General features: G+C 42.0%; 4 protein-coding genes across 5 annotated transcripts; 2 read left to right on the plus strand and 2 right to left on the minus strand.

Annotated features, from left to right (window-relative positions):
• Positions 1 to 13,106: 13,106 nt before the first annotated feature.
• LOC140135230 (F-box only protein 44-like) lies at positions 13,107 to 23,156 on the minus strand. The gene is made up of 6 exons (XM_072156430.1): positions 23,026 to 23,156; positions 21,331 to 21,587; positions 18,437 to 18,563; positions 14,646 to 14,741; positions 14,440 to 14,575; positions 13,107 to 13,955 (listed from the first exon to the last, which is right to left on the minus strand). The coding sequence occupies exons 1-6, from the start codon at positions 23,052 to 23,054 to the stop codon at positions 13,806 to 13,808; spliced, it is 795 nt and encodes a 264-aa protein (XP_072012531.1). The 5' UTR covers positions 23,055 to 23,156; the 3' UTR covers positions 13,107 to 13,805.
• An 8,186-nt stretch (positions 23,157 to 31,342) lies between these two features.
• On the minus strand, positions 31,343 to 38,566 carry MAD2L2 (mitotic arrest deficient 2 like 2). Its single transcript, XM_072156433.1, has 9 exons — positions 38,408 to 38,566; positions 38,040 to 38,087; positions 37,070 to 37,188; positions 35,397 to 35,468; positions 34,843 to 34,943; positions 34,290 to 34,384; positions 33,913 to 33,986; positions 32,521 to 32,613; positions 31,343 to 32,046 (listed from the first exon to the last, which is right to left on the minus strand). The coding sequence occupies exons 2-9, from the start codon at positions 38,077 to 38,079 to the stop codon at positions 32,005 to 32,007; spliced, it is 636 nt and encodes a 211-aa protein (XP_072012534.1). The 5' UTR covers positions 38,080 to 38,087; positions 38,408 to 38,566; the 3' UTR covers positions 31,343 to 32,004.
• Positions 38,567 to 54,574: 16,008 nt separating this feature from the next.
• DRAXIN (dorsal inhibitory axon guidance protein) lies at positions 54,575 to 86,595 on the plus strand. Its single transcript, XM_072156434.1, has 7 exons — positions 54,575 to 54,711; positions 71,232 to 71,651; positions 75,493 to 75,683; positions 82,488 to 82,596; positions 82,847 to 82,924; positions 83,334 to 83,423; positions 84,763 to 86,595. The coding sequence occupies exons 2-7, from the start codon at positions 71,249 to 71,251 to the stop codon at positions 84,873 to 84,875; spliced, it is 984 nt and encodes a 327-aa protein (XP_072012535.1). The 5' UTR covers positions 54,575 to 54,711; positions 71,232 to 71,248; the 3' UTR covers positions 84,876 to 86,595.
• A 19,046-nt stretch (positions 86,596 to 105,641) lies between these two features.
• AGTRAP (angiotensin II receptor associated protein) lies at positions 105,642 to 115,076 on the plus strand. Of its 2 annotated transcripts, XM_072156436.1 has the most exons (6): positions 105,642 to 105,739; positions 109,517 to 109,551; positions 110,632 to 110,746; positions 111,200 to 111,416; positions 112,501 to 112,535; positions 112,932 to 115,076. In XM_072156436.1, the coding sequence occupies exons 1-5, from the start codon at positions 105,713 to 105,715 to the stop codon at positions 112,512 to 112,514; spliced, it is 408 nt and encodes a 135-aa protein (XP_072012537.1). In that variant the 5' UTR covers positions 105,642 to 105,712; the 3' UTR covers positions 112,515 to 112,535; positions 112,932 to 115,076. The 2 variants fall into 2 exon arrangements, with proteins under 2 accessions (XP_072012537.1, XP_072012536.1); XM_072156435.1 differs by lacking the exon at positions 112,501 to 112,535 and having other exon boundaries at positions 112,932 to 115,045.
• Positions 115,077 to 144,179: the final 29,103 nt, after the last annotated feature.

A 144,179-nucleotide genomic window follows, 5' to 3' on the forward strand; every position in this document is an offset into this window, starting at 1 on the left:
TGGATAAACCCCACTCAATGGTCATGAGCTGTGCACCTGACAGCAAGTAGAGATGTAGAGAACCTTGACGATTTGATACAGAATGTAAATTGGAAAATTGCATTTCTTTTCATGCAAACAGTATCAATTATTTTCTGAAAGTGGACAACACCTTTAAGGGCTGTGGGCTCTAACTCGTAGCCTAACATAAATCCTCTGGTCAGGACACAATTAGAATGGAATGTTGGCATTGTGCTTGTGTATTTTGTAACTTTTTATTTCCACTTCGTCCCCCATGACGGCCCACCTGGAGGATGCCCCTTGACCTCTGCAGGGACAGGAAGAAGAGAGGTTAAAAGTTCCCTCCCCGCATCCTCCCGCCAGTGTTCTTCCTGTCCCTGTTGAGGTCAGGTTAAGAGAGGTGCCCTCTCTCCTCCAGGGGGGGGGGGGGGGGGACGAAGCTTACCGGTATGCCGTCCTCGGCTAAATCCGGGCGGACTGGGGTCCTCGGTCGGCTACGGCCTTCCTTGCTGGCTGCATCTGGTCCGTGTCAGGGCCGCCGCACCGCGATCTGGGGGTTGTACGTGCGGCGGCCGAAGAAAAACTACACATCCCGGCGTCCTCGAGGTCGAATGACGACTTCCGGCCGTGACCGGAAGTGGCGCCATAAAGGCGCAAAGCATCTCTGGGAGCCGGGAAGACCAGCGGTAGCCTCTTCAATGGGGGATGGGCTCCCCATTAAGGTATTTAAAGCGGGCTAGTCACGTTGATCTTAGGTCTAAGATCTCTGTGGATTACTGCTGGTTCTCGTGTCTCCTGCGCTTTTGGTAGTCTCGTTATGGCTGATGAAGCAGACCTGACTTTCCTGCATCCTCCAGTCTCAGTAAGTGGGGTAAATTGTGCAGGAATGGTTTTACGTTATGTAAAAAGATATCGGGTCACTTATTATCCTCCTATTGCCTTTTAGGAAAAAGACCAGGGGTCTAGGGGAAAGGGCAAGGAGGATAAAGGGGATAAGGCTAGTAGGCCTGAAAAACCCGAAAAATCGGAGAAAAGCAGAGTAAAAAAATGCAATATGTGTTTTCGTCCTATGCCTGAATCTTACAAGAAGCCAATATGCAAAAACTGTATAGATAACTTTATGAGAGAAGAAAAAACTTCTTTCCTGGATGAACTTAAGGGGTTTATTGAAGAAAAAGTGATGTCTTCAGTAGCTGCGGCTACATCCAGACCTCCCCCATGTAAAAAAGCGAGAATTGAACCCGACTCATCGCTATCTGAGGAAGGGGAAGATTCTGAGGTGCCGTCGTGTTCTATGTTTGAAGGTGATGATCCGACAGACTCTCAGGAGTCAGCTAGAACTGTGGATTCAAGACACCTGTTCCAGATAGAGGAGTTGGACAATCTCCTGAAGGCCATTAGGCAGACTCTAGAGATAGAAGATGTTCCTCCTCCCAGATCTAAGGAAGAGGAATTATTCGGTAGCCTAAAAACAAAACGCCAGAGGGTATTTCCCCTAAATGATACCCTAAAGGAACTTGTATCTGAGGAATGGCGTGAACCGGAGAAAAGGATTGTCTTGTCCAAAAACTTCAGGAAACGGCTAGCATTTGAACCGGAGGAATCAAAACTATGGGATTCTTGTCCCAAGGTAGATGTTCAAGTCACGAAGATTGTGAAAAAGACGGACCTCCCATTCGAGGATTCAGCACAGCTAAAAGATCCTATGGATCAAAAATCGGATTCCCTATTAAGAAAAGCTTGGGAGACCTCGATGTTGAACCTAAAATCAAACCTGGCAGCTACATCCGTAGCAAGGAACCTGCTCTACTGGCTCAATGAGCTAGAATCTCATATTAAGGAAGGAACACCAAGAGCAACCATTCTGGAAAATTTACCGTTACTAAAGTCCGCAACAGCCTTCCTAGCAGATTCTGCGGCAGAAGGGATTCGGTTTTCTTCTAAAGAAGGAGCTCTTACAAATTCAACCAGAAGAGCCCTGTGGTTAAAACAGTGGAGTGGGGACATGCGATCTAAGGCGAAATTGTGCAGCCTACCATTCTCTGGAGAATTTGTGTTTGGTCCGGAGCTGGATACAATTCTTGAAAGAGCTTCAGACAAAAAGAAAGGGTTTCCGGAAAAGCCAGCGCAGAAGAAGCTGCCCTTTCGGGACTTCAAGAACCAGAAAGACAGAGACAAAGGAAAGAGGGGGCGCTGGAGCTACCCCAAAGGAGGTAAAGGAAGGGGGTTTCTCTTCTCCACTCCCGGGGATTCGAATAGAAATAGGAAACAATGACGCCAGGGTAGGAGGAAGATTGCAAAAATTCAAAGAGAAGTGGATAAAAGTTACTTCAAATCCCTGGGTGCTGGATATACTACTCAATGGATACAAAATAGAGTTTACCAGTCTTCCTCCTACGCGATTTATATTACCATCTTCCTCTATGTCCGTTACATCCCACGGTTTAATCTGGCAAGAACTGTTGTCTTTATTATCAGCAGGGGTAGTGACTCCTGTTCCAAAAGAGCAGGAACAATCTGGATTTTATTCTTCTCTTTTCTTGGTGAAGAAACCAAACGGGGCAAACAGATTGATCGTGAACCTGAAGCGCCTCAACAACTTCATCATCTACAGGAAATTCTGAATGGAGTCGGTAAGATCTGCCACACACCTCATTCACAAAGATGCGTTAATGTGCACAATAGATCTAAAAGATGCATATTATCATGTGCCTATCCACCCACTTTCACAAAAATTCTTAAGGTTTGCGGTCCTATCTCCAGGGGGTTCTACACTTCACTTCCAGTTTTGTGCACTCCCCTTCGGCATATCCTCAGCCCCAAGAACCTTCACCAAGGTGATGGTAGAGGTGGTGGCCTTTCTCCGGCAACGAGATGTACTTATCGTTCCCTACTTGGACGATTTGCTCATCATTGGCAAAGACCTAGAGGATTTAATTTCCTCAAGAAATTGCACGATAGAAACCTTAGAGAATTTGGGTTGGATAATAAATTATCAAAAATCGGAACTCTTGCCAGCCACAATAAGAAAGTTTCTGGGTGTAAATCTGAACTCGAGTTACCAAATGTCATTCCTTCCACAGGAAAAGGCAGTTCACATCGGGGAACAAATAAAGAGGTTCAGGAGAAGGTCTACAATCTCAATCCGAGAAGCCATGAAGGTCCTGGGATCATTGACGGCATGTATCTCCTCAGTGGCCTGGAGTCAGGCACACACCCGGATCCTTCAGAGGTGGATACTGAAGTCTTGGAACAAAAGACAGAAAGATCTAGACAAAAAGGTCCTGATTCCTTCTATGGTGAAAGAAGATCTTCTATGGTGGCTGGAAGAGAAAAACATGAAAAGAGGGATATTCTGGACAAACAACCCATACGTGTCTATTCAAACAGACGCAAGTCAGAAGGGATGGGGCGCAGTAATGCCTCATCATTTCTCCCAGGGTACCTGGACAAACGAAGTGGCCAGGAAGTCTTCCAATTATCGGGAACTGCGTGCAGTATGGGAGGCCCTCAGCTCAAATGTATCCCTCTTAGCCCACCATCATCTTCTGTATTTGCACAAAAACAGAGTGGTGTGTAACAAATGTCCACATATAAGCCAAAATATAGCTCAAAAATATACAAATTTTATTAAACAAAACACCATAAAAACACTTAAAAAAGGGCATGTACACATAACATGCTACATCAGGGTTTGGTTATGATAAAACCAAAAATGTACCCCTCCACAATATCCCCACAACAATAAAGTTGCAACAGCAAAGAAGTGCTCATGGATCATGTATAAGCAGCAGTGCTATTGAAATAGATACATGCAGGTAATACATAGAGGCTGAAATGAGCCCGATATCCAAAGAGTCATAATAGCACTGGTATGTGCTTCTATTACCTAATTGCTGGCCTGCAACGGGGGGTAGAGTGGGCTAGAGCCCCACGCGTATCGCCACGTCCGTGGCTTCCTCAGGGGTAATGAGGTGTTGCTAGTGTGAAGGTATATATGCAAAAGTCGTTCAGCTGATCAGCCTATGGCAGTGTTTGATTAGTATGTACCTGTAATCACCGTTGCCGCTGCCGCGAACCTCCCACGTCGTCCGTGCGATCCCGCGCATGCGCAGCCACCCCCGCACCTCCACCTCCATTGCGGGGGAACTGCGCACGCGCGGGCCACACAGATCTCGCGAGAGTTATGCCGCGATCGCGGCTCAGCGAGTAGGTCCAGTATCGATGCTCAGATTAACATGTAAAGGGAAGAAAGCTTTGGCATGAAAAGTGGCAAGTGCATTATCCGGACCTAGGGTTTGTCCTGAGTAAGATGGAATATTAAGTAAAACAGCTGGGTTTGCAAGGAGACCTTATATGTGACATATCAATACGCATATAGACATATAAAAAAGGATAAAAACATATATATATATATATATATATATATATATCTACTGGTATAAAGTACACATATAATTGTGAACAAATCATTAAATCTAAATTTAAATTTTTTTGAACAAATAAGAAAAAGACAATAATTAACAGCAGTGATATGCATAAAGTGACTTGTGCTGGCATTGGTCTAAAGTGCTAGGTGATTGCTTGATTTCTTCAAATTAATATGATGACTGTGGCTTTTCTTGGTGCATTTCATGTTTGAATCTGTGCTAATGTGCTTGGAGTTCCAATGGAGATATTGCAGTGCCTGAAAAAATGTATCAAAGGAAAAAAAAAAAAAAGGAAAAAAAAGGAAAAAAAAGGAAAAAAGGGAAAAGAGAAAAATGTGATTAAAAAACAAATCCAATCCAAAAGTGATTAATTTCCATGAGTTAAAGTGCTTGTGAATCTTTATTTATGTGAGAGTATGTGCTATTATGCCCAAATTGTAAGTATTCATGTTGACACACTAGTGTATTAATAAAGTGCCAATATACACAGATGTATGTCACATGTCCCGAAGTAGCTCTAAATAATTTTTTTATTTTTTATAAAACCCAGTGAAAAGAAATTCTTCATTGAGACCTCTAGGTGCCATAGATTGTGTTTGGAAAATCCATTTGGTTTCTTTTTGTAGTAATAATGGGGTTTTGTCCCCCCCTCTTATGTTGGTAAAAATTTTTTCCAAACCCACTACCTTGATTCCTCTGCACTTACCTCCATGATGACAGTGGAAGTGCGAAGCCACTGAGGTAAGACTTCTGTCTCTGTTGAAATCCCGTTTTGCCATGGAGATCGTGGATAGATGCTTTTGTATCCTCTTTCGAAGTTCCTGTGAGGTCTGTCCTATGTATATTTTGGGACAGGAACAAATAATGGCATAGACCACATCCTTTGTGCGACAGTTGATATAATGTCTAAGTGGATATTTCTTACCATCAAAAGGATCCTGGAGATAATCTGTTGAGGCCATGTATTGACAGATGTTACAATTTCCGCAGGCGTATGTCCCTCTTATTCTGGTCCCTCCTGTTGAAGCAGTGGGACGTTTGAAGTGGCTTTTTACCAAGATATCTTTGAGGTTTCGTGCCCTTCTGGATGTGATCATTGGTTGAGTATCAATATAGGTTTCCAATCTGGATTCGCTCAGGAGGATATTCCAATTTTTTCCTAATACCTGATAAACGTCTCGCCACTGATTGTTATAGGTTGTCACAAATCTGACCTTGTTTTCTGAGGTCTTAATTTTTGGTTTCAGGATGTCTTCTCTCTTCGAGTTTTTCGCCCTCATGTATGCTTTCAGTCTAGCTGTGAGTTCTAGGGCATTACGTTTGAATTCCTCCTCGTTGCTGCAATTTCTACGTAGCCTTAAGTATTGACCCGTTGGAATACCATCTTTTTGGTGTCTAGGGTGAAAGCTTGTGTAATGCAGTAGGTTATTGGTGGCCGTCTTTTTTCTGTATAGCGTCGTATCGATACAGGAATTTCGTATTGACAATTTGAGATCCAGAAAGTCAACCGTAGTTTCAGAAATCTGCGGGACCAGATAGATGTTGTATGGGTTAGTGTTCAGTTCTGTTACAAAGTCAAGACATTCCTGATGCGTCCCTTGCCAAAGCAAGACAATATCGTCTATGAAGCGATACCAATGTAATACTTGGGTCTGGAAGGAGTGCGATGGGCGCACCCTGGTCTCCTCCCACCAACCTAAAAATAGGTTGGCATAGGAAGGAGCACAGCGCGCACCCATCGCCGTTCCCGAAACCTGCCGATAGTATGCCCGATCAAAAGTAAAGTAATTATGCTTTAGCACAAAGTCCAATAATTCAAGTAGGAAGGAATCATGACCCCTGTCCGAATCAGTTTGTTTATCAAGAAAATATGTGATCGCCCCCACACCAACATCATGCGCAATGTTGGTGTAGAGGGACTCCACATCCATCGTGACTATTAGTGTACCTGGTGGTATCCGTACAGTATCCAGATGTTCGATGAGATGCATCGAGTCGCGTAGGTAGGAGTCCAGTTTCAAAACCAGGGGCTGTAAAAAATAATCTAGATAAGTGCATGCCTTTTCACTGATGCTACCTATCCCTGCCACTATAGGTCTCCCAGGTGGTGTGGCAAGGGACTTGTGTACCTTTGGGACGAGGTAAAACGTTGGTACTACAGGGTGATCGACCGATAAATATCTTGCTTCATGCTTGGTAATGATATTATGCATCAATGCTTGATCGATTAGTCGGTCCAATTTCCTCTTAAAGACGTCAGTTGGATCTGCAGGTAAGACAGAATAAAAACGTTGGTTATCAAGTTGTCTTTTTGCCTCATCCAGGTACATTGCTGTAGGCCAAATGACAATATTACCTCCTTTGTCTGCTTCTTTGATCAAGAAGGACTGATTGTTCTGTAATGAAAGTATAGCTTGATGTTCCTGTTTGTTTAAATTGTTGTGTCGACATTTGTCAATTGGTAATGCCAGGATGTCACTGTATGTACTGTGAAAAAAGATGTTAATAGCAGGACATAAGCTAAAAGAGGGGGTAAATTGGGAAGGTGCCAGAATAGGGAATTTAGCCGTCTTACCCGTGTCTTCCTCATTTTCCTGTAATAATTCTAGCAGATCTCTGAGAACTCTGCGGTCATTTTCAGGGAATGTGTCGATGGCTGAGGGCTGATGAAAGAATATTTTAAAGGTTAACTTTCTACAGAATAAATACAGATCTTTTATCAGTTCAAATTTGTCAAGTCTATTAGTTGGTGAAAAAGTTAGACCCCTTTGTAGAACTGACTTCTCTGTTTCTGACAATGTATAATCGGAGAGATTAATCACCTGTAACTGGTGGATGTGCTCATTGGGTTCTTCTGTTGTCTGGGTCAGTGATGGCGTTTGTAACTCCTTTTGTATTTGCGGTTGATTGGTGAATGTTCTCCGGGTTTGAGACCCCGTTTTCTTGTGTTGATTTGTTCTTGACCGGTATCTTGGTCGCTCGTGTCCGTGGATAAAAAATCACTAGTTGTTGAGTCCGTGGGATTGGGACTGTTCCTTTGATACATTTTTTCAGGCACTGCAATATCTCCATTGGAACTCCAAGCACATTAGCACAGATTCAAACATGAAATGCACCAAGAAAAGCCACAGTCATCATATTAATTTGAAGAAATCAAGCAATCACCTAGCACTTTAGACCAATGCCAGCACAAGTCACTTTATGCATATCACTGCTATTAATTATTGTCTTTTTCTTATTTGTCCAAAAAATTTAAATTTAGATTTAATGATTTGTTCACAATTATATGTGTACTTTATACCAGTAGAGATATATGTATATATATATATATATATATGTTTTTATCCTTTTTTATATGTCTATATGCGTATTGATATGTCACATATAAGGTCTCCTTGCAAACCCAGCTGTTTTACTTAATATTCCATCTTACTCAGGACAAACCCTAGGTCCGGATAATGCACTTGCCACTTTTCATGCCAAAGCTTTCTTCCCTTTACATGTTAATCTGAGCATCGATACTGGACCTACTCGCTGAGCCGCGATCGCGGCATAACTCTCGCGAGATCTGTGTGGCCCGCGCGTGCGCAGTTCCCCCGCAATGGAGGTGGAGGTGCGGGGGTGGCTGCGCATGCGCGGGATCGCACGGACGACGTGGGAGGTTCGCGGCAGCGGCAACGGTGATTACAGGTACATACTAATCAAACACTGCCATAGGCTGATCAGCTGAACGACTTTTGCATATATACCTTCACACTAGCAACACCTCATTACCCCTGAGGAAGCCACGGACGTGGCGATACGCGTGGGGCTCTAGCCCACTCTACCCCCCGTTGCAGGCCAGCAATTAGGTAATAGAAGCACATACCAGTGCTATTATGACTCTTTGGATATCGGGCTCATTTCAGCCTCTATGTATTACCTGCATGTATCTATTTCAATAGCACTGCTGCTTATACATGATCCATGAGCACTTCTTTGCTGTTGCAACTTTATTGTTGTGGGGATATTGTGGAGGGGTACATTTTTGGTTTTATCATAACCAAACCCTGATGTAGCATGTTATGTGTACATGCCCTTTTTTAAGTGTTTTTATGGTGTTTTGTTTAATAAAATTTGTATATTTTTGAGCTATATTTTAGCTTATATGTGGACATTTGTTACACACCACTCTGTTTTTGTGCAAATAATTTAGTATTCATGGTGTGGGTCCCATTTCATATGGACTTGATGGCAGTTCTTGCCACATTTTTGTATATCCACCATCATCTTCTGGTCTTATCAGACAATATGACAACTGTATCTTATATAAAAAGACAAGGGGGAACCAGATCCCCGCTTCTGAGCACTCTTACTCAGCAAATATTTTCGTGGGCAGAGGATCACGTCCTGTCGATATCAGCCACTCACCTAAAAGGGGCAGAGAATATAAAAGCCGATTTTCTCAGCAGGGAGCAAATTCTCCCAAACGAGTGGTGCCTGAAAAAAGAAGTTTTCCACAACCTGGTATCCCGCTGGGGAAATCCTCAGATAGACCTATTCGCTACGAGAAGGAACACCAAGTGCCATCACTACTTTTCACTAGAAAAAGGGGAGAACAAGAAAAATCTGGATGCGTTCTTTCATCCCTGGAACGCTCCCCTAGCCTATGCCTTCCCCCCTATTCCCCTGATCGCCAGAGTTCTTGCAAAGATAAGTCAGGAGAAAACGAGAACTATATTTATCTGCCCGAACTGGGCAAAGAAAAGCTGGTACCCGCTATTAAAAAGGATGTCGCAGCAGGATCCAATAATTCTTCCGCTGTCAAGGGACCTGTTATCACAAGGTCCGATACATCATCCGAACCCGGGAAGGTTACAGCTTGCAGCCTGGATCCTGAATCCAGCTACCTAAGGTCTCAAGGACTTTCCAGTAAAGTTATCAAGACTCTTAAGGCAAGTAGGAAACCTGTTACATTTGCTATTTACCACAAGATCTGGAAGAAGTTTTCTTCTTTTTGCAAAGACAACCCACCTATCCAATCTAACCCTAATTTTTTACAGGTCCTTGATTTCCTCCAGAAAGGTCTAGAATTGGGACTATCCACTAGTACCTTGAAGGTCCAGGTTTCGGCTCTTAGCGCCTTTTTTGACCAGCCGCTCATTGAACACAGGTGGGTTAAAAGGTTTATCACAGCATCCTCTAGGTTAAGACCTCAGGTTATTAACAAAACTTCTTCCTGGGATCTGTCCTTAGTTTTGAATGCTTTATCAAAAGGACCGTTTGAACCAATTGATTCTTCTGATGTTAAAAACTTAACCTTAAAAACTGTATTCCTGATTGCTATCACCTCGGCCAGAAGGCTAGGTGAAATACAGGCAATTTCAATCAGAGAACTTTATATGAGAATTCTGGAAGATAGAATTATTATAATGTTAGACCCTAACTTCCAAAAGTAAATTCCAAAAGTAAATTCTAACTTTCACAGGAACCAGGAGATTATACTCCCCTCCTTTTGTGAAAATCCGTCCTCCAAGAAAGAACAAGAATGGAATTCTTTGGACGTAAGACGTTCTGTTATCAGGTACATAAAAATAACGGAACCTTGGCGTGTGGATCATAACCTCTTTATCCAATTTCAGGGGAAAAACAAGTGGAGGAAGGCTTCAAAGGCAACCATTGCAAGATGGCTGAAAACAGTGATATCCCTATGTTACGAGATCCAGAAGACACCGATCCCTGCAGGAATTCGAGCGCATTCAACAAGGGCCATGTCGACATCCTGGGCAGAGAGAAGAGGAGCCTCGTTGGAGCAGATCTGTAAGGCTGCAACGTGGTCCACCCCTTCTACATTCTCGAAGCACTACAGACTGGACTTACCATCCTCAAAGGATTTAGCTTTCGGACGCAAGGTTCTGCAAGCAGTTATCCCTCCCTAAATTCCTTACTCATTTTGTAAATCTCCAGGTGGGCCGTCATGGGGGACGAAGTGGAAATCATGAATTAGTTACCTACTGGTAATTCCATTTCCATTAGTCCACCATGACGGCCTATATATTCCCACCCTAAAGTAAAGTTTGCTGTCTAGGTTTATGGATGAAACTTTGTATGTGACTATAACATACTAATAAAACCGTTGTATCCTCCTCAAAGTGTGGTTATTTTGAAATCACTGGCGGGAGGATGCGGGGAGGGAACTTTTAACCTCTCTTCTTCCTGTCCCTGCAGAGGTTAAGGGGCATCCTCCAGGTGGGCCGTCATGGTGGACTAATGGAAATGGAATTACCGGTAGGTAACTAATTCATGATTTTAAATTATATTAATAAGAACAATGCCATAACCTATTCAAGCTTAGGCTACATTCACACTAACGTATGGGGGACGTATATACGGCCGACGTATATACGGCCGATATACGTCCCCCATACTTCTTTTGGCGCTCGGCACCCTACGGGAGCGGTACGGTGCAGCACACGTGCGGCACCGTACCGTTCCGTACCCGGGAAAAAGATAGGACCTGTCCTATCTTTTCCCGTAATACGGCGCCGTGCGCCATAGGTTGCTATGGAGAGGGGCGGGGGTGAGCTGCGCTCACCTCCTCCTCCTCTCCCCGTACACTGCCGTTGCCCGCTACGGTACGGTACGGGCGGGCAACGGCAGTGTGAATATAGCCTTGCAGTGAAAATTTTTCACTTTCTCCTTTTGGAGTGCTGCTTCATTCATCGATTTCTGCTACTATTGGTGGAGTTTGTCGGACCCCTGGCGAAGACCTGCACCCTACTGCCTTCACACGGTGCTGCTCCACCATCCTTTCTTCATTATTTAAGCGTACAGATTTTTTTATTTTTGGACTGTTGGATTAAAGTTTGATTACATATAACAATCAAGTCACTTTGCACCAGTCATTGAAGAAATTTAAATCATGTTCCATCTAGCATAGGGCCATTTTTTTTAGGGATGGCAATCTATGCAGTTAATTCACTGTGGGGGTCACGAGAGTATATCTGGTAATAAAACATAACCTTTATTGAGTATAAAGATAAAATGATACACAATCCTAAACTATATAAGTGTTAAAAAAGGGGGAGCTGCGATCCTAACAACAAACTGATGAGAGTCGAGAACTGCTAGGATCTAACAGATATTGCTGGGAGGCTTTTACAGCAATACAATGAGACAGAGACCCTGGCCTTTTCTAGTGCTGGTGCCTAGATCAAGCACACAACCCACTAGGCTATAATGATACAGTCTCTGTCTAAGCTAGCACTCCTCTAGATTTTATTGCGATCCGACGCGTTTCCTGATAACATTCATCAGGGATCTGATAGTGGATAAAGTGATCAACATATTCATCCACATATTGTAGATGTAATTATGTAGTAGACCACATGGTAGGTCTGACACATATAGATAGCGTGTCCCCGCTATGATATCAACGGCAATCGCCCGCGGGGAACGCCGGATATTTAATGCTTTAACCCCTACCTCCTTTGTGACATCACAGACTGGTCTCTAACCAATGCGGGGGCACCCAGGGGAACGGGCCTCCCCGCATTAGTACGCCCCCTTGTTGTCATTTGACGTCGCGGCCAATGGAGAGACCGGGAGCCAGAAACACGCCTCCGATCAGGTGATCGGAGGCGGGGCCAAGTCCGGTCATGTGGTCGCACGTCAGAGTGGAGGTCGAAGGGACCGCCCCGACCGCGCGACAGACACTCCCATTGGCTGCTCGGGAGCAGGAAAAATAAACACACAGATGAGAGACCAATCCTGCCTAGATAATCCGGGCAGAAGGGGAGGGGTGCAAGATGACAGGAGGGAATTAAAAATACACTCGTCTTTAAGTGTACCCGGCCGGTAAGTATTGCGTTCACCCATCAACAAAGACATGGATAAAATTATTTTATCCCGGTCTCTCCATTGGCCGCGACGTCAAATGACAACAAGGGGGCGTACTAATGCGGGGAGGCCCGTTCCCCTGGGTGCCCCCGCATTGGTTAGAGACCAGTCTGTGATGTCACAAAGGAGGTAGGGGTTAAAGCATTAAATATCCGGCGTTCCCCGCGGGCGATTGCCGTTGATATCATAGCGGGGACACGCTATCTATATGTGTCAGACCTACCATGTGGTCTACTACATAATTACATCTACAATATGTGGATGAATATGTTGATCACTTTATCCACTATCAGATCCCTGATGAATGTTATCAGGAAACGCGTCGGATCGCAATAAAATCTAGAGGAGTGCTAGCTTAGACAGAGACTGTATCATTATAGCCTAGTGGGTTGTGTGCTTGATCTAGGCACCAGCACTAGAAAAGGCCAGGGTCTCTGTCTCATTGTATTGCTGTAAAAGCCTCCCAGCAATATCTGTTAGATCCTAGCAGTTCTCGACTCTCATCAGTTTGTTGTTACGATCGCAGCTCCCCCTTTTTTAACACTTATATAGTTTAGGATTGTGTATCATTTTATCTTTATACTCAATAAAGGTTATGTTTTATTACCAGATATACTCTCGTGACCCCCACAGTGAATTAGTTCCTATATAGAGAGGTTAACAAACCCCTATCTTTACCCAGTGAACAATCTATGCAGTTACCCAGGACAGTAAAAAAGGGACTTTATGGAGTTTCATTATGCATTATATTGTTGAGGAAAATGTTGAGTGCAGTGAAAAAAATATAAAAAAGCCAAAACACTATAGAATTTTTCCACTTGTATATTTATTCCTGACCCCCTCATACCAGCAGGGCAAACACTGTACTTTATATATCAAAATATATTTACACTCATGGCCCAAAGATTATTTGGATATCTATATTAAAATATAGAAGGGTGCGATCATCTAGAACAAGACCCTGTCAACAGGTTTTACAACACTACCAGCACACTCAGGTAGGATATGTTTTCTAGCCTTCTGTATTAAAAGTTGTCCATTTACCTAATAATTAATCATCATGTGCAAATTGGTTGAGAATAGTCACTTTTTACCTGAGGTGAGGCACTTTTCGAGGCTGGTGGGAAAAGACCAAGATAAGGGTGTCCGAAGTGATGCTCATTTGCCAGCCTCTAAAATGACTCATCGCAGGCTACAAGTCACTCTTCAGCTTCTATGCATATTGATTTGGAGGTGATTCTACAGGTAAACAGGTGAAATTTAACATGGAGGGAATTTTAGAACCTACCTGAGGATGCAGCTAGTTTAGTAGGGTAAAGCTAGTGGCAGAGACTTATTACTAGGACAGGCTATACAGTAGTACTTGATATTTGTGCCATAGTAAACACAAGAAGCAAAATGAATTCTCTAAGGCACATGCATCTGCACAACAATCGGAGCATAACACAAAGCACATAGATGTTTCTCTTCCATTATATTTTTCTTAATGATAAACCATCAAATAGTGAGATCTTCCGGCTCAATGGTGACACTGGAGTTAGTCAGTCGGACCCCGTACCATCCGGCCCAATACTGGCTATCTTGTCCACCATGCTGGAAATAAATATACCTCACTCCACGTCCATAGTTACTAAATGTGTGTTCCATCTGAAAACCGAAAGCAAGAGAGTTGTTATATCATTCATATTGAATACATGCAATATTCTATTCATTCATGAAGGATCTCCAGCCTTTTGATACTTCCAATATGATAAACTTCTAGCATTAAAAGAATCGTGTAATGCTATGTTCCCAGTCTACCAATTTTTTTTTACAGACTCTCTTGACCTCTCAACAGCAGAGTCATGCTTAAAGGGGTAGTCTGAAGATGGAAAAACATGGCTGCTTTCTTCCAAAAACAGTTCCACACCTGGCCATGGGTATTGCTACTAAGCTCCATTTATTACTATAGAGCTGAGCAGTAATACCAGCACAAACCATGAGCAGGTGTGGCATGGTTTCTGGAATAAAGTCATGTTTTTCAGCCTCTGGAAAACCCCTTTAACATTGCAAACACAATTAGTCAATTGCCCAGGATTATTCATGCCATATAGCAGAAGAGCACAATTATAGGGGTGTATAATTATCGTACCTTGTGCCACTGGGCATCACTCCACTGCTCAATGCTCACTGGTTCTGGGTTAAACGACTTTATAGGTTTCTTCTTTTCTGAAAGCAGCTGAATGTGTATTTGATAATGACAGCCACAATCCCTTCTAGCTGAAAACCTGTACAGAAGGGAAGGCTCAATAACAGAAGATAACTCCATTCTGTATATGTACGAGGATTCCTGCTTACCAGTCTCTGATCACTATATCTGGCTGTACAAGGTCCATAAGTGTTTCCCTATATCCAATTTTCTTAAGGTTGATCAGCTGAGATTTCATGCAGAGTCTGGAAGAAAACAACAGTCTTGTTGTTACTACCTGTTACTACCAAGCACACAATGGGCATCTCCACACCATGACACATGTAGCCCTGTAGCCTTGTTTGTATAATGAAAAGTTATACAATTCTCCAATACACTTTCTGTATTAAATCCTTAACCCCTTAAGGACGGAGGGTTTTTCGCCTCATTTCTCGCTCTCCAACTTCAAAAATCCATAACTTTTTCATTTTTCCGTGTACAGACCTGTGTGAGGGCTTATTTTGTGCGTAACAAATTTTACTTTCCCGTACTGTTATTTATTTTAACATGCCGTGTACTGCGAAGCTGAAAAAAAATTCCAAATGTGGAAAAATTGAAAAAAAACCGCACGTGCGTCACGTTCTTGTGGGCTCAGTTTTTACGAATTTCACTCTTCGCTCCAAATAACATGCCTACTTTATTCTTTGGTTCGGTGCGATCGCGGTGATACCAAATTTATACAGGTTTTATTGTGTTTTAATACATTTTCAAAAATTAAACGAATGTGTACAAAAAAGAAAAAAAAATTTTTGCCATCTTCTGACGCTAATAACTTTTTCATACTTTGGCGCATGGAGATGTGTGAGGTGTCATTTTTTGCGAAATGAGGCGACGTTTTCATTGCTACCATTTTGAGGTCTGTGCGACATTTTGATCATTTTTTATTTCATTTTTTATGTTATGTAAAAAGGTGTAAAAGTCGCATTTCGGACATTTGGGCGCCATTTCCCGCCTCGGAGGTCACCGCCGGCCGTAACCGTTTTTATATTTTGATAGATCGGGCATTTTGGGACGCGGCGATACCTAATATGTCTGTGATTTTTACTGTTTGTTATGTTTTATATCCGTTCTAGGGAAAGGGGGGTGATTTGAACTTTTAATATTTTATTAATTTTTTTTATTTTTTAAACTTTTTTTTTTCTTTTTTTTTTCACTATCTTTTAGACCATCTAGGGTACATTAACCCTAGATGGTCAGATCGCTGCTACCATATACTGCAATACTTCTGTATTGCAATATATGGCATTTTTGCAGCACATTCATTACAATGAGCCACTGGCTCATTGTAACGAATATGCAGCTGCCAGATAGCCTCGGGTCAAGAGAAGACACGAGGCTACCATGGCAACCGATCGCCGCCCCCCGATGACGTTCGGGGGCGTGGCGATCAAAAAAAAGATGGCGGCGCCCGACTTTGCCGGCGGCGTTTAGGGGGTTAATAGCCGCGATCGGTGCTAGCACCGACCGCGGTTATTAGCGGTGGGGGTTTTGTGCAAAATGCAAAAACCCCCACCTCTGTATGAAGAGGACTCAGCCCGTGAGCCCTCTTCATACATCCCTTATACCTCTGCGCCGTAGAGCTACGGCGCAGAGCGTTAAGGGGTTAAAGGGGTTTAAAGAAAATTCTCAAATCTCAATCCCTTAGTGAGGTTTACACAGTAAAGATAATTTTAACCCCTACTATACAATGTTACTCAGTTTTATTGTTGTTTTAGCTCCTATCACTCCCTGGGCTGCTCACTGCAAAATCCCAGGGTGTGAGTGGAGCCTCTCTAAGCAGACACATTGGGGCAGATTTATCAAGCTGTCTGAAAGTCAGAATATTTCTAGTTGCCCATGGCAACCAATCACAGCTCAGCTTTCATTTTACCAGAGCTCATGAATATATTATAAAAGGGAGCTGTGATTGGTTGCCATTGGCAACTAGAAATATTCTGACTTTCAGACAACTTGATAAATCTGCCCCATTATGATCCATCTAGTAGCTGACAATGTGGTTAGATTATCAGGATACAGGTATAAATACACTTTCATCTGGCTTCTGACATTGTACTAGCACACTGACACATGGAAAGAGAGATGAGACAAATGAGAGATGATGAGGTGCATGAAATGCCTGTTACACAGAGGCTGACAGACCTTTTCACAGATATGTGCATGCCTCCCCTTCCCCCAAATAACTTATCTGCTTGTAGTTTGTAGTTTGCATCTTCTCTTTGCTCATGTGTTTGTTGGCAGGTAGTGAATCAATGAGTGTCTGTGAGCTACGTGCTGGTCTGTTGGGGGCGGGATAGCGTGCAGGGAGCATAGAGAGATATAAACTCCACAGCACGGCTGTCACACAGAAATCCAAGATGCCGGCCCTGACCCTAAGTCAGAAGTTACAGGGTCGTGTCTAGGGGCAACTGAAATTGTGTACACCAGGACTGATAGAGGCAGGTTGGACTTATATCTGTGAAATGCTGTATTTTTGTTGATAACAGTCAATTAGAGAATGTATTATTTTGTTATTCTATATTTATGAGTATATTTATGAAACCCCTTTAAGGTTTTCTAGATCTCTGCTTGCTGTTATTCAATACAAATTTTCCAGTGGATGTGTGATATATAACGAGCTGTGCACCTGTGTGACATAAAATTACTAGGGCCGGGTGAGCATTTACCTTATTAGATAATACTTTTTACATTTTGATAGATAAGCCATTTTTAGATGTGGGAAACCTAACATGTTTATTTATTGATTTTATTTATTTAAAATTACATTAGGGCAGTGATGGCAAACCTTTTAGAGACCCAGTGCCCAAATTACAACCAAAACTCACTTATTTATCACACAGTAATTGAGGACACAAACACAATTGAAAGCTGAAGGAAAAATTTTAACTATCATTGTAGCTTCATTCACGGGTGCTCATGCGACCCATGTCCTGGGTTACAGACTTTCCTGCGCCCCTGGTGCCCGGCTGCAGCATATTTCACCTTCCCTTGTTCCAGCGGTGGTCCCTGCGCTCCGGCACACGTGTAGCAGCCTCCTAGGGTGCGCGTGCGCTGGCTCTGTAAATTTTAAAGGGCCAGCTTGCCGATGATCGCCTGCCCTGATAAATTGACAGCCCCTTCCTGTGTCCCCTGCCGGCTCTTCGATTCTCGAGCCTGAGAGAAAGCTTCCTGCTTGTTTATCCTTGTGTTATAGTGATTCCCTTTTGTGACTTTCTGCCTTGTTCCTGACTTTGATCCCGTGCCACCACTCTTGACCTCCAGCCTGTCGCCGACTTCGTCTCAGCCCTACGATTCTGTACTTCGCCTTGGCCACCACCGCGAGCGAATTCGCGCCTGTGGAGGGACCTGGTGGTATCCAGTGGCAGCAAGTGCAACACGGTTTGCGGTGGGCTCTGGGGAAAACTGGGTGCCACTTAGACTCCACTCCAAGGTGTCAGCTTACATCATGGCTCGTGGTGGTACAGTGGGTCCACTACCCCTGATTCCGAAAGCTTCTCTCCACGGTCCCTCAGTTCAGGAAGAATTGTGTGGCCAGCAGGAGGACCTCGAAAGATATCCTAGCCCTGCCTCACTTTTCCTGCAGTCCCAAGCAGCCAAGGATGTGTCACTTTAAAACAGCTCTGAAAGTCCTGTCTGGTGAATTCTAGCACCCATACTATAGGTTCAACACCACTTCCATAGGTTATGTGAAGATGTATTAATTGTTCATACAGTATAATTGTGAATACTGTATACTGCTCCTATGCTGTGTGATACAGCATGTACCTGCCCTGTATGGAGAGAGCTGAGCCCTTATCATACACCCTGACATAAATATATACCTCATGTTGGAATGAAGGAGTTATTGAGGTATGTTACAAAGTCTACTATTAGCACTTGAACACTATTTGAGTTGAGGTCATACCCATAAGAAGTAACAAAATATTTGGTAACATCCTTATCTGGGAATTCCTGCCCATGGTTTCCTGGTGACTCTTCTATTGCCCATTTATCACCTCCATTTTCGTCAATGTTCCAGAATTTAAAACCATCTGAAAAAGAGACACATAAATTAAGAAAAAGTATAATGTGTCCAAAATATGTAATATTGGATGAGAATTGTACCCCAAATTATTTAACTCTTCTCTATTTACATACGACGCTGGTTTCAGTTATAATTCTGCTGATTTATTTTAGGTATCTGACAACACTGTGCTGCGGACAGACATAACTCCCACGGTATATCATAGAGTATTTTGTCAATTTTTTCTGTATAATGAGAGTAAGTAATTTTACAAGTCATGAAAGGAGTTAAATGCAGAAAAGTGGCGTCACTATATTACACACACCCTGTAGAGAACACAGAGGAAGATTAGGCAAAGTCTTCATTAATGGGTCTGTTATTGAAAGTAGATCCCCATAACTTTCCCAGACCAGTGGAAAGGTTTCTTGTAACTAGACAGACAGGTCCTCCAGGAGCTTAAGAAGAAGGTGCTCAATTTCTATGACACTATACATACTTGCTATATTGTTATTTGTCCAACTGCTTAAAAACATCTGTATGGCTGTCTAATTATTGAACAAACAAGGGGGAGTGGAGCAACCAGCCATAGTTAAACATGTACTTTTAGGCGGTTGGGTGAGCTGAGTATAAAACCTTCTAATGTAAACTTTAAAAAGTATACACACTTATATATATATTATTACAGTGCCAAATCCAGAAATCCAGGCTAGGCTTTGCCTTTCTATACTAAGTATCTTAGAAAAGAGGAACAGCTGCATGTAACAGGTGCATTGCTATGGGTCCAAGAGACACTACCTACATGCTTCTTTATTCACCAAGCAACGTTTCGACTCATCTGAGTCATTGTCAACCATGAACAACTTTTTAAACCAGTGAAGTTTGGAGTCCTGCAACAAATTTTACAAAAATGATGTGCTAGCTAAATGCACAGTTAAATGAACCACAGACATTGCAGCACAATGCTCCTTGAAGTAAGTCAGTACAGGGCACTAAGAAGTGCCCCTTCATTAAGCCTCATACAAACCACCGCATGCGCATGAGAGTTGCAGACAATGGGCCAGATGCTGCTCACCCAACCCATGACAATTGAAAGATGAGGCAAGGTGCCGCATAGTAGGCTATGTGGCAGTAAGCTAGTCACAGTCTGGGCGAATAGCTCAAAGACTCTGCACACGATTATGTGCATGAGACCTAACAGAGAGTATGTGTAGGCTGACATTCTAGAACAACATTCCTACCTAGTGGACACATAACATACTGTAGATAGTACAATATAACACAGTGATCAGTGATCAACAGTCTTGTACAATACACTACAGTGGATACGGAAAGTGTTCAGACCCCTTTAAATGTTTCACTCCGTTTCATTGCAGCCAATTGGTAAAATCAAAATAGTTCTCTTTTTTGGTCATTAATGTACACTCTGCCCCCATCTTGACATAAAAAACAGAAATGTAAATAATTTTGCTCAAGAAAAACTGAAATATCACATGGTCATAAGTATTCAGGCCCTTTGCTCAGTATTGTGGAGAGGCAACTTTTGAGCCAAGAGTCTTCTTGGGAATGATGCAAGGTTCTTAACACCTGGATATGAGGATCCTCTGCCATTCTTCCTTGCAGATCCTCTCCAGATGTCTCTGGTTGGATGGTGAACGTTAGTGGAAGCCATTTTTAAGTCTCTCCAGAGATGCTCAATTGGGTTTAGGTCAGGGCTCTGGCTGGGTCAGTCAGGAATGGTCACAGAGTTGTTCTGAAGCCACTGCTTTATTTTAGCTGTGTGCTCAGTGTCATTGTCTTTATGAAATGGTGAACCTTCAGCCCAGTCTGGGGTCTAGAGCACTCTGGAAGAGGTTTTCATCCAGGATATCTCTATACTTGGTCCCATTCATATTTTTTTCAATTGCAACCAGTCGTCCTGTAAAAATATCCCCATAGCATGATGCAATCACCACCATGTTTCACTGATGGGATTGTATTTGGCAAGTGGTGAGCAGTGCCTGGTTTTCTCCACACAACTACATACAAGCTTTCGTATGTCTTACACTTGGGAGAGGCTTCTGTCGGTATCTCTGGGGCTCAGCCATATTGATCTTCTTTACCTCTCTCACCAACGCTTTTCTCCCACAATTGTTTGGCTAGACAGCCAGGTCGCAGATGAGTTGTGGCTATCCCAAACTTCTTTGATTTAAGGATTGTGGAGGGCCTTGTGCTCTTAGGAACCTTTAATGCTGCAGAAATTCTTTTGTAACCTTGGCCAGATCTGTGCCTTGCAACAATTCTGTCTCTGAACTCCTTGGGCAGTTCCTTAGACCTCATGATTTTTATATGTTCTGACATGCGCTGTGAGGTCATATATAGACAGGTGTGACAGGCCTTTCCTTATAAAGTCCAATCAGTTTAATTATACACATCTGGACTCCATTGCAAGAGTAGAACCATCTCAAGGAGGAAGAGAAGGAAATGGACAGGATGTGAGTTAAATATAAGTGTCACAGCAAAGGTTCTGAATACTTATGACCATGTGATATTTCAGTCTTTCTTGTTTAATAAATTAGCAAAAAATATCTACATTTCTGTTTTTTATGTCAAGATGAGAAGCAGAGTATACATTAAAAAAACTTTTTTTGAGTTTACTAATTAGCTGCTTAGAATAAAACAGTATACTTTCCATACCCACTCCATATCACAATGCAAGTTTGTGGGAGGAAAGCATAATATTGTAGATCCTCAGTTTTAGAGTGGGGCCCAAAAACCGTGGGGTGCAGCTTTTTTGGCCCATATTCTGCTTTTCTCACCCATTGCACAGGGATTCATTAATAAATTTTTCTTCTTGCTTGACAAATAGTAAAACTGCTTCCAGTCTTTGGGGGTTCTCATGCACTCTTTGGAGATGTAGCCCATTTTGTGACATTTCAATTTCCAAAGTGTTGGAGAGTTGATAACGTCTCTCCACAGGGAGCAGACCAGTGAGCAATGCTGGATCAGGTCTGTAGCTGGCACCGAGGACAAGATCTGCAGCAGCACCTCCTCCGGGAGATTAGAGTCTGACATGCTGTACAAGACACAAACATAGTAGAGCTTAGATCCAAAAGAGGAAAACACATCATGGACTTGCGGTCAGCAAACAGCATTACATGTTATAGGCTCAGATACAACAGCTTAGCAATATCACATAACAGATACAATAGGCTTAGTTAAGAAGCTTAGCATATGCTATTACATTCACAGGGTTAGGTACATAGACAGGAAGGCAGTTTTACACATTGACAGTGTTAGATAAATCAACTATTAAGACTAGCAGGAGGCATCAGAATTGGGCCCATTTCACATCTGTGTTGGGAGTCTCTAGAACGGAAACAAAATACGGAAGGTTCACAGAAGATCTTCCATTAATCTTCTGTCCCCAAGAGAAGCTTCTCCAATGCTTCCGTTATTTATAGTGGAAAAAATTAAGTGGACTGCTTCACAATTTCTTCCACTATAAATTATGGAAGGGCATAATGGAATCAGCCGAGGTGTAAACTTATCCTTAGATTTGAAGCGGGCTGTCCATGCTCGTCGAAACTTAACTGAACTAGAATTGTTTTGTAAAGAGGAATGGTCAAAAATACCTTCATCCAGGATCCAGGAACTCATTAAAATCTACAGGAAGCGACTAGAGGCAAAAGGAGGATCTACTAAATAATTATGTCACTTTTTTGTTGAGGTGCCCATACTTTTGCACCTGTCAAATTTTGCATATTGCCCATTTTCTGTTAGTACAATAAACCTAATTTCAATCCTGAAATATTACTGTGTCCATAAGTTATTAGATATATCAAACTGAAATCTTAAATTTTGATAACTAAAAATGATTAAGATTAATAGGGGTGGCCAAACTTTTTCATATGACTGTATATGTCAGCTCTAACAATGCTGAGAAGTAGTCACCTAGTCATATGGAGGTCCTATATTTGACTAACTGCTATTTATGTATGTACAATGTGATGTGTTGCTGACAAGGATGGATTTGACATGTGAAAATGAAAGTTACAAGGGCAGGGGATATACATCCTGTTAAGGCAGAGATCTTTCTGTGTAAAAGGACCCACAATTACAAAGCAGCTTCACACTTTTGTGTTAGAACACTGTTTTAGTTTTGTATCTGTGCCTTTTATTACTTTCAATGGTTCAGTTCACTGTAGAGGTTCTTGTAAATTCCTTGGATTCCACCCACTTGTAAACCCGATATTACTTGCCTCCCATAATGCAGAGAACATCGCTTTTACATTTCTGATATAGTTGGCAATGCTGATATAGGAGGTGGCTATGCGGTTTTGTATGATAGTAGGTCCATTATGTTCTGTTTGTTTTCCTTTTATTCAATCCACTATTCTGTATTAGATCCTGGTTGATCTTTACTCTTCCTCTCTATCAGCCTCTGTTTGTGGCAGCTGCTCTATGATGTCACTCACTATTCAGCTATATACATGACACAATGCGGTGCTCACCTATGGATCTTGCTGTGGCGTGGCCCCATGTTCACACAGTCATTCTCCTAACTTCTCAGATCTTGAGGTAAATACCGAACTTCCTGCACAAGCCAGTCCTGCGAGCGATGAGGAGGGGCTTTCATTATGAGGGGAGTAACTGTCTGAAAAAGGAGATACAGCAGAGATTAGTCAGGGGTATGGGAGGAATTTTAGTCTCATTCTCTGCAAAATACTTTTTAATGAAGATTCAGGTTGCAAGTGGTTGGTACCACCCATCTCCCTTATGAAAGTGATAAAATCTTAGCAGTTTACACTTCTCACACTGACATTTTGTCATTCTCCCTAATGTTATTGTGTCATTGTCAGATAGCATGAAGTCTAAGCAGAATAAAAAAAGGGGAGTGGGTGGTGAAATTCTGTTTACAGTTATTTATTCCCCTACCGGTATATACCCTGTGGTACCGAGGGTAGTATTTTACAGCACCTCAAAATCTTATCCCTAAGCCTGGTTGATGCCCTCTCACTTTGACATTCTTTATAGCATTTTGTGACTCCATTTCACAATCTACATCACTTCCACGTTTTGAATTGATACATTCTATTGCTCATTGTTATGCTTTGGTGTCCTGAGGAGCCAAAGATGCTTCATGGATCAGTCTGCCTCTGGTTATGGCACTACTAAACTATTAAACTACTATAAAGTTACCTATTCAACATTCAGAAAATTCCCCTAATTCCTCTGCAACATATTAAACATATAAACCCCTCCTCTGTACTCCTACCCTGTGTGGTCCCTGTTCTCTAGCCTCCTCACACTGTGTCCTCATGGCATCCATCCGCCTTTTGTTGCCTCCTGTCCTCTATCCTCCTTTTGTGGCCTCCTGTTCTACAGCCTCCTCCTGTAGCCCCCTCTCCTCCAGCCTCTTCCTGTAGCCCCCTGTCCTCCAGCCTCATTATGTGGTCTCCTGTCCTCCAGCCTCCTCATGTGGCCCCCTGTCTTTGAGACAACTCCTGTCCTCCAGTCTCCTCATCCTGTAGCCTCATGTTCTCCAGCCTCCTCCTGTGGCCTCCTATCCTCCAGCCTCCTCATCCTGTAGCCTCCTGTCCTCTAACCTCCTCCTGTGGCCACCTATCCTCCAGCCTCCTCATCCTGTAGCCTCCTGTCCTCCACCCTCCTCCTGTGGCCTCCTGATCCCCTGCCTAGTCTCCTTCTCTTGTCCTCCTGTCCCCCAGCCTCCCTCTGTCCTCCAGCATCCTCCTCCTGTCCCCCAGCCTTCACTTGTCCCCCAGCCTACACCTATCCTCCAACCTCCTCTTGTCCCCCCGCCTACTCCTACCCTCACATGCTTCTTATATTCCTAATGTATTACGGTGTGTAACCTAACCTTTTGTACCCCTCATTTAGGATGCGGTGCTATTCACTATGAACCAGTCAAGTCTTGGTTCTGCCCACTGCAATAAGTGTTCAAGTTCAGGTATAATCCCTGACTTACATCCATAAATGGATTAGCCCACACTTCTGCCCATACTCAAAATGGCGAAGTGGCGCGCATCGCCCCGGCGCGTGCGCCAGACTTGGTGGTGACTCCGGACTTCCGGCTCACGATGACGCGCACGATGTGCGCGCCATGCGTCTTCTGGAACCCGGTCCCGCCCCCTGTCTGGGAGCGTGCTGACCGCGGCGATGTGCCGATGTACACTTGCCGTTCACCTGGCTATCAGGTAATTCACAATCTTATTGGTCCTAATATACCATCTGACCCACAAAATTTGGTACATAGTCCGGGCAACTGCCACACCACAGCACACCCCTGGAGGAAGCGACGGCGAAACGTGCGTCGGGGTGCTGTGGCGGTGGTCATTAACCTAGTGGCTGACAATTTTTGGTATTATGCAACACCCGGGTGGGTAATATACTGGATTATAGCCAAAATTGAATATACTGTTATCTTTTTTGATCGATGTGCATTGGATAATGCTTGTGATGTGTCTAGATACTATTGACCATTGCCACACTCTTGTCTCTGTGAATTTTAATTTATGCTTTTATTGTTTTTGGATGGCCATATTGAATAATAAAGTTTATCTAATATTTTCCACTACTTAGTGATCATGAGTAATATGTAATTGAGTAAATTTTTTTGCCCTATATATCTTTTTTGGTATTATATACTCCTACCCTCTAGCCCCCTGTCCTCTATCCTCCTCCTGTCCTCCAGCCTTCTCCTGTCCCCCAGCCCCCCAGCGGGACTGAGCTCAAAAACCTTGACTGTCCGCCAAATCTGGGATGGTTGGGAGGTATGGATTTCTTTGGCTCCAGGTCATAGTGCAGTGAGCGGTGCATCACCAAAACGTGACTGTGTCGGGCTGCCTCCCTGCAAAGTATAAGACTTGCCACGCGTGGCACTATTCACATTTGTAGCTCACCTTTGTGTATTGTCATATTTTGTATTATTTGCGCCACTTTTCAGTGGCTCTTTTGCATTTTTTACTCCTCTAATATGAGTCTAGAGATAATTAGTAATTTAGGATGTTATTATACACGTTTTATGATTGTATCTTATTATATTGTACACCAACAAGTTTTTTACTAAATTGTATATATTTTGTACACTAATTTTTTACATAACTCGTATATAGTCATTGGGACCAATCACTTTTACATGTTATGAGGGACATTCTATATGATCATTTTAGATATAGGCTCATTTGTACTTGGACTCAGCACTGCAATCTATATATAATCAGTTTTCCCCAGTTACGCTATCTATTGACACAGGCGCACTTGCCCCTCACTCTCGGCATCGCGACAGAACTCACGCGTTAGCCGCGACTCCTCCTGGGCAGTAGTGCGCATGCGCCGTGTTTTCTCCGGCTCCGATCCGCGCACGCGCGGTGAAGCTCTACTTTGAGCTCCCGCGATTACCAGGCAGTTTTCATCTGCCGCCGGGCGCATGCGCGCACTCTTTAGACGCTAGTGCGCCTGATGGATACAGCTGGGGTCCAATCGGCTGCCAGCTATTTTACCTTTACTTCCCCCTATGTGTCGTCATCTCTGCAGGGCACTTTCATTCTAATTGCTCCCTAGCTTCCTATTGGCTTATAGCGATATATAACCCATGACTCACCTGTATCTGACACTCCCCTTGAGAAAGCCAGTGGGCGAGACACGTGTGGGGGCTACACAGTGCACACCCTGTATCCTGGTATGGTAATGACTTTCTAGTACTTTTTGAGCCGTCCATGTTAAAAGCCAAGGCTTATATATAGCTGTCTTCTGTCTTTAGTTACTAGGTCTTAAAGGAAACCTACCATTTAGAATGGCAGGGGTAAGCTGTAAGTACCGAGCACCAGCTCAGGTTGAGCTGGTGCCGTACTTACCTTCGTTAGTGTTATAAACCGCGGTATCGCGGTTTTAACACTTTTTAAACTCTAGAGCAGAAGAGGCTTCGACCGTGCGCGTGCAACATCTCCGCTATTTCCTATGTAGGCGCGCGCACGGTCGCGGTTTATAACACTAACGAAAGTAAGTACCGGCACCAGCTCACCCTGAGCTGGTGCTCGGTACTTACAGCTTACCCCTGCCATTCTAAGTGGTAGGTTTCCTTTAAATTCCATACAGATTTTCTCTATTTTCTATGGCACTTTGCTTGTTTAATATGTGGCTATGCACTGTTTTTAATCATGTGTTCCCATTGTACAACTACCATGCTATGTAAACTTGGTGTTATTATTATCTTTTTGTATAACTAATAAAATCTACTTAATATTCATAATTGTTTGTGAATATAATACCAATTTGTGTCTTTTGATATTGACTATACTTTACCAGATAAAGTGAGATATGGGTGAGCGCTCACCCCTCCTTCTCCCGTCCCTGTGATCTGGTCCGGGAGAGCACACGGCCTTGGGAATGCCCCTTAAGGTTATGTGAGTAAGCTTCATTCAAAAAATGTTGTTATCATGATTATTTCAGTATTGACTATACAGTGTTACATGACTTATAAAGCTAAGAATAAGATGTATGTACATTGCTTATGTGAAAAACTATGGAAAAAAGGGGGAACCACAAAAGCACATAATGCACACCAAATATCCAAATCTTTATTAAAGCCAAAACATAGACATGACAATAAGACAAACATTTAAAAGCATAATTAAAATAAGTCTAGCACCAGGCAATGGTTAATAATGTATGTAAACCTCTAGCCTTATGAAACCCCAATTGTAATGTCCCTGGGGGACTTATATGCTGTAAGAGTGTCAGAATGTAACCAAATATAACAAATTACCAACAATTATTACCAAATGCTGAAAAATGTATCCAGATACTGTCCTCACGCCCCCCAAGAGGTAACCCAAATAGCTTCCCTACCCCACACATTTTGCTAGCCTGTCTGGCTTTCTCAGGGGTCCTGTCTAAATGATTATGTACAAAGCTTCATTTATATGTAAATAAATTAATCAAACAAAAAGTATCTGTAGGAGGAGTTGGAAACAGAATTTCCTAGTTGACATAGCACATGCGCAGGTGAGTGGATCCACCCCCCACCCTTTACATGTGTCACAGTAGAGGGTCACATGACTCAGTCGTGACACGGGAGGACCAGGCACGATGTATTCATGCATTGATTTTCAAGTTGTAAGTATGTAGGGAGGAACATCCAGATCGGTTAAAGGGTTATTCCCACAAAGACACGTTTCTTAAAAATAAACAAAAAATAACAAAATAACACATTCACTGTTATTAAAGGAAACCTACCACTACAGATCTACCTATTAAGGTAGATCCGGTGGTAGGTGCATCTAACGTATGAAAGGATACCCTTTTTTACTTTTAGGGCTAATCTTTAACCCCTTAACGCTCTGCGCCGTAGCTCTACGGCGCAGAGGTACAGGGAATGTATGAAGAGGGCTCACGAGCTGAGTCCTCTTCATACAGAGGTGGGGGTTGTTGCATATTGCAGCAAACCCCCACCGCTAATAACCGCGGTCGGTGCTTGCAGCATTTCCGGCGGCATTTAAAAGACGGCGGCGAGTGGGCGCCGCCATCTTTATTCCGATCGCCGCGCCCCCGGCGCTAAAATCACCCCCCTTTCGCTAGAACTGATATAAAACATAATAAACAGTAAAAATCACTGACACATTAGGTATCGGCGCATCCCAAAATGCCCGATCTATCAAAATATAAAAACAGTTTACGGCCGGCGGTGACCTCCGAAACGGGAAATGGCGCCCAAATGTCTGAAATGCAACTTTTCCACCTTTTTACATCACATAAAAAATGGAATAAAAAATTATCAAAATGTCGCACAGACCTCAAAATGGTAGCAATGCAAACGTCGGCTCATTTCGCAAAAAAATGACACCTCACACAGCTCCATGCGCTAAAGTATGAAAAAGTTATTAGCTTCAGAAGATGGTAAATTTTTTTTTTCTTTTTTGTACACATTCGTTTAATTTTTGAAAATATATTAAAACACAAAATCTATATAAATTTGGTATCCCCGCGATCGCACCGAACCAAAGAATAAAACTGAGGTGTTATTTGGAGCGCATAGTCAAAGTCGTAAAAACTGAGCCCACAAGAACGTGACGCACGTGCAGTTTTTTTTCAATTTTTCCACATTTAGAATTTTTTTTCAGCTTCGCAATACACGGCATGTTAAAATAAATAACATTACAGGAAAGTAAAATTTGTTACACACAAAATAAGCCCTCACACAGGCCTGTACACGTAAAAATTAAAAAGTTATGGATTTTTGAAGGTGGCGAGCGAGAAATGATGGAAAAAACCCTGCGTCCTTAAGGGGTTAATCAGGGTAACATTTTTCAAGTATATAAATGATAAGAAACTAAAAACAGAGAGTATGGTCCCCTTAGAAATAACATGGGGGTCATGGTGGAAGGAGATGAGGAAAGGGCCAATCTACTGAATGTCGCCTTCTCAACTGTCTTTAAAAAAAAAAAATCCCCTGGTGGAAGACACAATGAGGAATAATGTAAATTCTTTTTGGAATGTCAACAGTTTAACCCAGGAAGAGGTACGGCGCCGCCTCGCAACCACTAAGATAGATAAATCACTGGGCCCAGATGGCATACACCCCTGGGTTCTGCATGAATTATGTACGGTGATAGACAGACCGTTATTTTTAATACTTGAAGATTCACTGAGGACTGGTTATGTTCCACAGGAATGGCGCATAACAAATGTGGTACCAATATACAAAAAAAGGAGCAAAAAGTGATCCTGGAAACTACAGACCTGTAAGTCTAACTTCTGTGGTGGGGAAAATATTTTAGGGGTTTGTTAGAGATGCTATCCTGGAGTATCTCACTGTGCATAACCTTATAACCCAGCGTCAGCATGGGTTTATGAGAGATCGGTCCTGTCAGACTAATCTGATTGGTTTCTACGAGGAGGTAAGTTCAAGACTGGATCTGGGGGACGCTCTGGACTTTTCAAAGGCATTTGACACCGTGCCACATAAAAGGTTGGTATATAAAATGAGACTGCTGGGACTAAGGGAAAATCTGTGTATTTGGGTAAGTAATTGGCTTACTGATAGAAAACAGAGTGTTGTCATTAATGGCACATTCTCAGATTGGGTTGACGTTACCAGTGGAGTGCCACAGGGGTCAGTATTGGGGCCACTTCTTTTTAATATTTTTATTAACGACCTTGTAGTGGGTTTACACAGTCAAGTTTCAATATTTGCAGATGATACTAAGCTGTGTAAAGTAATAAATACTGAGGTCGATAGTTCAGCATTTTAGAGGGATTTGTGGAAGCTTGAGGAGTGGGCAGAGAAATGGTTGATGAGGTTTAATGTAGACAAATGTAAAGTTATGCACTTGGGCCAGGGAAACAAAAAGTATAATTATGTTCTAAACGGTCAATTACTTGGTAAAACTGGAGCTGAAAAGGACTTGGGGGTATTGGTGGATGGTAAACTTAATTTTAGTGACCAGAGCCAGGCGGCTGCTGCTAAAGCAAATAAAATTATGGGATGTATCAAGAGAGGAATAGATTCTCATGATAAAGACATAGTTTTGCCCTTATACAAATCCCTGGTCAGACCACACATGGAATATTGTGTACAGTTTTGGGCACCAGTGTATAAAAAGGATATAGTAGAGCTGCAACGGGTGCAGAGGAGAGCAACCAGGATTATTAGGGGAATGGAGGGATTAGAATACACTGACAGATTACAAAATTTGGGATTATTCAGTTTTGAAAAAAGACGACTGAGGGGAGACCTCATTACAATGTACAAATACCTGAACGGACAGTACAAGGATCTCTCCAAAGATCTTTTTATACCTAGGCCTGTGACCGGGACAAGGGGGCATCCTCTACACCTAGAGGAGAGGCGATTTTACCATCACCATAGACAAAGGTTCTTTACTGTAAGAGCAGTGAGACTGTGGAACTCTCTGCCGCAGGAGGTTGTTATGGCGGACTCTATGTACATGTTCAAGAGAGGCCTGGATGCCTTTCTGGAGAGAAAAAATATCACGGGTTATGGGGATAAAACATTTATTTAATTCTTAAAGGTTGGACTTGATGGACTTGGGTCTTTTTCCAGCCTTATATACAATGATATATGAAAATGCAAATTATTTAAAGAGGCTACACGGCGCAGCTACTCCACGCCTCTGTAGCCTCTTTGATCCTCCTACCCAGACATCTTCAGCGCGCAGCTACAAGGAGCTGCCCGCAATCGTCCACAAAGCCGGAGTCTGCGTATGTGTAAAACACATGCCAGCGGCTGCGCGATCTCGGCTCCAAAGCTGCAGCTGCCTTGCATGCGCAGAACTCCGGCTTCACGGACGGGTAAACACAGCTCCTTGTAGCTGCGCACTGAATATGTCTGGGTAGGAGGATCAAAGAGCCTACTGGGGCGTGGAGTAGCCGTGCCGTGTAGATGTTAATAAATATTTCTGCTGCTGCAAAAAAAAAAAAAAAGAACAAACTTTGACACCAAGTTTGAACCACGTTGGTGGGGCAACCTCACTCAGGTCCATCTACATGCCTGTAAACTTAAACAATCAGGTACTAAAGCTGTATGCAAATGACCTGAGGTTGGTTCAATGAATCATCATATTCAGCTGTCCAGCTTATTCAGAAGTGTGATGCACAGCCCCTCCCCCAGTGTTTCACCTCTATGTGCTTCCTGGTGCTGACAGCCCCTGCAGCCTGAGTGTGTATGAGATACTCCCTTACACATGACTGACAGCCTGTATAATGATGTGACACTCCTGGTGCTGGCTCCTCTGTGTGCTTTCTGGTGTCCCCTGCAGCCTGTGCGTTTATGACAGTTTTGATATCCAGTATTTTTTTCTTATTTATCATATTTGTAAAAAGATTATTACAACACATAAACAACAGGTAAAATATGTACAATAAATAGTGATAAGAAAGGTGACACAATGCCACAATGTAAAAAAAGAACATAACTTGAAAGATTTCCAGCTCCTAAATCACCTTTCACATAAAACCAGCAATGTATAAGCACTTTGTAAGCATTCCAGACATCATTTGACAGATTCCTAGCGATTTGTAATTTTAGAGAAAATTCTGTTTTTATATTTATGCAGCTCTTGGTGCCCCAGGGTCAGGACCATTTTCTCAGCTCTGCTTTCCACACACATAGCATCCTTACTATAATAATATATCATTTATTTAATTTGACACCATACAGAAAGGAAGAGAAAGAAGAAAACTGGTGCATAAGGAGGTATAGCTGAGCACCTGAAAACAATATTTTCTCAAAACAAGCAGGAAATCGGAGAGATTTGTCTGGAAAACTTATAAAGTGCCCTACACAATGTGGTTATTACATAAGTGGCGATTATAAAGCTTGAATATTCATTTAAGTTCCATTTACAGGTAGGCAGCATGATAATAGTGACTACGAGGTGGGCGGAGCTCGAGTTAAGTGGCAGTCATGAATATAGGATGCAGAAATCATAGTTCTTGTCTGTTCTTGGATGTCAGGTGCTCTTGCGTGCCCTCTCTTCTACATAAAGCTGCATCTATAAAGCATAGAAATTCATGGTTATTGAGAATGAAAGGTACAACCTTATTCCTGGAGACTGAGAAAGACCTTCCAGTAACATACAGTAGGTGTGTATATAACACACACACACACACACACACACACACACACACACACACACACACACACACACACACACACACACACACACACACACACACACACACACACACACACACACACACACACACACACACACACACGGCGCAGTGGCCTCTGCCAGTGCTACCTGCGGTATCAGGAGCCAAATACACCAGGAATCCCATACAGCCTTTACTTTGTTCTGTTACTGGACATCCCCTTTAAAAGCCTTTTAAATAACATGGTCATTAGCCACACAGGTATCTCCCCTTCCCTTACACTTAGTTTCATGGAAGCCAATTAACCTTGCAATATAATTTGTTGACACATACCAAAGTATGAAGATGATAAGTTGCATTGTGCTACTGACCTTTAATATATCTGAGGTCATAGTCTTCAGAGGTATAAGACGTGGCTCCTGCATATGTACATCCTGTTCATCAGCGAGAATCCAGGGGAAGTCCTAAACAGGCAGAACAACGTGAGCAAGATGTTGTACATAACATTCATAACCTCAATCTTATTTTGAGCAATTTTTATTTTATACTAAGGCACGGACTTTCCTGCTGTGTGAGCCTTATCACAATGTCCACAAGATGGTACCAATATAAAAGGGTGCCCACGTGCCTGTCACCAGAGGGGCAATGTTTCTAGAATAGAGTAGATAACAATCAAGTTTGTATAAAAACTCTGTGTTACTTGTTTAGAGAAATATGCAATTGTAAACGTTACCTGGCTCAGCATCTGCAGACAAGTGCCAGGGGGGGGGCAAGGGGATTACATTTCAAATTGTGACGTGCAATGCCTCATTTGCATAATTATTCTGCTCGTCGCTCCACGCATCAATATTCACCCGAAACCCCTCCCACAATGGTACTGCGCAACCATTGAGCTTCCATAGTGAGTAGCCAATGGCTTCTTGCACCTTGCTGCTCAATACGCATGTGTCGCTTCCCTGAGCATTGTCACTAGTGAGGCGCCAGAGGTAAGCAAACTCCATGGCGAGTAGCATACCTAGTATACCTATTCATCCTTACTGCCTAACAACGATATGTACGGAAGCAACGCAGGCGCAGTGAACACGCCAGAGGAACAAGGCTCACCAAGCAAGCAACGAGAGTTGAGTGAGAGCTGATGTCATGAGGGGTAAAGGAAAAAAAGAGGTAGGTTGCGGGAGGGGGTAAACATCGATGAGCAGAGCAACAAGCAGACTAATTATGCAAACAAACTGACGCACGTTACAATGTGAAATACACCTCCCCTCCCTCCTCCCTGACTGTAGATTCTGGCAGGTAGCCAGGTAAAGTTTATAATCACATATTTCTATAAACAAGTAGAGGTTTTTTTTGTTGTTTTTTTATAAAAAATTATTACCATGTACTTTAGTGTCTATTGACACCGGTTACCAGTGAAAAATTGCCCTCTGATGGCAGGTTCCCTTTAATGGTGATTTGGCCCAAGGATGGAGCTCAATCTTGGGCTTGCAAAGGTTAATTTCTTTATCACAATCTACAGAAATAGGGGACATGTCACTTACTTGCTGCAGATCACAAAACCCATGCACTACAATGCTACTGTATTACACACAGCAATTCCGCTGGTAATATGGAACATGTGCAGCTACTCTCTATGGATGTTACTGTACTATATATTGCCAGTGACTATTTTATAGCCACCAGTGGATCATTGTAAAACACTTTACACAAGGAACTAGAATAATCCCGAATGGCTGAGCCAAGGGCAGCCTTCATTGCGGTGTTACCTTTATAACCTGAATCTTCTCCATGTTTCTTGTAGCTGCTTCTCTTGTGTGAACAAGTAAAGTAAAGGTGCACCCTGAAAATAAAGGAGACACAATGACTATGCAAAACTAGAAGTGCCAGTTATCCAAACCCAATTGGATAAACATGAATGCCATTTTAGAAGTACATTACATATATCAAAGCACTTACTGCTTTTCCATCATATTTACAACTTCCTTGCCACTATGTATGGAATATTATATTACATCCCATAGTTGTGACTATTAAGGATAACGCCATAATTGACTGGTGGTGTAGTACTGTACAGCTAAAGTTAACCATTAGAAAGCTGAATGAGGCCTCAGGGACACTCCTATCACCTAGTGGATGTTAATACCTGGAGGGTTGTTGTCCAGGACAGCATCGCAAACACTGATTTTCAGAATGAATGCCCGGAGTAACTGTTCCACATGAGAGAGCAGGGAGTCAGAGCTGAAAAGATAAAAGATTTACTAAGGACGAGATGAATCTTACATAGGTGCCAGCAGAGCTAGCAAATAACCTTAAAGGCGTTTAACATGATGTTCATAGTGCATGTGATGTCCATGGCCTTAAAATGTGACTGCTGAAGGCCCATTAGGGTCAGAATAATTAATAAAGAGACTGTCACCACATGAGCAATGAACGACCTCCAAAGAGGCAAGTATAGAATCTTCCTCTATTTCCCCCCTAAATACTGCCCCTTCTGCTTTTGCAGAAACCCCTATAAGTTAATCAAGGGTAGTATGACTTTTTGGCTTGTGTCAATGATATAAGGCTAGTAAATTGATATTTAGTCAATTTTCTTTAATATTATGAAATATTAGTCAATAGAGTAAACAAGCATGAAGAGGATGATTTGCAGCCACTAGGCAAACTCTCAGCGGTTACGCGATTCGGAGTTCTCTTACCTTATAGACAGCAGAGGTGGTTGTGCAATTTCAAAAACGAATCTCTCCACCGGGTGGTGCTCTTTGTCCAGGATCACAACTACCACCTTTTCCACATCGTTCTGCAAAAATAAAAAACATAGGGGCACATTTACTTAGAAAGCCAGAAACTTCACTAAAAGTGCTCTGCCCATGTATAATGCTGGGTGCGACCGGTTCATTAAAAACGTGCGCCAGAAATCATGAATCTGTTGCTTCCCGCATTGCCCCGAAAGAGTTCACCAACTTTTTTGGGGTGCATCTTTAACATACCACGGCATGTTAAATATGGCGCACGGTCCTAATTCATGTCTAGTGGAGGCTAGCGCAGCTGAGCCACAAAAGGGTCGGTTGCGACACAATAGTGGCGCAGACACTTCTTAAATATCTGTGCAAGCCATTTTAGCCTACAAGAACGTGCAAAGTCCGACAAAAGTACATCACAAAGCCCTTAGTAAATGAGCCCCATAGACCAAAAGAAGGTGAACTCCATCTACAGGGCAGCGTTCGCCCTAACAACACAAGGGCTAGCTCACCTTCTCTATGAGCGGCTTCACACAGTGCAGGGTGTCCTGGATGTAACGGTTTAGCTCAGGGTGACAGGACATCTACAGAAAAGAAAATCTTCTCATTAAAAGAATAGATTTGGATAACAAATTTTACTTTATATTCTCAAAGTGTAACCAAACAAAGGTCTACATTTTGGTACATGCACACAGTTTTATGTAGCACAATTTTCATAACTGAAGTGTTAAAGCCTTCTTACCCTTTATGTGCAGATTTGTTTGACAATGAAAACACATCAAAATCTGCATGGAAAAAAACATGTGCATATACCCCTAGCCTGCAAGCAGGAAACTGCATCCTCTGGCCACTTATACACAAAGCCTTTAGGTCCTGCAAACCCTTCACGCTCATTATACACAACCCTGTGGGTCCTGCATCCCCTGCTCATTATACACAACCCTGTGGGTCCTGCATCCCCTGCTCATTATACACAACCCTGTGGGTCCTGCATCCCCTGCTCATTATACACAACCCTGTGGGTCCTGCATCCCCTGCTCATTATACACAACCCTGTGGGTCCTGCATCCCCTGCTCATTATACACAACCCTGTGGGTCCTGCATCCCCTGCTCATTATACACAACCCTGTGGGTCCTGCATCCCCTGCTCATTATACACAACCCTGTGGGTCCTGCATCCCCTGCTCATTATACACAACCCTGTGGGTCCTGCATCCCCTGCTCATTATACACAACCCTGTGGGTCCTGCATCCCCTGCTCATTATACACAACCCTGTGGGTCCTGCATCCCCTGCTCATTATACACAACCCTGTGGGTCCTGCATCCCCTGCTCATTATACACAACCCTGTGGGTCCTGCATCCCCTGCTCATTATACACAACCCTGTGGGTCCTGCATCCCCTGCTCATTATACAAAACCCTGTGGGTCCTGCATCCCCTGCTCATTATACACAACCCTGTGGGTCCTGCATCCCCTGCTCATTATACACAACCCTGTGGGTCCTGCATCCCCTGCTCATTATACACAACCCTGTGGGTCCTGCATCCCCTGCTCATTATACACAACCCTGTGGGTCCTGCATCCCCTGCTCATTATACACAATCCTGTGGGTCCTGCATCCCCTGCTCATTATACACAATCCTGTGGGTCCTGCATCCCCTGCTCACTTATACAGAAAGCCTGTGGGTCCTTCTTCCCTTCCTCACTTATACAGAAGGCCTGTGGGTCCTCCTTCCCTTCCTCACTTATACAGAAATTTTCTGCCCACTGTCCTGCTTCTAACATTCACACAGCGACCGACTATGGTTTCTGGCAGTATGTACACAGAAAAAGAAGTCACTGTGTTTTCAAGTCGAGTGTCTCCTTGTTACTTCCTGCCCTTGGATTAGAAACAGATTCACTTATTTACCAGGAAGGATGTCTTGTAAGATTTATAAGGTACAGTTCTCCATCCTTATGGCAGATCACTCTGTCAAGATGACTTAAACCCAGATTAAGCTGCATCTCAGTAAAGCAAGAATTGCAATTTTCCTGTGGCCCCAGGGCTCAAGATGCAAATGACTCATTGGAAATCAATTTAATTAAATGCACAATCTATGTGATGCTGGAGAACAGGGGAGGGGTTGTGAGGTCAAGGTGACAACAAGTCTGTACACTGCAGAATACTTATGTAGTGGCTACCTGCACAGGAACATTGTACTTCTTCCTCTTCTGGAAGATACCGATAGGATAAACTTCTCTGACATAAAGGATTAGGTGGACAGCCACTTCCAGAAACTCGCACAGTATGTCTGCCACCACTGAAGAGAAAGAAAGAACATGTCAATGGTTATCAGCAAATCAACAAACACAAGTGCCATTTACCTTTTTCACACTTCACCCAGCTTTTCCAGAGTTCTGAATAGTAGTATACTTATGTGAGGAACATTAATTGCCATCATATTTGTAGGTTGCAGCGTGAATGGAAAATTATCTGTTATTCTTTTGCAGACAGGTAACCATGTCTCAGTCAGTTTGCTCTGTCCATTCCATACGTCTGGCAACTCAGCCTTGCCTCCTAATTGTGTTACATCTAGGAGGCAGGGCTGGCACACCAGATGCATGGAGTGGGCAGAGCAAACTGACTGCAGGAGGCAGGTTACCCGACTGCTTCCTACAACAGAATAAAAGATGATTTTACATTGATGTTGTAACCTAGAAATAAGCCAAAAAGACCTACCGGGAACATACATACTGCAGAAGAAGATACTGCTTCTGAGCTTAGGGAGGTTAGTGTGGTGACAGGTTCCCTTTAAGGGCTACTGTCTAGTTTAAAACATGTTGGACTAAGTTCACATCTGCAGGTTCTGTTCCCCCTTTGATCAGTAACATGAAAATAGTGCAGCAGCTGTTGTCTTTTCACCAGCTATTAATAATGCATGTGTAACGCAAGGTAACCTGCATATTGAAGTCCAGGGGGAAGAGCTTCATTTTTTATTTTCCCCGAGATGATCTCCTAAAAAAAAATAACTGAAAGCTCTTGTGCAGGTGGGAACTGGGATTACTTACTACCGGATGAGAGAATAAAGTTTGACTTGTATCATTTGAGCATCACCACTGAGTACTACAAGCCTATCAGGAGGTATCACTGCATTACAAATACTGTACCTACCCTGCCCAAAGTTCAGATCCTGCCGAGTGATTGTAGTCATGGTTCCATCTGTAAAGAGAGCAGAACACTTCAGAATAAGGGCAAAATCCCCTCCCCACCACTGCTTGCTGTCAGTGACTGAGAACATTCATGACTGCCTGACTCTGTTGTTGTGGAAGATCAGCGCAATCATAGATCCTACATGTCATTACAATAACGCATATAAAAAGAGGGGGATATAGGAGGCAGCTCCAGGTCAGGTGCACACAGGGGAAAGTAGATGCTATTCTGATCTCTATCAGATGAAATACAGAATCCCTGGATACCAGGCTCTGGCCGTAAGATGTGTAATAAACTGTACCGTGACAGTAATGCCCCATCACACGTACCTGTATCCCCCACGGCGCGACAGCCCCTACACCCGGAACACAACCCCCTCCTTTCTACCACTCATCTAAAGCAGCGAGCCGGGCGCACGGATGATGACGTCACGGCAGTGGCGCGCGCACACACACAGGAGTGCCGCCGGTCCTAGTGCCGCCCGCTTCACTGACTGCAGCTATGTGTGTGCTGAGACTTGTAGTTTTAGCACTGGAGCGAATTAGTGCCAGACTGCGCGTACCTAACTCTCACATGAATATCCAGGAGTTTCTAAGCACACGTCATGTAATAGGAGTATCCAAGCCTGTGGTGCAGCTGAAGAGCCGCGTTCACATGTGGCGTTTGAATTGCGTTTGGAGGTGCATATATGATTTCGATAAGTCCTTCCTCTTTCTGATTTAATTGAGTTTTAAAATGCAACTGGGTACAGCAGCTTACATATAGTAGATACATAGTACATATAGTAGATACATAGTACATACAGTAGATACATATAATATATAGCAGATACATAGTACATATAGTAGATACATATAACATATATTAGATACATAGTACATATATTAGATACATAGTACATATAGCAGATACATAGTACATATAGCAGATACATAGTACATACAGTAGATACATATAACATATAGCAGATACATAGCACATATAGCAGATACATAGTACATACAGCAGATACATAGTACATACAGCGGATACATAGTACATATAGCAGATACATAGTACATATATTAGATACATAGTACATATATTAGATACATAGTACATATAGCAGATACATAGTACATACAGTAGATACATAGTACATATAGCAGATACATAGTACATACAGTAGATACATATAACATATAGCAGATACATAGTACATACAGCAGATACATAGTACATATAGCAGATACATAGTACATACAGTAGATACATATAATATATAGCAGATACATAGTACATATAGTAGATACATATAACATATATTAGATACATAGTACATATAGTAGATACATAGTACATATAGCAGATACATAGTACATACAGTAGATACATATAACATATAGCAGATACATAGTACATATAGCAGATACATAGTACATACAGTAGATACATATAATATATAGCAGATACATAGTACATACAGTAGATACATATAATATATAGCAGATACATAGTACATATAGTAGATACATATAACATATATTAGATACATAGTACATATATTAGATACATAGTACATATAGCAGATACATAGTACATACAGTAGATACATATAACATATAGCAGATACATAGTACATACAGTAGATACATATAACATATAGCAGATACATAGTACATACAGTATATACCTTCATTGTTTAACTATTGTTTTGTCTGTGTACAAAATAAAGCCTTGATAAATCTGAGAAGCGCGGTCTTACGTCCTGTTTTTTTACCCAGGTGGGACACTGGACAACGCAGCAGTACCTCACCTGATCTCTACTACCAGGATCATTGAAAAACTGTCTGATTTTTTTGTTTACTGGACCTTGGATGTTTTATTGTTTTCCTTTAATCCGTTAATTTTAGTTATAGTGACGTCACCTTTGATTGTCGTGATATAAATGGAGTAACAGACTTGCAGCTGTATTTTTCTCCAGTCTCTAAGGGAAGATGCCACACATGACGTTTTGAACCCGTTTTTAAGCAGACCATTAAAAACCGCATCCGGTTTTTAAAAATGCATAGTTTTTTGAAAACGCATCCATTTTTTATTAAGATAATTGGTAAAACCTGTCAAAAACGGATGCGTTTTTATAAACGGATGTGTTTTTAATGGAGTGCTTAATAACGGACCAAAAACGGATTCAAAACGCCATCACCCTTACTGTTCACTACTAAAGCCAGTGACACACGTGGCGTTCAGGTTGCGTTTTTCCATTGCATTTCTTATTCAAATCTAAGAATAAAAAATATATAATAACAGCTCTCCAAGAGTCCAGCTAGAAGTGGATTTATTCCATAGCAGCAACGTTTCCATTCAAGGTGTGAACGTTTTTAAACGCATTACAACAGCTGAGGAGAGGTGATTTGCCTAATTATATTACTGTTAAGATTTGTATTTACAAAACGCATTGTAAATGCGATGTTAACACATGGGTTAATAATGTGCTAACACATGCGTTTTGTTAACACAAGCATTAACATCTTTGCTGATATTGCCTCACAGAAAAGCTTATTTTGATTCAGTATCGTTTCAGAGAACTGGTCTAGCTAAGCCTTTTATATCTAACATTGTCTCTGGAGTGTATTGTCATATCTAAGTCTAATACTCTGGTGTAGATAAGCCAACCATGGATGAATGGCCTGTTGTACGTCTGTCATTTGTAATATAGTCTCAGGTTACTGACATGACCAGGTGTATCTAAGCTTACCGCATGGGAATGTGTGATCCAGCGTCAGGGAGACAGAAAATACTGATAAAGATTCTCAATCAGTTCTGCTTTGATGGAATTTTTTTTTTTTTGGCTAAAAAACATCAGTTGCAAACTATTTCTAAAATTAGATGTGAAGTGTCAGTCTTTGGTCATACCACACCTCCCTAACAAGGTAATCGCAGCGTCGCTATAGTAACCGCTGGCAGACATATGCCCTGCTCGTCATTACTCTGTCCAGCAAAAATAACTTTACATGAAAACACTGGCCGCTACTCGCATGTCATTGTCATGATTATTAACCCCTAAATCGGAAACATCTGCTCTCATAGTCTATAAATAGTCTACAATCTACCATTTGAAATTGCTATTATACACTCTAAATAAGCTGCCAGTGCTGGTGCTCACTGTGAAATATTGCTATCCCTGTGTTAATGTAGTCCATGGATTTAACCCCTTTAATGACAATCATTTTAAGCACATTTGCGGGCATAATGGTTTAAAGGACACCTGTCATCAGGTCAGTGTCATTATTTCTGTCACCTCTACCTGTTGGAGCAGCTCACAAGGATCCCATCCCATCTTTTATCTAGTTATTTCATACATTTATCATTGCAAAATCATCTATTCTTTATTATGTAAATGAGGCTGGTCACATGGTCAGAGGCAGCGATGTCACCCCTGTTCCCCCATCCCCTCTCCTCCCCCTGCTCATGTCTGTGTGTGATGTATAGTAAAGCATTGCTAGTGTGTGTGCTCCATCTGCTGACATGCTGCATCCTCCTAATACACAGAGACACAGACATCAGCTACACAAGTAGCTGACATGTTCTGCTATAACATGGCTGCATCCTGGAGCTGTTGTATCTTTCACATACACACACACAGGCTGCAGGGGGCGTGGCCACCACGAGGAAGCACATGTAACAGCCTCACACGATTATACAGCCTCACATCATTATACAGGCTGTCAGTCAAGCACTGGGGGTGTGGCTGTACCGCCCACTCATGAATAGAGTGGACAGCTTGAATATGCTAATGCTTCATTGGACATTTCACAGGTCATTTGCATACAGCTTTAGGACCTCATTGCTTAGGTTTACAGGCATGTAGAGGGACAATGAAGGGATAGAGGCAATGCTTTCTAATGGCAATTTATGAAAATATATTTAGATTAGGGGGTTATTTTGCATGACGGGTTCTCTTTAAGAGCCATAACTAAGGATGAGTGGGACCAGATGGGCTCAGGTTTGGCTGATCCTTGATAAGAGTGCAACACCCCTGCCAACGCATAGGCTAGTTGGTAGTTGCGAATACCGCCCTCTCCATGTCAGGAGCTGATCCCCTCTCTAGGAGGTCTTTAAGTACTGGAGAATGCAGTAATTGCAGCTGTAGCCACTGCCTGGTAAAGCAAGAGATAACACTGAGATGTTACTGTCAATGATGTTCTTGTAAAGCAAGCTGGAAGCTGATTGGAGGAGTATAAAAACCCCTGCTGGGCGGGATCACGGGTCTGTCTGTGAGAGCAGAGAGTTAGACCTCAATATCTGAGGTCTTAAGTGTGGGTCTTTAGTCAGAGCATAGAGTTTTAAGTCATGGTCTATCTGCAATAGCAAGTGTCCACTACCAGTGTTAAGGAGGTCGCACTGGTTTCGGACGCCATCTTGACTACTATCCGCCATCTTAGATACAGCGGCCATGTTCCCTGACCATTGTCAAGTTAATGTCATGATTCAAACTTCATTTTATGTAACCTGTTTGCTCGCCTGTCAGCTAATACCCTTTGACATTAAATGAGAAGCCAGTCTGTCCTTGATTATATTATAATTCTGGAGTCCACTTATCTTCTCTTCTTAGTATAAACAATATCTGTGTACAAGATCTCTGAGAACTGAGCACAATTAGTTATTTTTTTTCCCCAGAATGTGCTGATGACCAATAACTTTACAGTATACTATTCACGCCTACTCTTCTGTCTGTGATATTATGCATTTTGCATTAAACAGGAGAAGATCTTTACATACACTTAGAGATTGACGTGTCTTAGTTTTGTGTTAAAGTTTATGAAAGGGTTAATTAGGACTCACCTTACAAAAGTCAAGAGGGCTGATGGGGCCCTGCATAAAAATCCCTATCAACCAGGAACCACAGGTGCCTCAGGCCATCGCCTAGCTCTCAGGGCAAGTCAGGAGAATTTAGCCCAAAGCCAAGATACATCACCCAGGCAAAGCTCCATCTGTACTAGCCCAGCCTGAATCTGCTACGGGGCTGCGTGTAACCCTCCTGTGGACCAGCTCTCCATGACTCTTCCTGCTTGCCACTTTTGCTGCTGAAACCTGCTGTTAATCGTTTGGCTGTTGCCTGTTGATTTACACAACCCTGGATCCAGGCTGCTTACCACCACGGGCTTCCCCATCCATCACCCATGGATTCATCCTACAGACACCTCAGGGGTTGCCCCAGGGAGAAACCATTGCATCAGCCTCTCCCTCCATATTTCTTGCACACACCACCTATTCGAGACGTGCCACGCTGTAGGTCATCCCTCCGGTCCCAATACCAAGTGCCGTGACATCAGCATGTCCAAGGTCGCAATAGCCAGCCACTCCTGTAATCTAGGCTGCAGTTGCCTCCAGGCCACCAAGAAAAGGCTAGGCCCTGGTGGGGGATGTTGCAAGAGCGTACCAGAAAAACCCACACCAACCGTTAATATCAGTGCAGGTTAAGAACAAAGGTGTTAATCCTTTAATGCCCCTACAAAGCCGGTGGGGATGAACCCAAACTTTGCGGACCCAAACTTGCAATGTTTCTCACAGAACCGAATATTGCAGTTCAGATCCACTTATCCCTAGCCATAACTTTATTTTTGTGTGATAACATTTTTATGGTCTTTTTTTTGTGACACATAGGGCTAGTTTTACAAATGTTAAAGGATTTTTTTTTTTCATTTTTAGTTTTATTTGAGGTTAAAGTTGCAAAAAGTAAATATACAAATTAAATCAAAATGACCATTATTAATAAATTCACTATTGTGTGTCCGTTGTTTTGATATATAACCTGTAAATTGGGGGACTACGGCAATGCTTTTCATAGTGTAAGGGGGATATTATACTGACTTGTTGTAGATTAATGTTTATTTCTAAATATTTATTTTTACATACCGTATATACTTGAGTATAAGCCAAATTTTGCAGCAGAAAAAGTGTGCTGAAAAACTCTAACCCGGCTTATACTTGAGTCTGTGAAAAAAAAAAGCCTCTGTCATTATCTTTCTAACGCCCCCTGCAGGTCTTCTCTTCTGCCTTAAAGAGGACCTGTCACCCCCCAAAAAGACCCCCACCAAATATGCCCCCATAATCCTCTCCCCAGAAGCTTTCTATTTATGCTATTTATTAAAAAATTTATGTTGCTAAGTTTGTTTAAAACGAACCGACCTCTTACCAAATAAGAGGCCGGATCCTCGTATCTTGTGAGCAGCAGTCGGCCGGATTCATGAGGGGGCGTACGACAAACCACCCCACCACCCTCCACGCACCTGACATTGGGAACTTCTAAGAATAGCCGGCAGCAGCACATATATTGCGCAATAGCTGCCGGCTCTCTGGGATGCGGCTCCAAAGGGGCTTATTCACAGCGCCAGCCGAATGTTGTACACCTCTCCACGATCCAGAGGCGGCTCCTGCGGTCTGGCAAGATTCTGGCAATGTTTCTGAGATGTATGTGGCAAGACCAAGCAAGAGACTGAATATACGGGCAAAGGAGAAGTCCGAGTCCAGCACAACCCCAAGACAGCGGGACTGCTTCTTCGGCGCTATAGGGATCCCACAGACCGAGATGCAGATGTCAGGGTTAGGTCAATTAGTAGATGTCTCGGATCGCGGGGGGCACCCGTGTCCCGGTGTGCTGCACAGCCCCCGGTCCAGTCCTGTCACGGGTGTCCCCGCGATCCATGTTGCGGATCGCGGGTGCACCTGTGCTCTGCTGTGATGCCCTGCTCCCCTAGTCTGTACTTACCTGTCCTGGCTCCTGATGGCTCCAGTCCCCGGCTTTGGTCCCGCTCCTGCTCACGGACTAGACCGCGCGCGACCCCTCTCTCTAGGGTGCTGGCACCCCAGCTCTGCTATATAGCCTGGCTACTCCCAGCATCCCCTGACGGATCTTCAGGTCATTCTGCTGAAGAGAAAGCCTTCCTGAGCATTTACAGATGCCTCTGTGTTCCCATGTTCCTGTGGTGTTCCCGTGTTCCTGTGGCGTTCCCGTGTTCCTGTGTTGTTCCCATACTCCAGTGGCGGTCCCGTACTCCTGTGGCGGTCCCGTAATCCTGTGGCGGTCCTGTAACCCTGTGGCGGTCCGGTATCCTAGTGGTCTTCCGAGGTCCTGCCAGCCGTCCATCCGAGGTCCTGCCTTCCCGGGGTCCTGCCAGCCCTGTCCTGGCTGCCACCGCGGGCCTAGTCGCACCCGTGGAGCGACCTGGTGGCTCCCCACTGCAGCAAAACCATCCCGCTTTGCAGCAGGCACTGGCGGAGACCAGGAGTCCACTTAGACTTTGCTCCGGGGTTGTGGCTGGCATCTTTATCTCCAGCGGTGTTCCAGGTAGTCCACAAGACTATATTCCCAAGGGACTTTTCCCAGAGATTGTGACAGGTGGAAAGATAAGAAGTTCAGTCTTATATAGATTGTTTGAAGATCAGAGAGGATGTGATGTAAGAGACAGTAGAGAGACATTCACTAGTGTTCTGAGGTAAGTCGGGGTGATGTTATGTCCACAGGTAAACAACTGGGTATCATTAGCATAGAGATGATACTGCAAATCAAATCTGCTGATGGTTTGTCCGATGTACAGTGTCCTTCAGGCCAGTGGAGCAAAACATCCTGAGGAGGAGCTGATTGTTCATAGTATCAAACACTGCCGAGAGATCCAGAAGAATGAGGAGAGAATAGTGCCCTTTGGATTTAGCAGTGAGGAGATCATTGGAGATTTAGTAAGAGCAGTTTCAGTGCAGTGCATAGTATAAAAAACAGATAGTAGGGGGTCAAAGAGGGAGTTAGCTGAGACATAGCGGGTTAGTCGAGAAAAGACCAGGCGTTCCAGGAGTTTGGAGATGAAAGTGAGATTAGAAACTGGTCTGTAGTTAGCAGCACTGGATGAGTTCAAGGAAGGTTTCTATAGTATTGGGGTAACAACCACATGCTTGAACACCAGAAGAGACAGGTTAAAGATTTTAGTTACTGCTGGGGAGAGAGACTGTACGAGGTGTGAGGGGATGGGGTCATTGATACATGTAGTGGGTTGAGCAGAGGAAAGGAGCCTAGTGACTTGCTCAAAGAAAAAGAGCGAACAGAATAAGGTACCGCAGGGAAGGCGATTAGTGGGGTGAGTGTATTGAGGAATTATTTTTTATGGGGAATGCAATCAATTTTATCTTTAAAGCAGGTAGCCCCAAGGTCTGTGACAGGTGGCTGCACCTTTGGTGTTAGTAAGGAGTGAAGAGTATGAAAGAGCCTTTTGGGGTTGTTAGAGAGAGAGGATATTAGATTAGTAATATAGACCTGTTTAGGAAGGTGAAGGGCAGAGTTATAAGTTTTTAGCATAAATTTAAAGTATAGAAAGTCTGGAGATTTTCTCCGCAGACATTTGGCAATCCTGGAGCACTGCCGCAGGAAACAAGTTTTGTTCAGTGTGCCAAGGTTGCCTGCGCCTGTGTTGAAAATTTCGGATAGTGAGTTTTACAATCTCATCTAGGGCGCTTCTGACAGTATGATTATAACGGTTAGTAGCCAGGTTTGGACAGGTGAAAGAGGAGATGGGGGACTGTGAAGTCTGCAAGGTTTTGGTGAGTATTAATGGCACATGGATTCCGGTATGAATGATGGGTGGAAAGATTCTGAGAAGGTAAAGGATTATTGAAGGTAAAAAAAAGGTTATGATCTGAAAGTGGAAAGGAACAAATGGTAAAATTATATATTGAAGAAAGTATCGAGAAGACCAGGTCTAGGATGTTTCCCTCATTATGAGTGGGGGAATCTGAGAGTTGTGAAAGACCTAGAGTAGTAGTTAGTGCTGAGAGGCAGGAGGGGAAATGGGAGTGTTAAAGTCTCTCATGATAATGGTTGGAATGTCACAGGATTGATACTATTAATAGTGTTCCAATTTGTGGACACTCACGGTGTGCACCACCTATAAATTTGATAACCACAGCAGGGGGAAGGGGGTGGGAAATATGGGGGAAAGGAAAAGGGATAGAAGGATAAAGGTGTGAGTGTAATTTTAAAATTTCACTTTTATTAATTATTTAAAATACTTGAGTACATACTCATGCTGGTCTGATAACTTCTAGTGTAACAGTATTATAAACTGCCTTATTTATATCCAAGTCACAAGGGTGATATGTGTACACCCCGGGTATTGAAAACGGGTATGGGTGCCCTTATAATTTATTATACCCTCCCGAGTTTAATCTTTATCCCACTTGTCCCTTGTGTAGGGATCAGGGAATAGGGACAGGAGTTAGAATTAAACAGCTCCAGTGTTAACTCGCAGCCTAATGTGCTGCGATGATAACATCTGTTATGGTTTTCAGAAGAGCGATTGTGATGATATAAGAATGTGTCGCTCCCTGACTAGCGGTACTGTGTCGCGCCAGCAGTAGATAGTAATAGGATCGCGGCTATGTTGTATATGTGCCACGTCTCCTTCACTGCTGCAGCGCAGACCAGTCGTCTCAGCTGGCGTGCGCTCACGCCGTTGAGGCTAGCAACTATTTGGTACACTGGTGGCTAATTTCTACTACTTTTGATTTGCTGCTGTCCCTAATAGAATCTGTCCCTAAACTGTGATCATGGATAAATTAATAGCGTCCCGACACGTGTTTCGCCGGGTCTCCCCGGCTTCTTCTAAGGGCAAAGACGCCCGGTTCTGGGCGCTTTTTATTGAGCCGTTATTGATTGACGGCTGAGTAAACCAATCCCAAACAATAGATACTTTTTATGTGTTTGGGAGTATAATGAAGAGAGTGTGTTATTGTCTTAGTCCCTAATAATGTCATATACAGGTATTGTATTTAAAACAATGCAATTAGTCTTCTATGTTGGAATCATGATTCATAGAAAGAGACATTATATTCTGAAATAGGGAGAACAAAGAGGCCAGTGAAAACACATGACACCAAAGTCAGGTAGATATACCTATGTTTTTTAATAATATGCTTTTTCATGTTGAAGATATATGTTTTTACAATAAATGCAATGGAATGTTGGTAGTGTGAAATGAGTGCTTGGTTAATGTAAGAGAAATGCCTCAATAAGATGTAACAGCATCTCTCTTACTATCAAGTTGTGTAGTCTTGGAATCAGGAAAAAGATGATGCTGGTTTAATAGGGTTGATTCAAGGTGGGACAGAAGCAGTAGTTATTTATTCCTCATTTATGAATTGTAGATGTCCATAAGGGGACTAATTGGTAGGAATGCTTGATATCATAAGGTTTACAGGAAACATCCAAATCCAAAATTGTCATTCAAACCCCTGGGTTTGAGACTACCCATCCTGTAAATCCAATAGCTCTCCTTTTGCAGGAGCAGAGTGTCCAAATCCCCACCTCTGATTCCTAGTGTGACTTGGGTGATTGCCCACCCTTTAAGACCTTTATGGTTACAATTATGAAATTTTCGAAAATGTTCCGCAATGGGTGTGGGTTGAAAGATTTTTTTCTGTCTCTCGGCTTCCTTCTGCATTTTGTCATAGTTTTTTATGGAGTATATGTGCTCTCTAATCCTTGTTCTCATCTCTCGGATGGTTTTCCCCACATATATCAACTTACATGGGCATTGGAGGGCATAAATTACTCCAAGTGAGGAGCAGGTAATGTGTTCCTTTATGTTATAATTATGCCCATCCTTATCCTCAAATCCTGTTGTTCGTACCAGGATTTGGCATGCCATACATAGTCCACATGGATAAAATCCTGCATATTTATGGTGTGTTGCCTTCTTGGTTTTACAAAAGTGGCTCTGTACCAGCATATTGCCTATAGAAGAACCCTTTCGGTACCCACATGAAACCCTCTCACCTACCACTTTGGCTAGATCGGGATCCAAGGTAAGTATTCCCCAATGGCGATTAAAAATCTGGCTCATTTCATTCCATTTGTCGTGTAGGGTGGTAATAAATCTGATCTGTGAATCTACAGTCTTAGGTTTTACTTGTAGCAATGAGGATCTATCAGTGTGGAGTGCAGCATTGTATGCTTTCTTTATAGACCGACCCGAGTAGGATCTCTGACGTAGACATTCTTTCAGGGCTATTGCCCCTTCTTTAAATCTTTCCAGAGTAGAACAATTCCTTCTCAGTCTTAGGAATTCTCCTTTAGGGATACCTTTGATAGTCCGGGGTAAATGCGCACTCCCTGCATGTAACAGGCTGTTAGTAGCCGTCTCTTTCCTATACATTCGTGTTTGAATTGAGCCATCCTGATCCACCTCAATATTGATATCCAGAAAGGGAATGGAAGTTTTGCTATGCATGAGGGTGAGTCTAATATTACACTCATTTTCGTTAAGATGTGATATAAATTCCCTCATGGTCTCCTCTGATCCCTTCCAGATGAACACCACATCATCTATGTATCTTTTCCAGAGTACAATATGATGTGTGGATTCCTCCAAGGTGTCACAGAATACCCGCTCTTCCTCCCACCACCCAAGGAACAGATTGGCGAACGTGGGTGCACAAGCTGCACCCATCGCCGTTCCTTGGGTCTGGAGGAAGAAGCGGGCATCAAAGACAAAATAGTTATGGCGAAGTACAAAGAGCAATGCTTCCAGAATGAATTTCTGTCGCATTAAGCTTATGTCATTGTACCTTTTTAGGAAGTAATTGACAGCCTCGCAGCCCACTTGATGACCAATGCTCGTGTAGAGGCTTTCAACGTCTACTGTGACGAGGATTTCATCCTGTTCCACAGAGGTGCCTTCCAAGTCTTTCAAAATCTGCATGGTATCTCTTGTATATGAGAACAGATCTAAAACGTAATGTCTTAATTCATTGTCTAGCCAGCGACTTAATCTCTCGGTCAGACACCCGATACCGGACACAATGGGCCTGCCCGGTGGAAGTTTAAGGTCCTTATGGACCTTAGGCAACATATAAAATGTTGCTACTTTCGGGTGCCTGACCGCGAGAAAATCCCTCTCCCGAGTGGAGATGGCCCGATCCTGCCATCCTTTATTTAATAGATTCTGTACTCAAGTATTTTAAATAATTAATAAAAGTGAAATTTTAAAATTACACTCACACCTTTATCCTTCTATCCCTTTTCCTTTCCCCCATATTTCCCACCCCCTTCCCCCTGCTGTGAATGTCACAGGATAGAAAGTGAGGGACCCAAGAGGCAAAGTGGTCAACGAACTGGTTATTATTGGTGGAATAGATGAATGGTAGGCAGGGTCGGATTATATGAATGGTTGCCAGGACACTAACATCCCAAGAGAAGATGATGCCGGAGCGCATTGGCCGAATGAGGTTGGCAAGCATCAGGTTAATGCACAGCCCCCTATATATAAGCCCCCTCCAATATAAGACCACTAAAAAGAACAACTCTACTCACAAAAAATAAGCCCCAAACCAGATTTGTCAGCCAAAAAATAAAAAAGTTATGCATTTAAAAAGACGGTTATGCTAAAATTAACAACATTTTCTCCAAATTACTTTTTTTTTTGTAAAATTGGGAAAAATCTATATAAACGAGATATTTTCGTAATCCATAGCATAAAAATAATATACTATTTATATGGTATGGTGAACAGCCAAGCAAAACAGACAAAAATAATTATCCCAAAAATTTATGATTTTCATTTCCTCCAGCAACAAAGAGTTAATAAAATCTCACCAATTAGCTATAGATGCCCCAAAATTATGTACCAGAAAAGTGCATCTCATGTGGCAAAAAAATAAACCTGTATTGGTCCAAAATAGATAGCCTGTACAACGTGACAATACAGAGCTGCTCAGAAGGGCACTCCTTCCATCCTATGCCCGGCTGTGCGCCCATACTGCAGGTTACCACCACATATGAGATATCAGGGTACTCAGGAGAAATTGGGTATCAGACTTTGTGGAGCCTTTTTTCATTTAATCCATTGCGAATGTTTAATTTGGTACACAAAATGAATGTATTGTCCAAAAATATTACAATTTGTAGACCGTACCTACATTGTTTTAACCCCTATAAAACATCTACACCTACAAAGGTTAACAAATTTCTTAAAAATGCTTTTTCATATGTTACGGTGTATAGCTTCCATAATGGGGTATTTTACTAGTCTTGCTATTATTTAGGCCTCTCACAGTCTTTATAAATACAGACAGTCCCCGGGTTAAGTACAAGATAGGGTCCAGAGGTTTGTTCTTAAGTTGAATTTGTAAGTCGAAACTGTATATTTTATAATTGTAGATCCAGACAAAAACAATTTTGGCCCAGTGACAATTGGAGTTGAAACATTTTTTGCTGTAATGGGACCAAGGATTATCAATAAAGCTTCATTGCAGACACCTTACAGCTGATTATTGCAATCAGAGGGGTCTGTCTGTAACTATGGGTTGTCTGTAAGTCGGGTGTCCTTAGTAGGTTTTGGTGATTTTGTGAAAACTGTGAAAAATGGCCCCCAAATTCTAAGCCTCATAACATTCTAGTAAAATATGTGGAATCTTAAAAAAATGATGGCAACATAAAGCAGACACTTATAGTGACACAGGGCAGATTTGAAAAATGGGACGCGTCCTAGAGGCCAAAATAGGCTGAGTCCTGAAGGGGTTAACACATGTGGATTGAGTTCTAAACAGAGAAAAACAAAATCATTGAAGGCCATAGTTGAACATTAAATCAGTTAGGACAGAAAAGGGGCAAAAGTTTGAGAAAGAAACTGACACATGCAAGCCAAAGGTAATTTACAGAAATATACCATTGCAGAGGCTGACAATTAAAAGGCAGAGTATATGGTTGAAAGATGCATTTAGCAATCAAAATCTTAATCCCACCCCTTAATCCCCACCCCTGCAAAGTCCTCGAAGTCTCTTAATTCTCTGATGTAATCTATGATTTGCATTGTAGATAGCTTGGCCACTAGATGTCAGCATATATAAAAATGCTAAGAGACCTTTCATCAGGAACACTGTGGGGCATATTGTTATTCAGCAGATATCTTTGGAGTGTTAGACTAAGTTCATGCTGCCGTTCAAACCTCCATGCCTTACCTCTGATAAAAAAGGTAAAGAATGGAGGTTTAACATATCAGTTAAAAATCTCATTGACATCAATGTAAATTTTATATAATCAGTCATAGTCAGTTATAGTTATGTGGCAAGTATCCGTCATCCATGCGTCTTATCAAACGGAGAAAAAGTACTGCAGCCATTGTAATTTTTTTGTTCAAAAAACACACGCATAATGGATACCTGCCTAAACAGAACATAGAAGATTATAACATTTATATTGATGTCAATGGGATTTTTAAGAATAGATTTCTAGACTTCTAGCAAAATATTGCAAATTCAACTCCTTCACTTCCAACAAGGCAGCAGTGTGTCTTTATAGACGTTTTAAAAGTATATTGCCACTAGGGATCAGTTTGACCTATATAATTGGTATATTTGATTATAATTGTAGAGGTGAGAAAGTATTTAACACTAATATATATATATATATATATATATATATATATATATATATATATATATATATATATATATATATATATATATATTATATATATAAAATTTTTTAAAAAGATATTACCATACTTTATTTTTCTGAATAAGTGGTTAAAGTCCTTCTGCATATTTAATTTTCTAAAAAAAACCTGTTTTCATAAGCTACAACAATTTCATAAGCTAAACTTCATTTTCCTACAGGTCAATATGGGCTGTAATGTTTCTTACCCAATGGCACACACAATTATACACTGCTTATAAATAAAAGCATTCTAGCTAATAATAAAACAGTTGTCATTCTTATGTTTTGGGTTGTTTTATATTTTCTATGTTGCACAGTTGAATAGTTCTTTTACAATTTTGTAAAGTTGGTTTATTATATATACTCTTTAGGCCCCTTCCACACTTGTGTTGCAGATCACGTCAGAGTCTGATCAGGGTGCGATCAGGGTTTGGTCAGTGAAAAACGCACATTTTGCATCAGAGTGCAATCAGTTTTCAGTCAGAATTTGTTCAGTGTCTCAGTTTTTCACGCGCGTTTTCAATGCAATTTCAATGTAATTTCAATGCGTTTTTCATTTCAATGGACTCAGGACTGAGCTCTATCTTTTCTATGGCAAATGATGCGTGAAAAACGCATTGCACTTACAAGTGTCTCAGAGAGCGTTTTTGATGCATCTCCATAGACTTGTATGGTGCGTTTTTCACGCGCGTGACTTGCAAAAGTAGAGCATGTCGAGATTTAAATGCGCGTTAAAAAAAAACGTGCGTGTGTGCGTGCGTGAATAAAAATACAAGTCTGAAAAGACCCATTGATTACTATGGGTGAGAGTGCAATGCAAGTTCTGCGCGTCAAAAGCACGCGCAGAAAACGCGCGTGAAAAACGCAAGTGTGAAAGGGGCCTTAAATTAAACATTGTCATGGAAAACCACAATGAAGACAGATCTAGCAGAATCTCACCCATGTATGAATTACCCAAAGCAGTAAAATGATAACTGATAATGCAGAGCATGGAGATTGCATTTCTGATAAAGTAAAGCACATCTTATGCCAAATATGGCAAAGCATTGATGGTATATATCCCTGATGAGGAAAATCAAGGAGCTAGGAATCCTAATATACCAGAACTGACATTCCTGACACAGAGGAGCAACAACATTGCATTAACAGGGCAGAGCAGGAAGTTGCATTCCGAATGGGGTAAGGCATGAAGATGTTATTTTTGATAAGGCAATGTATGATGATAGCATTCTTGATGAACCAGAGCAGGAGGACAAGTATGACGATGCATTTGCATCAGGTAAAGCATAGGAATGCAACTTTTTTTAAGACAATGTATGATGGTGGCATTCCTGATAAAGCAGTGCAGGAAGACTGTATTGCTAATAAGGCAGATGAAGAAGATGTTTCTGGGTGGCTACCTCTGTTAGTAAGGGCATAGGTGCAGTCACTAATCAGCTCTTCCTCCTAAACCTCTGCCCTGTATTTAATTGCCAGTTATCTGCTCAGCCTGGGGAGATATTAACCCCCACAGAGGACTATAGGTCAATGTCCAGATGTCCTAGCAGATGTATTGACCCCTAGTCTTCCACCATAGAACAGAGGGGTTACAGGAGGACAGCAGGGCAGTCCCAACACCCAGACCCTGCTATCTTTTGTCTTTTTACATGCACATTTTCTCTTTTGTTTGCTTCTTGATATTCTTTCTTTTAAAGCTGTGAATATATGCACAGGAACAGGTAGTGACACATGTATACCACACATCCAGCTAAGCCCATAAATCAGATCTATCTACCTATCATGCTAATAATTCACTGTCCATCTCATATATCTTCAGTATCTAATCATCCGGCCATGCTACATCTCTATATTCTTCTTTTTACAATACAAAGTGAGAGCTCTTGGGACAAGCTCTTGTTTCCCTATGATGACAAGTGTGATGTCATGAACTCTTTTGAACTCTCGCTCCATTACAATTGTCTCCTCTACTCCCCATGTATCTTGAGTCATGATGCTTATATTTTAGAATTTAGACACCCCCCACCCCATGTTCTCAGCATCCACCTCCTCCACTCCTCCCTGCCCCTCCTACATCTTTCCCCTGCTGATGCTGGAGAGCGTTTTTAGTAGAGAAGAAGACAGGTAGACAAGGCAGAGAAGATAGAAGAAGAGTCAGAGATTCAGGGTCTGGTAAGTCCAGGAGTCTTCCATTCCAATATGTTCATTGCATTGATGTTGCTTTGCCTTATGTCATATTCCACTATATCTTATTATTTGAACTCCCAAGTTACATCATGTGCATGGTATTTCCAAATTCCTAGTTCCCTCTTCCTACAAATAGTGTCTGGCATAGTTGGTACACCCCCAGCCAATATAGGTATTTAACATTCATCCCACTCCTCTGGTACATTACTTATTGCTGGTACATTTTAGCAATGATCTTCTGTGGCTTTCCTTCTGTTGCAATCCTTCTGTCTTTTGTACAGAGGGGGTGGGAAGACTTCTAGTAATCTTAAGTAATATCCCTCTTGTTTAACACGGGGAAGCCATAAGAGATTAACTAATTATTGCAAATGTAACAGAATTATACATTATATATTATACACAGATATTGCTGCTAATCTTACTTGCAGTCTTATGGAAAACCAAATAGAGCTGCGTTATGTTAGGTTTGTGAGTTGTGCCCAATGACAAACTTAGATCTGCTACATGTGAACATCTCACTGTGGGTGTTGTGCTCTGACTAGTTTATACATAATTTATGAGATGGTATGTTTACAATAGTTATGATAGTGTTAATGAGGTTTATATGCAATTATTGCAAATTGTTATAAATGTGGTGGTTCTAATCGGAGAAACATATTATAAAGAATAATGGAATTATTATTTTTTTAATATTGCTTAGTGTTGGAGAATATGATAGATATGCAAAATAATACATTATGACTCTGGGTAATACAGAAATATATTGTGTACTTTGTCCCAAAATTGACAAAAACATAAATATTAGATGTAGATAGTTCTAATAAAAAGGTATAACAATATAAAAAAACACTGAATTATGACAAAGAAATAATAACAATAAACTTTAATGAGATAATGTTATTGTTGATCAGGAACTGCTATATTATGTCATGAAAATAATAGTATGTGAACATATGAAATTAATGCAATGAATCACTCAGTAATGGTCTCTGATGTCCTTACTGTGTTACATTTTAGTGTATCATAAATAATTGGTATCATAAATAAAAAATAATTATCATTCTATAAAAAAATGTGTTGGACCTTTTGTTAAAATATCCCCTTCCCCCAATACCCCTATAACAGCCTCCACTTTTCATAGAAAGATGTTTAATGTGTCTAAGGTCTCTGAGCAGTCAACTTTTTCGATCCAGATTTGTTAAATGACTTATTCATTGAAGGAACTTCATACTGGAGATTCTAGAAAAGGGCTATTATCACAAAGCTGAACAGCCTTGGTAAAATAGTGGCATCCTATGACTGTGGTGACATGTTAAAAGTCAGCTCTTTATTCTTCCAGTGCTTTCCTATTGTGTATACAAAACTGTATACTAGATTTAACACCCAGTTAGTATTGGCTTACGGTGAAATGGCCATGCTCACAAATATAAGAGACACAGACCTTGACCTACATGTATTTATATGTAGTAGTGTCTATAAGTTACTACCTGATTGGTATCTACATATGCACATAATCTGTCACATATACTTTAGATTGACTCCTTCGATAATAATTGTCATGACTCCAAAAAGAGAATGATCTTTTGTTATCCAAATATATATATACATATATATATTACACACACATTTTTTTTCTAACGTTCCTGCTCTCAGACAAGGGAGTGAACATTCAGCAAGAACCTTGATGATGGTAATAACATGTCACTATTGATCCCTGCAGCAAGAAAACCTCACAATTAGTTAACCTGCACATAAGAAATGGTCTCAAAAGAGACTGAATGCAACCAAATATAAAAGGAACATGACCATAGGTCTGTCAGCTTGTCCTCATTTCCCCTTATGTTGTAGGACATAAGTGCACATCAGTGGGAACTTACCTACTGATGGTTTCCTAGCAACACCACAAGTTTGTGGAGATGGTACTCGGACCACATAGTGTTTAAAGCTAATAATATTGTGTACATAAAAGTTCTAACTCCTCCAATCAGGGTTACTGAAGGGTTAACTGAAAGGACAACTAATCAAAAAGGAATGTGTCACCAGTAATGAACTTTTATCATGTCCATGAATCCTGGTCTATAAGCTAGCTCAAACGTGTATAGAAAATCACCTTTGGATGGATTTCTCCTTTAGGAAGACATTGAGGCCGTTGGAACAAAGGAAGATTTTCCTTACAATACCTCTGTCTGTGAAATAGCAAATTGCTTAACTCAGCGTCAACATCTGACTCCCCCCGCCCCCCTCTTACAAAGTCACCGCAGAATCGCTTACACAGATGATCTGAGTATACACCTGCCCCTCCCCCTTTATACAGCCACATATTGATTATGGAAATGGCACGTGTGATCTTCCTTTGTGTCATGTTGTATAGGCTTGTGTCTCTATAATCACTGCGGATTCATCTAGTGTGTGTGTATATATATATATATAGTTTTCACTTGGTTTTCTGGTTTTAAAACCTGTATACATACTTAATATTTCCGTAATTGGCTTAGTAAGAAAGTCGGATGGTTAATGTATCCTATGATTACAGTGAATGTTCCTGTACACAATGTTTATCACAACAAATGGACTGATTGTCACGGCAGGGATTTTTACCTATACTGTTCTCAAAAAACTACCCATATCAGGACAAGGACATATAGTCAAACTTCACTTTTATTGGTCATAAATCATAAAATACAGTAGCTTAGCTACTAAGTGCTACTAAGTGCTCCAATGGGAGTGTGACACGGCCTCTAATCAGGGACAGCTAGCATGTATGCTATAATAGTAACTGTAGGTATTGCTCTGGGTAGTAAGTGTAGTATAACCAGGGATCAACTGGAAATGGTTGTCATACTGGGCACTAGGGCTAGAGATGTCAGTAAAAGTGTTTAATTATCACATTAGAGTCACGGGCTGTAGATGTCTCATAAAATAACCAGTCTCACAGATTTTATATTTACATAAAAAGACATTAATGTCTCAGGACATTGAGGGCTGCCACAGATGTCACCCTATTCTTGACAGACCAACAGCTATATATGTAAGACTGTAGTTGGTTCTTGCTACTGTAGCAGCCTACACTTCACTCACCCTGACTCGTACATATTTATTGCTATGTTCATGCTAACTAGATTACTGTCTTGCCCTGGCTCATATCACTAAACTAGTCCTGGAGCGAACTTTATGTAAGGTATCAGCTGTCAAGTTCGGAAGCGCACACACACTGCTAATTAAAAGGTACAGATATTAGCCCCCCCGACATGTTTCATCAGTAAACATTTAGCCCAAACCCCTGATGAAGCCAGATTACTTCCAAGTGAAAATATACTGAAGATAGTTGGGGTCCACGACTGTGAAAGTAAAAATACATAAATGAATGAATGACCACACCCACAAAGAAAGTAATGATCATATAAATATCCTGTATTATTCCGTTTTTCATAGATGTATCAAATGCTTAAGTGCTGAGTACTATGGAATATATAATGTGAGAAGGCTGTGTGGCCCCTCCACCCCCTCCTCACTCATGTTGCCTCACACATCCCAAGATTATAGAAACAGTGCTCCAGGCTAACTTTTATAAATAACTAATGTGTATGATAGGCGTCCGTGGTGGAGCTGGGTCACTGCCCCATTGTGCTTTGATTTTCTTTGACTTTCCATTAATATAAAGTCATGAAGAATGAAAGAGTCAAATAAGTTATTAGCCAGGAGGTGTAGTACATGATATGCTTCTTATATATATATATTTCATAGTCACACATCATATTTGTGCTATAAATAGATGACCTATTGTATGTTAACTCCAAGATTCTAATATATTTTGTGGTTTTGTTTCACTTTTAAGATCTCCTCTTACTATCAGTGAATGGAGACATTGGACCAAATTTACTAAGGGCTGTGCAACCACTTTCGTTCAGACTTTGCACATTCTTTTATGTGCAAACTGCTTGTACATGTATTTAAGAAGTGCCTGACCGTTTTGTGGTGCGGCTGCACTATTCTTCACGCAACACAAATTTCTGCACTGAAATGGGCGTTCTGGTGCACAGTTGGACCATTTATTATGCAAAGTCCAACAGAAATGTGTTGCACGCCCCATGTTAAGGGTGCACCAAAAAAAAGTGGTGCAATTTTCACTGTTCTTAGTATATGTGGGCAATGGTTATTTACATCCAAATATTACATCCAAATATTAGCCGTACACACCTACTTAATGGTTTGTTAAACATACCTTTGAAATATCAGGATATGAAATGTCACCCAGTGGTTTGTTCTAAATTCAATACAAATGGGTTCTCAGTCGAGGATTCGGGTCTTCCGGCGATTCACTAAGGTAGTGCGCCCGATGTCCACCAGGTGTCGCTGCTGCGCTGAAGTCCGTCGGAGTTCACTGGAGTTCACCATCCGTTGCTGGGTGCATGTAAGTGCGTGTCAAGCGGCACTTTTTCTTTAAAATTCCGCTGTTTTTCCGAATCCGTTGGGTTTTCCGATGGCCACGCCCCCCCCCAATTTCCGTCGCGTGCATGCCGGCGCCGATGTGCCATAATCCGATTGCGTGCGCCAAAAACCCAGGGCAATTCGTCGCAAATTGGAAGAATTCGGGAAACCTGACGCAAAAAAAGCGATTCAGCCCCTTAGTAAATGACCCCCAATGTCTGTTTTCTGGTGTCCAACTTTCGTGGTGTTCTGTAGTGTGATTTTTTTTCAGTGTGTTGCAAGGGCTTAATTTATTTGGCGTCTCACAAGAGGAATGGGGGTTTAGAAGTTGATAGACTTGCGATAAAAATAGCAGTAGAAATAGGTTTTGGTAAACTAGGAGCGCAGGAAAAGTGCTGGGAACCAAAAACTGCACCCAAATTAAGAGACCTTAAAAAAAAAAGTTGTAAGGGCTGGAAAACTGAAGGGGCAGGTACATTATAAGGGGGGCACATAATAGGGTGATGTTATAAGTGTGTTGGGGGTCTTAAAAGTGGGTGCCTCAACAAGTGGGAGGGTTAGAGGGGCATTGTACTATGCGGGGGCTTTATATATACCGTGTGTACTACTAAGGGTAATTATACTGTGTGTTCTCACACACAAGGAGAGAGAACAAGGATATATGTTAATGTGGCAGGGTTTTCCAGCAGCACCGATCATTTCAGGCACAGGTATTACTTTGTCCGAACGTAAAATCTGTTCCAGAATCCCATTAGGCCCAAGGACCTGGTTGTGACTGCTTCCCAGAAGTAAATGGATCTTGTTGGGAGCAGTCACACATCTAATCTGATCATTTGACAATGTTAGAGGTAAATGGAAGAAGGTTAAGCAGCAAAGAGTATTTTATTATAATAATAATCTTTATTTATTTAGTGCCATCAAATTCCATAGCGCTTTACAAATCATTTCAGGACATAAGGATTTTGTCCATGATATTGGTAAACTGAAATGCTCCTAATTATAAAATAACGCTGTGCCTATAAGGGGTGTGACAGAATGTAGACTCATAGCTTCATGTCTTAGAGTTACCGCTTGCAGACAGATGGACAGAACGCCAGCCATACCACATTTGTCACACGTTAAGGCCCCATTGTGTGGTCCCAGGCTGTTGGCATTATCTGGTCCAGCAGCATGTGTTATCAGGAGATCTATCTCAGCTTTAGCCTTAATTACAAGTGTAATTAATCATCTGCGAGTGACGGGGCATCCATCACCTTTATTATTAAAATGCCGATTTTTGCATCTCCGATAAACAACAGGCAAAGGAGGAATGTCAGAGCCATCAGAGGGGCATTAATAAAGAGCACACGGTGGAGGTGGAAATCGGGGGGAGATCCAGATCATCACTGGGTGGCATCATACTTTCCATAATAATGAAATAAAATTGCATAAATCACAGATGGCAACGCAGAAAACCTATTTTTGTTCATAGCAACAGGCACCAAGTTCACTTCTGTTAGACTCAGCAGGGTTTGTGTATCAAGCTACAGATTTATGAAACAGTCATAGAGCGTTTCATATTTTATTTCAGCTTGATCTGATAAGAGGCCAAATGTTTGATACAAAGTGGTGCACTTTTCATTGGCGTTGTCTGTACATCTCTGTGGATTCCCTGTTCATAAGATGATCTTTTGTGTACACCATAAAAATAGAGCCCCCTTACCTTTCTGTCCCCACACATATCCCCCACTTCCTCCTTCAGCCAAGGGAGAAGAACATAGTTAGTCAAAAATATCCCTCTTGGTCAACATGGTCAACATGTTTAACTATTTCCCGTAAAAGTGGTCAAATACAAAGCTACAGTCTCATGGGTCCTAGTGCTGTATTTTAGCTTACGTTCCCCATGGCACAATTATTAAAGGACTTTTATTCTACTCCACTTTTTTTGCACAAATGGAGCTTTCACCATGTCCAAATAAAGGGGGCATGGCAAGGGTCAGGAAAGTTTGCACACCTCTATCACACTACAATTGACTCCAGTCCCTTACTGGAGTTAGGTTGTGAACGCTGGTCTCGATAAATGCCTACCATTGTGTACAGAGAATACACGGAGAGACCAATGCACATTAGAAATAAAACATCCGCAAATAGTACATATAAATATGGCCATACACTGTAAATAGTACTAATGAATTAATACATTTTGCACACAAATATTACATTATTAGGAGTTCTTATAGAGCAGTAGTGGTAAATCTATGCCAGAGTGGCAATTGGAGCCCTCTCTGTGGGTACTCAGGCCAACCCCAAAGAGGACTTGCTGTGCTCATGGTTATTTTAAAGTGACAGCAACTACATGAGGAATGGAAAGGGTATGGAGACATATGGATTATCATTGTAGATTCTGCTTCAGACATGTCAATTCTTAATGTTCAACGGACCTTTTTTCTACTGTATTGGTGTCCTCTGGATGCTGATACGATTGTAAACTACTAGCATTAATTGGCACTTTGAAATAAGTGGTTTATAAGTGGGTTTTGGTTGTACTTTGGGCACTATAGAAGAATGAAACAATATTCTGCAAGCAAAAATAAATCCACTGTGTACTGTACAGTCCAATAATGCAGCAATCATATTACAAACACACACATTTTGTGCCAGCCTTTAGTTGGATGTGATACCATCCAACCACATGATTCCTCATTACTCCTGTTTGTGTACATGTCACTGCTGAGACCTTTGAGGTTCAGAGGTGAATACAAAACAGGAGCACTGGCACTGTAGGGTACCTTCCAGGGCCACATTGGACCAGATATGTTAATATGCTTGCGCCAGTTTTCTGTCTAATTGTGCATTAAAAAGAACGTCTTTGGAAGGTACACATGTATTTATAAAGTATTTGCAACCCTTTTGTGTACTTTGTCCGACACTTTAAAAAACTGTCCACCTAAAGGGGCGTGATAGTACTTAGTCAGAGCTTGAGACACATTTATTACTGTGATTTGAGTCTGTGTAATGTAAGTGCACCAAAAAAAAAGGTGCACACTTCCCATAGTAGCGCAGGCAGCGCCAGATAATTGACCACCTTGTGCCAGTATTCAATAATCTGGCGTACCCTGCACATTAATGAGGTACACCACACTAAATAAGTTTGCACCACTTTTTATTAGTCTAGGCCTAGGTGTACATGTGATTCGGATCAATACTATACACTATACTGCTACTGTATTACACTTCAGATTTTGTCTTCACACAGTAACAGACTCTCTGCACCAGATCCTCAGAAAATCTAGCCAAAATTGCATGCAGATTTACCACAGATTTTTATGTGGTTTTTGCTGTTCTCTGGTTTATTCTATAGTGGATTTTTCCTCTTCCACTAAACACAGAAAATGGACATGCAGTGAGGTTTGAAATATTTAGGTCAGGTCCCAGTTTTCTAGGGTACAAGCCCTGAAATAGTGGGTTATAGCCTAATTATAGTGAAATTTTACGACAAGGACCTGACGTAGAATTGCCCGGCAGCATAGCTGCATGCCGGATATGTCAGGAACCCGGTACCTCTAGATAGATCTGGTATGTGCAGGGAGGGAGAGGTTCATCTCTGGCGCTTTTTTCAGTCCTTTAAATCCCGCCAGAATGCAATTCGGTTTTTCACAGACCAAGCACGGACATGTGACACTAACCTTTTTTAGACAGAAGGGCAAGGGTCAGTTCTTCAGGCTCCCTGATCACCACCTCAGATGTTCATATAGTGGCAGCCACTATAATTTAATAATAATAATAGCGCACACAGATTACGCAGCGCTGCACAATGCATATCAAATTTAGAATATGAATTATTATTTTTCTATGATAATCTGTAATGCATTTCATTTTTGTTAGTTATATTTGTAAATTATTTTTCTTAATATGTTTCCAATTGTTAAAATTTCATTTTAACAGTCATTTCTTCACGTTTTCAAAACGTAGTGTTCAGGCTATTTTGTAGAGCTCCCCCGCCCCCCCCCCCCCCGAAAAGTTATGTTCTTTGTAATAAAACCTACATAACAGAAGGGGTCAGGGGCCATTTTGGATCTTTGTGCTGTAATGAACAACATAGAAAAAAAACAGCAAATAATCATCCTGATGCTTTGTCGCCTGTAGCTCTGTACATGGGCCATTCTCTAAAGTCTGATGATTTCTCATAAAATCCTCTACGGAGCATGGGAAGAGAGGAGAACAAAGGGCCTGAGTGCTCGTCTGACCACCCCAGCTGACTCTTCTTTTTCATCGCCAATGTTTTCTTGCTGAATTTCCCCCTTTTTAATACCAGGTCCAGAGAGTGATAATGTGGCCACCGCAGAGCAGTCGCAGCGTGTGCATGGGCAGGGGAACAGATCTTTGATGTTTAATGAGAGTTTAATTCCAGCTCCCTGTGAAGTCCTTGGTCTTGCCTCTCTGAATTTATGGGGAGTAGAAGTAGTCTCATCCTGATACTAACATGATAAACATGGCAAGATCCCCCAGGTCTAATTTGTATAGAGAATACTTTGGTCTTTGCAACATCTGACAGGATGACAACTGGTAATGAGGCCACAATCCTGCAGGATAAGATGCCATACACCATAAAATATCCATTCAATGAAGAGGAATTAACACCCTGTTTGAAGTAAAAACTTCAAATCTACCAGGAAATCTACCATCAAAATCAAGTATTATAATATAGGGCCACTTACTCATAGATTCAGACGGCATGACTGTGGTAATCTTCTTATATTTGTTATCCATGGTCTCCTTCCTTCTAAAATCAACTTTTAAAATTATGCTTATGAGCTTGAGTGGCTACTCTAGCCCATCTGTGATCTGGCTTTACAGACTGTTACACTGTCTGACTTGTGCAGTGAAAATGGTAGAGATTAGAATTGAATTAGAAAAAAGCAGAGAACTTTTATTCATGAAAATAATACTTTGTTATGTTATATGGCATTGCAGCCCTGGTATGAACTTGTGCTGTTCTTGGGCCACAAACAACGGATTTGCAGACGGTAAGTCATCAGTGTGTAATCTGTCGGGCACACTATTCTCCATAGAATATATTCTTTCGGCCAAAGATAGAGCATGTTCTATCTGTTTTGTGGCCACAGCTCAGAATGGTGAGCACTTGTTGTGCTTACCATACAGCGCCAGGATACCACAGACGCCTTTAGTGGACATATATTCGGCCTCAAATATACACGTTCCTCATACATTTGTGTGAATGCACTCTAAGGCTGTACCCACACGACCGTTGGTGGGACATATTTATGGCCGCAAGCTTACGGCTATACATACCTTCAACATAGACCTGTGGCAGAATAGCAACCAATCATGGCTCAGCTTCTAACCCCGACAGCAGCTGAAGCAGACAATGACTCCTGTATATGGTGATTGATACCTGTAATTTGGTAAGTGCAGAGTGAAAATTTAGTTCCCTGAGTCACAGAGAGCGGCTGTGCAAAATCTGGTGATTGTAAACGCGAAGGTGCAGATTCCTTTAGCGGACACACATACATACATACATACATACATACAGTCAGCTTTATATACTAGATAATATTTATTTATATAGTGCTATCATTTTCCGCAGTGCTTTAGAGATCATGGGGTACATAAATAAAAACAATGAGACATAATAGAGCAATACTATGGTCAGATGAAACATTAGGAGTGAGGGCTCTATACAAGGCTTAAAGGGAGTGCACATTGTTGTGTGCAACCCTCATAAACAGACACTTATTAGTATCTCAGTGTTGGGAAGTAGAGTTATCAGGAACTGTAGTGTCTGGGCCTATGGGGATCTTCTTTGCTAGATGTCCACCACACCAGTTACAAGTCTATCGAAAGTTTGGTGTCAATTCTTAAGTGAGCTTTAATTGTTGTCCAATATGTTGCTCCTGGCAAGTTTAGAGGAGATTTGTGCCTTAAAGCTATTGCTGTCTGTCTCCAGTCTGATGCTGAAGGCTGCACGGTGAGCGGGATTGAAGAGGGATGTGTCCGGATTGTCTCCAGTTAACCATAAACGTGATATCTAATGAATTCCATATTGAGAACAATGTTAAATATTTGATGAAACATTTACATAAGGTGATATAACACAGGGGTTATTAATGGATTAGCAGTTGTGCAAGGCACAGGGGGAAGCTACAGCGAGGGGGCTTGGTGCCAGGATGCAGCATTGGTGCCAGCTGGGTAGAAGGTTGGTGACTGCAGCAGCTGTGCAAGCCTGGCAGAAATCTTAGTACATTGGAGAGCACCCAAGGGAAGGAGGCGCTCTATCCAAATAAGTCGAGCAGCAGGGAAGGAATAAATTGGAGAGAAGGAAATGAAAAGGAAACATCACAATGATTAATTACACTAATTTGCATGTGAATCTGGAGCACTGTTTATATCAGCAGATTGTACCTTGGTTTGTTCATACAGAATACACTGCACTTTAGATACCCCCATCATCCAATGGATCTTTTACACCACCTGATTTACCATTTCTTTGAAATAATCAATTATATTGTAAGCCGCTATACTCTCACAGCCTTGGCTATGAACTGGCATACCCTGACAGGTACATTTCCAGCTCTGGATTTATTCCTAGCGGGACCAGCTGAGGAATGAAACTTAATTTGGTGGAAACATGCAAATCAGGTGGCCCCTTCCCAATTTGCATAATTTTTAGATAACATATTTGATGACAATGTGTCTTTTAATTTTCTTCCCATTATCATTATTAGTGGCATTGGTTTACAAGGTGCCGGCTCACTCTGGAGGAATGTAGCTCTGCCGTCTGGATGGCAATACCAATGCAAACGTGAACAGACTGAAGGGGGGCTGGGAAAAGAATTTATATAAAGAACATAAGACACACTGCAGTTAGGTTGTAGCAGGGGTTGTGCTGATTGACATTTTTTTAAATTGGGTTTCTCAGTATTTTGATAATGATGATCTTTTCCTAGGATAGGTCATTAAAATTAAAAGGGTTTCTTGGCAGTTGTAAAGCATAGCGGCTTTCTTCCAAAAACAGCTCCACACTTGACCATGGGTAGTATGTGGTAAGCCCTATTCATCTCCATATAGCTGAGCTGCTATAACAGCACAAACCATGGTCTGGTGTGAAAATCATTTTGGAAGAAAGCATTCTCACTAGAAAAGCAACTGTGGCAGCGACAAAAGCACATTGTACAAAGCTGAGTTGCAGTACCCTGTGTTACCCACAATACTGTGGTGTGTACTTCTAGATATAAGAATATTGGGGGTCATTTACTAAGGGGCCGAATCACGTTTTTTCCATCGGGTTACCCAAATTTTACAGTTTTTTTCCCTGAATTGCCCCGGGGTTTTGGCGCACGCGATCAGATTGTGGCGCATCGGCGCAGGCATGCACACGATGGAATTCGGAAAACCCGTCGGATTCGGACACGCACTTACCTGCACCCGGCCTGGCTTGGTGAACTTCAGTGAACTCCGACGGAATTCAGCGCAGCAGTGACACCTGGTGGACATCGGGCGCACTACCTTAGTGAATCGCTGGAAGACCCAAATCCTCCACAGAGAACGCGCTGCTGGATCGCGAATGGACCGGGTAAGTAAATCTGCCCCATATGTGCTGATGTCTATTTTTGTCTGGAGTTTGTGATTGAAATGTAATGCCATAAATAAGTAAAATTGGGGTGCCTGCATTACCCATCCATGTATCTATATGTAGGCTGGCAGCTAGATACATTGTATAGAATGTAACAACTAGATTTCCTCATTAGAGCTCTGTCTGCGGACTTGACATAAATACTGTGTTCCAGATTTGTAGCTGGCTTGTAAGTGGCAGGAAGAAAAATGACCCTGCTTGTATTACAATGCTCATTACAAGTCTGCAGGATCAAGTCACAGCCTAGGATCTTGTTACTGTCTGATAGAAAATCATCATCACCATCATCTGAAGCAGGCGCAGGGCAGCCACAGGGTTTAATGAGATTAGTGCATTACAATAGTAAAAGATTTTCTATTATTTTTCATTTAAATCTCTTATTTTAGAGCACAATAAATATGCTGTAAATGTTATATATACAGGAAGTCCCTGGATGAAGTACAGGATTGGTTCTTTAGGTTTGTACTTAAGTTGAATTTGTATGTAAGTTGCAACTAGTGTATTTTATAATTTTTACTATAGAAAAATTTTTTTGACCGTGACAATTGGATTTTCTAAATTTTGTGCCGTCATGGGAACAAGCATTATCATTAAAACTTCATTACAGACACCATAAAGCATCCAGAGAGCTTCTCTAGATGTCACAGTGGGTAGAGAGAGGTCCGTCTGTAAGTAGGGGTCATCTGTAAGTCAGGCGTCCTTAACCCCTTCCCACACCCCTGCACCCTTTCATTAGGTGCAGGTAGTTACCGCACCATGTCTGTCAGGATCAGAGGTAGTGGATCCTCTGAACCACCGCGGACAATGACACAAGCCAACACCTGGGACCAGAGTCTAAGTGGCACCAGGTCTTCACCAGAGCCCGCCGCAAAGCAGGATGGTCTTGCAGCGGCGTGGTACCGCCAGGTCATTCCACAGGCAAGACTTGTCCGCGGTGACAGCCAAGCTTCGAGGTACAGGAATGGCAGGCAATCTTGTAGTCGGGAACAGGCAGGAGGTCAGGGCGGGCAGCAAGGTATCAAAGTCGGGGACTTAGCAATAGGTCAAGGCAGGGGAGGAGCGTAGTCAGGAACAGAATCAGGGTCACAACGGGTGATCACAATAATAGCGCAGGTCATCAGACAAAGCTTTCTCTAGGGCACAAGGCACGAAGATCCGGCATGGTGTGCAGGAAGAGGCAGGCTTAAATGCTCTTTCTGAAAATGGCCAGCGCTAATTAACAGCGCGCTGGCCCTTTAAATTTAGTGAAGCCAGAGCATGCGCGCCCTGGGATTCGGGAGAGCGCGGGCAAGGCTGAGGCAGTCGAGACAGGAGCCGGGATGGGTCGCACCACCGGGGGCAGAGGGACACGGGTGAGCCTGTGATATGGGTTTTAGGACAACCCGTGACAATGGCGTACAGTTGCATCATGGTGATCCAGACTAATATTTACAGTGGGCATACTGCAGCACTCGAGTTTCCTAAGAGCACAGTGGCCACCATAATCCTTAAATGGAAGACGTTGGAGTATCACTCTTCCTCGACCTGACCGTCCATCCAAACTAGGAGAAGGTATTATTATTATTATTATTAATAAGAGTCTTATGGAGAGAGGTAAAGAAGAACCCCAAGATCACTGTGGCTGAGCTCCAGAGAGCAGTAGGGAGATGGGAGAAAATACCACAAAGTCAATTATCACTGCAGCCGGTGTGCCAAAATATCCTGGATGAAAACCTCTTTTAGAGTGCTCAGGACCTCAGACCGGACTGAAGGTTCACTTTCCAATAAGACGGTGACTGTAAGCACACAGCTAAAATAACAAATCAGAGGCTTCATAACAACTCTGTGACCATTCCTGACTGGCCCAGCCACAGCGCTGACCTAAACCCAATTGGGCATTTCTGTAGAGACTTGAAAATAGTTGTCCACCAACATTCACCATCCAACCTGAGGGAACTGCAAAAAGAATAGCAGAGAATCCCCAAATCCAGCCGTGAAAAACATGTTGTATCATCCCCAAGAAGACTCATGGCTTTACTAGCTCAAAAGGTGCTTCTACTGTACTCAATACTGAGAAAAGGGTCTGAATACTTATAACCATGTGATATTTCAGTTTTCAGTATTTAATAAAATAGCAAAAATATCTACATTTCTATCTGTCAAGATGCTTGAGACTGGAATGGCTATACACACTTCGTCAGAGGGTGTCCGACCGGTGTGTAATGGAGAAGAGAAGAAAAGAGACCGCTACCTCGTGAAGGCAATAATGACAAAGGGGGAAGAGAATGGGTAGATTGGTCACTGACCTATTTACATAGGCATAATGCATATGTAGGATGCAATACCAGCAGCCGGTGGTCTCCTGTGGATCGACAGTACCCGGACCAGGCTCCGAGGCTGAAGAGGATCGATGTGGAAAACCCAAAAGGAGGAAGGAGTGTTGGCGCTTAGAGAATCCTCGAGAATATATATATATATATATATATATATATATATATATATATATATATATATATAAATGGCTCAAAAAGAGCACTTTTTTATTTTACAAAATAAAAAGTTTTCTTTTAAAAAAATTGTTAAAATGAATAACAATAAAATGCTACGCGTTTCTGCTCCGTACCGGAGCCTTCGTCAGGCACTAAGAGCCAACACTCCTGCCTCCATTTGGGTTTTCCATATCTGTCAAGATGGTGTGGACATTCATGAGCAAAAAAAATCTATTGATCTTACCAATTGGCTGCAATGAAACAGATAAAAACATTTGAAGGGGTCTAAATGCATTCGGTACCCACTTTAAATGTTTTTTTTTTGTTTTTTTAAATTTAAATTGCGCTCACAGAAAGCTTACCGTTTCAATGTTGGGACCCTACACCACAGGTCCATATGGATCTTTAGTCGGTTTAAGGTCCGAAATAGACATGACAGGTTTTCTTTAAGACATTTTGATGCAGCTGCGGTAAATGATTGTCTTAGAAAGTGCTATAACATCTACATTTTGATTTTTCATGAGAATATTATACATTTCCTCTTTTTATAGGTCTATTATCTAGTAACAAGGGTACTTTGGTTTGGTCATCAGGTTTTCACAATTAAACCTAATGAAAGGATCCCACAGAAGGCTTCAGGATTCTTTTGTATAAATATCCATAGCTGATATTTAAAAAAAAGAAGTTGCTGGGACAAAGGGCGTGTTGGCTGCAAGTCTCACGCAGCCAACGTCACTCTCATTCCTGAAGGAGTGGGCAATGAGGGAGTGGAGCAGCCACACAGTGAGTCGGCTAAAGATACAATAAGGCCCTTATGACTTGCTGCCATCTTGCTCTTTTTTAAGTCAATGAGAGAACAAAAACTGGACCGTACATCCACACATCATGCAATGATCTACTGCCACTAGGCTACATTATATAACGAACTTGAGGTTCTTAGTTACATTTTGATCTAATTGTATAAGCCCACCAACCACTTCACGGTGACCTCGTTGTACTGGGTCCCTACTCTATTGTGTGGGGCATCAGATGGCATCCACCGCAGCCGCAGCACAGCACTGGCAGGGACCAAGACCTGGTTGGCCTCCAGCACCCATACTGGCAAGAATAGCCCCCATGGCCCTGGGCCCTGGATCCCCACCAGCACTGCACGACAGAAGCGGTGGATGCCATGCAATACCGCACCATGTGAACAGGAAAAAAAGGCTCACCATTTGTGAACAGGTGTTGAATACTCACTGTTCCATGTGGTCTCAGCCACTAGCTGAGAGGAAGTAGGCAGTCACTGTATATAGTCTCCTGCTAATTCAAAAACACCTGGGTCGAATGGGGCAAAGTGCTGGTACCAGGCAAAATACAAGATAAATGAAGGGATAGAATGTACTAAACCAACATAGGGAGAGAAAAAGAACTGGACTACACATCCACAATAGCGCATGGACCCACTACAATGAGGTCACCGTGAAGTGGTTAGTGGGCTTATACAATTTGATCAAAATGTAACTAAGAACCATGAGTTCGTTATATAATGTAGCCTAGCAGCAGTAGATCATTGTTTGATGTGCGGTCCTGTTCTTTTTCTCTCCCCATGTTTCTTTTTTTTAAGTGATTTTGGCTAGACCTGAAATATTGACTTTTATAAAAAAAAAAAAAAAGCATACTGGACAGTATGAAGACTCCTGTGGGAAGCTGTCATTAGGTTTATTGGTGAAAACCAGATGACAGGTTCCCTTTATGGTGTGCCTATGGATGCCATTAGATTATTTTTAAGGTGTACAGACTGTGGTATTTAACTTTTTATGCAAATCAGAATATCCCATATTATTTGGCATCAATTAGTTATAATTTACGAGTCTCTTGTCTTTATGCGACTTGGTAAAAGCCTCATAATTAATTAGCAATTTGTTAAAAAACAGGTGTTCTCCCTATATCGGAGTGTTCTTGATAATGACTCTCATCTCTTGATGCATCTACAGGTGCCAGGCTTTGAAAAATGCTGTCTTCCTTCAGCGGACATCTCCAGATATTCCTTATTCTGCTTTTAATTACGGATTTCTTGATGTATGCTAACGCATTGGAGCCCAGAGCCAAACGTAAGAGAGTCTCAGAGAGCAAGTATAATGAAGATGCGTGGCAACAAGAACATTCAGAAAGACCACACAGGCGGTCAGGGGTGTCCAAGAAAGATAGGACTCGTGGGGTGCCATCTTTTATAACCGGAGAGGACGTGGGGGAGTCAGGGGATACCCGGCTTCTGGGCACTAGAAAGCAAGAAGGGTTTCAAAGTTTTGAATTTCCTTATAATGAGAGAGAAAACCAACCACCAGGACTTCAATCCAAGGGGAAAAAGCACAAGGAACAAAGAAGGGGCAATCACAAGATGAAGAACCATAAAGGTATTGTCCTTTTCAGTAATACTGATTTTTAATCATTTTAAACTCTGGAAGAGAAGTTATTTAAAGATACTCCTCCAGTAGGTAGATCAGTTACCTGCTTATATTTCAGGTATAAGAAAATTCATTTTGTTTTATGATCGTTAATGATCGTCCCTGTAGGCATACAGGGATTTACTAGTAGCACCAGATTCATCAGATTCACACATTACACACAACCGTCTTTAGAATGGAAAGAGTTTTGTGTCGCGGCTGCACTGTGCCGACAAAAAGACGAAAAATGATAAAAATGGAGTCTATCAGTTCTGCAACCTCCCAAAAAGTAAAAAAAAAATGTAAAAACATCCCTTAGGGCATATTGACCCAAATATATGAAAACTGGTCCAATCTTATAATATGTGTCCATATTATAAAAAAAATGCCCCGCTGCAACCAGGAATAAAAGGAGCCCCGGTCATTGCGGTTTAGAATGGATATTGTATGACATCTTACCAGACACCTATGCTCAGACCCCTCAGACTGTGCAACCATGTCTTCATCCTCCATGGCTGGTACTACTACTGTACTAGTCTGTGTCTTGAAGGCAAATCTCCCATCAAATTCAAGCATGAAACACCAGGAGTACTTACTCATAGATCCAGCGTGAATGTGGCAATCTTCTTACATTTTTTAATCATGCAAAGCCTATAAATGATAGCTCAGTAAAGTTTGTAAATAGCCATAAATAATAATGCTATAATTATAATAAAATTAATAATAAGTGACCTAATGTATGTAAAATTGCAGGCCTCTTTACAAAGTACAACAAAATAAGATCAACATTTTGGACACACCTTCTCAATCAAAGAGTTTTATGTATTTTCCTGACTATAAAAATTGTAGATTCACACTGGAGGCATCAAAACAACTGAAAATATTTTTATATTCTAGGTTCTTCAAACTAGCCACCTTTTGCTTTGATCACTGCTTTACACACTCTTTGCAAATGACAATGAACCCTAATACACCTCCAGGCTGTGTAAGGGGATATTTGACCAAGAAGCAGAGTGATGGGGTGCTATGCTAGATGACCTGGCCTCCATAGCAACCAGACTTGAACCCAAGTGAGATGGTTTGGGGTGAGCTGGACCACAGAGTGGCGGCAAAAGAGCCAACAAGTGCTAAGCATTTCTGGGGACTCCTTCAAGACTGTTGGCATTTGCTTGATGAGCTTCAAGATGTAGTCACCTAAGATGGTCTTCCAACAGTCTTGAAGGAGTTTCCAGAGATGCTTATCACTTGTGTTATTTCATCGTTTTGATGCCTTCAGTGCGCATCTACAATTTTTATGGTCATGAAATTACAGAAAACTCTTTGAATGAGAAGGTGTGTCCAAACTTTTGGTTTGTACTGTATATATCCCTACAACGACTGTGTGAAAAGGGCCTTGGGCTACACGCACACAAAAGTTGTATTCGTCCTTGTGTTATCAGTTTTCTTTTTTGGAATACACACTAACACTTTCATTTTAATGGACATAAATTTTTTTTCATGCATCTGTGTGGAGTCTGTAGAAATCTCAGAACAGGTTCTATACTCTTTACGGGGTTGGTAAGTTAGTGACATGATTATCAAGCCTCAGGTTATTTTTTGGCAGATCAATATGAACCAACGACATATGAATGGCACACGGATCATTTTTGTGGACATGAGGTCCAGAAATGGATCCAGCGGAAAACATGATCCTTTTTGTCAGCCCAATAACATCACACCAATTACCTAAGTAAATCTAATAGAGCAATGGGACTTAGAATTTTCAGCTTCATCAGATGTTAATTGTGGATCCAAAAGTAATTGTTTGGTGGAAAGTTGAGGTACGTGCACCACCACAATATGTGTACAAGCTCCTGCTGCGCTTCTGGTTTTCCAGCATCTACTATACAGTACTCACTAGAAACCACCAGGGCCATTTTTCTGCAAATGTTTAAAATGTTCCACTTCCTATTGTCCTCGGTGGACCGATTTAGTTACCACCATTGCGTTACCTGCCTAAAATATGCAGTGCTCCATCACCAAGAATAATTATTGACCCTTATTCTCTATTTGATTGGGAAGAACGATTTTCAACATTGCAAAGGATTTAATCCCTCAGATAAAGATTTCCCGTAGATGTTTTTAATGTCAGCCCAAAGCATCAAAGAGAGGTTTATGGACCCCTAGAGTGAGATTATCCTGGTTGCTAGATCGCTTCTTGCTGTGGATTAGTCTACCGCTCCCTTCCCATTTTTCGGATCCAACATCAAATAATATTGAGCAATAAAATATCTCTCTTCTGTTTCCCTTAATTGCAATAACGGAGCGTCTAGATTAACGCATAGCGCTTTGACCATGTAGAAGACTTTATTAACCAAGATTTGCTTACTGGATTCTAACGAGAACATGGAAATCATTATGGGAATAGTCAGCAGCAGAGCGCTAATCGTCACCACTGGAGACATCTTTTCAGTCTGGCTGGGTTTGCTTACGAGTCGCATTCTCGCTTTCTGGGATGATCGTAGTCTGTGAATTCATGAACACAAGCAGTCAGCGGGGAGCCTTAATTTAGATAAATGAATGCAATTACACATATCCTAACAGCTAGGCTGTAATTGCTGATAACCCAGCGTAGACATCACCAGAGACCACTACAACATAGGGTAATAATTAAAGAAATATAACACGGGCGAGACACGTGAGCTGCCTCCTGCTTTCACGTATAGATCATTTAGCTTATGGTTAATTGTCCCATTGGTCTGTATTTCTTGGGTAGAAAAGGGCAGCAGGTCTCCAGAGGGGTGTTCTGGGAAGGCTAGAGAGGGGGGCGCTGGGTAAAATAATGTTTACAATTTGTGTTAAACTAACAGGGCATTGTTTTACATTGTGTATACACAGTGTGAGTTTAGAAAAGCTTGCATTAAGAAGATCTGACTAATACAGATACAAGCAAGTAGGTATTTTCAGCTCTGTACTCTCCAGCTTAACTTCTAATTAAATGTACACTGAAATACAGTACCCAGTCTGACCACTACAAAGTGAATGGAGCTGTCTGCTTCATGTGCTAATTTCTGTATATCAATTACTGAGATAATGAGAAATATTTTTATATCTAGAAACCCCCTTTAAGGATACTTGAGAACACTGTATTGCCATTTGTAGGTGCAGTACAATGCATTTCTTTTATGTAAACTTTTTGACTGAAAATGATGCATCTATATGTTATGGGGTTCTGTGAAAATGTGTCACTGCAGTCGAAAGTTAGAGGGGCCAGTAGTGGATTATAATATAGCCGGTTTGGGCAGTAGCCCGGGGGCCCATGGCCGCTCAAACCACTCACCAAATTTTATACTGGGAAAGACCTTCACCCATGAAATCTTCATTCATCTGTTCCTGCTCTTAATACACATGTACACGAGGGCCATTTCAGGCCCTTTGAAGGACCTGAAACTGCAGATTGAAAGCAGACAGAAGGGACACAACCTCCATTCCACAAGAAGCTTGATTCTAGTACCATATGTAGAAAGTGAATTCCAGACTTGTAGGGGCTATAATATTCATATAACCCAGGGTCCATTGCCATCTTGATCCACTCCTTTTAGGCAAGAACTTCACCAAAAAAGTTATTCCTCCACAAAAACCATCTTAAACCTCTATTATTGATAAAATCATTATCCATGTATTATCCTTCTGTCTATAAAATCTGTATGAACCTTATGCTGCTCTATTGCCCTCAGAATCCAATGGTATAAGCAGTGTTCTAGCCTCTGTATATGTGTACATTGAGAAGGACCAATTTGTTCTCTAATCCTCTGTTCCTCTTTATTGGCAGGCAGAGGATTTGAAGCCGAACCCAGTGGTCTTTTGAAAGAAGATTTAAGCCTTCGAGAGCCCACCCAGCTCATTCACACTGAGATGTCACCTGGTGTGTTGGCCACTGGGCCACCATTAACCATTACCAAACCAATGTATAATAATGAGCAGCACCCTACGGCAGTGGTGGAGACACAACGACGTGTAAAGGTAAAAGTCCACATGTGCTCAGAAGTCACGTCTGGAGATGTGTTTATCGTATCATACAGCATGTGCATCCCCAGGTCTGCCCAGGGCCAATTAATGATACTCGAGTGGAGATGATAAGCTTCTGGATTAATATTGAAAAACTTTTCTTCAGGCAATAGCAGAATAGGGGCTGATGTCTTTGAAAAAAATAAAGCCTTTTGTTCTCAGCCGTTGAGGCTGAGGCCCAACACACAGCATGCAACCTCTGATCATTCCATCTGTCTGCTCCATTCACACTGCTCCACTTTCTTGGTAACACTCAGTCTTCTAATTCAGCACATCACTAATATCTGATTAAACAGGAGAAAGGTACAATTGCAGCAACCATAGGGGATCAGCCGCTCAGCGCAGAAATCACACAATAAGTAATTTCATCTAAATCTACAGACTCAAATAATGGAGTTTTCCAGGGAAAGACTCCCCTCCATCTAACCACTAGCTGAGGGAAATGTCACAAAAAAAATTAATATTTTTTTCTCAAGTTATTACAGTTTTTACAGGTATTCTTAGTTCTATCTGTTTCTATCTGTAAAGTTGGGTGAGAGCTAATATACGTACTATGGACCACTAAGTTCAAAGAACTTTTTCCTATAGGTCTCTGCTTTGCTGTTTCATTATTATTTTTGCTGATATACAGCCAGCTGACAGCATGGGGAGTTAGGGTGAGAGCGCAGTGCAGTACCTTCACTACTGGAGGTAAGATAGCTGCTATTCGTGTCATGCTCTCAGAAGCAGTAATTTTGCAACTCCACATCCTAACGCTGTCAGCTTGTAGCTCTGGCTCTACCTAAGTGACTTACCACCGAGTTATGCAAATTTTTTTATGCATTTTGACACACTGAGCTCACAAACATAGGGCTAGTAAAAATGGGGTTTGTCATCAGATCTTAACACTGTTCCCAGTTACAGTACTTTATCTTGTCAAGAGTATATTCCCTAATGGGAGCAGGGTGCAGGCCCTGATCTCACCTACAACCCCAATTCCATACCTAATAGCTTTGTAAACTCTAATAGTAAGAGACTACTGGTCCACAATCCGGACACAAGAGAATTTGGAAACAGACTAAGGATAGGGTTTCAGGGTTATGGGTCAGGCTGGGGTTAAGGATACTGGCATTCACTGAAGCTGGATATCGATTGTTGGCCTCTCTACTTTTTGAAAAATTCACTGAGAGTGGGGGAATAGAGAGAATCAAAGGTATAAAATATGACTTTTAATAGATATGCACTAAAAGAATAACATGAATGTGTTGAGGTGATCGACCTTCACCACAAATAAGTATTTTTTATATTTTATTAAAAAAGTATCAACACAACTGGCCCCAGTTCAAAACCTATTGAGGTTGACTTAGACTGAGACCAGAGAAAGCAGCGGGGGTATAGGCTACTGAATATTACCATAAGCCCTGCATGTAGCGGATATCGGGCAAATATGGCAGAGCCACCCCTCTCACAGATGGTTCGATAAAATGCGGACAGCTAATGATTAGCACCAGTATTATAGCCGTGTATTTGGCCTGACCTGGAGTAAACTAAAAAATGTATCGGAGGCTATCTGCTCGTGTCAATGAGTGGATAGGGGACTGCTAATAGGTCTAACTGGAGTAATGGTAACTCCTGGCTGCTCGACCCCTACAGCTGTCAAATATTCGCTATCCTGGGCTAGCACTCCTATGATACTAGGACCCAACGCGTTTCCTGACTCACTAACATTCATCAGGGATCAGATATATTATAGAGAGATATACACATATTGTGTGATGGTACACATTCGCATAGCGTGTCCCCGCATTGATAACAGCGGCAGCGCGCGCGAGGAGACGCTAGGTTTTTAAAAGCCAAAGTCCTTCCCCTTCATGAGCGGGAGGAGTGGCCCACGGCCAATCACGAGGGTCGGAACGGGCCCAGCCCTCGAAACAGGAGACGCCCCCAGTGTGTACGATGTTCCGGCCATTAACAGAGGCGGAGGCGGTGGTCTGCCCACAGTCACGTGATCGCAGACGGGTCACGTGAGTGTGCGGGCGGGACACGCCCCCAAACTCCGAGTCACATGGTCGCAGAGGCCGAGTGGACCGGAGGACCGCCCAGGCCGCGCCCCAGTGATGGTCATTGGTAAGCCGGGGGTGCGTGTAAACAATACAAAGGATATAGGACCACTCCCCCCTATGGAGACACGAATCAGGGGGACTTATCGGCACAATAATGGAAAAAAAAGGGTAAGAAGGGATGCTCGTCACCTAGCATCCTTGATCGGGTCTGTAAAGGGCCTAGACCCAACAGAGACGGGGGGACAAGCCCAGAAACACAGAGGTACTTGCGAGTGCAGGAACACGAAATAGGAACAAACAAAGAGCCTGCAGTAAAGCAGCACTCAAATATTGTCCTACTACGTAAAGGGACAGAAAGAAACAAAAAGAGGGGGTCATATGTACAAACGGCACCACAAGAAAGAAGGGGGCAAATGTGGTGGGACAGGGGTGGGAACATATTTCTGGGAATACTAGCATAAAGATTGCTTACCCAAAAGTAATGGAAAAAATGGAGGAAATTGAAAAAATTACACAGTGGCATGTCCAAATGTCAGTGGAGATTACAGAAAACAGGTGAATGACAACTTCTCATTAAGACCATTGGGTTCTACCGTATTCAAAGTGTAGATCCATCTGGTCTCTTTTTGTTGTATCAGTCTATCCCAGTTCCCTCCCCGCTTGGGGGGTCTGATTTTCTCTATCACCTGAAAACGTAAAAATTTAGAATCGCCATTATGAAATCTGGCGAAATGTCTTGCCACTGTGGTGTCCCTCCTATTCCTAATGTCACCCACATGCTCCTGGATTCTTATCTTGACCTGACGGTGCGTTTTGCCCACATAGTTCATAGGGCAGGGGCAGGAAAGTAAATACACTACCCCTGCTGTCCTACAGTTGGCGTATTCCCTTATGGAGTAAACATTACCAGTGCTAGTGCCCTGGAAACTGTTCCCCAGTAGAACCAGTGGGGAGACGTTACAATTCCCACACCTAAAGGTCCCTGGACCCGTTGGAAGCCATGTAGAGGGGGGCCGAGAAGGTTCGAGATGGCTGTGGACGAGCCTGTCTCTGAGATTTTTCCCCCTCCGGTAGGTAACTGAAGGGTGGGGTGATAGAAATTCAGTCAGGTCCTGGTCTTGTCTTAGGATCCGCCAGTACTTATGAAGGATTTGTTTGATAGCATCAGCGTTCGCATCAAAGGTTCCAATCAGTCGGATGGTATTGTCGGTCTCCCTCGTTTTAGGGTTCAGAAGATCTTCTCTTCTTGAGGAAGAGGCGTATTGGAAAGTCCTCTTGACTGTCTTTTTTGGAAAGCCCCGCTGTGCGAACCTGTCACTCAGGTCTCTTGCTTGTGACAGGAAATCCTCCGTGTGGCTGCAATTGCGGCGGATTCTGAGAAACTGTCCTTTCGGTATCCCTCTTTTGAGAGGGATAGGGTGACAGCTATCCCAAGACAAAAGACTATTCGTGGCCGTTTCTTTTCTGTGGACTCGAGTTTGGAGTTGCCCATCCGAAGTTTTGGAGATACGCAGATCCAGAAATGCAATAGAGTTTTCATGAATCTCGCTGGTGAACCTCAAACCAAGGTTGTTTATATTCAGAGCCTGGACAAAGTCAGAAAACTCAGAAGGAGTAGATGACCATAAGATCAAAATGTCATCTATATAACGGAGCCAGATGGAGAGATGACAAGTTCATCTGGCATATGTCTTGGGATAGCTGTCACCCTATCCCTCTCAAAAGAGGGATACCGAAAGGACAGTTTCTCAGAATCCGCCGCAATTGCAGCCACACGGAGGATTTCCTATCACAAGCAAGAGACCTGAGTGACAGGTTCGCACAGCGGGGCTTTCCAAAAAAGACAGTCAAGAGGGCTTTCCAATACGCCTCTTCCTCAAGAAGAGAAGATCTTCTGAACCCTAAAACGAGGGAGACCGACAATACCATCCGACTGATTGCAACCTTTGATGCGAACGCTGATGCTATCAAACAAATCCTTCATAAGTACTGGCGGATCCTAAGACAAGACCAGGACCTGACTGAATTTCTATCACCCCACCCTTCAGTTACCTACCGGAGGGGGAAAAATCTCAGAGACAGGCTCGTCCACAGCCATCTCGAACCTTCTCGGCCCCCCTCTACATGGCTTCCAACGGGTCCAGGGACCTTTAGGTGTGGGAATTGTAACGTCTGCCCACTGGTTCTACTGGGGAACAGTTTCCAGGGCGCTAGCACTGGTAATGTTTACTCCATAAGGGAATACGCCAACTGTAGGACAGCAGGGGTAGTGTATTTACTTTCCTGCCCCTGCCCTATGAACTATGTGGGCAAAACGCACCGTCAGGTCAAGATAAGAATCCAGGAGCATGTGGGTGACATTAGGAATAGGAGGGACACCACAGTGGCAAGACATTTCGCCAGATTTCATAATGGCGATTCTAAATTTTTACGTTTTCAGGTGATAGAGAAAATCAGACCCCCCAAGCGGGGAGGGAACTGGGATAGACTGATACAACAAAAAGAGACCAGATGGATCTACACTTTGAATACGGTAGAACCCAATGGTCTCAATGAGAAGTTGTCATTCACCAGTTTTCTGTAATCTCCACTGACATTTGGACATGCCACTGTGTAATTTTTTCAATTTCCTCCATTTTTTCCATTACTTTTGGGTAAGCAATCTTTATGCTAGTATTCCCAGAAATATGTTCCCACCCCTGTCCCACCACATTTGCCCCCTTCTTTCTTGTGGTGCCGTTTGTACATATGACCCCCTCTTTTTGTTTCTTTCTGTCCCTTTACGTAGTAGGACAATATTTGAGTGCTGCTTTACTGCAGGCTCTTTGTTTGTTCCTATTTCGTGTTCCTGCACTCGCAAGTACCTCTGTGTTTCTGGGCTTGTCCCCCCGTCTCTGTTGGGTCTAGGCCCTTTACAGACCCGATCAAGGATGCTAGGTGACGAGCATCCCTTCTTACCCTTTTTTTTCCATTATTGTGCCGATAAGTCCCCCTGATTCGTGTCTCCATAGGGGGGAGTGGTCCTATATCCTTTGTATTGTTTACACGCACCCCTGGCTTACCAATGACCATCACTGGGGCGCGGCCTGGGCGGTCCTCCGGTCCACTCGGCCTCTGCGACCATGTGACTCGGAGTTTGGGGGCGTGTCCCGCCCGCACACTCACGTGACCCGTCTGCGATCACGTGACTGTGGGCAGACCACCGCCTCCGCCTCTGTTAATGGCCGGAACATCGTACACACTGGGGGCGTCTCCTGTTTCGAGGGCTGGGCCCGTTCCGACCCTCGTGATTGGCCGTGGGCCACTCCTCCCGCTCATGAAGGGGAAGGACTTTGGCTTTTAAAAACCTAGCGTCTCCTCGCGCGCGCTGCCGCTGTTATCAATGCGGGGACACGCTATGCGAATGTGTACCATCACACAATATGTGTATATCTCTCTATAATATATCTGATCCCTGATGAATGTTAGTGAGTCAGGAAACGCGTTGGGTCCTAGTATCATAGGAGTGCTAGCTCAGGATAGCGAATATTTGACAGCTGTAGGGGTCGAGCAGCCAGGAGTTACCTTTACTCCAGTTAGACCTATTAGCAGTCCCCTATCCACTCATTGACACGAGCAGATAGCCTCCGATACATTTTTTAGTTTACTCCAGGTCAGGCCAAATACACGGCTATAATACTGGTGCTAATCATTAGCTGTCCGCATTTTATCGAACCATCTGTGAGAGGGGTGGCTCTGCCATATTTGCCCGATATCCGCTACATGCAGGGCTTATGGTAATATTCAGTAGCCTATACCCCCGCTGCTTTCTCTGGTCTCAGTCTTAGTCAACCTCAATAGGTTTTGAACTGGGGCCAGTTGTGTTGATACTTTTTTAATAAAATATAAAAAATACTTATTTGTGGTGAAGGTCGATCACCTCAACACATTCATGTTATTCTTTTAGTGCATATCTATTAAAAGTCATATTTTATACCTTTGATTCTCTCTATTCCCCCACTCTCAGTGAGTTAAGGATACTGGATCAGGCTGGATACACACTCAGGTATAAATTTGGGATTCTCAATCAGGCTGGGGTTCAGGGTTCCAAATCAGGCAGGATTTAGGATCAGGTACAGGTTTGTAGCTCTGGATCAGGCTGGGTTCAGGCTCAAGCACGGGTTTCAGGATACAGATACAGCAACACGCAGACAGTCAGCAACACAAAACACACAGACAGCAAAACAGAAAGTAGTTATACAAATGGAGAAAGTTTAACCAGCCCAGAGCGAACTGAGTAATAGATATTAGATAAGGCGTTCCTGGATTCTGCCCTTGGAGCTGACTGGCTTGGCCATCTATTACTCAACCAACATCTGAAAACCACAGATACAGCAAAACACACAGACAGTCAGCAACACAAAACACACAGACAGCAAAACAGAAAGTAGTTATACAAATGGAGAAAGTTTAACCAGCCCAGAGCGAACTGAGTAATAGATATTAGATAAGGCGTTCCTGGATTCTGCCCTTGCAGCTGACTGGCTTGGCCATCTATCACTCAACCGACATCTGAGAACCTTCAGCTTTCCACAAGACAAATACCAAGCTCAGACAAGAGAATCAATTCTGCAAGGAAGTTATCATTTACAACTTCAACAGAGAAGTTTTGACATGATTCTGACTGTACAGACAAATTAGGAATATATGCATACTCACTTCATGTTTTGTCTTACAGTCCCATGGAAAAAAGGCAGGAGATGTGATGCCTACACTAGACATGACCATGTTTGATTGGACCGATTATGAGGACATGAAACCTGATACATGGCCATCACAAAAGAAAGGTAAATAAAGTGACATATGGGAGTGGCCTAAAGATACAAAATACATATACATAAAATACATGAAAATTGAGCAGTTACCTATTGTAGAAGAAGATGCATGGAGACTGACAGAAGTAGTCTGCTCTGTCAGATCTTTGTAAGTCCATTGATTAAACTGATACAGATGTGACTGCTGCCCCATTTCACTAGGTTTATATGCCCCATGGATATATAAAATGTCTACCCCTATTATATATACTTGCTACTTCAGGTAAACAGCAAGAAAAACTAAATTCAACCTCAGTGGGTGAAGAGGAACCATGCGATCATCATCTTGATTGTCTTCCAGGTAGTAAAACTTTTACATTATCTGAAGTGTGAGTGAATATGTATTGTAATTGCAATGGTAACCTCTTGTGGCTTCTGATAATGAATTTTAGCCGAGCCCGGCAGGATGTTATTAGTTAATATTTGGGTACACAGAAGATTTTGATGACAGAACTGGACAGAATTTAGAAGCACACTGTCATAAGAAGTGCAATCTCAGTAGTGCAGACTCAGTCTTTACAAAGTACCTTTGCAGAAAAAGATAGGCACAATAGTTATGTATCCAGACAGTTTTATATATTTTGTCTGGTAGATTTGGTGGTGAAAAAAAGGATTTCTCCTTTCATTTCAGATGAGTGCTTAGCCAATATGTCCTTAGGTTACATTTTTATTGCCGAGTATTTATTGTATTGTGGATCTTCTGTCCCCAGGATCTTGCTGTGATTTACGAGAACATCTCTGCAAGCCTCACAACCGGGGGCTTAATAACAAGTGTTACGATGACTGCATGTGCACTGAAGGTCAGTAGAGCTCGCTTTTCACACACTTAATGAGTCTTCCAGTAAAGTCAGAGCAACCTTGTGGATGCAGAAGAAGTGAAATATAGTCTAGATAAGCATATTTATAAGCAAGCAGGGTATATAGTGAATGTGAGAGTCACCTATTGAGGCACCTATTGATTGGCATGGTTATTAGGTGGCAGGAGTCCCCACTGGATGCAGGAGTCCCCACTATAGAGCAGCTGTGTTGTAGACAAACAAAATAATTGACCCAATGGTTATAGAAGAGGCCCTCCTGTCCAAAACTTCACACCATATATAAAAAAAAGTAAAACCTTACACCATAATGGTGGCCCATCATAATCTCATCTATGGGGCACTTTGCCTTTGGTATACAAAAGCCCATTAAGGTAAAATAAAATTGGTGCCCAAAAGATCCCATTGACTATAATGGAATCCATTATGAATGAGCTGCCTGCAGGACTTTACTTTGTAATTGAATTGTACGTTGTAGGCTCCTCAAGCATTCTCTCATATTTTAACTTAGGTGGGAAAGTAATAATTTGTGCAGTGATTTAATAGGTGAGTCCCTACAAGACACCAGACGCACACCCTGCCTCCTCTAGTATCTGTGTCTACTGTGTTCAGAATTTCCCTGTGTATCATATGATGTTCATACTCCCTTGTAAGCACTAATGGAGATAGGGAGAGAGACATACTGGAGATGCACTGGTGGTCCCTACTTGCAATGATGATCATCATACATCATTTGTGTGACCTTAGCAGTCCAGTGGTGTGCATGTACATCTCCACGGTGACCAATGGTTGTGGCAGTTGGGTGAATGATGTAGATAGTCATTGCTGCATGCCCAGCAGGTACCCCAGGATAAGTATTACCTTTTATATTTTCTCAAACTGTATACCCTGTAACCATTTAAATGGTTAACACCTACAATCAGTGCCAGAACAGACGGTGAGTGTTAACAGCGGGTGTTTGCAGCATAATGCAGCAAACTGCTATTCTGTATGGAGAGGGCTTACAGGCAGAGTAATAGTATGGCATGGAATGGGTTACAGGAAATCGGGTGCTACCTCTGCACTTGTGCTGAGGAAGCAGGGGGAATGGTTGAGACAGTGTAACTGTCTGTAAAGCCAGATCACAGAGGGGCTTGGGTAGCCCCTTGAGCTCATTAGCATAATTCTAAAAGTTGATTTTAGAAGGTAGGAGGCCATGGATAAATATAAGAAGATTACCACAGTGCCTGGAGCTATGAGTAAGTGTCCCTGGTTTTAATGATGGATTTTGATGGTAAATTTCCTTTAAGTTTATGAGATCTGACATTTCTTCCATTTCATCCAGGACTCCGCTGCTATGCAAAATTCCACCGCAATCAAAGGGTAACTAGGAGGAAAGGACGATGTGTTGAGCCCGAGTCCATCAACAAAGATCAGGGATCATTTATTTCTGTCTGAGTTGGATAAGAACAATCCAGTGCAACAATAGCTGGGAGACCTGGCATCCATTTATGCCCACACAACTATGTAGCTCACATACCTTACTGCCATTTATCAAGAGTGAAAAGGACAAATTTGTACATTGAAATTCCAGTTATTAGGGCAAAATTGACAGAGGCTTATTTTGGACTATACTTGAAATTATCAGTAACTGTATTCTAATGGCAGAGAGAATCAGATGATGTCATTGAAAATAAAAGATGTTGCTGAAATTTCAAAGAAGAAACCTTCATGTGGGTCTGGAATCATATACACAGCTTTCACCAAGAAATGATATAGATGTGCAACAGGATATAGTGACCCCTACAGGTCCTGAAGGGTGCTACTCCTCAAAAAATGAATAATCCATGTTATATGAAGTAACTCTATGTCCTTAAAGTATCTGCTTATTTGTTGCAGAAACGTCACTACTTCTAATCTTATAAAATCCCCATAATTTGAGCTGTCTGTTAAAGCTGTTATTATCAGCTGTTCCATGGCTTATATGTTTTATATATATAGAAATTTCAGCTCTCACTGGGGTTGTTATCCATCTTACATCACTAAGATTTGGTGGTTATAACAGTTAATCCAGCTTCCTAGAGTCCTAAACAGACAATCTACAATAATGTATTCTCTCTCTACTATTTACATACGTTTACAAATGTACTCAATACTGGAACAGCTACACAGCCAGGACTCTAATGACTCATATTCTTTATCACCTTGCTTTGCCAGGTACATCTACCACCAAGAAGGTTGTTATTTAGTGAACATTTACAATGGGGCTTCTCAACATGACAAGGTGGTATCATTGGATCACTACATAATACATTAGCCAAAATACAAGGAGCTGAATTCATCAGGCGGCCCAACATACAGGCGACCCCCTAGTTACTGAGGGACCTCTCTGACCACTGTGACCTCTGGTGAAGCTCTCTGGATGCTTTACATTCAGGCTGCAATGATCAGCTATAAGGTGTCCGTAATGAAGATTTTTTTTCATAATCCTTGGTCCCATTACAGCAAAAAAAATTTGACAATCCAGTTGTCACTGGGGCAAATGTTTTTTTTTCTGGAGCTACCATTTTAAAATATAGAGTTCCGACTTACATACAAATTCAACTTAAGAACAAACCCGAAGAACCTTTCTTGTACGTAACCCGGGGACTGCAAGTATAGGTTTATAGGGACCCATGTATTCAGAGAAGCAACACAAGGCAAGTGCCAGTAGGCCATTGCCACCTTGAGCCCCTAAGCTACCCTGCTACCCCAGTCTATTTTGAAATCACTTGGCATAACTAGTTGTCCAAATCCTGTGGGTACAAAGGAACTTTCAGCTCGATGCCATGTTAGGCCTGGGAATCACCGTTTATACGGTTTATAGTGTATAGGGTATCAAGTAGGTTCCCAGCAATAACCTATCAAGACCAGTCATGTAGATGTTGTTAAGCTGGAGGGGATACTGTGAGCGATACTTATATTTTGTGACTTAGATTTCTGTAAAGTGAATGAATTGTACATTGCGTACACCCCGGAGACGAGTCTGCACTGTGTTTAACATTTGTGTAAGAAAGGTAGATGAAAACAGTAGGTGCCCGCAGATAGTTTTGTAGATCAGATTACAAATAAAAAGCTAACATGGTGATCCGGTGCTTATTAATGTGATTTTTCTATGTAAATAAAGTATTAATTATCAGGCTGTTGTCTTGTTTGTTATTTCTTGGATGAATGAAAATTGTATCAAACATTAATATCCTCCCAGTATACAGCAATTTTTGTTGCTGAAAAACTCTGCTTATACTCGAGTATATACGGTAATGAAAAAAATTATATAGCGCCATCATATTCTGCAGTGATGTACAGATCAATGTTATGAGCATGTTAGGGGACAAATGAGAGCCATCTTTGCTTTTCCAAAATCTGCTCAATTATGGCATTTCCCAAACGAGTGTCCTAAATCATTGCATATTTTAGAAGGTTTTTTTAGGGTACAAGAAAGTTGGAAGACAATTAAAATGGTAGCTGCCTTCTATGGTGCCGACCTGCTCGCCTTTATTTGGAACTGTAACAGTAGTAAATGGAGAAAGCCATACAGGGGTGCAACTACAGTGGTAGTAGCCATAGCAGCTGCTTTGGGGTCTGCTGTGTCATGGGGCCCCATCATCTGACCTGACACACTAAAATAATATATTACATATAATACATATAAGTGATGTATATATGCTGTATGTTGTGTGTGTATGTACTGTATGTGTGCATATATGATCAATATGTGTGCGCATGAGTGTATAAATGTGTGATTGTAACTCGCATGTGTGAGTATAGAAATAAGTATATTTTTTTAAGTGGGATGGGCGGCATAACTAGAAGGCTTCCGCAAGGGGCCCTGCCTCTTCTAGTTACGCCCCTAGAGCCATGCATTCAGAATCACTTCTCCACTTACAGAAGCCTCCCTTCTGTAAAAACCTTATTCGCTAGATGGGTGCACATCCCAGAGGTGGGACCAGTATTCACTGGTATAAATGCCATAAATATCCTTGAAGGGGAACACCACTTTATGTTTCCATGGATAGTTTCACCAGGACCTCATCTGTCAGAACTTTACAATGTATCGGTAACATCAACCGCTGACACCTAACTTATCAGACATTTATAACATTTCAGTAGGATCCATCCCTAGTGCAGTGAGCAGTGGATTTGAAACATATTTATAGGTTACTACTGTCATTGGACATTTAGGTTCATTGTTTGTGCATACAACCCAATGTGTGGGTTAGAGAGGGGCACAAAAAGCCCCTTAATATATTATAAATCACAAGTCACAACCCCAAGTATAGTATAATATGGGCCTTAATGTCCCCTACATACTATAATGCCCCCTTCCTCTGTCCAATCCCCTATGCACCCATTTAATACCCCCTAATGCAAATCAACAACATATAATACCCCCTCTTTAATTTTATCCTGCCTTTAGTTTTGGTCTCCCACTTTTACTGCCCTAGTTTTCTATCCTCCTGCCCCTCTCCTCCTCACATTGTGTCCTATTTCTTCAACAAAGTGGTCTCCCTCTTCCTCCTCTTCCCAGTCCTTCATTCCATTTATATTGGCCACCATGTATCCTCCATCCTCCAGACATTATGGCCCCCTCATCTCTCCCTAATATTGTGGCCCCTGTCCTCCATCCCCCTCATATTGTGGCCTTCTTGTCCTCCATCCCCCTCATATTGTGGCCTCCTTGTCCTCCATCCCCTCATATTGTGCCCTCTCTCATACCCCACTCACATTGTGGCCCCCTGCTCTCAACCCCTCATATTGTGGCTCCTCTCCTGTCTCTGAAAAAATGTTACTTACCATACCCTTGTTCCCCCGCCACACTTCTGTTTCCTCCTTTTCTTCCGGTTCTGAGTTGACTCGACGGAGGGGGCGGGAACAGCCTGAGGTAGGTGTTACCTCCATACTAAAGAGGAGAAGCAGACATGTATAGAGGTAGCAGGAAGCTGATGTCAATCCTGGCCCCGATGCCTTGACTGCTCTGCAGCTGCAGTGTTTTGGAACTGGGAGAAGGAGGTGGGACAAAGTGGGACACAATGGGACAATCGCCCCAACAGCGGTGAAAATCTGCGGCATTTGAGAGCTATACTTATGGGTCACGTGATGACTTTTGACCAGAATGCTCCATATTAATGGCTTCATCACAGATTCTGGCTGGAATATAGGTCATGTTTTTCTTGTGGAAAATCAACAGCAGGGTTTGTTGTGTGAATGAGCCCTACAGGTTTCACATATAAGAAAAAGAATTCTGTCACATCTTTAGCTTCCATTTCACCCCTGGCACCTCACCCGTCAATCTAATAATTATCTCTATCTGCATTCTCAGGGTGTGAGAGTTTCCAACACCCAGCAACATCCTACCATATACCATAGTTAACTATGAAAACCAGGGGGGTCAAAAACTTGAAAAAAAAAAAAAGCAGTTAGAATACGGCCTAATCTCCTCGGTCAAGCTGCTGAAGAACATCGCAATGCAAACTTTAGCTGCTGTAGAACATCACAATATACAAGTTAGCTACTGCGGAACCTAACGTTACACACCTCAGCTGCTGAAGTACATCTCAACTAAAAACCTTCAACTGCTGCAAATCAACATAATACACACCACAGCTGCTGCAGAACTTCACAAACATGAGCTGATGCAGAGCCTGATGCAGAACATTGCAATAAACAACCCCCCCCCCAGCTCCCCTTGCTAAACTTCTGTCCATATGTTAATAATGGGGCACTTTTACTACGGGTCTGTCAGACGCATTTCTGTCGAGTTTCCCAAATATTTCCGATTTGCCCTGAATTGCCCTGGGTTTTTGTCGCACTCGATCAGATTGTGGCGCATCGGTGCCGGCTTTCATGCGACACAAATCTGGGAGCGTTGCCGTCGGACAACCTGACTGATTCGGACAAACCACGGAATTAAAAATTCAAGTTGTGTCGCAATACACGCACTCACATACAGCGGGAAGAAGATGGTGAACTCCGGCGGACCTGACCAGGGAAGCGACACATACAGGAATTTGGATGCACGATCTTAGTGAATCGCAGCAGCTCCAAATCCTCGTCATACAATGCACCTTGGGGATCGCAATGGGACGGGTAAGTAAATGTGCCCCAATGTGTCCAAATTTTCCATTAGAGATTGAAAACCCATCACAAAAAAATGGGTTACAATCTTTGTGTGAGCTGTTAGTTGTAACCTGACTTTACCGGAAATTGGTAAACCTAAGGAAAGCTCTGAGAGCATACAGTGAGCTTCAGCAAAAGCCATACACTATTAGGTAGAAGTTGCACTGACATTTAAGTCTTAAAAAGTGTCTAGGGTTAATTTTAGCATTTATGAACAATTTCATACCGGAGGCTTAGGGAATTTGCTGTGGTTCAGAGACCTCTGCTGAGTAAAGTACCCTTACCATATGGGAGGACGCTGTCAGCTATGTGTACAGGACGTGTGCTGGAGAGGCAATTAATAATAATGGCAATACTGTATGCTGGGTCATAGCACAAAGCACCTGTGAAGAGTTATAGCCGCACTGATGGAGTTGTAGTAGCACAAGAAATTTTGTGGCTGTACAATAAAAAAAAACTTACACACACACAAAATAAAAACTCTACTCTTCTATTTTGTTCTAGGTATACCAGCTCTGGGGAAATGCTGGTACTATCACATGACCCAGGCAATTGCTGACTCGGTAAGATTGGAGATGAAAGGAATTTTCTCAAGCCAAAAGATGGCTGCCCTTCCTACTTCTCCTATATAAATCCCTCACTATCTCCTCCCCCTTGTTCAAACCCACCTATCAACTTAGCACTAAAATCTCCACCCCCCAAGACCACTCCACCAATCATTTTCTATTCTCTCATCCCTGCCTGTCATGGCCGCACTGCGCCTATACTTGCAGCCGGCTTCGTGCTAACAGCTTTTCCATAGACTTGAATGGCAGATCTTTAAAAACATTGATCAGAAGCAAACTTAAAAGTCTGGAAAAGCTGTGTGACATTTTCTGTTGCTTATTGCCAGAGATTCCAAGAACTGGAGTTTTGTGAAATAAATTATGGATCATATCGGACATGACCGTTTTAAGTGTATGGCACAGGGAGCAGCTGCACCAGGCCCTATGACAACTGTGAACCTCCATATAGTCCCATCAATTCACAGAGCACAGATAGAGTTGGGTGCAGTGTCTGTCTATTTGTATCCTGCATATACATTAACCCCTTCATGTCTAAGCCATTTTAGACCTTTAGGACCAGGCCTGATTTTTAAAATTTGCCCTGTGTCATTTTTTGACGCTTTAACATATCCAGGGGATTTTGAGATTGTTTTACCGTCACACATTGTACTTCAAAGTAATATGAAAATTTTGATGATATCTTTTGTGTTTAGTTATGAAAAAAATTTAAATTTGGCAAAAATTTCTAAAAATTCTTCATTTTCATAGTTCAAAATGTTCTGCTTTTCAGGCAGATAGTCATAGAACCCAAGTAACTTTATAACTAACATTTCCCGAATGTCTGCTTTATATCGACACAAGGGTTTTATGCATCCTCTCTCTTTTCTAGGTTGTTAGGAGGTTCAGAATTTTGGGAGCAATTTTTCTCATTTTTATGAAAAACGCCAAAACCCTTATTTAGAGACACCTGCTCAGGTTTAACTAACTTTAAGAGGCCTAAACAGCAGTAACCCCCCCATAAGTTATGCCATTTTAGAAACTACACCCCTCAATGTGTAAAAAATCAACTTTAAGAAGTATGTTAACCCTTTAGATGCTTCACTGTGGTTAAAACAAAATGGAGGTCTAATTTACAAGCTGTCATTTTTTTTAGGCAATATATTAATTTTGGCCAAAAATTAAACTGTCACAAAGTATTAAATAACAAAAAACCCCACAAAGTTTGATACCCAATGTCTCCCGAGTCAGAGGATGCCCCATATATGGTGGTGACTGGTGTATGGGTGCACAGCCGGGCATAGAACGGAAGGAGGCGCCATTCAGAGCAGATCTGCAATGTCACATCTTACAGGCTATAAAATGTTTATTTTTTATAATTTGGACATATGGGGGATTATTTTTTTGTGGATGAGATCCACTTTTCAGGTACATAATACGGGGGGGCTCAATAGCTAATAATCAGATTTTATTAACTCTTTCCTGGTGGTGGTTAAAAAAATACATTAATTCTTGCTTATGGTTTTTAGCATTTTTTTCCTCGGACGTTCTCCGTACCATAAAAATAATGTGTTATCTTTATTCTATGGGTTATCATGATTACGGTGATACCCCATTTATATGGCTTTTTTATGGTTAACTTGTTTTGCAGAATATAGAACTCATTTTGTGAGAAATTTGCTTGTTTTTATATCGCCATGTAACAATGGGCAGAACATTTATATTTTTTTGTTTACAGAGCTGGTTTAGAGCTTATTTTTTGCGGGACAAGCTGTACTTTTTCTTGGTATCATGATGGGGTACATTTTACTTTTTGATCATTTTTTATACACTTTTTATGCGGTCAGATGTGAAAATGTAATAATTTTTGTGAGGTTTTTTTGTGTGTGTTTTTTACGGCGTTCACCGTACGGGTTCAGTGACCATTTTATTTTATTGGACGGGTTGTTACGGACATTGTGTTGTGTTTTTTTGGTGATTTTCACTTTTTTATGTTTTATATGATTACTGCATGGGATGGAACTTAAGGGGACTTTTATTCTTTTTAAAGAATTTTTTTTTAGTTGCACTTTTTTTTAACTTTTTTTTTACTGTGGGACATGAACAAGTGATCATTTGATCACTTGTTCATTGTAATATGCTGCAATACTAATGTATTGCAGCATATTACATAGTCAGCCTATGCATTCTGCATAGGCTGACAGCTGCACTGTTAGATCGTGCACAGTGCACGATCCTAACAGGCAGGTACTACAGGCAGCCCTGGGGTCCTGATCAGAACTCAGGGTTGCCATGGTAACGATCGGCACCACCGTGCCCTGCACGGAGGGTGCCGATCGTTGCGCGGATGCACCATAGACACCGCGGTCACTATGACCGCGGCGTCTACAGGGTTAAACAGTCGGGATCGCGATAGTCGCAATCCCGGCTGTTACTTCGGGATCCCAGCTACCGCGTACCTCTGGCATCCCGGGGCGATCGCAAGGGCTCAGCTTCTGATCCTGGGCGATCGCCATGACGTGATTCTACGTCAAGGTGCGGGAACGACCCGCATCCTATGACGTAGAATCACGTCAAGGTGTGGAAAGGGGTTAAGGGCACAGCACAGTACCACTAATTGTATGTATATGTGGGCACTGCACAGTACAACTACTTCTGTTTTGTATACATGAGCACTGATCATTTTTACTATTCCTATTTTGTGTATACACTAATGGCTTACCACAGTTATACTACGCGTTTCCTGTATATTTGGACACAGTACAAAACTACTACTCCTATCCTGTGTACTGTTAATCATTTCTTATTGCAATTTGACTTACTGGGTTTTATTTAGTGTTATCAGTGTATACTTAAAATACTTGGTGTTTCTCAATCACTTAAAATACCAATAAAATATATCTGAGTTTGTAGATGTAACATTTAAAAATGAGAAAAACGCACAGGATATAAATACCTTTGCAACTGAATGTATATCAGGGCAGTTTCTATCTAATTTGTTGTACAGGGCGGATCTCAAAAAATACATATGCAACATCCCCCACCGGGGCCTAACCTTTTCTTGGGGCCTTGAGGCAGCCAGGGCCCAGGATACCGGAGTGGCTGGCGACTGCGGCCTAGGGACGCTGATGTCATGGTGCTTGGTATGGGGACCGGAGTGCAGTCCTACAGCCTGACAGGTCTCCAGCAGGTGGTGTGTGCAAGAAATATGGAGGGAGAGGGGAAACCCCTGAGTGTATATAAGATATGTCTCTGGGTAATGGAAGGGGAGCCCATGGTGGTACAGCCTTATCCAGGGAATAGACGTAGGCAATGTAGTGCAAAATAACTCACAGTTCTTTATTAGAACAACTGCAGGCAAAATTCCAAAACGATCTTGGAACAGATTCCGGATTACTGGAGATTCCGGATTACTGGAGTGGTCATGGAGAATCATGGAGGGTCACCAGCCTGGTAGCAGATGCAGGCTGGGATGGAGCTGTGTTCAGCTGTGGAAACTGCAGCTTTTATCCTGGGTTTAGCTGAGTGTTAGTGCTGATTGTGCACAGACACTGTTTCTCTCCTCTGTGACAGGATGTGCTCTATAGTGAGAGCTAAGGCCTAAGAGACCTGTAGTAAGAACATGTGCTCTAAGTGGTTTCTGGAACTCAGGAGAGCTAGATTCTAGCCCCTCCCTGTCAAGGGGTTTTGTTAACCTGGTCAGATGGTGGCTGACTCTCCAATTACACTCCAGTGTACACAGTGCAATACAATTGGTAGACAGAATCACATCCACTTAACCCTCTATTGTTCAGGCAGAATCTACAGCTGCCGATTACGTAATAATGGCTAGTAATGGCTGTCATTACTTTAAGACAGTCAGTCAGTCCAAAAAATTGGGAAAACTTTGAAAGTGTCCCCAAGTGCAGTTGCAAAAACCATCAAGCGCTACAAAGAAACTGCCTCACATGTGGATGCCCCAGGAAAGGAAGACCAAGAGTCACCTCTGCTGCCGAGGATAAGTTCATCCGAGTCAACAGCCTCAGATATCGCAGGTTAACAGCAGATTAGAGACAAGGTCAATGCCACACAGAGTTCTAGCAGCAGACAAATCTCTACAACAACTGGTAAGATGAGACTGTATGCTGCAGCCTTCATGGTAAAATAGCTGCTAGGAAACCACTGCTAAGGACAGACAACAAGCACAAGAGACTTGTTTGGGCTAACGTTGCATTCACACGTATGAAAATGGCCTTATGCTATTCATGCCATACCGTTTTTTTACGTGTTAAATACGGCCACATTCATTGGACAATACGTCCAGCCATTTACATTGCCATTGTTTACACCGTACCGTATAGTGGCCGTATAAAAGCATGTCCTCTTTTCTCCCGTATTTCAGTTCCGTATGTCCTTAGAAGTCTATGGAGATGTATAAATATGTTAAATATGGGTTAAATGCACACTGCATAGGGATGAAAAACGTTACGTATGTACGGTCTCATATGGCATGGAAATACAGGACTGGAGAAATCACGCATTTGTGTGAATGCAGCCTAAAGAACACAGGGAATGGACATTAGACCAGTGAAAATCTGTGCTTTGGTCTGATGAGTCCAAATTTGAGATGTTTGGTTCCAACCATGGTGTCTTTGTGCGATGCAGAAAAGGTGAACGAATGGACTCTACATAACTGGTTCCCACCGTGAAGCATGGAGGAGGAGGTGTGATGGGGGGGGGGGGTTGCTTTGCTGGTGACATTTTTGGGAATTTATTCAAAATTGAAGGTATACTGCACCAGCTTGGTTACCACAGCATCTTGCAGCTGCTACTATTCCACCGGGTTTACGTTTGGTTGGACTAACTTTGCACCTGGCCTCCTCAGTCACCCTGAACCCAATCGATATGGTTTGGCGTGAGCTGGAGCGCAGAGTGAAAGTGCGAAGCATCTCTGGGGACTCCTTCAAGACTGTTGGAAGACCATTTCAGGTGACTACCTCTTGAAGCTCATGAAGAGAATGCCAAGAGTGTGCAAAAGGCTACTTTGAAGAACCTACAATATAAGACATATTTTCAGTTGTTTTACACTTTTTTGTTAATTATATAATTCAACATATGTTAATTCATAGTTTTGATGTCTTCAGTGTGAATCTACAATTTTTATAGTCATGAAAATACAGAAAACTCTTTGAATGAGAGATTTTGTTGAGAACGTTTGGTCTGTACTATATATACACTCACTTTACCACTTTATTAGGTTCACCATGCTAGTAACGGGTTGGACCCCCTTTTGCCTTCAGAACTGCCTCAATTCTTAGTGGCATAGATTCAACAAGGTGCTGGAAGCATTCCTCAGAGATTTTGGTCCATATTGACATGATGGCATCACACAGTTGCCGCAGATTTGTCGGCTGCACATCCATGATGCGAATCTCCCGTTCCACCCCATCCCAAAGATGCTCTATTGGATTGAGATCTGGTGACTGTGGAGGCTATTTGAGTACAGTGAACTCATTGTCATGTTCAAGAAACCAGTCTGAGATGATTCCAGCTTTATGACATGGCGCATTATCCTGCTGAAAGTAGCCATCAGATGTTGGGTACATTGTGGTCATAAAGGGATGGACATGGTCAGCAACAATACTCAGGTAGGCTGTGGCTTTGCAACGATGCTCAATTGCTACCAAGGGGCCCAAAGAGTGCCAAGAAAATATTCCCCACACCATGACGGCACCACCACCAGCCTGAACCGTTGATACAAGGCAGGATGGATCCATGCTTTCATGTTGTTGACGCCAAATTCTGACCCTACCATCTGAATGTCACAGCAGAAATCGAGACTCATCAGACCAGGCAACGTTTTTCCAATCTTCTACTGTCCAATTTCGATGAGCTTGTGCAAATTGTAGCCTCAGTTTCCTGTTCTTAGCTGAAAGGAGTGGCACCCGGTGTGGTCTTCTGCTGCTGTAGCCCATCTGCCTCAAAGTTCGATGTACTGTGCATTCAGAGATGCTATTCTGCCTACCTTGGTTGTAACGGGTGGCAATTTGAGTCATTCTCCTCTGACCTCTGGCATCAACAAGGCTTTTCCGCCCACAGAACTGCCGCTCACTGGATGTTTTTTCTTTTTCGGACCATTCTCTGTAAACCCTAGAGATGGTTGTGCGTGAAAATCCCAGTAGATCAGCAGTTTCTGAAATACTCAGACCAGCCCTTCTGGCACCAACAACCATGCCACGTTCAAAGGCCCTCAAATCACCTTTCTTCCCCAAACTGATGCTCGGTTTGAACTGCAGGAGATTGTCTTGACCATGTCTACATGCCTAAATGCACTGAGTTGCCGCCATGTGATTGGCTGATTAGAAATTAAGTGTTAACGAGCAGTTGGACAGGTGTACCTAATAAAGTGGCCGGTGAGTGTATATATATATCTAATAGAGAGGGGCACAGTATATATATATATATATCTAATAAAGAGAGGATGGCATTTAGTAGTGGGGGAACAGTATCTATCTATCTAGAATTTATGCACAGTATGAATAAATATATTAATAAAATGATAGTGAATACAATTGGGGACTGCATGTATTTATTCATTATGGGGGTACTGTGTACAGAAAACTCTTTGAATGAGGAGGTGTGTCCAAACTTTTGGTCTGTACAGTACATATATATATATATATATATATATATATATATATATATATATATATATATTCAAAGAATTCAAACAATGAATATTTAAAACAGCAGCTTGAAAACATGATAAAAATCCCCCCCAGTGTATATTTATCCAGCACATTTCCTGCCCGTATATAGAATTCCACCAGACTGTCAAGGCTACTGAATATGATGGAGCTATATAAATAAAGATTACTATTATTAAAGCCCCCACTATAAAGGTAGCAAGCACACTGCCTCCCCACCCAGTATTTAGGTAGCCAGCATTCTGCCAAGCCCAACCCCACTGTATAGGTAGCCAGGGCCCCCACCCACACAAACACAATATAAGTAGCCAGCACACTGCCCTCCCCCAGCATATAGGTATCCACACTGCCTCCTAGAATAAAGGTCACCCAGCACACCGCCCCCCAAGTACATAGGTAGCCCAGCACACTGCCCCCCCAGTACATAGGTAGCCTAGCACACTGCCCCCCAGTATATAGGCAGCCACCACATTGCCTCCCCGGTATATATGTAGCAAGCACACTTCTAAGCCCCCCCCCCAGTATATAGGTAGCCAGGACATTGTCCCCCAGTATGTAGGTAGCCCAGCACACTGACCTACAGTATACAAGTATCCAGAACACTATCCCCTAGTATATAGGTAGCCCAGCACACTATCCCCCAGTATATAGGCATCAAGCACACTACCCCCCTAGTATATAGTTAACCCAGCACACTACCCCAGCACATAAAAAAGTAAACTTGGTACTTACCTTTTGACTCTCCCTGTGGCTCCTCTTCTCCCCAGGATCCTTCAGCAGAAGTATGCCCCAACCCCCTCCTCCCAAGTTCCTCCACCGGGTGATTCTAGGGGCCTTCGTCCACCTCGCCTGTTGGAGGTATCGGGCTGTATATAGTGTCAGAAGAAGGCATTCGGTACATGCATGAGAAGTGAAGAGCCATCTCCTTATTAATTGTGCAGGGTAATATAAAATCTAGTTGATTTGAGCTTCCTTAGGACCAACACAAGCCTAAAAGACCTGATGACCGCCCAAAGAGCCCAAATCACATATTCAACATATACAGGCACTATTGCCTTTAGTGAGGGTCCTCCTTGTAACATTTGCACTGGACCTAGCATTGTGTTAAAACAGAGGCTATACTAATTGATAAACACAGTCCATTTCTCTGCAGCCTGAATGGCCAATAACTATGGAAAACAGGCTGCAGGATTAATGTCCCTTTAACAGCAGTTACACAGTAAATTAGCTCCGACACATTGGTGTGCGCAGCTTTGCTACGATTGTGGTTAGTTAACAAAAGCATCTTTCTTCCGATCAGTCATGGGTTGTTGATGACAGAGGGGGTGAAGACATCAGATGATTTCCTCACATGCAGTACAGCGTATGTGGCAGTAAAGGATTTGTATTCCCTGTGATATTGTTTGTGTATTTATTTCTAGGACATATTTTATACTGAACCATTACCTACTTCTACTAGCTCTAGAATGTACTGTACACAAACCAACAATAAGCTGCCATTGGCAGATGCTTCATTCCTGGTAAGGCAATGTTCACATATATATAGGAGCTTTTGCTGCAGATTGCATCAAAAATGCTGGACAAAATACCACAGGCAGACTCATTCACAGCCTCAGCCCCTGATTATAGTCATTGGGGTCCGCCTGGTGCCATATGTGTCTGTTATGAAAAGGATCTAACGCCTCCAGTAATTTCTGGAATTATCGACACATATGTGAACACCAAAAAAGAGAGCTGCAAAATATTTAGAAAAGTATACCTTATATACTCGAGTATAAGCCTAGTTTTTCAGCACAAAAAATGTGCTGAAAAATCCAAACTCGGCTTATACTCGAGTCAAAAAAATAAATATATCTAAACTCACCTTTCCGGCGACCCCTGCATATCTTCTGTGCTATCTTTCCGGCAGCGGCGGCAGGCTATAAACACTGGGGCAGGGGCTGGCAGGCTATATACACTGGGGAAGGGGCTGGCTGGCTATATACACTGGGGCAGGGTCTGGCAGGCTATATACACTGGGGAAGGGGCTGGCTGGCTATATACACTGGGGCAGGGGCTGGCTGGCTATATACACTGGGGCAGGGGCTGGCTGGCTATATACTGGAGGGGCTGGGACCAATGCATTTCCCACCCTCGGCTTATACTCGAGTCAACAGGTTTTTCCAGTATTTTGTGGTAAAATTAGGGGCCTCGGCTTATACTCGGGTTGGCTTATACTCGAGTATATACGGTATATCTCCTTTATTAACAATCCATACAGATAAATACACATATAACTCCCAAAAGACTGGGAAAAATCGGTATATGAGGGAAACAGGACGTCCCAGATGGAACGTGAGACCACCACAAAGGACCAAAGACCCCCCTTCCGTATGCCCCGAAGTCTAGGTGTGTCAAATTTAATAGTCAAAAATAATATGTCCAAAAATAGGACAAAAAATAGGGGTAAAGTTACAACAGTACGATAGAAATTGATAGTTCAATAAGCCGGAGGTACCTTACGGTATTATAGGTTCCAAGGATCTATGTCACACTTACCCACAGGCATGGTGAAAGGCAGACAACAGACAATCAGAGATGCACCCTGATGCGCGTGTCGCACCAATGCTTCGTCGTCTCCTGATCTCTGGAACCTTATTTTTCACAACACAAGGACCCTTCTTGACATTGCAATAGTCGAGTCCTGTGTAAGAGACTTTTCTTGACTTTGTCCACATATGTCTTCACTTTGTCCGCATATTTGTATTTCTCAGCTATATTTTCTTTTGCTATATATTTTTTGGTGTAGTACAGGTTAATATCATATTGGAAATTAGCTGAACGCATATATTTTTATTATATTTTAATGATGGATGTAATACAGTATGTGTTTTAACGATATTTATTAAAAAATGTAAATTTGTGTACAATAGGCCTGATATCCACTTTCTATGGTGCCCACACTTCCGATTGTTCAACTGTTGTTAATGTTAACCCTTGGTTGTTAGGGGTATTGTGGTAGCACATGTGATTGGTAGGTTATACTGATAAGTGCCACTAAACATTCATTCATTCTAAACTTTTAAATTTGGAAACCTTATTGAGTACACACAAATAGCTATTCTATTGAAACCATACAAACAAATGAAAGTTCAATAATGAGAAATGCAATTTTTTAAAGGGTTTTCCAAGAATTTAGAAAAATAATGATAGGCCTGGGTGACAAAAAAGAGAAAGTGTACCTGTCCTGTTATAGTTTTTGTATCAGTACTTCTGGTCTCAGGGCCTGGGTTGGGGTAGCTTGGATCACTGGGCAAGCGGAGGTGATGCCCCATGCTTTTCTCCATTCTCATTTTTTGAAGACCCTGGCAATGAACTTGGCTGCTAGTTGATGGGCATGAGGAAAAGTTGAAGTGATTTTGTACAGGTACATCTAATATGCCTTCCAAAGTTTATGACGCACGTGTCATGGTGAAGACTCCTTGGCGCAGTGATAATGATGTGACTGGTCTGGATGACTTTCAGTGAGATTTACTAATTTTGTGCCTCACTGCTCTCTGGACAATTCCATTCCCAGTGATATTTTTAGTCCAAGGAAGTGAAATCAAATCACATTTATAAAAGTAGCCATCACTGCAATAATGATTTTATTCATTATTTCATCAAATTTCCTGGAAATCTTATAAGGTTTGTCTTTCATCATAGCCAGCGAACCATGACACTGTAGAAGGATACTAATATCATAAATATGACAGCCTAATAGAATTCTTTTATCTATTAGCGTACATTCACACGGCCGGAATGGAGGCCGTGATCAGGTCGCATGATTTGTGACCAGATCAAGGCCCCCATAGATTTTAATGGGTCCAGGTTATGGTGCATCACCGCACCATGACATGTCCTATACTTTGCCAGATATGCGGCATGGTTGGTTTTCTGCCTATGGAGGGAGAAGGTGTGACGAGTGCTCATTCCTCCCCCATTCTCCTCCTGGCCCTGTGTTCACCCCAAATCAAAACAAGGGCTTACAGGGGTGACACAAGAGCTATAAGAGCTTGTATAATGGTCCAGCCATTCTTTATAAGGGAACAGAATTAAATCATTTAATACATAAAATGCTTGAACCAGCCATCAGCTGCCATCTTATATACATATCCAAGGTGTAAATGACTGCAGAGAAGCCTGGAGCTTGGTATATATCTGGTGTTTGGCGGATAACTGACGGAAGGGGACATACTATGGGTTAGTAAAGAGAGAGTTTACATTTCATGCAGTAAGAGAGTGTGATGGGCTTGCCTAAAAAAATTGGTTTCAATAGCATGTTTGAAACTTTGGAGGTTGGGTATTAGTCTTATGGAAGTCTGGGGAAGGTCATTCCAGTGAATTGGTGGGGCTTGGGAGAAGTCCTGGAGACGTGCGTGAGAGGTTCGATTTAAGGTACTATGTAAAGCATGGGTTGGTCGATAGACTAAGATGAGAGAACAGAGATAGGGAGGTGCTGCATTATGCAGAGCTTTGCGGATGAGGGTTATTATTTTAAACTGAATTCGGAAGGAGACGGGCAACCTCTGCAAGCTCCGCTGACTCAATCCGGCAATGCTGAGGCAGGAGCTTGCACGCTGAGTGCGCGATGAAGGAAAATGTGTACCTGTCGTTTCCCTGGAGATTGGCTTGTAGAACCACTGCTTACATTCTAACTTATAATTTGATTATCTAGAATCACTGATAACATTGCATTAGTGTAGGAAGTGAATGAAGTTTATCTAGAAAGGGCAGGACAATGTCTGCAAGGCAGGGGTGATGCAACATGCGGAAGTTTATAGCTGTGTATCATCAGCATAGAGATGATACTGGAAACCAAATCTGCTGATGCTTTGTCCAATGCTTACCAACATGTGACCTAATAGTATGTCACATTAGGATGTATGCGGATGTATGGATACATGTATGCTCATGGACTGAGCCCTCTCCATACAAGGTGGGCGTTTGCTACACATTGTTAGCACCGATTGAGGGTGTTAACCCTTAGAACGCCTCAGGCAAAGCTGCCAGCAGCATGGGGCGCCGCCGTGTGGGCTTGAACGTTGCTCCCCGTGAGGTCATCAGGGAGTGGCGATCTGTTGCCTTGACAGCCTCGGATCATACAAAGACCCAAGGCTATCTTGTTTTATCCCATGTATTACAATGTATTACACATACAGAAATACAAGTGCAATCATTTTATGAGTAACAAAAGCTTTTATTGACAGTTAGAATGAGTTAATACAGCAAGTCAATATTTGCAGTGTTGACCCTTCTTCTTCAGGACCTCTGCAATTCTCCCTGGCAGCTCTCAATCAACTTCTGGACCAGATCCTGACTGATAGCAGTCCATTCTTACACAATCAATGCTTGCATTTTGTCACAATTTGTTGGTTTTTGTTTATCCACCCGTCTCTTGATGATTGACCACAAGTTCTCAATGGGATTACGATCTGGGGAGTTTCCCGGCCATGGACCCAAAATCTCTATGTTTCGTTCCCTGAGCCACTTAGGGAACCAGATTCCGAAGCTGAAACACTTTTAAGAGACGGTCCTGGCGCTTGCTGGTCCTTCTTGGGCGCCCACAAGCCTTTTTGGCAACAATGGAACCTCTCTCCTTGAATTCCTTGATGATGCAATAGATAGTTGACTGAGGTGCAATCTTTCTAGTTGCGATACTCTTCCCTGTTAGGCCAGTTTTGTGCAGTGCAATGATGACTGCACATGTTTCTTTAGAGATAACCATGGTTAACAGAAGAGAAACAATGATGCCAAGCACCCGCCTCCTTTTAAAGTGTCCAGTGGTGTGATTCTTACTTAATCATGACAGATTGATCTCCAGCTCTGTCCTCATCAGCACCCACACCTGTGTTAATGGAGCAATCACTGAAACAATGTTAGCTGCTCCTTTTAAGGCAGGCCTGCAATGAAGTTGAAATGTGTTTTGGGGGGAAAAGTTCATTTTCTAGGCAAATATTGACTTTGCAATGAATTTATAACATTCTGGAGTATACGCAAATTGCCATTATAAAACCTGATGCAGTAGACTTTGTAAAAATTTACATTTGTATCATTCTCAAAACTTTTGGCCAGTAAAAATCAAAAACATGTTTGGTATCGCCTGGCATTTAACCCCATCACGGAAAATAGCGCCCAAAGTTGAATATTTTGCTTTTTGCCATTTTGCTAAAATTTTTTAATTCTATGAAAAGTGATTGCATTGAAAACGTCAAAGAATAACACCACACTCAGCTCTGTACACTGAAGTATGAAAAAGTTATTAGTGTCAGGAGATGGCAAAATAAAGAATTTTTTTATTTGGACTGGAGGTTTTAAATGTACTAAAAAATGTAAAAAGCCTTTATATATTTAGTATCCCCTTGATGGTCCCGACCCAAAAAATAAAGGAGACATGTCCTTTGGGGAGCAAAGTGAAAGGCATAAAATCCAAGCCCATAAGAAAATAACGTAAATGCATTTTTCACCATTGTTACTGAATTTGGAATCTTTGTCCTTTTTCCCAGTACACAGCATAGATTACCGTCACTATGAAGTGCAAGTTGTTACACAAAAAATAAGCCTACACACAGCTCTTTACACAGAAAAATAAAAAAAGGGCCTTGGCGTTAAGGGGATAGAGGGAAAAGAGAAGTGGACCTTTGACTGAGCCCTGACAACCCCGACAGTGAGAGGAAGATGAGAAGAGAAAGATCCAGAAAAGGACACACTGAAAGTGCAGTCAGAGAGATAGGAAGAAAACCACAAGAGTACAGTGGTTTAGGCTGACGGAGCAAAGCCTCCTGAGGAGGACCTGGTGGTCCACAGTATCGAACACTCCCGACAGATCCCGAAGAATGAGAATAGTCACTTTTGGATTTAGCAGTTAGGAGATCATTAGAGACTTTAGTATTCCTTATTTAAGCAGTTTGTGTAAATTAGCTTTCTGGCCTGTATCCAATGAGAGAAAAAGGAACCTAATAATGTTCCTAATCACATAACTCATTGCAGACAGTGACTGTATATTCAAACTGCCGATCATTGCTTGTCTCTTTTTTTGTCTTTTTATCCCCCTTTTCTTTTTGTTCATTTATCCATAATATTATTGTTGTAATAGTTTGTGCTTCACTCTCTGTACCCTCTCTGCTGCTGTAACGCTGTGAATCTCCCCACTGTGGGACTAATAAAGGATTATCTTATCTTATCTTAATCACCTTTGAGAGATGCAACATAGATATGTTCTATGCATGGAAAGAATGAAAAGGGTTGTCCCAAGTTTTCAAGTTATCCCCTATTCACATGCTAAATCCACACAAGGGACCCAAAGTATGTAGGGGCGGCTGTAGGTTAGGACCACAGTGGCTGGCTTAAAGGAAACCTACCATTTGATGCATTATGAAGCAAACATACCTTGAGAATGCTGTAGCTACACTGATGCAGCATTATATCTTGGTTAATCCCTGAGCTGAGTGGTTTTGCTGATAAAACAGATATAACATTATGATAATGAAGCTCTGTCGCTTTTATGGCTCCTTCAGCGCTTGGTTTAGCGCTTGTCCTAGCATGTGAGTTTCTCTCTGCAGGAGATGATGATGCAATACTTGTCTCCCTGCCAGACAGGATAATCAATTGCTGCACCATCCCCCAGCTGCTGTGTATGAGTGATGCAGCTCAGATTGATTAGCCATGTCTTGACTAACCTCCATTTGTAATTACAAGCTCCCGTGTGTAATGTGTTTATGTCAGCCAGCCTGACCCAGCTTTCCCAAGGTCCTGAATGTTATAATTGTTTTTTAGCAAAACCACTCAGCTCCGGGATTAACCAAGATATGATCCTGAATCAGTGTAGCTACAGTATTCTCAAGGTTTGTTTGCTTCATAATGCATCAAATCAAATGATAGGTTTCCTATAAAGGCGGCTGGGTAGCAGGTTTAATGGGGTAATCAGTCCTACTAGATCTATAGGGTAAGAATCCCAGTGTAACGTTTAGTAATGGCTCAACTCAAAGATATTACTGCAAACTCTAGGGTGCTCGGAAACAGCTGGCAAGGGACACACAGAATTTATTCAGCCAAAACTGTTGCACATGTACGAGTAATCTCTGCTCTTCTCACATCTGTCTCCAGGACTTCTCCCGTGCATCTCCCATATACTCCTCCCACTTCTGTAGTTTTGTGTCTTTTGTTCTTCCATTTGTTCTTGTGTTAATGCAAGTGAACCTCTTATTGAAGGGCGGCACTGTGGCTGAGTGGGTAGCACTTCTGCCTTGCAGCGCTGGAGTCCATAGCATCCACAAAGAGTTTGTATGTTCTCTCCGTGTTCATGTGGGTTTTCTCCGGGTCCTCCGGTTTCCTCTCACACTCCAAAAACATATTGGTAGGTTGTGAGCTCCTGGGGGACAGGGACCAATTTGACATGCTCTGTGCAGCGCTGCGTAATCTGTAGGCACTATATACATAAATATATTTATTTATTGAATGAACAGCATCAGGGGATTATTATATATAATAATAATAATAATAGTAACTGCTTTGGGTAATCAGTGACGAAGTAGAACAAGAGCTACGGCAGAGCAGGGACAGGGGGCATCAGATATGACTTGTGGCATTGGCACAATGGTGGCACCAGCGCCTGTGGCATGTGTTACAGCTCTTGTATGAGCTGTATGTTGTGACTGTATTATCACGGTTTTCATCTAAAAAAAACTATGAAAAAAAAAGAAGAAAACCAAATCTCTCGGACGCCTTAGCCGCGCACATGTCCAACGCTCTGCAGTGCACGACGCCGTCGCTAAGCGATGCGCCCGCGAGTCACGTGACCTGTGTGGGCCCCACGTGAGCCCTCCCTGCTCCACACCCCCGGCCGGGCTGAGGTCATGTGACGCAGCTGATCACTGGACTCGGGTGCGGAGACATGGAGTTACCGGCTCTCAATATCAAGGTATCGGCAGAGATCTGCACCGTCATACACTGCCCCAGAGTTTAGATGAGCTGAAGTTTTCTTACTTTATTATAACTTTTTTTCTTGTTGGGTGGTAACTAATGCAATGATCACATTCCAGAGTTAGAGGTAGTTGTTATGTCACTACCTGGGGTTGTGCCTACAAACTGCACAGTATTGCTTCATGTAGCAGAACACATGTCATGTTATGTGTAATTTGCCCAACTTCTTGCGTTATAAAATTAGGGGAAATTGTCCCCAAACTTGTGATAGTTACTGTAGCCTGAAGTAACCTTGAGGCTTGTACCATTGTGGCTGGTCTGGTTGCCGATGGGGTTCCATGGGGCATGTATAGTGCCTATGTACATAGGGCATGTATTGTGCTTATGTGTAATCACATAGTAGAATTATTTTATATACAGATGCGGTAGTGTCAGATGTTGTGAATTATCAATATTTTGGTTACAGTAATTGACTTTACTCCATGAAGGTGGTAAAAGTAAATGTTTTTCTTCTAGAAGTCTTGAAGCGCGTTCTCTCTAATTTTTTTAAATGCCATATGATACATATTTCTCTGTATTATTTGCGCTTCTTTTGATTTCCTGCAGGAAATACAATGTAACCATTTAGATGCATTCAGATGTACCTGTATGTACCTGTCTGACTATGTGTTGGTCAGTATCATCTGTGTACTTATAACTATCTGGCTATGTGTTGGCCAGGATCATCTGTGTGGTTATAACTATCTGACTATGTGTTGGCCAGGATCTTCTGTGTAGTTATAACTATCTGACTATGTGTTGGTCAGTATTATCTGTGTAGTTATAACTATCTGACTATGTGTTGGTCAGTATTATCTGTGTAGTTATAACTATCTGACTATGTGTTGGTCAGTATTATCTGTGTAGTTATAACTATCTGACTATGTGTTGGCCAGGATCATCTGTGTAGTTATAACTATCTGGCTAAATGTTGGTCAGGATCATCTTTGTAGTTATAACTTTACCTCATGCTTTTGCTTCCACTTGTAGAAAATACTACAGGATGTGCAGCCTGTTCCCAGTAAGTGTTTTGCAATTGGATGAGTGATGTGAAGTCCAGTAACCCGTCTGATAAGCATTTTACGAGAACTCTTCCATTCTGTGTCTCCTCTAATAGTGCTGCTTCTTTGCTATTACTATCAGAGGGCTTTGTGGTCACTGTTATCATAATAGTACAATATATCACTTGTTTACTGCCATAATTCACTCAAACTGTCTGTAGTGTTTTTTAAACTGGAGCTTTATTGTTTCACTTACTTCCCTTAGTATTTCATTACAGGAAATAAAAGTGACATGTTTTGTGCAACTAAGTGCTGGTTGAGACATAGCCATGAGCTTATCAGTGCAGCACTCCACTTTTCACAAAGGAATTTCCCCATAAATGAGTTTCATGTTGTAATTTTTACACTGTATTGCATCCCTCGCCCTTAGGCACCTGATCTATTTTTTTAACTAGATGGCACTGAATGGCACAGTTTACTATACTATTCCATGCAGTAGTAAATTGATGTACCTGACCTATAATGCCTGGTGGTATTATGAGTAAGCTTTTCTCATGCGTGTTGTAAATGTGTAATGCAGACCTAATGTAAAAATCCCTAATAGGCTAACGACCATAGGTCAGAGCTCTCACTGGCCCTGCATAGACAGCATATTCCACACCAAGTTGTGCCCTGGCTCGGCGTGGCCTCAAAAGTTCCATCAATCAGTGTTTTTTTAAAACTTGTGTTCAGTAATAATGTATTTGTTTTATAGTTATGTAATGGTTATTAATAATGTGGAAGATGATGGTGCAGCCTCTTAACTGCATAATTAATCATAGAAACTCGGCACTCCGTTTTTGCAAAGTAGAAAAAATATCTTTATTTGTGATTTAGCGCTCTCTCCACTGCGGTTGATTCGCGTTCCCTCTCTCTCAGCCTGCACTACAGCGGTATATCAGCTCACTTACCTTATTTACTACATTTCTCCTCGCAATCCGTGTCTGAGGAAGAGCCGACTATGGATCAAAATGTTGGATTGCCTGCAAATCACAATTGAAGATAATTTTTCTATTTTGCAAGAACGGATTGCCGAATTTCTATGATTAATTCTACACGGGTTGATACCCTATTCGGTGCACCCAAGCTAACCTGGTAGTGATGCGAATTTCCCTTTCTTAACTGCATAATGTCCTCCCAGCAGCCAGAGAGCTGCCTATGAGATGCATCTTATCAAGCACATCAACACCTTCCAGATCATGAATAGATATGAAGATTAGATGTATAAAGTTGTGCAGGTGGAAAGCTCAGCTGAAGTCAAGCTCTCTCCAAGTCAGAAGCTCTTTCTTGTCCTTTACTGCTATTAATCGGGCATGTTAGCATTTTCTTGCCCTGGCATGAGCCACATATTTTATATGCAGCAGTATTCACTTACCATACTTTTCTTTTAAGGTTAGGGAGAAGTGAACAGTATTAGATTATAATATAGGTGGTTTGGGCAGGTGCCCAGGGCCCAAGCTTCTAGAGGGCCAATGACCCCCAAAACCAACAAATTAATTTGATACTGAGAAGTATCCATGGCATCCTTGTACATCTGTTCCTGCTCTCAATACACATGTACACAAGAGGCATTTCGGGACCTTTGAAGACACATTGTAAGCAGGCAGCAGGGATACATCCTTTCCCCAAGAAGCTTGATTATAATACTGTATTTAGGAAGTGAATTCCAGTAGGGGCTACAATATTCATACAGCCCAGGGCCCATTGCAGTCTTAATCCGCCCCTGGAAGTGAAAGAGCTGAGCTGTGGATAATGCCTATATTTTGGTGTTTTCATTTTTACCGTTTTTTAAAGTTAATTGGTTTTGTAATCGCCTGATTTTTTGGAATAATTTATGATGTGCCAACCATTGCTGAACTTTAAGAACCCTTGTATATTACTGATATAAAGTTACTGCGTGATGCATGCAATGGAGACCGGAGGGGTCACCCCTCCTCCTCTCCATCACGGCTGACTTATGTCCGCCCTGCCTTAGTCCTGCGGGCATACGTCAGTGTAAATGCTTAAGGCTAGGGAAAGTGAGGCATAGTAGTGATATGTGTAATACTTTGATGTGCATAAAAAGGCATGACATGCCCCCCAACCTCCTCCCCCCCCTGCTATATACTTCTGTATATTCATCACATGCTCTGACTCATAGATCCAGGCACAGTGACTGTAGTTATCTTATATTTGTGATACTTGCCCTCCGTTCTAAACACAACTTTGAAAATTATGCTAATTAGCTAGAAGTCCCTCTGTGCTGTAGCTTAACAGTCTGTTACACGTTGTCTCTTTTTAAAAGTTGATTTTAGAAGGTAGGAGGCCATGGGTAAAAAATATAAGATTACCACAGCCATGGTGCCTGGATCAATGAGTGAGTGCCCATGGTTTATCATACTTGATTTTTATGGTAGTTTTAACTTTAACCTTTAACTTCGTAGCTTACAATTTCCAGAGATGAAGCAGATCAGCAGTGTAAGATGTGGGAATGAGCAGAATAATAGTTTGAGCCACTGATGGGACAGGAGATGCATTTTACATTACCTCTGTTTCTAGTAGAGAATGGAACTAAGCTGAAGTCCATTGATTATATATTTTTTAATATTTACAGCAATGAAGTAATGAAATAATTAAAAACATTAAAAGAATGTTTCTCAGGCTATTATCTTTTATTTATTGGACTCTTAAGTTTCTTTTCCCCTCTTGTCTTTCAGGCAATAGTCTTTGTGCACTGGCTCCTGACCATATTGTAAGTATTTAGACTGTTGGCTGTATTGGCTCATGTATCTCTGTGTGTGGACTAGCTCTATTCACAGACATCAATGGTGCCACACAACAAGATAAAGGGGAGGATTTATCATACATTGGCACGTGTTCCCTGCCCATCGGGCGCTGCTAGCTGGCGTAGTTTTGTGCAGAAATCATGTGAATGTTCACCTTGATCTAGGTAGTGTGCAGATATGGGGCATTAACTCTGCCACTGGTCATGCCCAGTTCACACCCTCTCCATGCCCATTTAGGCTACATTCACACGACGATGTGCCCATCGTACCCTAGTACAGCGGGAACACTGCGCCCGGGAGAGGAGGAGGGGGTGAGTAGCGCTCCATAGAGATATATGGCGCATGTCCTATCTTTCTCCTGGCTATGGAATGGTGCAGTACCACACGTGTGCTGCGCCGTACCGCTCCCGTACGGCGCTGTGCGCCCATTGCCGTCTATGGGGGACGTATATACACCGGCCATATATACGCCCCCCCCCCCCCCCCATACGCCCGTGTGAATGTAGCCTTAGCCTGGGGAAAGGGAAAATAATCGCATTTACTGGCAATTTTTTCGGGCTTCTTGTTTTAGGCTCCATGTAGATGCCCATTGTTTTGTCCGTGTGCTATCCATTTTTTGAAACAGATGGCCCCCTGACACTATGGGGGAAATGTATTATTTATTGTGTCTGATGCTAGATGATTAATTTGGTGCAGTATAAGACTAGAGTTGTTCTTTGCACCTCCTAGTAGTTGTTCTAGTTTGCTGCACCACAATATTGAATTTTATGGTGCACTGGCTATTTTCTGTCTGAGGACACGGAAATTTTTCAGAGGTTCCGAAAACAGCCTAAAAAGGGTCTAAAACCTTCAAAAAATGTGTTGCACATCATTTCTGGTGCAAACTATCCCAGTTTTATGGTGTAGGCAGGTTGATCTCCCCATTTGTTTTTTGTTTCCTGACCCTGTTTGCCGCTCTTCCTTACCCTCTATTCAAATGTAAAAAAATTGTGCCTGCCTTCTCTTTTTATTTTTGTCCTTAATTCTTTCATGTCCGTGTCTTGCAGTGCACGTATATTTCCTGGTTGGCTTCCAGATGCTTATTATTTATCAAATTTCTCCGTCTTGGCTTTGGGAGTTTGGGCCGTTGCACAAAGGGACTCTGTGGATGCTATATTTATGGTGAGTACAGCATAATGTGGCTTATTTAATAAGGGTCTTGCGGCCGCATTTTCGTCAGGTTTCCTGACTTTTCGGGGATCGCAACGGGGATTGTGTCGCACGCGATCGTATTGTATTGCAATCGCGTCGGCTTTCACACAACACGAATCGGGGGGGGCGGGCCGCCGGACGATCCAACGGATTCGGATTACGCGCAGGATTTAACATTTATATTTGTGTCGCAAGCCATGCACTTACATGCACCGGGAAGAAGAAGGTAAACTCCGGCGGACCTGATCGGGGAAGCGACACATGCAGGATATCGGGCGCGCGATCTTCATGAATCGCGGCAGAGTTCATCCTCGGATCGAGGATCTCACAGGGACCGGGTAAGTAAATGTGCCCCAATGTGTATTGTCTGGTTCCAGTGTATTACTTCTCATCGATACTGACCAGTGAATGCTGTATTTGCAGTTTATGGTCGGACTACTGGTCACCATTGTATTAGATATCCTCCTCCTGGCCCTGTTTTATGCCGCCGCAGAGGAAGCCACTGAAAAGACTATTCAGCGTGACCTGTTTCGATTTAGCGGAGGAATGGCTATCCTTAGCCTGATTCTCAAGCCCATGTCTTGCTTCTTCATTTACCATATGTACTTGGAACGAGGGGGTGAATGTAACATCAGTTTAGGTAAGTGTTATACAGGGATTATGGATAATGACAGCATCTTCCAGATAAATGTAAATGTACTGTACCTTATTTTCTGTTAAAAAGCCCTTCAACTTTGTCATATACAGTAATTTTGTGTTTCCAAATCTTAAATTATCTGCTTGTTGGCTGTGAATGGAAACAAAGGTTCTTGATTTTATTCAGAAGCTAACGATTCCAATTCTCAATGCATACAGCACCATGCCTTCCAAGAGGGGAAAATGCCTCTGAAAGGCCCAGGACCTCAGGCCGTCCACATATGAATTCCATCACACATAGTGTAGTCATAGAGGCCATGCGAGGATGCAAACCACTATCACCTCAGCTGGAATAGTGACTACTAATGATTAATATTCACCAGTCAGCAGGAAGAATGTTTTCAGAACAATTTCTTTGTAGTGCAGCCTCAGAATTAGACTCTTTCTTCTGGTAGGTCACCTTTTTCGTTAACTTCTCAGTATGGAAGGAGGAGTAAGAACTGGCATCTCAAGTAATTGCTAGAGTGAAGGGGTGATAAACCCCACCTTGGAGTCCAGTCTGGTCCCTGTACCTCAGTGACCTTACACCTACCTTCTAATACCTCTACTCTTCTGCTGTGGGACAAAGTCTTTTGTCTGACCTGACATCACATCACACAAGCACCAGTGATCTCTACTTACCTGTTAGTGAAAAATTCATGGCTAGTAGTTTAGATCTGTAAAAGCTTGGGACGTGATCACACACTAAAGCTCTGCCTCTCTTATTACACAGAGTTTAACCTTCTCCTACTGTTCAAGCATAATGATAAAAAATATAGACAGTGATATCACGTAGGGAATACAATAGGCAATTCAACATTCCAGTGAAAAACTGAGAAGGAAATCTTCACACAACCAATAATGCCATGCACTCAATAAGCATGTATATATACAATGCCTTACATAATTTTGTGTAGGTGCAATAGGGTGCAAACAGAGGGGTTATGAGGACATTGTATTCCACCAGCTCCTGGGAAAGGTGCAGGTGATGAGAGCTTCATACTCTCTACTTTAAAGTCTTGTCCTCCTCTTTCCTTTCTTTCCCCTAGGATGCACATCCTAATCCACCCACACTTTTATTCTGGTAAGTTGTACAAAAGGCTTTGCATTGTTTTTGTTGCCTTTCTTTGCTTTTCCTAAAACATTTCCAAAACATCAAAGCCCCTCCGTCTTCTGTTCAATTGTAATTTCCAGTGTCTCTGCCTGTGATAATGAGGTGATTTTGGCATTGAGTCTCTGTTTATTGTTCTAAAAATTGTATTGGGCTAAATTTTTAACATTAAACGCATATCCTCAAATCCTATAGCTCCAAAGTAAAACTAGTTGAGGCCCCATTAAAACTACAGAACCACTGTTATCCTTTTCTGCTTATTCTAACTCCAGTCAACTGTTGCAGGTTGGGGCTGCTCAACATTATGTGGATGATCCCACAGTCATAATAGTTTAGTCGTTTTGATTTAGTTTTTAATTTTATTTTTAGGCTTCCTAACAGTCTCCCGAGACCGAAGCGCCTATCAGACGATTGACCACACAGATACACCGGCTGAACAAGACAAACTTCCCTCCCGTTATTAAGGGGTAAATATGATCTTCAGATCAAAACCAATAGGGGGCACCAGAAAATCATCCACGACCTACCTGTTGAGCAGTTTGTGGTGCTCTTTTTTTTTTCTTTTTTTTCTTTAATTCTTGATTGAAGACCATTCTGCAGCACATTGCACAAGGTCTGGCAGCCATGGACTGTACTAAACCAAAAGTTGACATATAAAATGTTGAAGTGTAAACCTCTGTAACATCCAATTGTGGCATATTGTCAAGTGCGCATAAGTGCATACACAAGATGGCTGCTATCTATGTTAAATCCAATTACGGTAAATGTGTCCTAGTAAATGCTGTGATATCTTCAAAAGCTGAGATGTGATGTAGTGGAATTGACTGCCTTCCTTACTGTCTTGCATTTTCCTACATTAACTTTGCAATTTATCTAACAAGATAAAAGATTTATGTCTTATGTATGAAACTGTTGCCATTGCAAGAGATTACGTTTGGACTTAATCTAGTTTGTATGACACAAACTACAATCTCAATTATGATTATGAATTATTTTATTCTACCCCCACATCTCATAAATTGGGACCACTGGTGGCCTTTTTTTTTTTTTTTTTGGTTGATTTGTTTAGTATTTTCCCATCGTCAATTTCCTTGATTCTAGAATTGCTAATTGATAAGCATATTGCATAGCAGTGGCTGCCCATTTTATGTTCATTTATCATGGGTGGAATTCTTTCTAAGGAGTCTAACTTTTTTGGGTTACTTATTTGGATCACAACTTTTTGTTCTCCTGTACATGCATATGGACTCTAATTTATACCCTAGATCAGTGGCTCTCAACCTGTGGGTCGCGACCCCGGCGGGGGTCGAACGACCAAAACACAGGGGTCACCTAAAGCCATTGGACCCACGATTTTATTGCATTTTTTGGTACGAATACAATATTCTTGTACATGGTTTGGGGTCACTACAACATGAGGAACTGTATTGCGGGGTCACAGCATTAGAAAGGTTGAGAACCACTGCCCTAGATTATAGAAAAATCTACACTGGTGCTCAGCTAGCATCACTTTACTGCTGGGGTGCACAAACAGATGCGCTATAATTATTACAGATGTATGTCTCTATATAAATTTGGCACGTTTCGGTCTACCAGCAGTTTTGACCATACAAAGTGGCATAACTTTTGTGTATGCTGTTTGGCATCAGCAAGACTGAAAAATTCTTTTAAATTCCAGGCTTTAAGTTCTATGTTGCACTCTTCTGCATGATCTCACAGCTCAGCTTTTCCCCTGCTCTGAGTTACTACTGTATTTGGTTTCTTGTTGTATATAACAGCAGAGGAGAGAAACTGTGGAGCATTTTGAATGCAGAGCAAAAAGCACAGCAAATTAAGGAGACCCCCCCCCCCCCCCAGTGGTCCAAGTCCAGTAACAATACACGGTCTGCAGCTTTGTATGGTCAACACTGATGGACTCCCTAGTGTATAAGTCTTAATAAATACCCTCATTTGTATAGATAAGAAAAACATGATGCTTAAAGCAAACCAATTTATTTTATACCAGATACTTGCCATCATCTTTTTATTGCTGCTTTTCATATGGTGATGTATTGGTGTTAACAAAAAGGCTGCTTTCACTATATGCGGGCCATATAATTATAGCAATAATCTGTTGGTTGACCTTTTGGGGTCTGTAAATCTGTTACCTTGCCGTGCCTTAAGCCAAGGATGTACCAATTTTCCAGATACTGCCTCACTGCACATACTGCCTTATTACAGTAGGAATCATCCACTATAAGATTATCTACATAATATATGCAGATTATTTGTAGCAGCTCCCTTGGAAAATCATTTTGTCTGTGGCCAGATTATCAAGTTATCTGTGAATTTGTGTCTAATTATCGTATTCCTTTTGTATAATATCCTTATGTTTATATGTACATAATGTATTTTTGTGCTTTTGGCAGGAAATAAAAAAAATCTATAAAAGAAAAAATATTTTTGTGATATTTACTATATAATAATGGAGAAAGGCGATATTGATACTTTTCCTGTAAGCCTATTTCACAGAATGATAAAGTATGCTGGGAAATTCCTTTAATCCTGTTAAATTGTCAATTATTCTGGAAAATTAGAATTTCATTTTTTCAGTTCTGTGCTAGACAGGAGCTCTGGACTATTTAATGGCAGATTTGTTATGCATAAGAGCTCTCTCTCTCTAGTTGTCACCAGATCTGTGGTGTCGGAGGTGGTGATCACTTTAGTGTAGTTGGAGTTGTGATAAAATGTACCAACTAAAAAAATATATATAATACATTGGTACAGTTTGATCAATGCAGTATGTGCTGAATATTTTTTCATAACTGCCTACAAAATGCGAAATGTCTGCTTGCTATATTCATGTAAGAATTTAGGGTAAGGGCGAACATCATGATTGGTCCGAGTGGCACATTGTTATACTAATCAACTTTAAGGGGCCGCACCAGTGACCAGCCCCCCTAGATTCACCACCAACCACAGTACAACACAATATGCCGTCCCAGAAATATTACCACAGTACAGCAATAAATGCCAACCAGATACTGCAGACATCTCTGAGGAAGGAGGCGTGACCTCCGAAATGTCACACGGTATGCGGAGCCCTGGGTGAAAAAGCCTGCAATTGTATCTGCTATGGCGCTTTAACACTAATGGACTTATGGACTAAGATAAGTACCCTAAATTTTTTGCCATGTTTTGCTGATCGCATGATGAAAATGTTTTATGGAAAGTTTTTTGTACAAAATTAAAGTATTTACCTGCGGAGAGCAGAGAAAATGTGAAGCATTGAGTCAGTGGTGCTAATTGCTTGTATCAGCTAAAACTTTGCCAATGCTGCAGGATTTTTAAGGGAGTCCACCACCTCTCAACTTCCTTACAAGTAAAACCAGCATGGTGTATGGCCCGCTGTAAGCTTTTCATACCTTTCATGTTTTCCCACAATCTGTCATTTAAGAGAAAATTCTGTTTCAGAAATAGTATATAGAAATAGTATACCTATTAGTTTCTTGGTGCACAAGGGGTGTGGCCATGTCTGTTAGTGCACCTGTTTTCGTCTTTCAATAGCACCACCCCTTTACACAATGATGCTGCTGCCTGGTGCTCCGAGTACCTTATTTACATAGCGATAAAATTTGAATTTTCTGTAAAATGACAGAAGGTAAATCTTGGCGAATTGTCACCATAGCCTAAAGAGAAAAGCTAAAACTGCTATATACCCCAGGTGTATACCACTATCCAGTGATTTGGCTTTGGTTTGCTTTCTTATATTCTCTATTGTCAGAGGTAGAAAAGATGAAGGGCAGGTAAGAAATATTACCAAAGGCGAGAAAAAAATACGTGATAACTTGATCCAAAAATACCGTAGATGTATTTCTCTTATTGGTTTACTGTTCTCTACACATGAAAGATAGAACATGAGCTTTCTCTTTCTATAAATTTTTGATGACTGTATTATTTTACATTCTGCTAAATTTCCGGGGAAAAAAAAATAAATCAGCATTTTAAAGTCACCTGAGACCAGATACTCTGCTCGAACTGCTAAATCAATATTCTATGTAACTCGCCTTTGGCTGATAATTACCACATCACCACTAATTCTGACCTAGAGGAAACGTTAGATCGTCTCCTATCAGGAGGTAAAATAATAAGGCCACTTGTGGTTTCTCCTCACCATCAGCTGTCATAACGGCCAAGAAAACCACTCATTACATGCCCAATCTGCTGAATACAATGGACTGGAGCAGCCAGGGGTTCATGGTGGGATTTCACTAATTATTACAAGACTGAGGCCATTCTATTGTCCTGCATGTACACATGCAGTGTAGGAACATAATTGATGTCTTGTATATAGGAAATGTTAAAATATTTAAAATTATGCAACAAATAATTTAATGCATAAATTCAGCAACTTTGTTGCTTTAAAATTTCATACTTTGTTATAAATCTCTTACAAGAAGCATCTGTTCCTCTTGCGCCTCTGATATTCCTCTCGAGAATATATAAATGATCCCAGCATCCCCCCTGTATCTTTAAAGGGGAAGTCTGTAAAATGAAAGCAGTGGTGTCCTTACTCCAGACCAAACACATTGGGGGGGGGGGCAGTTTTTTGGCGGTTTCTTTTTCCCCTAAACTATTTTTTTGTTGCACTTCAATCCTGACACTTTTCCTACACGTCTAAGATACCGACACCTTTTTTCCCGCACAATTTGTGTCATACACTAAGGTGAGTTTAAGCCATTGAACTTGCATCAAACTCGCATTCTGTGCTTGCTGGAGTGTCTGACCCAAATGTTCAGAAATCACTTAAGGTCCGGTTTCTGAGCGTTCGGGCTGGGCATTGCAGTAGGCAGGATGCTGCGGAAATAAACTCCCTCCGCTCGGCCAGCTGTGCCACCCCTTCACACCCCTTCAAGCCCCACTGGCGTGAAGGTGGCGGAGAGGGCTAAATAGACGCAAAGGTCCTGATAAATATGCCCCAGTATGTTTATAAGGAGCTCGGCCACTTAAATTTACTCATAAAATTAAGTATAACTTTATTGAATTTAAGCCTAAGTAGTACTACTCCCCATTTTCCCTGATTCCTCACCATTCCTCCCTTCAGCCCCCTTAAATAACGGCATCAGTTTATATATCCCTTTTTGGTCAGTTTTCAAACCTGTTGAATGAATGTGTTTCACCTCTTAAAGAGTAACAATGTGAACAGACCCTAAATGTATTTCGCACAATGCCCTTATACCTTAGAGGTGTATGTAGGACCAGTGTGTTGAGTCATCACGTATTAAGCAGTATATGATGCCGCAGAGCTGGCAGTAGTCCTGACACCTAGAAGCCGCATGTTTCAGGCCAGGAACCTCTGAGAAAGTTTTTGGCTTGAGACATTAATCAATATCTGACAGCTTGACAGAAATGCTTCTGTGAGCATCTGCCAACTGATGGCCGGGGCTGGAGGTGCTTATTTGCCTCCTTTATGGAAAAGCTGCTTGTAACCCTCCCTTCTGTGCTTATGCAAGCTATTGTCGCTACAAGCTACTGTGATCAGCATTTTGCTGGGGAGTCATGTATTAAAAAGGTTAAAAAAAAAAAAAAAGATTGCAAAACAATACGTAAAAAGGATGTGTTATTTTATGGAAAATAAACTTGAATTCTAGTTCTATATCCCTTTCATAAAGATGAAGTGCTGTATTTCTTGAAGATGTCTTCTTCAGTACATTTAATACTTCTATTAATTTGTTTCTTAATTCCTAGAAAGAGAAGTCACTTGGGCCCTTTCAGCTTTCCCTGTCTCCTGAATAGCATAACTGCAGCAATATCCCATACTTTGACCACTAACTAATTTCTGTTTCTAGGAAAGTGGGATGACTATCAATAAGCTTCTGCAGACTCCTTGATAGTGTAACTTTAGGGATACACCCTATATTAGCCAGGACTTAACTGATGTGAGAAGGCAAATAAATAAACCTCTGCCTTTTTATTCCTATCCCAGCCATGCAATGTATGATTGTATTCAGGTGGTGTCTGGTAAGTGAGGTATCTGTGGACTCCTTTGTCTGTGATAATTACGCACCAGTCACAAGGAATAAGCGGATTACAGGCCCCTCAGAGACCAGAACAGTAGTCATTTTGCATAATGCTGAACTGTCTGTGTGCCCAGGATGGAGACTCCTGTGTACATGCAACATCAAGAACTAAGGATGAGATAAACTCCATCTCTGTAATTGGGATGTAAAACCCAATCCAAAATAAAACAGAGATATGCAATGAGATTTCACGTCTGCCAAATGTGCCTCATCATATTTCAGTGTATTAAAGGGAGAATAATCTATAATCTGATAAAGCGAGGACTGTCAGGTCCCACTGATCTCAGACTATATGGAGTTTTTTCCATCTGAATTATATAGGTAGCCACTGTCTATGCTATATATTGTGAAGTATTGTTTTATGCTTAATGAAAATGTTTTTATTTTTCATATACTTGCTGAGTGTTGAAACTAAGAAGATGTTTGACTATGGCTGAAGCTGATCAAAGTCCACTGCTGTCCACCAAAGGAGTGAAAGACCCCCCACAGCTGCTGTTTGCATCTCTCTTAGTCAATGTTTACTATCAAGAGGGATTTACGACTGTATATCCACTTCAGGGAAGTGTCTCCGATGCCCATGTAATAATTTACCAACCAATGGACTATGGACATTACTTCTTTATCCCTAAGTAATTTAGCCTTTGTCCTGCCCCACTGAAGGTTTCTGTATAATACTTGGTGACACAAATAAAGCATCTCACATCTGCCTTACCTTTGATGGCAACAGTACGCAGAGACTGAGATATTATACCATGCGATTGTCTTGGTTTGATCTCTCCTGAGCTCAACTCTGTGAATGTTATCAGTCATTAGAGAACCTGAGGTTGTGTGAACAAGGGCAGAACTTGACAGCATGATCGAAATAAGTTTTTATACAATCAGTTTCCCTAGTGCATTCTTTGTTATTGGCAGTTATCTTCTGTGTACAGGCAGTTTATCTTGTATATAGGTTCCATAGTATACCATATAATTAAGTCTGTCGAGGGCCCCATGCACACTACTGTAATGGTGGCCTTGATCTGGCCGCACCAGATCATGGACGTCATTGTGGTCTTGGGCACTTAGTCACGGCTTGGTGACCATACTAGGGGAGATTTATCATCAAGTTTCTGAGGTAAAAATGTTCTAGCTTTCATTTTATAAACAGTTGTGGGGAAATGAAAGCTAAGCTCTGATTGGTTGCCATGGGCAACTAGAACAGTTCTGCTCAAAGAGACCTATGATAAATCTACCCCACTGTGTCTCACTGCATCATGACCTGGCTGGGGGGCTATGCAGCAATGGATAGGTCTTGTCATGTATTTTGTAAGATTTAAGGCCACCTGTTTCCTATAGAGGGGCAGTAGTGAGGACTGTGCGCCCTTCCCTTCTTCTCCACCCGGCTAGGCCTAATATACCGTGGCATTTCTCAAAAACTTTACTCAGTACCCCATGACTGTGCACCATGTTTAAATAAATCTTATCCCTGGTGAATGTTCGCTGTGATTTCACTTTCACATCCTTCTACTAAAATGTTCCTCTTTTCTATATGTTTTTATGTACTAAATATAAGTTGGGATCGGACCACTTCCTGAAATACTCTGCATTTTCTGGGTAACCTGTGTCCCCTCACATTTCAAAACTGCCTCACGCATACCTCCCAACATTTGTGAAAGGGAAAGAGGGACAAAATGGCGATCCCCCTAAGCCACACCCCCAATCACTCCCTGGCCACGCCCCAAATTTTAGCCATATTATAATAATAAAAATCATCTCAATTAAAAAAAAATTAAAAATTATCCTCATTGGGATTTGAACCCAGAACCTGCAGTGTCCATGTACAATAATGACACAGTGCCCCAACCAACTGAGCTATAACCTCAGCAATTAACAAGGTGGAGAATTTTGGTAACTAAGAACTATGACTATTGTTACACTGTGACACAGATTTAATGCCTTGGTATATAGGGAGGGATCTTCTCAGAGATGATTGTAATTATTGAGACTATTATTATTATTATGGAGATGATTATTTTTATTTTTACTATTATTAATAATCATCTCCATAATAATAAAAATAATAGAATTTATAATAATAATAATAATAATAGTCTCAATAATTACAATAATAATCTCTGAGAAGATCCCTCTCTATATGTCAGTGCATTAGTCTGTGTCATAGTGTAAATGGCAGATAACACTTCTTAGTTACCAGAAATCCTCAGCTCTGTATCACTGGGCTTATAGCTCAGTTAGTTAAGCTCTGTCTATGGTGCAGAGGGTCCCAGGTTCGAATCTCAGCCTGGCCAAAACTTTATGTAATTTAATTATATAAAGAGCTTGTGTCTGGGGAAGCCCTGGAGACCATATATGGACAGATATTGATCAGACCTGATGACGTGGTCCCTGCTCTCTCCTCTAAGCCCGACACTTCTCTGAAAAGGATTCCCTCCCGATGTCTGTAGAAGCCATTCTGTACTGTGAGTTCAGACTTTCAAAGTATTTACTATGAGGACACAGAGCCGGGACACAGCGGGACCTGGGGGAGAAACCGTGACAATCTCATAGCTGCCCGTGACGCGGGGCAGAGGTACGAAAAACGGGAAAGTCCCGTCAAAATCGGGACGGTTGGGAGCTATGGCCTCACGTGCAGCCCTGTCCTCTATATCATAATGATATATATATTAGTTTTCCTGCACAGATTCTTCCACTAAACTCTAGAGGGCATGAGACTGACCTCTGCTGAGTATCCTCTACTCAAAAAACCCCATAGTGCCTCATGTTCTGCTGATAAAGTTTCAATGCCTTTTATTGGACAGGAGCTTTTTATGGACTTTTCCACCAATCTGCAACAAAATTTTCAGAATCCACTGTGAACCCACAGATTTAGCAGAGAATTTCTCCACAACGCATAATGGTCATGCTGTCAATTTTTTCCAGTAAGCGTTACTGTAATGGGTAAACATCTTTCTGTACACTGCATTTGGATACCGTGTACATGTACCCTTGGATCGTCTACTCCAAAGGGTATATTCAAGGTTTAGGAAAAATGTATTTTCCAAATGTAAACTTGAAAGTTCTTAGCAATGGCTATAAAAATGACATGTATGTATAGTGTTCAGTTTTGGTCGAGTTAGTTCTGACATCTTCTGACATATCCAGCTAATGTAAAATGTCACCTCGGGTCACTGACTCCTAGAATACCACCTGATGAAGTAAAGGTCCTGTGCCTGAAAGTATGGCCTTCATAGGAAGGATGATGTGACTAGTGGGCTGGTCTTGGGTTACCCTGGGCTCGAGTTACTTGCTAAAGCTATGGTCAAGAACAATCGATGAAATCCAAACCACAAAATGTTAACTTAAACTTTTGACTGAGCAAAGAAGCTGAAATTACTGGCATCGCACAAAAGCCTTCAGCAACACAAAACCCTTCATCTCCTCCTGAACTGTCACCAAGACGGAGGAATTATGCTCCGAAGCTTTGTCACTAGCTCTTCTGGAGATGATCACGAGCAGTAACACGTCTGCCATTACGTTAGGTGGGACAGGGAAGAAACTCAACTCCTTAAGGAGAATTTGCCATTAAAGGTCATGGAGAATGAGGGAACCCCACACTAACTGACTAACTGTACCTTGTAGATGACTGTAAATTAGTTTGCATGGTTCCAGTGTGGCTTCTCTGTATTTGTCCTCCAGCCCAAAAAAGAAGTATATCACTCCTGCTTTTTTCCTGATCCAGTGAAGGAGGTGGGAGAGCTCTTGGATTATGCTTCCATTCCACCTTGCAGCCGCTCCTAGCCCCCTGTCTCCATCCTCCTTCATATTGTGGCCCCAGTCCTTCCCGGTTGTTGAGTATTGAGCAAAAAAAAACAACAACTTACCTTTCCTCTGTTCCCCTGCACCATTCCTGCTTCCTCTTCTCTCAGGACTCTGAAGAAGACTAGTGGGGGTGGGGGGAAGGGCTAGCCAAGAGAGGAGCTACCTCCACACATCTCTGCTAAAGAGCAAAGTCAGACATATGATGGCAGCAGGATCTGAACACACCTCCTGGTCCTGATGCGGGACACTACAGGGCATTTTCCCAATCACCCAGAGTGGCGGGACAGCACCAAAAAATGGGACTGTCCGTCATATTTGGGAGGCTTGGTACTATTTTAGTAGTTTAGTTTTTGGAGTTTTGAGGTTCTGATAAAGGGGGGTAGGGGATTGGGTTTCTATTCGGTTCCTCTAGGCTTCAGTGGTTCTGTCCAGCCCCTTAGTCTGTGCTATTTACCATAAGCACCTACTCCAGTCCTTCATATATCACAGGAATAACATACAACCCTCGCAGATACTTATATACAAAAATACTTTACTAACAACATACATGTGACAAAGTAACTACATAAAATACAATACAAAATACATAGAGAACACAACTGGACATAAACCTTCTCCTGACCCCTCCCAGACACCGTAATGTGTATGTATATACAATATAATCTAATATATATATCTAATATATCCTGAAGCAGGAATCACATCCAGTACCTGACCATATACATGTACATATAGAGACTCATGCACAATAGCATCTATATATCTACTCCTCCAATACACGTGTAGGGCAGAGATCCACGTGTGAATGGGATACGGCTACAGGTTATACATGTAGTTACACTAATATATATACACTCACTGTAAACACTTAGCTATGTATATATATATGGTAAAACACATAACACCTGGAATATCTATAGGTACACGTATAAAGTCTACTATATTATAATAAGTACTATGTTATAATTACTCTTATAAAGTTATATACATACACAGAAAGCACACACAATATATGACCTGGTTCCTTAGGTAAGTGCTGTACGTCCGGGGGGAGGGGGTCAGGAGCAAGAGACAAAAGAGAGTGATTTCTGTTTTTACCATGCTTAAATATCCTTGTGTGTAGTCCCTGCCCACCCCCTTATAACTCCACCCTAAGACCCTCTTAGGATAGACCCCAGTAGTGTGCAGGGAATCTCACACCTGGTTCATGCTGGCTTCTTGCTGTTCAAAGCCTTTTGGTATGTTAATGACCCAATGGCTTCAGTACACACTGACATCTCACCACAGAATATCAGTGGCTGCTATCAGTATATACTGTATCCATTTACACTATATGTAATATATATAATAATAGAGCAGAGGGTCCAGTTATGAATAATATCCCCTGTAACAGGTTCCTATTAAACACCATGAATGCTCCACTGGGAATTCTGGAAATTTAAATATGCAAATACATTTTGCAGGTTGGGATAAGGAAAACATTTCCTAATGGCTAGCTCGCAAGGCAACCCCTATCACTAAGAATTTCTTTCACTCACAAAGCCATGATATGGGATAAAAGCCAAGCCAGTTTATTATAAAAGTAACTGACTCCCAAATGTGGACAGATCTGTTTCAATGTTTTCATCTGCACATTACAGGGCACTGGTTTGACTTGGTGAGAGGCCATAGACACAGGTCAGGGTAGAAACTAAACTCCTTAAGGAGCATGTTCCATTAAAGGCCTCCTTTGCAGGTGCATGCTGGCTCCTCTAGGCAACACAAGCTGATGTTATATCGCTCACATATTGTAAGGAAAGTTAATCATTAAAAAAATTCCCAGAATAAACCATTTAATTTGTTTTCACATCTTACAAAGGGCTGTGGCTTAAAAGGACTACTGGTTCACATGTAAGCAAAACATATGGCAATGTAAATGAAGCCTATACCTTATTTGAGAAATGTGCATCAAATGAACATTTTTGTGTTCAGTGGGTATGGCCAGGAGGTCCGATGTATCATCTCTTGTCCTGGTTCACACTGGTAACTTAAGGTGATTGAAAGGTGATTCTTGTGCAAAATAAGGCAACTAATTGGTAGTTTAAACTTAAAGAGGTTCCCCGGCCACTATATGTACTTGTTTTCTTTAAACTGACCAGTTCTTTGGCATATATTATAGTTACACACCCTTACCTCCCCACCCTGGGCTGTATGCTTTGTTTTCCTTCACTTGTCACTTCACAGGTCACTGATGCTGACTGCACATGCTCGACTGGAGAGTTGTTTCTGTGGAAACTGTAAGAGCGAATTCACATGAACGTGTGCCTGCCGTATCGTAGTACACATCGGGGCACGGGAGAGGAGGAGGGGGTGAGCTCTGCTCTCCCCTTCCCCTCTCCATAGAGATATGGCATATGGCGCTGTATTCCGGGAAAAGATAGGACATCGGATAGGATGCCGTATTCCGGGAAAAGATTGCCCCACCGTACTGCGCCGTGCGCCCATTGCCAGCCTATGGGGGGCGTATATACAGTGGCCGTATACATGTCCCTCAACGCCGTGTGAATGCAGCCTAAGGGTACATTCACACAGAAAAAATTCAAACGATCCAGCACTTTTTAATGAAAAATTCTTGCTTCATTATTAAATCATTATATAAAATCGTTCAGCACATAGTGGTATCCACAAACAGCTCTTTGTGGATACCACTATGTGCTGATTGATTTTAGAAGATGATTTAATAAAGAAGCAAGAATTTTTCATAAAAAAAGTGCTGGATCGTTTGAGTCTTTTTCATTGTCTGCAAAAACCTGCAACCAGAGGGTGTATCCTTTTGCACTTTCAAGAGGACAGGGAGGATCACCAAATGCTCACAGGTGTAAGGATTTCCTTCAAAACCCACTTGCATGGACTTTTCTTTTGTACATTCATACAGCTATATGCCGCTGTGCGCTGAAGAGGAGGAGGTGACCCCTCCTTCCTCCATAGACAAAAGCGCTGCACGTAGAGCATGTACGTCACGGAACAGTGGCACACGTGTGGCACCATACTGCTGCTGGGCCACCATTGGCGTCTATGGGGACATATATGTAGCTGCATATACATCCCCCCAGATAGTAGGCTGAATGTACCATTAGTGTAGCACAGGGATGACTTTCATTTGTCGAGAGGGGGCAGAAGATTTAATGATAATGAATTAGTGCAGTGATAAGGTGGTGTTAAGATAAGGTATAGCAGTGATGGCGAACCTTTTAGAGACAGTGTGCCCAAACTGCAACCCAAAACCTAATTACTTACCCCAAAGTGCCAGTACGGCAATTTAACCAGAAAACTGACGGTTTAGTTTAGAATCAATTTACACAGGACTGTCTGAGCTCGGATTACAGCAGTCCTATACACACTGAAACGCCACTTTTACACCATTTTACATCACATAAAAGAGTAATAAAAAGTTATCAAAAGGTTACGCGGTCCTCAAAATGGTAGCAATGAAAACAACGGCTCATTAACCCCTTAACGCTCTGCGCCGGCTCTACGGCGCAGAGGTATAAGGAGTGTATGAAGAGGGCTCACGGACTGAGTCCTCTTCATACAAGGGTGGGGGTTTTTGCATATTGCAGAAAACCCCCACCACTAATAACCGCGGTCGGTGCTTGCACTGATCGCAGCTATTAACCCTTTCATTGCCCCCGGCAAAGTCACCGGTGGCGTTTAAAAAACGTCATCGTGGGGTGGCGATCGGTTGCCATGGTAGCCTTGGGTCTTCGTTTGACACGAGGCTACATGGCTTGTGCAGATTCGTTACAATGAGCCAGTGGCTCATTGTAATGAATGTGCTGCAAAAATGCCATATATTGCAATACAGAAGTATTGCAGTATATGGTAGGAGCGAACTGACCATCTAGGGTTAATGTACCCTAGATGGTCTAAGAAATAGTGGGGGAAAAAAAGAAAAAAAAAGTTTAAAAAATAAAAAAAATTTATAAAATATAAAATATTCAAATCACCCCCTTTTCCCTAGAACTGATATAAAACATAATAAACAGTAAAATCACAAACATATTAGATATCGCCGCGTCCCAAAATGCCCGATCTATCAAAATATAAAAACGGTTACGGTCGGCGGTGACCTCCGAGGCGGGAAATGGCGCCCAAATGTCCAAAATGCGACTTTTACACCTGTTTACATCACATAAAAAATGTACACATTCGTTTAATTTTTGAAAATGTATTAAAACACAATAAAACCTGTATAAATTTGGTATCACCGTGATCGCACCGAACCAAAGAATAAAGCTGAGGTGTTATTTTGAGTGCACAGTCAAAGTCGAAAAAACTGAGCCCACAAGAACGTGCGTTTTAAAAAATTTTTTTTCCACATTTGGATTTTTTTTCAGCTTCGCAGTACACGGCATGTTAAAATAAATAACATTACGGGAAAGTAAAATTTGTTACGCACAAAATAAGCCCTCACACAGGTCTGTACACGTAAAAATGAAAAAGTTATGGATTTTTGAAGTTGGAGAGCGAGAAATGAGCGGAAAAACCCTGCGCCCTTAAGGGGTTAAGCAAAAAAATCACCCCTCCCCAGCTCCGTGCACTAAAGTTATTAGTGTCACAAGATGGCGAAACTATTTTCTTTTTCATACACTGTTTTAATTATTGAAAAAGTATTAAAACACAATAAAACCTACAAATCTGGTATCACTGTGATTTTACCGAACCAAAGAAATAAAGGAGACAAATGATTTGGAGCGCACAGCGAAAGTATTAAAATCCAGCTTCCCAGTATACGACATAGAATAATAAATAACTGAGAAGTAAAATATGTTACGCAAAAAATAAGCCCTCACACAGCTATATATAAATGTACATATAAATATATAATATAATATATATATACATAAATACATACATAGAAATACATATGTTACTTGCTCTTTGGTTGTCCAAGGTGGCGGCCATGCTGGCGGGCAGAAGTTCAGGTGTCTGTTGTTCCAGAGGGGGGGGGGGTAGGGTAGGTGGGCAGAGGGTGGGCGTCCAGAGTTAGGGCTGGGTGGGGGTCGGGTAATGCAGCATCTGGAGTTCGGGGCAGTGTGGTTATGAGGCATGAGTTCCAGGTGAAGGGGTGATGGGGGCCAGTGACCGGTGTCGACAGGAGGGGGGGGGTTGAGAGCGGCTGGACTTCGGGCGGGCTAATTGCAGTAGTGGGCGGAGTTCGGGCGGGGGGGCTTTCAATAGCGGGCAGAACGGGCTGGGGTTTGGGCGCGGGGGGGGGCTTGTGGTAGCGGGCACAGTTTGTGCCGCGAGTTTCAGACCGGTTGCAGGCAGAGTTTTATGGGAGGTGCGGGAGCGGGCAGGAAATCAGCCTTACTGCTGATATATTATGCCCCGTGGATGCCCTGAATTAAAAAAAAAAAAACTCACCTCAGACTCCGTGTTCCTCCGGCTGATCACTGCAGCGCACACGGAGTAAGGTGCCCAGCGCTGGCAGCCAGTGCTGGGACGCTTTACCGTCCTGTGCGCTGCTGTGATCAGAGTGACAGAGTAGGCAGTGTCAGCCCCCTGCTCTGCCATGACTGTTAGCAGTATCCACACATGACAACCAGGTGTGGACAGTGGTTGTCTGCACTTGGCAGTGGTTGGGAGGATGGGGCGCGTGCCAGCAGTGAGGGACCTGCGTGCCCTCTCTGGCACGCATGCCATAGTTTCGCCACCGCTGAGGTATAGTGATCTTTGTCACTGGAGTACCCCTTTAAACTTTTAAGACTGCTTAGTCAAAGTTTGCATAGGATGACTCAATCACCTGGTATTTAAGTTGAGCAATACTATGTTTCTTGGTGTGTAAGTGAAAGGGAACAGGTAATAATAAAATTGTTACAATTAATTGTTTGACTTATGCTTATTAATCCTTTCTATGACACCTCGCAAAGTTTCTCCACATGTATTGATATCCACAAGGACATTTAATTAAATAAAGTTTACCAATTCACAGGTGAAGAAGCCTTTTATTTTATTTCACCCCGTAAAACATTAGAGCATTCTGAACAATTAAGAAAAGGATAGGTACCATTATTCCTACTAGCTAGAAACATCTGTTTGGGGACCTTCACTGTACTACCAATATCAGAAAATAATTCTGTAACACACGCCAGTGTTTTCTAACTATTCTAACTATGCGATCAATCCTGTAATTCAATGGTTGGTGTTGGTGTGAAAAAAACGCTCTCTTATCTGACTGGGGTCTATGTCCCGTTCTATCTCTCAAAGCCTCCTCACATTTTCCTTCAGTAGGTGTGTTGTGGATAGCCTTGTTCTATCTTGTGTTTCTATGTCAGTGACAATCCTTCCACCATCTGGAACAGTGATTTTGGGATCAATCTTTAGGTGGAATTGGGATGGTTCCTCCCATAATGTAAAATACTGTTCCTATCATTTTCCTTTCCGTATTAGTCAGTCTTCAGACCCCCAATGTTATTCTTGGACACCAAAGTATCAAGGTAACTCACCTGTTCAAAATGACTTGACACAGTGAGCTGAAGTTCGGTTCTTATGGAATACACATATAGAAGGAACTTATCTGGGGTCTCCTGTGGCCCCACCAAACGCAAGATATGTAGTCTATGAAACAATGCCAAAATTTAGAATACCTACAATATAGAGGTTGTCTGTAAATAAATTCTTCGAGATATATCAATTTGCATAGGATGAGATCATATTCGACCCCATTGCAGTCCCCCTCCTCTGTAGATAAAATTCATCTTCAAACAGAAAATAGTTCTCATACTGAACTCTATGTAGTAATTCCAACAGAAAGATCACGTGTTATGGTAGATTCGTCTTGTAACAACTTCTTCAAGGCCTCAATTCCCAAATGAATGTTCTATGGAGGTTTATAATCTAACCACATCAATGGTGCCTTTCCCTACATATTTATAGCTACAGCTATGAGTTCATCTCTTATTGTAACCAAGGGATAACCAGGAAATTGTGTCTTTGTATTCTTATCAGATAGTTGGGAATATACTTCTTTTTTTATATGAAACCTTCTCCATGGCAACTATCTCCCTGCATTTGTCTGCAGGTTTCAGAATTAAAATCAGCCAAAAAGTATCTCATCCTTAGTCAAATTATTGGACAAATCGAATTCACCTTGTTTAATGCAGGCAACCACCTTATCCACATCCCGTTCGATCAGATCAACAAATGTTTCAGTAGGATTTAAAAGGCTCTTATTCCTTAGACCTAAGCGTTTAGTGTTGCATTCCTAAATAACCTCTGTAGTCCATTTAAAAAGAATCAAAGTGACCTAGAGGGCTATAAGAAAGACCCTTTTGTAATACTCCTATTTGTGAGAGATCCAGGTTCTTAGAAGAAATATTAATTACCATTGATGGTGCAGTACCTGTGATCTGGTCGTTGGGGGCTGCGGTGGTTGCAAGTGCAACATCCCCCACCGGGGGCCTAGCCTTTTCTTGGGGCCTGGAGACAGCCGGCCCAGAATACCGGAGTGGCTGGCTATTGTGGCCTTGGGCACGATAATCTCATGGTGCTTGGTATGGGGACCGGAGGGCTGTCCTACAGCCTGTCAGGCCTCCAGCAGGTAGTGTGTGCAAGAAATATGGAGGGAGAGTCTGATGTACTGGTTCTCCCTGGGGAAACCCCTGATTGTCTGTAAGATAAATCCCTGGCTAATGAATGGGAAAGACAGTGGTGGTAGACAGCCATATCCAGGGATCAGACGGAGGCAACATTGTGCAAATCAACTCACGGTTCTTTATTGATCAACAGGTAGCAGGCAACGGGTCAAAACGGTCAAACAGCAGAATCGGATTCTGGTAATGGAGTGGGATAATGGAAATGGAGCTGTGTCCAAACTATGGAGTCTGCAGCTCTGGATTAGAGTCTCATGAATCCGTTCCTGGGATTGGTTTCTGTGACAGCATTAAAGATCTGCTATGCACAGACTCTCTGTTCAACCTTACTAGAGGGTTCATGACTTCCTCTGACATCTCTTAACCTGGAGAGGGCGCTATTCGCGGAGGCCACCCTGTTGTGTTCTCCTGGTGGTTCTTTGTTCCTGCCCTTCTGTAAAAAAGAATGATGTCCTCTCTGGCTCGTACAACAGTCACTTCTGGAACTTGATGAACGTTGTCCACCTCTTGAGCCAATAGTCCTTTAGGACTCTTTGGTTCTTTGTTCCTGCCCTTCTGGAAAAAAGGAAGGATGACGTCCTCTGGCTCGTACCATGGTCAGAAGAAATTGCATAATACATTTTTTATAATTGATTTTTCTCTTTTTTGAATATGTAAATTTTAGGGCTAAATTACTGACAAAATTGGACCATTCTAAATTTCACCTCCATTTAGTTTTAATTTCCATGAAGATCTCAATCTCAAATTATTAATTTAATCTGTTGTTTTAATCCCCTAATGATGTTTACACAATAAAGATAATTTTTAACCCCTTACTTTAAAATTTTGCTCAGTTTTATTGCTGTTTTAGCTCCTATCATTCAATGATGGTCAGTGTAAAATTCCAGGATGTGGACAGGAACTTAGGGCAAACACATTATGATTCCTGTGTGCTGACAAGTGCTTAGTGTATAAGGGTACAGGTTTATCTACACTTTCATTTAGCTTCTGAACATTTATTGGTATTCCACGGACACATACAAAAAGAGAGATAAGACAGATCAGAGATGAGTGATGATGAGCTCCATGAAATTATTATAACACACAATATGCTATATCTCTGCTGCACTCACGGTGAGCTCTGCTCTAATTCCTTCCTCTGCTATAAACAGCTTATCTGTAGCTTGTAGATTTCTTCTCACATTGCTAAAGGTAGGAAGTGCCTGTGATAGTCTGTGTGTGAGCTCATCTTGGAATGCAGGGGGGAGGGGCCATTGCTGAGGCCACTGCAGCGAGCAGACAGGAGAAGATATCCATGAGAAGAATCTGTCCTGGCCAATCCTAAGTCAGAAAATTTACGGTAGGATCCCGGGGCAACTTAAATTGTATACACCAGGACTGATTGTGACAGGTTGGAATTATATCTGTGAAATGCTGTGTTTTTTTGAATTAGAGATTGTGTTATTTTGTTAACATGAGTATATTTAAAAATCTTGTCTTTGTAGGAATAGCAGTTTAAGTCACAACATAGCTGTGCCCTAAAGGGGTTAAAACTGATATAATACCCTGTTTCCCCTAAAATAGGACATCCCCGAAAATAAGACCTAGTACAATTTTGTTCAATCTTAGAAATATAAGGCCTCCCCTGAAAATAAAACCTAGCGGCAGACATTGCTACATCTCCCCCCAAGCCGTACATTAGTATTAGTAGATCTTTTATAGGTTGTGACATGGGTGAAGAATTTGCGGAATAAAATCACTGACTGTTTCAGGACAAATGCACTACAAGCAGCTACATGGACATGAAGTGGTCATTTAAGGAAAGTGCTATTGCTAAATATGAGAGATTGGGGCCAAATATTCCAATAATTCAGAGTTTGGAGAGTTATAAGGAGGTTTGAGAAGTTGATTTTTTGTTCAACAATAAATGTAAATTCTTGTTCTTGGAAAAATAAGACATCCCCTGAAAATAAGACCTAGTGCCTCTTTAGGAGCAAAAATTAATATAAGACGCTGTCTTATTTTCGGGGAAACAGGGTAGATGTTGTCCTCAGTCATGGCTGCAGCATGAGTCTTAACCTCAGTTCTATTAGCACTCCTATGCAGTTATTCCTGCTGATAGTTTCACATTTTCTTAGGCTAATGGCACAATCACGCTTAAAAAACAGCAAATCCTTCACTTTGCAAAAAATAATGGTAATTTCTATTATTTTAAAGCAGTTAGAAAGGTTTTCAACTAGATGATTTTTCTTTCCAGATCATCTCGATAACATGACAACATTTGACAAAAAAAGTAGTTTTAATTTAACCCCTTAAAGGAGTTTTCCCACAAAAGAAAATTCTCACATCTCAATCCCCTAGTGATGTTAACACAATAACGATCATTTTAACTCCTTTCGTTAAAATGTATATATACACAAATTTACAACATATACACATGGTGGGCTTCTGGCTGTGTGAATGGTCGGGTGGCTGCCTGTGCATGCGGGTGGTCAGGTTGCTGTGCTGCTGCTATGCCCCTGTCAGCAGGCAGGGTTGGGCCCAGGAGTACAGCATTAATGAATTTGGGTTTCAACTTCAATCCCTTGCTCCTGCACAACGTCGGTATCCAAGCAGCCACTGTTTTTCCTGGAGGGAAGTGCTCCTTGCACATTGAGAATATGATGCACGGTGGTGCTCTGGGACCGCTCAAGTAGCCTTTCAGACTCATTCGCACAAAGGAAAGAGACCATGGATAACGAAAATATCCACAGTCACGAAGCCTGACTCTGAGTAATTGTGCCTGGTTTATCATGATGGATTTTGATGGAAGATTTCCTTTTAATATCTTAATGCATTATTCTAATATGCATTATTCACATTAAATCTAATTAATCTGCCATATACATACACTTCTTCAATTGGATGTTATTTAAAAATAATCTACCTGTGTGAAGATAATTTACCATAAATGTAGCCAAGTAGTCCCTTAGAAAAAATAATAACAGTCCTTGGATACAACCACCCTCACACTCTTGCAGCAGTAGCCTCACATGACCCTCTGGATTCAGCATTCATTACGAAAGGACGGCTGTTATTGTTAAATAACCTTATAGCTAATTGGGTTATCTGCATTTTGAGCTTTTAAATTGTTGAGGGATTTACGTAGACAGGCGCTTTTTTGCTGCCTTATCATAAGTTAATAAGTAAATCATAGGCGGTGGCAGCAAAGGTTTGGGTGTAGAATTTAGGTCTATTTATTTATGTAAAATCCTACAGAGAGGGAAGCTTGTGCTACTATACTTCAGGCTGGATGTAGAATAATATTATACCTTGCTTAAACTTGTTAGTGCCCCTTGTGGACTGAAGGTCACAATACTTATTATAATGGGTCACTTAACAAGATGATTCTAATTATCTCCATTCACATCTAGACTTTTAGGACAATCCCAGACCATCTGGCTCCTCATTTATTTTTTCTCCTCACATAATATACATAAAATCCACAAAGAAGTATGGTGTTTATTCTTGATAATATGATTCTTCAAATGCTCAGATTGACAACAATTTATCAGACACACTGTAATCTACTATTATACACTATATAAAAAGACACATATGCATGTTTTCTCAGTATCTGACATAAAATTTGAATAAACCTTTCCTGTTTTAGGTCAATTGGAATTACCAAAATTATTAATATTTTGCCTAAAATATGGGAGAGAGGTCAAATTTCATGATGGATTTTCATCATAAAATTAGCCTTAATAGTAGACCCAAACTCTACAGCCGTCTTACCTTAGATCAGGTGTCCCATCACGTTAAAAGCGAGAAGGTAGTGGGTAAGGAGTGCCTTCACCCACCGATGTGGGTAGGAGTGGGAAGGAGTGCCTTTAACCGGCATGTGACGCCCGACCCCTGTGCGAGTAATGTTTAAATATGCTGCCCATCCCGCCTTCACTTGACTTACCATTACATGATAGGGCTGGTGGTTCATGCTGAGTGTGGTACGGCGCCACGGTCATCTGTACCTGTGCCGCATCCCCCGGTGAACCAGAACTACTACCCATCACTTCCGGGTGGCCGGGCAAGGTTTACATGACTGGTTGTCCAGGCTGCTCATGCGCAGTAATGTCGCATCGCAACTACAGTGTTTTTATAGGCACACGTACGGGATTTTGGCGCACAGGCAATAGACAGGTGATACAAAGTGGTGCATCCATATATATGCTGGATGCATATGGTGCATCCAGCGACAAGGCCCTTAAAAAGGCATAGAGGTACTCATAGGAAGAGGTAAAATAGACTGAGAGGTATATACCCAAGATAAGGCCAGCTATGGCCATATATGATGGCAAAAAAAACGCCTAACAAGAGAAAAAGAAGATTTATTATTATACTGACTGGTTTAAAATATTTACAGTATTTTTAAACAATAAGTTTTTATTGAAAGGATTTTTCAAAAGTACAGACATAATATCGAGTGATGTAAGACACGTTACCATTAACAAGCATACATTCTTTGGAACCACAGAGAAAATCGAAGCATTTTTATCAAGAGACATGACTGAGGAAAGGTACATTTATATGCCTGGATTTATATGATTTAGAACATACGCTAAGATCGCACAGAATATTATTAGTATTTATAGGTTCAAATAGTCGATCATACTTAACGATCAAGCCCAACATTTAGACAATGGAGCATTAAACAAAAAGAACAAAAATTTAGGCCATTTATGGTGTGATCAACCACTCCTCTCACGAGTAGAATATTTAACACATAAATTGTTGAAGCTACCAAAGTGAGAACATTTAAGACAAAGGTTGAAAACAGGAAAATATACAGGGATAACTATGTAATTGGTTAAAGGTCCTGTACAGGTTGTTGCACTAAAGAAGGTGCCCCACAAAATTGTAGAATATGCAAAACCTATGGAACCCCTCAAGATGAGCCGAAACGCGCGTCGGGGTGGCAGTCATCCCCGGACAATGAGCACATTCATTATCTATACTGGTAAGGACTGGTGGTAAGATTTCTAATCTGTTTCAATTTTTCACCACAATGGCACGAGCACTGCTGTGCCAATGCCTTTATATGGGTTCAAGTTACTTCTAGGTACCTACCTCATATATACCAGCCCTTTGAACTAGTTTATACACATTCATACGATCTACATGTGTCCGGGTATGACTGTCTTTTTCTCTGCTGTATATTCACCCCATAATCCTGTCATGTATATCCTCATCAATTTTTTATTGCATTTATGTATGTATATGTTTGCATAAATAAAGATTGTTTACTTTTTACACATACTCTTGATGTTGTTAGATTGCCTCACTTTCTTCTCCTCATCTTGAGCGGTTCCATAGGTTTTGCAAAGTGAGAACATGTATGGAGATTGAGTACCTCTTAAGCTGATATACCTGGGCATTCCGGGGTGAGCCGTGGAAACAGAGAAATCCATGGATCCCACATTTTTCTGAATAGGTGGGGGGTCCCGTTTTTGTGAGTGAGCAATCTTTCAAAGCTACAATGCTCAGCTCGCAAGTCATTTAACTCTTGAATTTTAGGGGGAGATTTCTTCTTCCAGTTTCTGGCTATTAGGAGTTTGGCAGACATCAGTATATGATTAACCAGTTTGCGGCTAGCAGCCGGCACCTTTTTAATACCTACTCCCACCAGGGCTAAGGCTTTATTTTTCCCCACCTTCTTTACTGAAACATTAGAGCACATTTCAAAGAGATTTGTCCAGAAATCGTCCAATATTGGACACCCCCAAAATACATGAGACAGTGTTTCTACCTCATTACAGCCTCTCCAACATTTCTCAGAGGAACCCGGGAAAATTTTTGCCAATTTGCTGGGGGTTAGGTACCATCTTGTCAACACTTTGTGATGGACCTCCATCAGGTTAGCTGAATGGGATGCCTTAGAAGCCCAATATATAGCGGAATCCCAATCTTCATGGGAGATTTGTTTCCCCAGATCTGCATTCCATTTATTATAATGCGTATATGCGTATATGAGTTTGGTGGATTTAACCCATTCCCGACGCGCGCCGTACTAGTACCGCATGCGCCGGGTCCCAGTGCATGGAGAGGGCTTGCGGGCTGAGCCCTCCCCATAGCCGGTAAGTCTTTGCTGCATATTGCAGGCTAGCACCGATCGCGGGTGTTTTCACCTTGCCGGCGGCCTCAAAAAGATGGCGCCGCCATCTTGTTGCGGATCGTCGCTCCCCGATGATGTCACGGGGAGCGGCGATCTGTCGCCATGGTAGCCTCGGTGTTCCGAATACCTGAGGCTACTTCGTTTTAACCCATGCATTACAATGTGCTAATTGCATATTTTAATGAATGGGGAGTAAAATTCACATATACTGCCATACAGTAGTATGGCCGTATATGATAGGATGAATCAGACTACCTAGGGTTAGAGTACCTTAAATTATAACAAAAAACCCTAAAAATTCAAATCACCCCCCTTTCCCTAGAACTGATATAAATAAATAGTAAAAATCATAAACACAATGGGTATAGCCGAAAATGCCCGATCTATCAGAATATAACGGTTTTTCACTGCATTTAACCCCGTAACGGAAAATAGCATCCAAAAATATAAAAAATATATAAACGCCATCAAAATTTGCAAAAAATGACACTACCCACAGCTCCGTACACCAAAGTATGAAAAAGTTATTGGCGCCAGAAGATGGCAAAATAAAAAAAAAAATTTTGCACAGGAGGTTTTAATTTTTTTAAATGTATGAAAACATTATAAAACCTATACAAATGTGGTATCCACATGATCGTACCGACCCAAAGAATAAAGTAGACATGTCATTTGGGACGCAGAGTGAAAGCTGTAAAATCCAAGCCCACAAGAAAACGTCGCAAATGTGGTTTTTCACCATTTTCACTGCATTTGGAATTTTTTTCCCGCTTCCCAGTACATGCCATGGAATATTAAATATCGTCACTATGAAGTGCAATTTGTTACACAGAAAATAAGCCATAACACAGCTCTTTATGTGGAAAAATAAAAAAGTTATAGATTTTTGAAGTTGGTGAGTGAAAAATGGAAGTGAAAAAACTAAAAAAGGCCAAGTCGTTAAGGGGTTAAAGCATTTACTAAGTTTACCTTCTAGCACATTTGCTAGTGTTTCAGGAAGAGTCAAAGTTGGAGAGGGGATTTTAGCTAAAACCCGCTCTAGTTTGCGCATATAATAGAAAGTCTGCTACTCCAAGATTGTATTTATTGCTCAATGATTGGAAGGAAGCCGGGATCCCCCCATCAAATAAGTCACTGAAGGTATGTATGCCCTTGAGGAGCCAATGTTTAGTTGGTAAAGTAGGGTTGATGACGTTCAGAGTTTCCAAGGGGATATGCACTACTTTCGTAAGAATTGACAAGTTGTTCGTGGAAAGCAGAGATTTCCAGGCTACCAATGAGGATTTAATAGTAGGTGGAAGATCTCCAGGGAGGGGTAAGTCTGACTTTATCGAATGGGCCAGGAGAAGGGTAGAAAGTTTATGGCCACCTGCCAGATGTGATTCAATATCTGGCCAGCTTGAGTGTGGGTATGCCCCCCCCCCCCCCCAAGCCTTTAATTGCTGAGCGACAAAGGCTTTGTGGTAAAGCCAGATATTGGGTACTCCCAAGCCTCCTTCTAATTTGGGGGTATATAAAATTGTCTGGGACACTCTAGGCTTCTGCCCCTTCCAGATGAAGTTCAGCATTTGCTTCTGAAACCTCCAAAGCAAGGATTTAGGAATGGGAATAGTTAACGCTCTCAAAATATACAAAAGAACCAACATTTTATATAATGTCATCCTACCTAGCCAGGACGGTTCCGTTCTATTTAAAGCGTCGAGTTCTTTATGTAAGAGACTCAGCATGGGTATTAGATTAATCTTGGTGAGGTTAGAAAGCGGGAAGCAGATTTTTACTCCTAGATAAGGTATTGCTTCTTTTACCCATTGGAAAGGGAAGGCCTCTTTTATTTGATTGCCTACTGCTTGAGGGACATTAATCCCTAATAGGAGGGAGTTGCTAGCATTAATTTTATAGAAGGAGACCCTCCCAAATTCCTCAAGTACCTCCATTACCTCTTTCAACGAATTAAGGGGATCAGTGAGTGTGAGGACAAGATCATCCGCAAACAGTCCACTTTTATGCTGGATATTCACAGTCTGGACTCCTTTGATTGAGTCTTTAGATCTGATTTTAATTGCCAGTGGTTCCATCAGTAACACAAAAATGAGTGGGGATAGTGGGCAACCTTGGCGTGTTCCATTAGTTATAGATAAAACTTCGGACAGGAAGCCATTCGCAAGGACCCTAGCTGAGGGAGTTGAGTATAGTGCTTTTATGGCACTCAGTATAGGACCCTCAAATACAAAATTTTTAAGGGTAGAAAATGCAAAACCCCAATGGATCCTTTCAAATGCCTTCTCCGCATCCAAAGTTAGAAGCAGAGAAGGCATCCAAGACGAACCCATGGCCGACACTATATCAATAATTCTACGTGTGCCATCCGACGTTTGGCGTCCCTTAATAAAGCCCGCCTGGTTGTAGTGTATTAAACTTGGGAGTATTGCAAGTAATCTATTGGCCAGGATTTTAGCATAAAGCTTGGTATCGCAATTTAGCAATGAGATGGGTCTAAAATTGGCTGGACTTGAGGGTTCCTTTCCAGGCTTTGGAAGTGTCACTGTTGTGGTCTCCAACATCTCTGAAGGTAAAGAACCTCTAGACATGGCCCTGTTGAAAACTTTCAACATGTATGGGCCCAGAATGGGAGAGAAAGTCTGGTAGTATTCGTTACCGAACCCATCTGTGCCCGGGGCTTTCCCCTTCTTTGCATTTTTAATAGCCTCATCTAGTTCATTCAGGGTGATGACATACGTTGCCTTATCAGACTTGAGGTTATAAAGTTCCTCATAGAAGGATTTAAAAATGTTTGCTATTTTATTTGGGTGGGATACCTTCTCTGAGGGGTTTTTTGAACTATATAAGAAGGGGATTGCTGTCCTTGTTCTTGTGGGGTTGGCCTTCATAGCCATTAACCTACTGGGTTTATTAAAGGAGGAATAATAATAAGCTTTCATTGCCGTCATTTGTTTGTTATACTGGGACATGAGAGCTGACCTCATATTTTGTCTAGCCTCTATTAATTTTGAGTATTTATCTGCCGAATAGTTAGATTGCAGGGCACTCTCACGAGATCTAATATTGTGGATACACTCCTCCTTTTCTTTAGCTCCGTTGATTTGGGCTGAAATCTGCATTAATGTTCCCCTAATGGCGATTTTATGTGCAACCCAAAGTTCTTCTGGGGAAATATTATCCACATTATTTAAAGAGAAAAATTCTAGCATGGCTCTCTCAATTCTAGAGGTCATGAAAGGGAGATTAAATATATATGTGGAATTCCTCCATCTTCTTGTAGGAAGAAGTTTAGGTGACAAATTTATTGATAAATAAATAGGAGCGTGATCAGACCAAGTTGCCAATCCTATCTCAGAGGATTCCACCCAGGGTAAAGTATCCTTATCTGTTAGAAAGAGGTCGATTCTCGAGAATGTTTTGTGGCGGGTAGAGAAGAAGGTATACTCTTTTCATGTGGCATTGCAACATCTAAAATAATCAAAGAGGCCCTTTGGGGTCTGGAATTAGATTAAAATCCCCACACAACAGTAGGTTTCCTTTTTGTATGCAGTTAACTTTTTTCATTAACTTATTCAGGAACCTTTTTTTGTGAGGAGTTTGGACAGTAGAGGTTCACTGAATCATACCAGGAAAAGATATCTTCCCCCATCATCTATCAAAGATTCTAGAACAGAGAAATTTACTGCTATAAATACTCCTGTGGTTTTGGTATCCGCATTTGCTTGGAAGAGAATTGTTAGAGAATTTGGGGCTGTTATGTTTAGCAAATGTGTCTCCTGTAGACAAATTATGTCTGCCTTCACTTTATTTGCTTCCCTCCACACTGATGAACTTTTAAAAGGAGAGTTGAGCCCCTTGGTGTAAAGAGACAATATTTTAAGAGACATTAGATATTAAATACAAAGGTGACGGGGTACCCACAGAGAAAAATAAGTATTAATTACCTGCTCACTTTGGTAGTGTGCTTGAACATGGCCTACAAACTCACCACTTAACCTCCAGAACAGAAAACAGAAAAACTTAGTGGCAATTGAGGGCATACAGTGATCCTGCTGCCAATGCCGAACAATTGCTTTTGACATGTTGAGGTACATAGCCATAAACCAACACAAGAATACAGGAATTATTTTGACCTGTTGATACATGGGGGTAACAGTCCACCTTCGGCTTTTCGACCTGAAAATGAAAGGTTGTTAATACATTTTTAAATTTTTAACTTTCTCCGGTGGAGAATCATATTGTATCCCAGTCCTTCCGGATCTTCTGCTGGTGTGAGGTACTGGAAGCTTGAGACATCACAACTTCACCCAAGCCCCATTTTGCCAGAAGTGAAGGGCCTTCCTCAGGGCTATTCAAGACGAATTAGTAATTTCAGCGGGAAACCCCATTTGTAAGGAATTTTCTGCTCTCTCAGAATTGTTGTGATGGGACCAAATTTTTTCTTTGCTTGGATAGTAGCTTGCGATAAATCCACAAACAGATGAATACCGTTAAAGGGGTCTGGGAGCTCCGATAATTTCCGGGATTCAAACATCAAGGCTTCCTTGACATGAAATAAATGCAGTCTTGCAATTACGTCCTTGGGTAAGTTTTCAGAGATGTTTTTGGGCTTCGGGAGCCTGTGGGCTCTATCTATTAGCTGTTCCGCTGGTGGTGTATTAGGCAAAACAGTGGCGACTAGCTGGGAAATATATGTTCTTAAGTCTGCCGGGGAAACAGATACCCTCTTCTTCATTTCAGTAAGCGATGGTGTGGAGGAGTTGTTTGACTCTGGCAAGTCTGCATGCGGAGACCGCGATCCGCGATCTTGTCTTTTTCCCAGGCCTTGCGGTCTGGAGGAAAAGAAGTCCGTGAGCCTCTTAGGGCCGCTTTTCACCGACTTCTTGCAGGTAATCATGATGGCATGATATTCCGGTAGGTTCCGGTACAAAAGGTAGTTTTTTTATGTCGCTAGGAGAAGGTTGCTGTCAGGTCTAGAGACGGAGCTCACTCACATGTGTCTGTCTCGGAGCTCAGTCAGGCCACGCCCCCAAAATATTTACAGTATTTACATTTGGGAGATCATATCCCAATTGGTCTGTGATTCCAGACTCACCCGACTTACATGTACAGAGCAGGCACGCCGTCCGAGGGGGCAGACGGCCCAACCGGACTATATGCTATACAGAGGCCACTTATTATTAAAACTTATTTATACATAGACAGGGCGTTTGAGGAGTTAGATGAAACACGCATATTGCAGCTGTAGGTTGAGGCCTCCCAGTGCCACAGTATTAAGCATGTGAATCCACCTCGCCTCTCTCTGTAGCACTTTCTGGTCCCAATTTCCTACCCTCAGTTCAATCCCTATTAATTTCAGGACATTGGCTTGTCCATTATGCACGGTATGGATATGGCGTGCAATAGGGGTATCACGATTATATTCGCGACATCCCCTAAATGATTACCAACACTCCTCCGAAACTCCTGTTTTGTCTTTCCTACATATTCCAAGCCGCACACACATGTTGCTTTATAAATAACACCCTTCGACATGCAATTAATGAAGTCCCTAATTGCATACGTCCTGTCATTATTATTACTGGAGAAGGTTTTTCCTGTCGTTATATAGGGACATGCAATGCACCCACTGCATCTAAAACAGCCTGATGTTTTCCAAACTAGCCAGGTTCTGGAGGGGGTTGGGGCCGTGTAGTGGGGGGCCGGAGGGGGTTGAGGCCGTGTACCACCCTATCGCGTATCAATCTTCCAAGTCTATACGTAATTAACGGTCTCTCACCCACCTCATCGTCTAGATCAAGATCCATACACAGTATCTGCCAACGTTTGGTCAATATCTCTTAGGCTATTTGTGCACCATTATCGAAGGTGACAATCAGTCTTATCGGATTCTTAGGGGACGTCTGTCCCTCCAGACTAGTGGTCAACAGGTCCTGCCTCCCCTTACCCAGCGCATTCTGAAATGCCGATCGTAGCTGACAATCGCTACAACCCCTCTCCCTGAACCTACATCTAAGGTCATCTGAAAACATCTTAAACTCTTTGTTGTCACCGCAATTTCGTCTCGTATGCAGGCATTGACTTTTAGGGATACCTTTTCGCAGACAAGTGGATGATTACTCTCCCACCGTAACAACGCATTCGTGGATGTAGGTTTTCAAAAGACTGTAGTTTGAAGCAGTCCCATAGGGTCTTTTTTGATGGGAACGTGCAGGAAGGGTAAATGTTCCTGATCAATCTCACAGGTAAACCGTGAACCAATGTCGTTATCATTTAGTCTCTTTACAAAGGTCTGAAATAACTCCTTATCGACCCTCCACAAAACAAAGATATAATCTATATGCCTTAGAAAGAGCTCCACTTTCTCAAGACCTTCCGGTGGAGAGTAACAAAAAATGACCGTCTTCTCCCACCAGCCCAGGAATACCCGGTCAAATAAAAAGAAATTGTGCGTGAGGGAGAAGCTTAACAGGTCTACAATAAAGGAGTTATGGGCCCCAAACTGTCTAACTCTAGTTGAGAGGAAAAATTTAACTGCCTCTATCCCCTTATGTGGGATAGAGGAGTATAGGGCCCCCACATCTATACTCCCCAAATATATGGGACATGTCTCCAAAAATTTGAACAGTTTGACCATTGTTACATTTGGAGGACAAGGGGAGATGCTTGCAAGCCTGAGAACACCATCCCAAATGTGAGACGCAGGAGTGGCAGCATCATTTTGTTGGGGCACAGTTGTACTTCACAAATTAGATGAATTCTGGGGAAAGAACAGAGATATCATTGTGTCTGTGCCCCTTTATTGTCTACTTTTGTGCTGAAAAGACGGTGTTTGGAGCTTGCACATGTATTTATGTGTCTTCATTGTTGTCTTTGGATTTATTACGGAACTGCACCACAGATCTGTCACAACTGCATAAAGCAATGTGCAGCAAGAAAGAATAGGTGCAACTGTGTGCACATCCTGAAAATGTAATCTTCTGGCGCAAACTGCACATGAGTGAGGCAAACTGCACAAGGGAAGTTTTCAGCACTTTTGATAAATTTGGGCCATTATGTGAAAATGCTGAAGCAACATCTCAAGACATCAGCCAGGAAGGTGAATATTCGGTGCAAATGGGTCTTCCAAATGCACAATGACCCGGAGCATACTGACAAACTGATTACATAATAGCTTAAAGGGGTATTCCAACCTCACTTAGTACAGTTTATTCAATATCTAACACAAAAAAATTATTTCTTCAATGCAAATAGGGCATTCCTGTCCACTAGCAGTGGCCCTGTGTTAACAATAGATACAGCCATCGACGCTCGTCAGCAGTAGTGGCTGCGCAGGCACATGGAAAATGGTTTCCCAGGCTCCGAACCCGGCAGGAAAATGCATGCAGCTATTGCATGCACAGTTCACATACGCCGGCCGCCTCGCTTGCTAGGACAGGATGGCTGCTGGGCTTCAGTTGCGGCATGGAAAGGATTGATACTCGCAATCGGTGCGCACAAGTATTATTGGTGAGTGTTTGCTGCAATATACAGAAAACCCCACCTCTATGTGAAGAAGGCTAAGCCTGTGAGCTCTCTTCATAAAGCCTCCACAAGCTTGCACCAGACAAGTAAAGCACAACGCATAAGGAGGTTAAAGAGACATTGGTATAAGTGATCAAGGGAGGGAAATCATAGGACCAACGGAGAGATGCACCATAGTGATGTCACAGTAATGTACCTGGGAGATGCACCATAGTGATGTCACAGTAATGTACCTGGAAGATGCACCATAGTGATGTCACAGTAATGTACCTGGGAGATGTACCATAGTGATGTCACAGTAATGTACCTGGGAGATGCACCATAGTGATGTCACAGTAATGTACCTGGGAGATGCACCATAGTTATGTCACAGTTATGTACCTGGGAGATGCACCATAGTGATGTCACAGTAATGTATCTTGGAGATGCACAATAGTGAAATCACAGGATTGTACCTGGAAGATGCACCATA

Source organism: Engystomops pustulosus, chromosome 6 (assembly GCF_040894005.1).
Source record: "Engystomops pustulosus chromosome 6, aEngPut4.maternal, whole genome shotgun sequence".
Lineage (NCBI taxonomy): Eukaryota > Metazoa > Chordata > Amphibia > Anura > Leptodactylidae > Engystomops > Engystomops pustulosus.

Bases quoted from the DNA above. Each gene is read 5' to 3' on its own strand.
- MAD2L2 (XM_072156433.1), bottom strand. From the start codon at position 38,079: ATGACTACAATCACTCGGCAGGATCTGAACTTTGGGCAGG. The intron at 37,189-38,039 runs GTAGGTACAGTA...CTTTCTCTTCAG, and splicing joins GGATCTGAACTTTGGGCAGG to TGGTGGCAGACATACTGTGC. The intron at 32,047-32,520 runs GTCAGTAGCACA...TATGCTTTATAG, and splicing joins TGACCTCAGATATATTAAAG to ATGCAGCTTTATGTAGAAGA.
- AGTRAP (XM_072156435.1), top strand. From the start codon at position 105,713: ATGGAGTTACCGGCTCTCAATATCAAG. The intron at 109,552-110,631 runs GTAAGTATTTAG...CGTGTCTTGCAG, and splicing joins CACTGGCTCCTGACCATATT to TGCACGTATATTTCCTGGTT. The intron at 111,417-112,931 runs GTAAGTGTTATA...TTTTATTTTTAG, and splicing joins TGAATGTAACATCAGTTTAG to GCTTCCTAACAGTCTCCCGA.
- LOC140135230 (XM_072156430.1), bottom strand. From the start codon at position 23,054: ATGGGGCCACGCCACAGCAAGATCCATAG. The intron at 14,576-14,645 runs GTAAGCAGGAAT...CCTTCTGTACAG, and splicing joins GATATAGTGATCAGAGACTG to GTTTTCAGCTAGAAGGGATT. The intron at 13,956-14,439 runs GTACGATAATTA...TTCGGTTTTCAG, and splicing joins GTGATGCCCAGTGGCACAAG to ATGGAACACACATTTAGTAA.
- DRAXIN (XM_072156434.1), top strand. From the start codon at position 71,249: ATGCTGTCTTCCTTCAGCGGACATCTCCAGATATTCCTTATTCTGCTT. The intron at 71,652-75,492 runs GTATTGTCCTTT...CTTTATTGGCAG, and splicing joins CAAGATGAAGAACCATAAAG to GCAGAGGATTTGAAGCCGAA. The intron at 82,925-83,333 runs GTAGTAAAACTT...TTCTGTCCCCAG, and splicing joins TCATCTTGATTGTCTTCCAG to GATCTTGCTGTGATTTACGA.